The 142,413-nt window shown below is 38.3% G+C and overlaps 9 protein-coding genes and 2 non-coding genes across 26 annotated transcripts; 5 read left to right on the top strand and 6 right to left on the bottom strand.

Annotated features, from left to right (window-relative positions):
• Positions 1–10,897: 10,897 nt before the first annotated feature.
• LOC131310557 (probable 6-phosphogluconolactonase 2) lies at positions 10,898–15,992 on the top strand. 5 transcript variants are annotated; one of them, XM_058337632.1, is made up of 4 exons: positions 10,898–11,044; positions 12,933–13,109; positions 13,262–13,397; positions 15,342–15,992. In XM_058337632.1, exons 1-4 carry the CDS (start codon positions 11,025–11,027, stop codon positions 15,837–15,839), a joined length of 831 nt encoding a protein of 276 aa, XP_058193615.1. In that variant the 5' UTR covers positions 10,898–11,024; the 3' UTR covers positions 15,840–15,992. The 5 variants fall into 5 exon arrangements, with proteins under 5 accessions (XP_058193615.1, XP_058193616.1, XP_058193618.1 ...); XM_058337633.1 differs by having other exon boundaries at positions 11,010–11,044; positions 12,936–13,109; XM_058337635.1 differs by lacking the exon at positions 10,898–11,044 and adding an exon at positions 11,951–12,099.
• Positions 15,993–19,723: 3,731 nt separating this feature from the next.
• Positions 19,724–27,541, bottom strand: LOC131310555 (fructokinase-like 2, chloroplastic). 2 transcript variants are annotated; one of them, XM_058337630.1, is made up of 7 exons: positions 27,378–27,541; positions 25,862–26,199; positions 25,095–25,732; positions 24,081–24,552; positions 22,358–22,623; positions 20,480–20,551; positions 19,724–20,116 (listed from the first exon to the last, which is right to left on the bottom strand). In XM_058337630.1, exons 1-7 carry the CDS (start codon positions 27,416–27,418, stop codon positions 20,084–20,086), a joined length of 1,860 nt encoding a protein of 619 aa, XP_058193613.1. In that variant the 5' UTR covers positions 27,419–27,541; the 3' UTR covers positions 19,724–20,083. The 2 variants fall into 2 exon arrangements, with proteins under 2 accessions (XP_058193613.1, XP_058193614.1); XM_058337631.1 differs by lacking the exon at positions 27,378–27,541 and adding an exon at positions 26,348–26,500.
• Positions 27,542–33,880: 6,339 nt separating this feature from the next.
• TRNAD-GUC (transfer RNA aspartic acid (anticodon GUC)) lies at positions 33,881–33,952 on the bottom strand. The gene has a single exon. It is a non-coding gene; the product is annotated as a tRNA-Asp (tRNA).
• A 6,614-nt stretch (positions 33,953–40,566) lies between these two features.
• Positions 40,567–44,713, top strand: LOC131310554 (protein CRABS CLAW). 2 transcript variants are annotated; one of them, XM_058337629.1, is made up of 8 exons: positions 40,567–40,618; positions 40,762–40,861; positions 42,238–42,354; positions 43,168–43,270; positions 43,390–43,438; positions 43,585–43,660; positions 43,757–43,816; positions 44,446–44,713. In XM_058337629.1, exons 2-8 carry the CDS (start codon positions 40,772–40,774, stop codon positions 44,455–44,457), a joined length of 507 nt encoding a protein of 168 aa, XP_058193612.1. In that variant the 5' UTR covers positions 40,567–40,618; positions 40,762–40,771; the 3' UTR covers positions 44,458–44,713. The 2 variants fall into 2 exon arrangements, 1 of the variants encoding a protein (XP_058193612.1); XR_009195259.1 differs by lacking the exon at positions 40,567–40,618 and having other exon boundaries at positions 40,656–40,861; positions 44,446–44,541; positions 44,685–44,713.
• Positions 44,714–47,479: 2,766 nt separating this feature from the next.
• LOC131310553 (squamosa promoter-binding-like protein 6) lies at positions 47,480–54,265 on the bottom strand. 6 transcript variants are annotated; one of them, XM_058337628.1, is made up of 5 exons: positions 52,568–53,025; positions 52,330–52,399; positions 51,294–51,956; positions 50,036–50,175; positions 47,480–48,632 (listed from the first exon to the last, which is right to left on the bottom strand). In XM_058337628.1, the coding sequence occupies exons 3-5, from the start codon at positions 51,833–51,835 to the stop codon at positions 47,962–47,964; spliced, it is 1,353 nt and encodes a 450-aa protein (XP_058193611.1). In that variant the 5' UTR covers positions 51,836–51,956; positions 52,330–52,399; positions 52,568–53,025; the 3' UTR covers positions 47,480–47,961. The 6 variants fall into 6 exon arrangements, with proteins under 6 accessions (XP_058193611.1, XP_058193610.1, XP_058193606.1 ...); XM_058337627.1 differs by lacking the exon at positions 52,330–52,399 and having other exon boundaries at positions 53,016–54,265; XM_058337623.1 differs by having other exon boundaries at positions 51,294–52,399; positions 52,568–53,009.
• An 11,824-nt stretch (positions 54,266–66,089) lies between these two features.
• LOC131310552 (protein BIG GRAIN 1-like E) lies at positions 66,090–67,289 on the bottom strand. The gene has a single exon (XM_058337621.1). The coding sequence runs from the start codon at positions 67,123–67,125 to the stop codon at positions 66,235–66,237; it is 891 nt and encodes a 296-aa protein (XP_058193604.1). The 5' UTR covers positions 67,126–67,289; the 3' UTR covers positions 66,090–66,234.
• A 13,343-nt stretch (positions 67,290–80,632) lies between these two features.
• Positions 80,633–98,736, top strand: LOC131310551 (uncharacterized). 5 transcript variants are annotated; one of them, XR_009195257.1, is made up of 16 exons: positions 80,633–81,072; positions 82,555–82,689; positions 82,999–83,146; positions 89,406–89,488; positions 89,593–89,652; positions 89,763–89,975; positions 90,350–90,478; positions 91,588–92,229; positions 92,659–92,851; positions 92,959–93,152; positions 93,776–93,880; positions 93,971–94,113; positions 95,337–95,615; positions 95,754–96,082; positions 98,356–98,591; positions 98,647–98,736. XR_009195257.1 is itself a non-coding variant. In XM_058337620.1 (14 exons), the coding sequence occupies exons 1-14, from the start codon at positions 80,833–80,835 to the stop codon at positions 96,016–96,018; spliced, it is 2,829 nt and encodes a 942-aa protein (XP_058193603.1). In that variant the 5' UTR covers positions 80,633–80,832; the 3' UTR covers positions 96,019–96,230. The 5 variants fall into 5 exon arrangements, 1 of the variants encoding a protein (XP_058193603.1); XR_009195258.1 differs by having other exon boundaries at positions 93,974–94,113; positions 98,356–98,736; XR_009195256.1 differs by having other exon boundaries at positions 98,377–98,736.
• An 8,138-nt stretch (positions 98,737–106,874) lies between these two features.
• Positions 106,875–130,076, bottom strand: LOC131310549 (uncharacterized). Its single transcript, XM_058337619.1, has 12 exons — positions 129,645–130,076; positions 125,300–125,583; positions 125,005–125,199; positions 123,262–123,608; positions 117,689–117,980; positions 115,933–116,091; positions 114,824–115,189; positions 113,472–113,537; positions 113,195–113,243; positions 110,654–110,777; positions 107,163–107,261; positions 106,875–107,094 (listed from the first exon to the last, which is right to left on the bottom strand). The coding sequence occupies exons 1-11, from the start codon at positions 130,051–130,053 to the stop codon at positions 107,171–107,173; spliced, it is 2,382 nt and encodes a 793-aa protein (XP_058193602.1). The 5' UTR covers positions 130,054–130,076; the 3' UTR covers positions 106,875–107,094; positions 107,163–107,170.
• LOC131312160 (small nucleolar RNA snoR100) lies at positions 119,696–119,803 on the top strand. Its single transcript, XR_009195737.1, has one exon. It is a non-coding gene; the product is annotated as a small nucleolar RNA snoR100 (small nucleolar RNA).
• Positions 130,077–133,261: 3,185 nt separating the features above from the next.
• Positions 133,262–134,403, top strand: LOC131309404 (probable kinetochore protein NDC80). Its single transcript, XM_058336047.1, has 2 exons — positions 133,262–133,816; positions 133,943–134,403. The coding sequence occupies exons 1-2, from the start codon at positions 133,262–133,264 to the stop codon at positions 134,288–134,290; spliced, it is 903 nt and encodes a 300-aa protein (XP_058192030.1). The 3' UTR covers positions 134,291–134,403.
• A 1,799-nt stretch (positions 134,404–136,202) lies between these two features.
• On the bottom strand, positions 136,203–139,221 carry LOC131309403 (uncharacterized). Its single transcript, XM_058336046.1, has 6 exons — positions 138,108–139,221; positions 137,110–137,823; positions 136,870–137,021; positions 136,655–136,666; positions 136,518–136,553; positions 136,203–136,325 (listed from the first exon to the last, which is right to left on the bottom strand). Exons 1-6 carry the CDS (start codon positions 139,219–139,221, stop codon positions 136,203–136,205), a joined length of 2,151 nt encoding a protein of 716 aa, XP_058192029.1.
• Between the last annotated feature and the right edge of the window lie 3,192 nt (positions 139,222–142,413).

Genomic DNA, 142,413 nt, shown 5'->3' with positions numbered 1-142,413 from the left:
GGTACCAAAGCCCGTAGTGCAGATTTTTGTTAATTTTTTCAACTTTTCATTTATGGAAAGTTTCTACTTCTAGTATGTTTTTGGGATATTTTGGGGACCTTTTGGTTCATTTTATGGCTGATTTGTAAGGTCTATAAATAGCTTTGTAAGCCATTAATGGCCATAGATAGATAGTTAGTTTAGGCCAAAGTCTTTTTCTTGCTTTCTAGGATTTCCATGTTGTGTTCTTAGTTTTTCAAGCTTTCAATCTTCAACAACTCAAGTAAGTTTAGGTGTTTTGATGTTTTCTCATGTATTAATGTTGTAGCTATGGTTTAGATCTTCTATAAAATCTAGTTTATTTTCATTTTCATCAGTGAATCATGTTTTCCATGCTTAACTATTTTTCTAGTCTTTTTGCTATGTGTGAGTAGTTCAAAGGTTTGGTCATGGGGTGAGGTTCACTCTATGACTTAATCGTTTAAATGGTTTCTCTTAACTTTAGCTTAATTTCAAGGTTTTGAATGAATTAAACTCATGATTTCTAGTTTTGATCATGGGGTTGGTGGCTTCTTTGATCAATGAAGTTTATCGCCTTGTGTTACAAGCTTGATAATCCTACACGTGCGAATGATCCTTTTTCGTCTCTCACTTGTGTTAAATGAGTTCAGTTTGAACTAGAGCTTTGAATTAAGTTATTAGCAGTCTTCAGCTTTTAATTCTTCTAGTGGAATTCGGACGGTTTCGGTCCACTCTTAAGTTAGATGAAGAAACCGTTTGACAGCTAAGTCGTGGGTAAATCAATCCCTTTGACTCAACCATCTTTAATCTAGTTTAATTCTGAGTTTAAATTTTGTCATTCAATTCGAAAACCAAAGTTTGCCGCTTGAACGCCACAACTCTCTACACAACATCTAATCCAAATTCGCTAAAGAAGATTTCTCTGTGGGAACGATTCCGATCTTACCGGTTATTATGCTTTCAACGACCTAGCCCTACGCTTGGGGTGTGAACCTTCCCAAGAGGTTAGGTTGTGGCGAAGCATTTTTGGCGCCGTTGCCGGGGAATTCTTAATATAGCTTATTTGGAGGTTCGATAAACCACTGTAAGTACTCCGTTTCTTTTTCCTTTGTGTAATTTGAACTTGACTTAGCGGATACCTCTAATCGAGCCACCAATTCGACTTGAGGTGTAACGAAGCTAGATTGAGTATCAATTGCCTTTTTGCTGCATTTTATCTATATAACGTGGAGGTGGCTTAACCCCACGGAACTGTTTTGAGAGAGGTGGCGGCATAGCCCCTCTAGCCTGTTTACTTTATGTCTTATTTATCTAATAGAATGGCGGCAACAAATTGGGAAGTACCCAATAAGACCTTGAGGGATTACCTTTGTCCCATGCAAATTATCACACCCCCTTGCATAGCCACTCATAACGCCAATGTTTTTAAAAGTCGTATGACCATTACCAATTGGTTTGCTCTCAAGAAACAAATTCAAACTTTTGCTAAAAGAGAAAATGAGTCATTTTATGCATGTTGGGGAAGATACAAGGACTTACTCATTGCGGTCCCGAATCATGGCTTTGAAATTTTTTAAATTGCTAACTATTTTTATGATGGACTTTCTCACAAGAGTCATGCTTTCATAGATGTGTTGTGCGATGGTAAACTGTTTGATAAAGAACCCGTTGAAGCATTAGATTTCTTTGATCTATTTGCTCAAACTTTGCAATCTATGGTTTTTGTTAAACATTTTCAAGATTCCAACTCAAATGCCATGGAAGAGGATATTGAGCCGCATATCTTTGTTGAAGATGTTAGTTTAGATTCTGACAACTCCTTAGAGTCTAATTGGGGTGGTGAGCCAAATGTTGAGCCTGATATTCAGTGTTCTCCCCCTATGGATCCCTTTCTGTGTGACGATCCGGGGGAGAAATTTCTCATTTTTGAGGAAACGAATGCGGAGGTAGACTTTTTGTATGCTCTGCTGAATGAGCAGGATGGGAAGAATGTCAATAGACCTGAGAGTTTGTCTCCTTCCTTTGAGGAGATACCTTCCATAGAAATTTTGAACCTTCCAATACTCTCAGCTTTAGATGATGCTACCCTTCGTACCGAGTCTCCCCAAGTGCAAGAGCTTTTAAAAGTCGAATTGATTGATTTTGTTGGTGTTGATGAATTTGATTTGGTTTACCATCCTTATATTGTAGATTTTGTCAACTCTTTGAAAATCAATCTATTGTGGAATGCGCACTTGGTTGAAATTAAAATTCTCAAAGGATTTCAGCAATTGCGATACTCAAAGTATCTATTTTTGTGGCATGGTCGGATTCAATTTTTGAAGCAAAGTGTGGAGTGGAGTGCTATGTTCATTTTATTAGCTCTCATTAGCATATTAAATGTTCGGAGCCCGCGTTTGGCTGAACGTACATAAACTCTTTCTTTTTCTCCCTCTCTTTTCTCTTTTTTCTTTTTCTCTTTTGATGGTCCGGTATAGCCACCCGTCTCTAGCTCCAAGTTGTTGCATTACTTGCTCTATGGCACTATGAGTTGGATATGGAGAGAAAAGTAGTACCCGTGTAATCATGTGACGATTTGGTGGATTTAATTTTACTTATCAATTGTTAGGGCCGGATAACACGAGCCGGGTGGTACTAATGTCATTTGCTTTTTAGTAGGTAGTTGGTTCTTAAGTCTTTTGCAGGGTAAGCATGCTACCATACCAGCCTTGGTGGTTTAGGTCTAAAAGCTATGGTGAGTGAGGCATTCGGGAGCCCTAAGCATGGATGCGATTACGTGTCGCGGTTGTAAGACCAAGAAAGCCCCAGCGATGACCTTGTGTGACTAGCTGTGGTTCCGATGGAGGAGCCGAAAGAGTGAGCCTTGGAAGCAGTTCCAATGATGAAGGGAAGCTATGACACAAAAGTCTCCAACTTGGTCGAGGTATAAGGGGGTTGACATTCCCTCCAGAGGTACAATCTTTTGTTCTTTCCCTCTCAATACTGTTGTTCTCCATGCTATGAGGACATAGCATCGTTTCAGTTGGGGGGTGAGGGATATATATGTTCATGAGACTTGTCTCATTTTTCTGTCTTTGGTAAAATTTTCAAATTTTTTGTGCAATCCTCCCTTATTAGTAGTAATTTCTTTTGATAGATATTTTAATTATGTCAATATGGCAAGAGTTGTGTATCCTATCGAATTTGGTTATATGTTTAAAGTCATGTCATATGCATATATATGAACATTGATGAACAAGTTAAGCCTAAAAATCAAGTCAAGTGTTATGCATCGCTAGAGTAGAGATTTGTTTCATAAGCATCCCATGCTTTTCGTTCTCCTATTCCGCACTTGTGTAAATAACACCTTTTGTTCATGCTTAAGTAGTGTTTATATCTTTCATGCATCTTATTGGAGTTGCTAGCGTACTTAGAAAATGATTCAAGGCATTTTTGCTTGATTTTACCACATAAGAATCACCTCGTCCTTATTTTGAACCATAGTCCGAGTCTCTTTCATTGTTCAAACCTAGGTAACCGGATGTTCGGAGGATTGTGTGTCAATGGTTTTCAAAGATTCAAGGAAGTTTGGAGTGGGGTGAATATGATAGAAGTGGTTGGGATACAAAAAGGCGGAGAAGTTGTACGTGATTCCTTATCTCTCCTTTCCCATTACAAAAGCTAAAGCACCAAATTTTCATCTCCCTCTCCCAAGCTCTCAAATTGGCCCCTCAATCTCTCTCACTACAAATCTCAATTCAAATGTCCCTATTCCTCAAAGAAAATCAAAGAAATGATATTAAAAGGCAAAATCATATTTGAAAGAGGGTTGAATACTATGATGAGAGGATTGGTGTGACCTCCGGGTTAGCTTACATTCCGGATGAGGAAGAGTCCGATGGAAAAGGGGAGCTCGAGGCTCAATACCATGAGGAGCCGGATGAGGATGACGACTATGTGTTGTTGAGTCGGTAGTAGTAGTTTTTCTTTATTTCTTTTTCGTAACTTTGTTTGGTGTTTGGCCGATATGTGGCCATGCCTTAGGTAGTTTAGGGTTGGTAGTGGCCAAGGGTAGATGAACCGTGCAAGTATATGGCCACTACATTTTTGTAGTCCCTTTCCCTTTGTATCCAAGGTCGTTATAAACTAATAAAGTCCTCCGTCGATCCTTTGTACGCTAATTAACTCCGTTTGATGTATAATCGCTATTTATTACTTTTTAAGTATGATTTGTTCCTAGTCTTTTAACACTTGTCAATCATTAGCTTTCCTTTCATTCTTAGCGCTCCTTCGATAGCATGCGTAGCTTTTTGTCTCTAGCTATTGCATTTACTCGCTAGCGCTTGTCATGGAATGTATCTTGTATCTCATTGTGTGAAAAGTCGAATAAGAGCGTATCCTAGTGGGTTTTGGAGTTGAAACTCGTTGTGGTGCATGCATGCTTGACTACTTTAATATGGCATAGCTTGTTCGTCCTAGTTCATGGCATGTTTGTGCGTGGATTGCATATGGTCAGACTTGAAGGGGTGTTTTGGACTCTTGCCTAGTTGTAGTTATTGAGCATAGCTTTCGTATCTTTGTTTTGGGAAGATTGCACAGTTTAGTTAAAGCGTTTTGTTTTAGTTTGCTAGGGACTAGCAAAGTTCACGTTAGGGGGTGTGATAAGCACCTAATAATGCATATTCTTGGTGCTTAAGTCCACTAGTATGTTGTGTTTGTACATATATGTTGTCGTTTTTATGCGATATTGCACGTAAGGTATTTTTGTATGTGTTTTAGGTAAAACGTGCTAAAAGGCGATTTTGTACGCCAAGAGACATTCCGGAATGTCACCAAGAGTTCAAGTGCCCGACGGCATATGGTCATTGTCACCGGAGCCTAACGGTGTTGCAAGAAGCTTTAGTGGATGGCCGATGGTCAATAATGTCACGAAGCGTGCCAAGGCTTCGGAAGTAATGCAAATGCATCGAGGATGGCCCTCGAGGATATCCGAGACTCCAAGGCCACTAGGGACACCTCCGCTAAGTCCCGTTGATCATGTAATGAAGCATCGGAAGGCCGTTGGACTACAAGAAGGCTTGGTGAACCAAGCTGTTCAGTTCTGCAGTTTTTGCACAGAGGTACCAATACCTCATTTTTTAGGTATTGGTACCATCATGCCGAATTGGAAGACATTTCAGTTGGTACCAATACCTCATTTTTTAGGTATTGGTACCAAAGCCCGTAGTGCAGATTTTTGTTAACTTTTTCAACTTTTCATGTATGAAAAGTTTCTACTTCTAGTATATTTTTGGAATATTTTGGGGACCTTTTGGTCCATTTTATGGCTGATTTGTAAGGTCTATAAATAGCTTTGTAAGCCATTAATGGCCATAGATAGATAGTTAGTTTAGGCTAAAGTCTTTTTCTTGCTTTCTAGGATTTCCATGTTGTGTTCTTAGTTTTTCAAGCTTTCAATCTTTAACAACTCAAGTAAGTTGAGGTGTTTTGATGTTTTCTCATATATTAATGTTGTAGCTATGGTTTGGATCTTCTATAAAATCTAGTTTATTTTCATTTTCATCAGTGAATCATGTTTTCCATGCTTAACTCTTTTTCTAGTCTTTTTGCTATGTGTGAGTAGTTCAAAGGTTTGGTCATGGGGTGAGGTTTACCCTATGACTTAATCGTTTAAATGGTTTCTCTTAACTTTAGCTTAATTTTAAGGTTTTGAATGAATTAAACCCATGATTTCTAGTTTTGATCATGGGGTTGGTGGCTTTTTTGATCAATGAAGTTTATCGCCTTGTTTTACAAGCTTGATAATCCTACGCGTGCGAACGATCCTTTTTCGTCTCTCACTTGCGTTAAATGAGTTCAATTTGAATTAGAGCTTTGAATTAAGTTATTAGCAGTCTTCAGCTTTTAATTCTTCTAGTGGAATCCGGACGGTTTCGGTTCACTCTTGAGTTAGATGAAGAAACCGTTTAACGGCTAAGTCGTGTGTAAATCAATCCTTTTGACTCAACCATCTTTAATCTAGTTTAATTCCGAGTTTAAATTTCGTCATTCAATTTGAAAACCAAAGTTGGCCGCTTGAATGCCACAACTCTCTACACAACATCTAATCCAAATTCGCTAAAGAAGATTTCTCTATGGGAACGATTCCGGTCTTACCGGTTATTATGCTTTCAACGACCTAGCCCTACGCTTGGGGTGTGAACCTTTCCAAGAGGTTAGGTTGCGACAAAGCAGCTTCACCCAACACGATACGAGCCTGGGGTTGCGTTCTAGAGGTGAAAGCAAGAAGGATCCTTGAGGTTTTGTGTGAGAGAGCTAAAGAGAGAGAGAGACACACACACACACGATAGAGAGAGAGAGGTCGGCGTGAGAGAGAGGGAGAGATAGAGATAAAAAATGATCTCCTACATCACACACACCCCTTTTTATACCCCTATATCTATATATTACACTCACACTCCCTAAATCTTCTATTCTTTCACTTTAATCATTGATTTAAATAACCACCAAATAAGCCATATTTTCCCAACTTGACATTTAATAAATATTTTAATAATTAAAATTATCCGGGTCTCTACACTACCCCTTTGTGGTCTCTTTTTTTTGTATATGATTTTTCCTTCTAATAATTCCTTCATCCAAATCAGTTAATGACCACTTATAACTTGATATGAATGATTACAGTTTCGAAAAATGTAAAATAGGAGATGAAATAACTTATATGGCCAAAATAGCAATAGACTAAAAATACTTTGGGCAACATGCCCTTAAAAAGGAGGCGATCTAGGAGCGCTGGCAGACGAGCACTAAATTCAGAGTCGTCACTTGGGTTTGAAGGTCCAACACCCAAGAAATCGAACTTGAAACACTTGCTGCATTGTTTAATTTGAAAAGGTGAAGGCACCAGTCCGTCATAATCATATCTGGGTTCGGGAGCCAAGTTATGAGAGAGAAAGGGTTTTAAGGCACCTCTCTCGCCCAATCCAGAGATCGATCTTTACTTGAGCATTTGCCAAAAATATTTGTGATTCTATTTGATTAATCAATTTTTTAGCCAATTAAGAGTGGAGAATAATTTAAGGGGATTAAAACTGTAACACGTTTGTAAGATGTGATTGATAGCATGGATGCGAAAGTAGTAAATGGGATAAATACCAAGTTCTGTCCAGAAGAGCAAACCCAGTGCACTGTCCCAAATTTGACGTATGCAATAAGGAACTCACATGCACTAGTCAAAGCCACTGCACGCAATTCCAACTTGCGTGCGCCAACATCAAACACACACGTGCGGTTTTTCTTTTCTCACAGACTCTACTTTTTTCCTCCTCTGGGCTCTGAAAGGATCAGTGCACACCCAAGACCAAACCAAGTAGTTTATAGTGTTTACACTACACAGTTTAAAGCCTGAAAAGCCCAACAAATGAACAAAACACCCCATAAATAGTGTGGAAACAAAATAATGGTCCAAGGCCAAGTCACCCATGCAAGAGCAACGCAATGGAAAGTCACTGGAACAAGAACAACTGCACGTGTGGGTTGGTAACTTACGCGTGCCCATCCAGGCCATTTTCAGTAATTGTTCTCACATGACTGGGGCTCTGGGACATGACCATATATACCCTAGTTGGTGTTCCAACAGAACAGAAAGAAGTATTGAAATATAGGCTAACAGTTTTAACATAGGAAAGTAGTAAACTGGTTTTACATGCTCACAGTGATAATCTAAAAAGAAAACAACATAAAAGAACAAGGTCCCTGTCCCCGTGCAGATCTAAGCGCGCAGCTACAGAGTAGTGCGCACGAGCTAAGGACCGACGCGTGCAGGTCCCCTGCTCACACGATTTTTGAATCTTGCTAGTCTTAGGGTCAGAACTGGTATTGATTACTAGCCTTGACCCTGCCAGCTCCCCACAGGAATCAGAACAAGAAGCAGCATGTGTTTATACCTTTGTTCTGGTTTGAATGGATGATTGAGTTTTGGTGTGTTTGAAGGGTTGAAGGATAGTTGTGTTTTGGATGGTTGTATGCTTGTAACCTTTTTTTTTTCTAACCCTTTGGAAGAAAGAGTGAGGGGGGTATTTATAGGGCAAACACCCTCCCATTAATAGAAACCCTCCAAAAATGAAAATCTTCCAAAAACCTTCAAGAAATTGAAAGTATAAGGTCAGCTGCAACTTTAAACAACGAGCGCGGGTTGTGGACGTGCTTGTGTGGATCCAAATAATCACGCGCTGGTCAATGGCAATCATGACCATTTGACTAACACCTAACACTTTGATCCGCGCGTTGATTCTAAACCAACACATGCTAATAGGGTTCTGGAAAGTTTATTGGGGTTTCAAAACGCTCAAAGCTCAACCACTTATCATTCCCGGGATGTTCTTAATCCGTTTCATTGAGGAAACAAAAACCAAAAATAAAGTAAAAGCAATCTGGATGCCCGGATTGGGGTGTTTATAAATACATTGTCATACCACTACTTCGCTATGCACAATAATCTAAAAAGGAGTGCACACACAGTGTACGGGTGGACATAGATCCCATATCGGCGCTCTTGTAGCATCTACTCCCTCCATCCAAAATTTTTAGTCTTTTTTGAATGTTTGTCCCACTTTTCAATTAAGTATTATATTTTATAATCTGTAATATTTCAAGTGATTTTAAATACTTTATTTAATACAACTAATTGAGATCTGCCTAATAAAATTTATATTGCACGCAAAAAGTATTAACAATTTTTTATTCTGTTAGAATAGAAAAATGGAAACAAAAAATGAGGACAGAGTATTAATCGGATAGAACAAGGGGAAAAAAACAGAAAAAAGAAAAAGCAAACGGAGGTAGTAGTATTTCCTATGGAGTGCCGTTTACTTGAGTCTCATCTAATTAACCGGGAGAAGATATCCGAGGATCTACTTCACTAATTGAGAGTGAGAAACTGTAGACACCCCAATTTGGGCTTCCAGATTAGTTTACTTACGGTTTTTGATTCCCCGATGATGAAATGGATCAAGAACACCCCGGGTATGTCGAGTGTTTGAGCTTTGAGTGTTTGAAAAACCCTTGAACCTAACCTAGCCTAAGCCACTTCAAAAACCAAAAACCCTACTGATGTGCGCCAGGGCGCAACCATCCCGCGCCAGGGCGCACCATCGCGCTCTTGACTCACTCCATCGCGCGACAATGCGCCAGGGCGCACCATCGCGCGACAGACTCAGACCATCGCGCGATGGTCAAAGCTGTCCCCATCACCTTTATCAGCTGGGTTGCTTAGCCACCAAGCAAACCTCAACCAGCCTCGTGGACTGGTTGAGCTCCTCTCATTACACCAACCAGATTCACCTCCATCCATCCCTATAAATACCCCCATGGGTCTTTCATTCAAGGGGTTCCAAAAAAAATGAAAGGTTAAGCACAAGCTCTAGTGTTTTTCCTCCATTTTCACACTTCAACCTTCCAAGAACAAAGCTTGTTCTTTGCTTCTACCACTCAAACTCCACAATAAAGCCTTCAAACATCAAAGCTCAACACCTTTCAAACTCAAAACTGAAGGTATAGCTTACCTTTGTTCTGTTTTCTGTTCTGATCCCTGAGGGGGGCTGGCAGGGCCAAGGCTGGTAATCAATACCAGTTCTGGTCCTAAAGCTGGCAAGGTTTCAAAAACCGTCGTGGTACGAATCAGCGCGCGACGGACCCACTCACGCGCGCGACTGTTCTAGTCTGTGCTCGCTGGTCCGCGTGGGGATTGGTTCCTACTGTTTTGTGCTTTATTATGTTATAGATCACTGTTGAGCATGATAAAAATCAGTTTACTGCTTTCCTTAGTATAAACTGTTAGTCTTAGTTCAATATGAGTTTCTGCTGTTTTGGAGAACCCAGAAAAGCGTAAACCAAGCACTGGTCTGGTTGCGCCAGGGCGCGGCCATCTCGCGCCAGGGCGCACCATCGCCCGCCGGACTGGCTCCATCGCGCGACAGTGCGCCAGGGCGCACCATCGCGCGACAGAGTGACTTCATCGCGCGACAGTGCGCCAGGGCGCATCCTCGCGCGCCAATCTGAAACCATCGCGCGATAGTATGCCTCTGACCAGTGAGTGACCTTGCACGGGTAGCTTAGTTTTAGGACATTATTTTGTCCCCACACTGTTTATGGGGTGTTTTATTAATTTGTAGGGCTTTACAACCTTTAAACTGTATATGATACTGCCTATAAACTGCGTGGTTTGTCCTGGGTGTGCACTGGTCCTTCCAGAGCCCAGATGGTTTGAGAATAAGAGCTGTGAGTTTGAGCTTACCGGAGCGCGCTTGTCTTGGAATTGTGTGCGCAGGAGTAAGCAGCATGCAGTGACTTGCTCAGTGCATGCTAGTTTCTTCCTACGCACGTCACTCCAAAACAGGGGCCTCCCAGTTTGTTTAAACTCCCACAGCAGTCTGTTCTCATCCTATACTAACTGCTTATCCATGCTATCATTCACATCTTGCAAACTGTTACAGTTTTAATCCCCTTAAACTGTCCCCCCGCCCTAATTGGCTAAAAATTGATTAATCAAACAGAATCGCAAACAAACATTTTTGCAAATGCCTAAGTAGAGACCGATCTTCGGATTGGGCGAGAGGGGTGCCATAAAACCCTTCCCCTCTCGTAACCTGGCTCCCGAACCCAGATATGGTTATGACGGACTGGTTCCTTAACTTTTTCAAATCAAACAGCGCGGCAAGTGCTTCGAAATACGGTTCCTTGGGTGTCGAACCTTCAAACCTGAGTGGCGACTCTGTATTTTGCGAGCGCTTGCTTCCCCGCTCGCGCTCCCTCGACCCGGGCATCTCGCGTCTCGAAATCCGAAAATTTCGAAAACGGGCACGCATGCCCACAGAAACAGAGAAATTTTTTTCCCTTTCTCTCTCCGAAAAAGGAAGAAGATAGAGATGGGTACTTCCATCTAATTTTATCCGCATTTACCGACTCCCGCCTTGTAGAGAGAGAGAGAGAGAGAGAGAGAGGAAAGAAAAGGTGAGAGTTGCAGAGTATTTTATCACGACCATTGGATGCCCGTGCAAGCCAGAAGGTAAAAATTCTTTTCGTCTTCATCTGGTGATTGATATAACACGTAAAGTGGAATTGGATTAGGGCTTGGTTTCTCAAAATGCTGAAGTATTAAAAGGGCCTTTGATGAGCTTTACTTTTCTTTAAAAAAAAAAAAAAACCCCTTTTACCACTTTTGGAAAACTTAGCCTAGATTGTGTGTATATACAATACTCTATTATGTTTGTATATGTAATTGTCAGGACTCATCACATGTGATATCAACTCTTTTGCACTGTCGGCACCGGATTTTGTTTTGGCTTTAATAGGGTTCTTGTAAAATCTAGTTTATGAATAAGTTAAGGTATTTACAAATTGGCCCGCTTATTTGAGTTAGAAAATAAAGAGTGTTGCTATATGTACCGACCACGGGGAGAGAAAACGTACCGACGGCCGCCGGCGGGCCGTCTCCGGCCACCGGACGGCCGATCCGAGCCGTTCAAAAATTCTAAAAAATAAAACCGAGGGGGTCAACGCGGGAATCAAGGGCATCCGAGGTGTTTAGGGTGCTTGATCAAAGCACCCTTTTTTCGTGTATATATGTACACATACATATATACACGAAAAAAGGGTGCTTTGATCAAGCACCCTAAACACCTCGGATGCCCTTGATTCCCGCGTTGACCCCCTCGGTTTTATTTTTTAGAATTTTTGAACGGCTCGGATCGGCCTTCCGGTGGCCGGAGACGGCCCGCCGGCGGCCGTCGGTACGTTTTCCCTCCCCCAATGGTCGGTACTCATAGATTTTTCGGAAAATAAATTGTGTAGGTTTAATGGGCTTTCTTCGCTAGCTTGCACGCATTTTGAACTAATCACTATAACTCTTCGTAGCTGTTTCACATGCTTAGCATGTGAATAATGTGTCCGAGAGTTCTAGCAAGAAAAATCGAACACGAAAGCTTAGGAGCAAGCGAACTCCTTTGTCCCGGGCCAATACCACCGGGCCAGCCCTTTGTGCAATGATGTATGTATATATAGTACATTCCATTGGTACCCAAATCACCTCGTCGTCAATTCCTCACTTCCTTCTTCTTCCTTGTAAGCCCTTCCTTATCTGTCTTGACATTTATTAATTCTGCTCTTGGACGCAGTTCAGGAATCTTAAATGCTTTTTATCAAGCTTTCTTTTCTTAGAATTTTTTAGCTTATTGCTCAAATGGGACGTGGATTAAGCCGGATTAAGAGTGTTTTATGATCTGGGTTTTGTCTATTGCTGCAGCATATTTAGCCATTTGTTTCCTTTATTTCTGCAACTGTTTCTTTCTTATACAGTTGCAGTGGTTTATTTAGGATATTATTTCTTCAATTGTGAAGCATTAGTATATTTGTCAAACAGTTCAATGATCTTCTTATGCAGTTCCTTTATTGTCCTGCCTGTTTCATTACTTTCGTTTGAGATTGATGTTCAAAGGTTTTCTGTTTTTCTCATTCAAGTGTGTTTGGAAGTTGTGCAAAAGAAATGGGAAGGATTCACCTGTTTGGTTACCAGTGGAAAGAGAGAAGAAAGAGGAAAAGTAGAGAAGGAGAAATAGTAAATTTTTCGCCAAACTTTCTTACTCATTTTCCTCGAAACATTTTCCCTTCCTTTCTATTCCTTTTCACAACTTCCAAACAGACCTTCAAAATTGATGTTATTGCAACTTTGTCGTATAGTTCTGTAATTTTTGATCCCATGGATCCATTTGCACTTCCTTTCTGATATTTTCATATCAAATTGCATGATAGAGCCATTAACAAGAACAGAAATTGCTGCTATTGTGTTTATGTTCTAGTTCTGTAAACTTATTCTGGAACCTTCTTCTTCGTCTTCCGATTTCACATGAAGCATGGCTCTTTATCTTCTTCTTCTTGTGTTTTTCTGATTTCATAAGAAGCATGGCTCTTTATGGGGCTGATAATGGTAGAGGGGAGTTGAGGATTCATGACAGTATAGATGAGCTTAGCACAGATTTGGCTGACTATATAGCGGAATTATCAGATGCGTCGGTGAAAGAGAGGGGTGTTTTTACCATTGCTTTATCAGGCGGTTCTCTCATTGGCTTGATGGGGTACATTACTAACTTTCCTAATGCATTTCTGTTTTTCCTTGACCAAACCAAACCAGTCCCAATCAATTGGAGTAGGTTACACAAATCCATTATCTTCTTTGATGTGGTTTAATGAATTTTCCCATTTGGTTTGTCTGTTTGAGTGAAAGCAGAAGACTTTGTGAAGCTCCTTATAAGAAGACTGTTGACTGGGGCAAGTGGCACATATTTTGGGCCGATGAGCGCGTTGTAGCGAAAAGTCATGCCGAGAGCAACTACAAGCTTGCCAGAGATGGCCTTCTATCAAAGGTATTTTCTAGTAACCAATATATCCTTATATGCAAAATTTCATGTTCTTGATCACTCAGTGAGCAACCCTAGGGGGACTTATCTGTTAAAAGATGGGACTTTGGATGGAACCTAATGAAAGCCATTCGTGAACAGTTTCATTTGATTCAATTTTTATGTTTTGCTTATTTTTATATATAATTCCAGTGTTTTCTTGAGAGAGTTGGAACAAAAGTGCTTTAGAACAAAGTTGCTGATGAGTTCCTCAATTTTATCTTCCTTCATTTGCTAGCAAAATATTTTGTGCCTTGTGTGATTTGGAACCTTGTTGTTGGGAATTTGGAGCTATTTATTAGCTCTATGTCCTTCCGATACCTTAAATTTCAAGTACCAGAATGTGGAAAGATTCCTACATATTTTGTGGACTTACGACGCTTGTTATTAGTTTCGTCATACTACCTCAATTTTTTTGATGATAATGCTAATTTTTCTAAAGTCAACATTGGCAATACAACCTATTTGGATGCATACTTGATTCCAGTGTCTTATAGCAGTTCGTTGGAAATTTTCTCTTAAATCACCTGGCAAGCGATTACAGCTTTGGCCTTAGGATGATATTTATTCCCTTCATTATGTCCCCTTCCTGTTGGTAAACAAGTGATTCCTCCTCCACAAACCCACCAAACATGTTTTCTTGTTTTTCATTTTATTATGGTTGAAAATAACATGTGAATACCATATATGTTATTTGCTTTGTTGCACAAAAAAATGGTGATTGTTTGTTTTTTGGCTAGAAAACATGTTTCTTGTTTTTTTAGCAGAAAACGGCAACATTGGCAATGTTACCGAATGCATCACGTTCGACTTCTGTTTCTTTAACAATTTCTGGCCACTGCTTCCCACATAGGTAACTTATCTTTGTATACTGCTTTCCCTTATGATTTTCGTCTGTTTTGATGGTTGTTGCTTGCCAGTTCTTACTTAAGAACAATTTACGATATCTAAAAAGGTCTAAAGTTTTGCATGGGAAAAGATGAGATGGAAAAGTAGTGGAATATTTCTAAAAGTTCTTGGAGGAATTGTAGTAGAGAGATCACAGACGCTAAATAAAAATCTAATCTTGAAATGAATCCTGCGCTATGGAAATCAGGGAGACCTAATCTTGTATTTGCTAATTTGTGTTTGAATTGCTTCTTTTTGATGGAAAGATAACAGTTTGCCAGAGAAGAATGACATTGGTCAAATTATTTTTGTCATTGAATTCCTTACTCTAGTCTGCATGTCTCATCGGTACGACACAATTGTTGTTGACCTTCAGATATTTTAGGTTCAACTGATAGTGTCCATCTAACCCTATGCAATGCTATTGCCCCAATGCCCTTTTACTAATCCCAGTGGAAACACCTCTAAAATCAGTGTTTGAAAAAAAGAAAAAGTCTTGCTGACATCCATGTTTCATGTACATTTCCATGCTATGAATCTGGCAATTTGTTGAAAGATATCCGAATCTATGTTTGTGGTTAGGTCATCGTGCGAAATGCTTTTGCTATGGATGAAGTTTTTCTCTGAACATGACAAATTCCATTCGAAGGCCTAAGACATTACAAGCGATTTAATCGCATACTACAGGAATAAACCGAAACCACCAATTAATCACCTAGGATTACAGGTTCTCTGTTTCTATAATTGATTAAGCGTTGGATGAAGCTTGGAATTGAGAAAATCATGACCTCCATTACGCTCTGCATGTCTGGTCTTTCAAAATTTTCATATTTATTAGTCACTTGTCAAAAGGAAAAAGAAGAAGTGAATATCCTATTTTATTGATGCCTTATGTTCCCTCCACTTGTGATTGAATTATTGATAGGAATAAAATGTCCCAGTTTTAGCCATCTCTCATTCCACAGCTTTGAACAGTGCATTCATTATCTTTGTATCAATGTGCTCATAGAGCTATGCATTCAGGTTCCCATCATTCCGAACCATATCCACTCCATCAACGACTCAGCATCAGCAGAACAAGCCGCCGAGGACTACGAATTCGTCATCAGGCAGCTCGTCAGAACCCGTGTGATCAGCGTGTCAGAGATCAATGACTGCCCGAAATTCGACCTCATAATCCTCGGAATGGGTCCTGATGGACATGTTGCTTCATTGTTCCCCAACCACTCCGCTCTCAACGAGAACGACGAGTGGGTTACTTTCATCACCGACTCCCCCAAGCCCCCGCCCGAGCGAATCACTTTCACCATGCCTGTCCTCAACTCGGCGTCCAACGTGGCCGCGGTCGTGACTGGAATCGGAAAATCAGAGGCTGTACACTTGGCGATCGATAATGTGGGGCCTAACTGCCCATTGTTGCCAGCGAGGATGGTTCGGCCTAGTAATGGGAAGTTGGTGTGGTTTTTGGACAAGTCAGCTGCCTCAGAACTTGACAATTTTTCTCAGTTTTCTCAATCCTAGTGTATGTTTGTACTTGGTTCTTTTTCCTTTTCTGGGTTTCTTATGTAGGTTTTGGTTGTTTGTCCTCGTTTTATCTATTGTGTTGGGATAGGGGGAAAGTGTGGCTATACCTTTGTCTTGTTTTGTTAGAAGAGGTTGACAAGTTTGGGCTTATCTTGGAATCCTCCTCTGTTTTTGGTTTTAGATTGGTATGACTGGTCAAATCAATCTGTAGGAAAGCAAGAATGTGGGGTTTAAAAGTCGGGTTTTTTTTCCCCCTCTTTTGTCCATATTGTAAAATTCAGTTTCTGGAAGAAAAAAAAAAAATTTAACCAGCTAGAAAATGCAGATATTATATATTATATATAAGCAGGACAATAAAATGGATATTACCGGTCCGAAAATACAGAAATAACAACTAAAAACAACAAAACTAAGAAAGAAAAGCTTCCTGAAATCATGACGCTGGACCCGGACCTGTTGAACACACTCGTGAAGAGGGGTTGGAGAGGTCGAAGTTGAGAGGTTAGTTATGAACACAAACACAGAACAGACCCTCCTGGATGACCTGTTGCACCAACTCGAACTCGTCTCATCGCAGACTGAAGGCGAAAGCCACCATAGATGCCGTCTTTGTCGACGGTACACTGGTTCCAAGTAAACAGACCTAGAACTCCAGATGATCTAACTCCTGAGTCCAAAAATGATGGGGAGAGTGGGAGGTCTCAGCTCCCTAAGGGGAGAGTCTCAACCACCTCATAACCACAAGCGTAGAAAGAAAACCGGAAGAGAGGAGAAGTCTGGAGATGGAGGATTGAGAGGAGAAGAGGAAGGAAGGTGGAGGAAAAGGGGAAAACAAAAGGAAGAGGGGAGGAGGGGAAACCTACTCCAGAGCTTCTCTCTCTAGAAGCTGCTTTCTTTCTACACAATAGTTTCAGGAAATTTGAAGTGGCAATTTTTCTTGTCTTTTGTTGCGGCATGTTGCTCAGTTTCCAGTGGTGGTGTTAATCAAAATGTTCCTTGTGTACCTACAGCAGAAGTCAAATTCAAGATAAAATAAGGACTTGTTTCACACGTGGCAGGCACCAAGTATTTTTTTTTTCAACGGAAAAAGCATATTAATTAATCAAGCCATATAACATCTACAGAATAACCCCGAATACAGATCAGGCCATACGGCAAATACAGATTTTCTTCAAAAAAACATAGATACAGAGACACAATACATGAAAAGACTAAGAAACAAAACAAGTGTCTCGCGCCTATGCACGAGCCATCGCTCACTTCTTCACACAGTCAACATGGATCGGTTAATGTGGAGCTAGTATTAAGAGGTTTGAATAACTAAACTCACATAATGACTAATGCGCATGTCTAAGAACGAGCGTAAACATGAAAGCGTTTTTCGAAAACATTTCAAACTATTGAAATTAGTGAGGGCAATGATTGACAATGAGAGTGAAGGATGGATTCTAGTTGAAGATTATCTCAGATTATAACTATACCAATCCACCTTACTGAATTTCTGTTTGACCAAAAAATAAATAATCCACCTTACTACTATTTTGATTTCTTTTATTTTTATTTTTATGAAGGTGTTACAACCATTCTGATTTAGAACATTCAAATAAATAGTTTATGTAGCAATTCAAGTAAATAAATTTTCATTAGTTTATGTAGCAATTCAAGTAAATAAAATTTCATTAGGACTATATGCCCGGTGGTCAGACATAATGTGGGTAAAGAATTATTAGGAGAAATAATTTTAGCCTCCTCTTTTATTCAATTGCAGTTTTGTGGTCCTTATTTATATATAAACTTACAATTTACCTTCATATTTTATTTTTAACACATGAGAAGAGTAATCCTATATTTCTACTTGTCTAAAAAAAACGAGCGAATTTGAATAAAAAGGGGATCGTCAAAATAGATTCCTGTTAAAAAGCGCGTGAAAAGTACATATACATTGCATGTAAAAGTGTCTTTAATGGTTTTGGAGAAACTATACATGATTGAATATAAGTTTTAATATGTTAATACAAAAAAATCTAACTCCACAAACATAAGAAATGATAATCCAACAAAAGAAAGAGATACTAATAAATTGATAGGCTAACCACTTTGGTTTTGGCCCCAATTGTGGAACCAATAATTGTATATGCTTATGTCAACATTTGCTCCTTTTCAAAGACATGCCAAGATTAAAGATTGACATTACTCCACCAACATTAAACTTGACATCACCTCACCTCACCAAAAAATAATAATGGAAGTATATAGTTGAGCTGTTTCACCTACTCAACTTATCTGGACCATGGATAACATTTATAGGCTTGGGTTTCCCCATCTCCATGGGGAAAGTTTTTTTTTATTTTTTATAATTCATGTTTGGACCAACTTACGCATCTCGATCATGATGGATCAATTCCACCGTATACTTGTGAGGGTCCCAATTAAAACTAGAACAAAGCTCTATTTGGATTAGCTCTAAAAGAGTTGATAGCATGTGGAAGATTTCGAACCTGAGATCTTAGGAGGGAACAAATCCCTAAGACCTTGTTCTTATTAGGATTCAAGATTTTCGATTTTCTCTCAGCGCACGGTCTTGAATAAATTTTCTCTCAATTACGTATTACTCTCATTTATCTCTCTATCTCTCTCTACTCATTAAGTCTCACGTCTTGATCACTAGGCCAACCGTGGCTTATCTCTCTGAGGAAAGTTATTGTTAACAAGTGCATTAAGTTGGATAAACACACGGATCTAATTGTTTAATTTGTACTCCTAGTATTATAACAACTGTCTCCTCTCAATTGAGTAGTTAGAGCCGTTTGGACAAAATTATTTCAACTGTCTTTTTAATCTTTTCTAGGCTCTGTTTGTTTTTATTTCCAGTTTTTTTTTCGATATTTTTTGAAATAGGCACCATAAACATATTTGTGTTACTATTTTGTTTACAAAATACATAATCAATTCCATTGGTTTACTTCTATTTTAGAAACACAAAAATTGCGTTTTCATTTGTTTTGAAAGCACTTTCAGTAGCCCAAAAAATAAATAAACAAAAACTATTATGGTCACCAAACATATTTTTTGTTTTTCATAAATGAAAAACAAAAAACTGGCAACTTACCAAACAAAGTCCTATATTAGATATTCGTCCTGTCGAGGGGTGAAAAATTAAAAATTACCACCAAATATAAATGGTTCTATTTAGAGACTACAAAAAAGTAAACAAATCGAGCCTTTTTGTACTTTTTTCAGCTTCGGTAGATACTTTTGTACTCTTTTTATTCCTCTTGTTTGGATCAAATAATCGATCTAAAAAATTTGACGAGATGTTGAAAAAATTCAGTAAACAGCAAGAACACTATAACTGTCTTAAAGAATAATTTTACCCAATCCACCTTTTGTTCTACCGGCCGGAGGGGAAAAAATGCCGATGGTGTGCCCAACCAATAGGATGCAGAAATAATAAAAAAAAATTAAAATTAAATAGTGGCTATTTTTTTCAATATCTATCGGTACAAAAAATCCAAAGAAAGCCTTCTGTAAATTCCACCGTATACTAGTAAGGCAGCCTGCGGGCAAGGGGCCGCGGCTATAGCAATCGGCTCAATGCATGAAGTTTGTATCGTAAATGAAAACGAGGGCGTAAGGGATGGAAAAGGAATTGTTATGGTAAAAACTAAATAGTACTACGACGAGATAAGTTCGCAAGGCAACCAAAATATAAGCATCCATGTTGTGGATACCGTATCGCATGAGATGATTCTATTCGTAAACTCTTTTTAAGTTGTCTTTGCATACACAGTTTGCAAGCACAGGCAACATGAGCAACCTGTGATGGTGGTGTGTACTCCAGCATTTGGATAGGCAGCAATGGACATGAGAGAGCAGTGCCATGACAAGTTAAAGATTTGTTTTCTGATGTAATTTGAGTGATTGGGAAGGTCGGTAAGTCAAGTGAAGCATTGTGTCGACTGTCTGTCGGATACAATTTGTAATTCGACAGGTGAATTCGTTCCCAGGCCTTGTACACACCGCCTGTCACGCTTAAAGAAAGAAGTGGGAAAAGGGAACCCCGGAGGACCGAATACAATTAATCACCGTTCATCGTTTAGTAACAAACCATGCACCTAAGCTTATTACCCTAGGAATCAAACACAGGTTCTTCCTAGCGTAAGCTTCTCGTCTCTTCGTGTTTCTTTCGTACTTCTTTGCTCCTCCTCCTAGCGTAAGCTTCTCGCCTCTTGGAGTTTCTTTCATTTTCCTCTACTTCTTTGCAATTTTGAGGCCTGCAATGTATTTATAAGTAGAATTAGATCAAAAGAACTAACATTTTCTCAGTCCGTAAAATCAAGCAGCTGCAATGTGAATGAAGCTAGATTTGTGCTGAAGTTCTTTGTTTTTCTGTAGATAGACATCAGTCTGGCCAATCTATTATCCCTTTTGCATTTTGGCAATTTGCTCAAATTGTTGTGCTTGTTGGCAGCAAGTCTTTGCTAGTTCGTAGGTAACACAACTTAATATATCGCCAATAATTCGACACATCTAATAAAAGATTGTAAACAATATTCTAAATGAGGCATCTCAAAATCTATCTCCTATATATTGTACATAAGTAAACATACACTCGCTTGCATTAGGGAATTACTCACCTCTTTCAAGTCGCGCGTGTCACCTTCTCTAAGATGTTTAAGTTCGGCAGCTATTTCCGCATCGGTCCAAGACTGAAAACATCATTCATTGAAGAATCTAATTAGGTGGAATGAAGAACAACCAAAATAACTGGAGAGCAACTCCACTGTCAACTCAAATACATAAAATGTAATCCGCATAAATGAACCCTAAAAAGGACTAACCAAACAAATCGTGCTTGAAAACAGCAGAGAAGAACATCAAAAGGAGCATGATTCAGAGAAACGAGGAGCTCACTCACAAGGACTCCCAAACAGACCCATCGTAAATGCCTCTCTCGATTTGGGGAAAATCTGGGTAATTATTCCGTGACGAACAATCTGGGTAAATCTTGACTATGAATGGATTTTTTTTTTTTTAAATAGAGAAAAAAGTTTAAGGAGAAAAATAGAACGTAGACTTTGTCGAGTTTTGACGCCATCATCAAGTCCTAATTTTCCGTTGCTGCAACAAATGCACCCGTTAATTACCCATGTTAAAAACCCGACAAAACACTCATATATAAAGACCTGACCGGTAGCTAACTGTGTCAAAAACCATCTTTCACGAATAACAGTGAAACACACTTGATCTAAACAGAGAATTCTTCTACTATATTACTCAATTTATCATACAAACACTTGTGCAGAGTGCTCTAACTCGATTTCATCAAGAATAGTTGCAAACCGAGAGACCCAGCCATTATTCAATGCTCTATCCACAGACTTTTACCCAAAAAGACCCCTAAAACTTCAAGTACGCAAAGCAATCAATATGGAAGTACCTTGAAACCAATTCAAATTGGAGTTGGTTGGGACCCACCCAAAGCTCCTTCTATCTGATTTGGAAGTGATGGTGGAGAGAAAAGTTTTGGTTTCTTGTGACTGAGGGGGAGATGTGTAACACGTGGAGAGGAGTCGGGGTTAGCGTTTTCCAACAGGAGAGGGCAAAGAGAGAGGGAAGGGCTAAAACTGTGGAAGGTTAGAAAGGAGGATCCGATTTTGGTGGTGAGACCGCTTCAACCATAGCAATTGATGAATAACAAAGGATAGGAAGGTAATTCTACAATGGACGAAAATCTAAACAGTAACCTGGACGAAAGTTGCGAACAGTTAACCTCACAACTGCCTCTTTATGTATAGTCTTACCTGTCCATATCTAGCAAACACCCAAGTTTTCTGCATTGCTGGGGATGAAAAGATTCTGGTATGTGAAAATGTGCACTACAGAACAAGGAACTATTTCTTAATTCTAACTACATAAGTCGAGAATGATTGCAGTTCAGAGGCGTAACGCCCTATATAGACCACTGGCCAGTAACTTGTTGGAGCCTAACTTTACAGTAAAAAATACTTAAGCCTAAGTTAATAGTAGTAACTTACGTGGTTTCTCATATACCCAAGTTCACCCATGTAGACTTCTGATAAGGGACGGGTGCTACAAGCACCCCACCACAACTTTATTTGAGTCTTTTCCCGAGCGGCCAGAGTCACTACAGCTTAACCTGGTCTTTTCCCTTGTCTTTACATCAGACTTGCAGTCGCGGCAAGGCTACTTTCTCAAGCCCACACAGTCGTCTACACAGATTGATCTGATACTACCTATAGTAGTCCAATCCCCGAAGGTTCTGCTCAAATGAGCATAGGACCAATCCATTGGGGAGCATCCACCGGGTCCATACCACATCACTCGGATAAAGGCGGGGAGATTGTGACACTCGTTCGAGGTTGAAAGTCTACATAGGGCGTTACATGTTGCAAAAGTGGTGTTTTTCAAGTTACACAAATAACACGACACAAAGCCAGTTTACTTTACAAAGGCATAAAACACATTAAATTTGCCAAGTTTGATCAACTCACAGGTTCGAGTTTGCGAAGAATCATCTCTTCCGTCGAGTCTAACCAATTTGGATCAGGCACGAGTGTGCGGTATTCCTCCTCAGTAATCGACCGTATACCATAAGCATTGGGCTTGACTTCCATACCTTCTTTGGGAGGGTATCCAACATTCCGAGTCAGCAGCCATTGTTCCACCACTCCACAGTTAACAGCATACTTGATAGTCTCTCCCAAGTATTCTTTGTCGGTGATGAGATGTGGCTGATTGGTCAACATTCTCATTAGACCTGCACAGATGCGGCAATGCAAAATTAGCACACGGAATCAATTCCAGAGTTGAGAGAAAATATTTGTGCAAACTGGAATATTAATAAGAAGGATGAGTTCATATGAACATATCTAAGTCCATGAATGTATGTGACGATCAAAAAAGTCCATGAATGTACACATTTTCCTTAGTTGAGTGAATGCTGCTAGAGTAATTACGATAACAACCAAAATTTCATTAGCTTAGACATGTATCTTTGACTGTACTCTTCATAACACCGATACGTTGTCACCGATCAAAATTCAATGCACAAGGTAAAAGGATTCACTATATTACTCGCAAACTCCTAAAATACAAAAACCATTACTAAATACTTGAACAAACATCCTCCACAATGATAAACTTTGCTCATAGCGGAGTATTAAATGTTTCACTCTCCAAGACTATAATGGAAGCTTGAATCGGAAAAGATTTCATGGAAGTAGGGTCAGGTGGAAATGTATTTATCCAGCAGGGGAGAATCTTGTTCAACCAACCTATTTTTTTGCCCAGTTAGAAAATCCAATACAAGGGGCAACCATTAAGAGCAAAATAAAATCACTACAGGGTGGCAATCTCGATTAATTGGGCATTAATACATTTTGGATTGAATTGGAAGAATTAGATAAATTCCCATGAATAATCTTTTTCAAGTGTATCTTTCTGCATGTCTGTTGTTGCATAAGATCCTTTCGAGCGTAACCCTTACTGTTTTTCCTCTAAGGTGCTAGTAAATACTATAGCTAGGAAGCACTTTTTTCCACAAGTAGGCCTGATTTTTCCTCATATCTTCCTTGGAAACCCACAAAACAATGTGAGTAGCATATCACTTTTATTAGGCACCTCTTATTAATAAAGTTTTAACGAGGCTTGAGAAGTAGTTTATTTATTGATAAGTAGGTAATAGGATATTCTACTACCGCACATAATTTTTTGAACTGCCACTACTGCACTGCACATATTCAGTCAACCAGAAGTGAGAAAAGGTAGAAAAGAACATCTGGTCTTTCCGAAAGTCGAAATACATGAATGGACATGCAGGTAAACAGATCATACAGAACTTAAACGTAAAAGTATTAAATCGACTCAAATTCTACAGCCATTGGTTGCACCGATTAAGACAGTATGCTAATGGAAATCCTCTTGATGATCGACTATGTGTAACTTGGAAAAGCTACATAAAGGCAAATCACCTGTGCCGGATTAGGTGAAATCAATGATGAGCTGCGAATAGAACGATATAAACCATTTGGGGCAGTTGATTCCAAATAAGTTTTTACCCCCAACGCAAACTAATAGGTGTATATATGCATTGGCTTCCCCGCAGTTTTAGAGCTTAAGGGACTCCGTAATAGGGGTGATCAATGACCTCACAAGAAGTCCGCTCTCCAGTGATTAAAGGAACAAAGCAAACGTAAATAAGATTCTAAAAATTACCGGCAACAATGCCATCTCCAGCAGCCGCCATATTGTGAGTGAAAGGGGAAATAGGTGGTTCCTCCCATCCGACAATTGCTCCATTGTGCTCCTTGGTGTAGTAGTGTATCTTAGAAGTCCCATTTGTCACAAACAAAACCTTCAGATTTTCATGCCACAGTTGATCAAATACTTCTGGGCTATAATGCACAAACTTAGACTTGTCATTATTTCTAGTGTCAAAATCCTCAGAGGGCTTGATTCCACATAGAAACTCTAGCTCTTGCTTCGTAACCTCAATGACATCTGCAAGATTCCATGCTTGCTGTATGAACATTTTGGTTTCTTCACAAGACCGCCACAAGGGCAATGGAAGGTTAAGATCGTAAAATATGACCCCTCCTAATTTCTTTGCAATACTGATGGCTTGCACCGTGGTTGATCTCATGTTCCGGTCAAGCAGGGAGAATGTGTTGAAGTAAAACATCCCTGCCTGCATTAGACATTGATCAAATTCAGAAATCGATAGTACTAGTCGAATATTAAATAGCTGACACAGACATCTTGAGAAAGTCACCAGTCACCACCACTAATGCCAAAAATTAAAATTACAAAGTCCAGTATCCATAGCATAGTTCCTCTCAAATCATTAACATCAATGTTCAACAATGAGAGAAAGTGAACATTAATGTTCTCATAGTTGAATCTTTCTTGAGGCTTATAATCATATGCAGGAAGAAGCTAAGAATCTACATTTTAACCAATCAACAATTGCATGGAAAATACAGGAGGTGCTGTCAAACTAACCAAGAATCTACATTGTGACCGATGAACAAATACGTGGAAAACACAGGAGGTGCTGTCATACTAGTATAGCCGAATCAAAATGTCTCGTGTTGTTGACAGTGGCTAACATCGACAATGGCAATAGAGATTAAACCAACAAAGAGTAAACTATCACAGTTCAAAAACCAACTTTGGAAAAGAACCCAAAGAAACAAGAATCTCTACCCATAATAATGGAGAATATCTTACCTCCCTCAACACATCAATATTGATCTCAGACCTTGATAAAGAATCCTCTGCACAAGGTTTGATGCAAGTTGTTTTTAAGCCACCCCTCTTGCCAATTTTCATCCGTGATGCTGCTGTAACTCTTTTGCCGTCAATGCAAATGGATCGGGTTTGAACGTTGTGAACGTTCAAGTAATTTATGAAGGCCTGACCATAGTCATCATCCCCAATTTTTCCCATGAAGGCAACTTTACTCCCCAACCGCGCAAGAGCCACAGCAACATCACTTGCACATCCCCCAGGCGCCCGTACAAAATTTTCAGGGATCCATAAAGCATCTTTTAACCTTTCCTGAATTTCATAGTCTACAAGTCTATTGGCTTTCCTTCCTGAGGGCAGAAAGAGATGTTGAGTAGCACCGAAGCAACAGACTAGAGGAGAACATCCACCCTTAATATCATGTTCCCCATCTTTCTGAAGTACTAAGTCTTCAATCTGTTCATCCTCTATATTTACAACCCATGAATCCCTCTCCCTATCACCAAGTTCTATATCACTACTTTCGTCTTCCATATCATCAATTTGTTTCTTGGTCCTCCTTGCCCTTGTTGCCATTTCTACAACTTCTTTCTTCACATTCCCGCTTGAAGTAGATTCAGCTGTGAGTCAAGAAGTAGCAGATTTTGCAATATTTAAGCAAAGAATTTACAAGGTGCCTAACACAAGGAATGAGCATTGAACACACTTTATGCATGACAAGGCAAAATCCCAACTTCATAGAATTGTACCTTTACTTCGAGTTTTTCTTCTCGTTTTCTTGAAATCTTCTCCTGAAGCTGCAGGATTATTGACTTCCTCATCTATGACACCATTATCCACTGCGGACACAACTTCATCCTCTGGACTATCAGCTATTACCTTCTTCCTAGTTCTAGCAGGTGCGCGTTTAGATGTTCTAGATGTCTTCTTTTCCATGACAATTCCTTCTTCGTTTGATCCCTCATTCGCTAAAGAGTCTGCAACTTTTTTCTTAGAAACTGCCACAACACAGCATCTATTCCACCGTATGGGATCCTGATGTTTCTCTACATTTGTCGATGGGGAAAATAACCAATTTGAGTGCCACCTGCTAATTGGAACAAGAAAAGGGGGTCTTTAACAGCTGGGTTTTTACTTCTTACCCTAAGGCTGTGTTTGGATCAAGGATTTGTGGAGGTTTTTATGGCGGCAAGGCAAATATGAATTGATAATGCTAAATTCATTCTTTCACTAACCTATGGTTCAAGTCTCCAACTCAAAACTACATCTCAATGAGTAAAATAGATTGTCTAGGCCCATTTAACAGTTTTAGAGCTCTGAAACTCCCCTGCACTTGTGACCACCAACTCACGCGTGGAGAGATAAACAAAGAATTTAGATCCTATGGACTGCGACGAAACAAAGTGCACTTAGGGTACAAACAAAAGGCAGAATAAATATAAAGAGTCTTGTCGAAAAACCTCATAAAGCCTATCTTTGATACTGTGTGAAAACATCCAACCCAATACTAATCCACATGAGTAGAGAGGCCTCTCATACTGTTTTGGAGGTAACAATTACTAGGAAATCTTGACTTTTGTCAAAAAAAATTAAACATTCTTCGCAATTAGGAAGAACTCATTGATACCTAGTACCTTGCAAAAAAAAGTTCAAATATTTTTTTTTTTGGAAAAAGCATTCTTTTGAATTCTTGTTTTGGGTACCAGACAATCTTCTTAGGACGTGAGTAGTAAATCATGTGGGAAAAGCTCAAACATTGTTTTCTTTTTCCTTTACAAGTTCCTCTTCGAACCCCTCATCCAACTGCCGCCCATTGGATTGTGAGAAAGGGTCTAATAAGTAAGGGGAGCCATTCAAAGAGAATCTCATTCTTCTTATCAATTCCCTCAATCCCAAAGTTGCTCTAAAGTTCATTGAATCACCAGCTAAGCAAACCCAGTAAAGTTTCAACATTTATGATGCCTAATTCCACATTCTGACTAGCTCAGGCTGTTTCCCTACCCTTAATTCTCAAACAATTTAGGTGTCTTATACACACACACACACATGGTAATACATTTGGAGAGAGAGAGAGAGAGAGAGAGAGAGAGAGAGAGAGAGAGAGAGAATTATGTGTGGGTTGATAAAGCTCAGAGTGAGAAGATATGGAAATTGGAGCTCATATCTCTGCTATTGATAAAGCGGTGCATATACTGAGTGTGTTGTGCATAGGACTATATGTGCCACATATATAGCACTAAAGATAAGTGGGGGAAGAGAAGGGACCTGGGCAGTGAGAGGAACTGCGAGAAGGACAGAGATGCCATGGGAGAGAGCTCCAAGATTGGGTTTTTGTCTAAACCCAGCAAGGGTTTTAGCAGAGCAACTCCAGTGAGAGGGGTGAGGAGAGAGAAAAACCCATTTGGGGAAGCAAAATTGATTACAAAATTTTACGCAGGGACTGATCTTTTACACAAATTACAAATAAATATTGGGCGCCGCTATTCGCAATCCTTTATTTTCTCCCGTAGCCTGTTAAAAATTTTCAATTATACTCGACAGTTAGTTACTGAAATTTAGATATATTTTCAGCATCCAATTACCGAAATATAATATTTTTTCAATAGCTATTTACCAAAAATCTATGTTCGGCAGTTGTTTACCGAAAGTTGAATATATTTTCGACATTTAGTTACTGAAATATAATCTTGTTTTCAACAGCTATTTACCGAAATATTATTTATGATTTTCAATAACCATTTACCGAAATGTAGTGGGCTATGGGAGAAAATAAAGGGCTGTGAATAGCAGCGCCTTAAATATTTGATCTTTCTTAAATTTTATATAAACATATGAACTTTCTAAAAACTCATTAATTCAACATCTGCCGTCACCCCTCCGTCTAAAACCAAATGGCAAAAAAAGTCAAGTACTTCAATTTTTTATTTGTTTGAACCAGTATTTTTCTGATCATTTTATCCTAAAAAATCATAATTAAATTTTAACTCTAAAGTTCTCGTTAGTCAGCCCTAAGAAAGTCATAGAATCAAATATCTCTTAGAGCTAACTAATGAGAGCCTTAGAGTCAAAAATTATTTATAATCATTTAGAATAAAATGATCAGAGAAATAAAATCTTCATATCGGTTCAAACGAATTAAAAATTGGAGTAATTAATTTTTCAACCATGTATAGACCGTTTATATATTACAAAATTAGGTGCTCTAATTTTCAATCCGTTTAAACCGGTGCGAAGATCTTTTTTCTCTGATCATTTTATTCTAAAGGCTCATAATTAATTTTTGACTCTAAAGCTTTCGTTAGTCAGCTTTAAGAAAGTCGTATAATCAAATATTTCTTAGGGCTAACTAACGAGAGCCTTAGAGCCAAAAATTAATTATAACCCTTTAGAATAAAATGATCAGAGAAATAAGATTTTTACATCAGTTCCAACGAATTAAAAATTGGAGCAATTAATTTTTCAATCATGTATAGACCATTTATATATATTAAAAAATATAGTTAAAAAATTAAGTGTTCGAATTTTCAATCCGTTTAAACCGATGCAAAGATCTTATTTCTCTGACCATTTTATTCTAAAGGGTCATAATTAATTTTTGACTCTAAGACTATCGTTTGTAAGCCTTAAGAGATATTTGATTTTAAGACTTTCTTAGGGCTAGCTAACGAGAGGTTTAGAGTCAAAAATTAATTATGATTCTTTAGGATAAAATGATTAGAAAAATAAGATTTTCGCACTGGTTCAAACAAATAAAAATTTTTAGCATTTAACTTCTTTTTCGTTTGGTTTTAGATGGAGAGGGGATGGCAGGTGTTTGAATTGATGAGTTTTTAAAAAGCTCAAGTGTGTTATATGAAATGTAAGAAAGATAAATGTTTAATTATGTGTAATTTGTGGAAAAAATTAGGTGCTTACGTGAAATTTTTCCTTGGGTGCGGTTATTCGCAACCCTTTATTTTCTCTATTAGCCCACTTCATTCATTTACTCCATATAATCCATTAATTTTCTTTTACTTATCTCATATAACCCATTAATTTTTCCAAATCTTCCTATTATACCCCTCTCCTCTCAAAACACCAAATCTCCATAGCCACCACCACCAAAGCTACGAACACCACCCTACCACCACCACTCCCTCCCCTCCTCTCTTCAAGGTTACTCTCTCTCTCTCTCTCTCTCTCTCTCTCACAAAACGGAACCCACTTGAGAGCTGATCAAGCATTGTGTTTTTTTCGACACAGAATTTTCAATTTTTTGAACCAGATTTTCAGCGTTTCAGATCCGAAAAAATATAATGTTTTCGACATTTGAATACCGCAATATTTAAATAATTTCGACAGTTAGTTACTGAAATGTTTATATATTTTCGGCAGTCAATTACCGAAATGTGTGTATATATATATATATATATATATATATATATGACTTTTCTAATCTTCAGTAATATAATATTGTCAAATAAATTTTTGGTAACCTAATACTAAAGTATATACTAGAATTCGGGAGTTAATTATCAAATTATATATGTATTTTCAACAGTTAGTTACCGAAATATATATATTTTCGACAGTTAATTACCGAAGTATATACCAAAAGGGCAAGTAGGACATTTTGCAGTAAGGGCTCATATTGTAATTATTTGAAAATTTTTAATGGGCTGATGGAGAAAATAATGGGTTGCGAATAGTCACCCCCTTTTCCCTTTGGCGCCGCTATTCGCAGCCCTCTATTTTCTCCCATAGCCCGTTAAAAATTTTCAATTATACTCGACAGTTAGTTACCGAAATTTAGATATATTTTTAGCATCCAATTACCGAAATATAATATTTTTTTCAACAGTTATTTACCGAAAATACATGTTCGGCAGTTGTTTATCGAAAGTTGAACATATTTTCGACATGTAGTTACCGAAATATAATCTTGTTTTCAACAGCAATTTACCGAAATGTTATTTATGATTTTCAACAACCATTTACCGAAATGTAGTGGGCTATGGAAGAAAATAAAGGGTTGCAAATAGCGGCGTCCTTTCCCTTCGCAATTTTCAAAGTTTTCCCTTGTGGGAAAAATCCTCTTCACCCCTTGTGGTTTGCTATATTTTCGGCTTACTCCCAATACTTGGAAATAAACACATAATAGAAGTGTTTCTTTTTTATACTTGTAAAGTTAATAACTACCCATGTTTTAGAAAGAAAAAATTAACTGCCAATTGTTTCATGTGGATTACATTTGGAAAATATTTTTTTTTCTATTTTAAATATAATGGGAAGTAGCTGATGTACTTATTAATAAAAAAGAAAAGAAAAAAAAGGAGTAGTTAGATGCATTACTGCACATTCAATGCACAATTGTGAGTTTGAGCTCTCCTCTATTCTTCTACCTAGAGGCGGACCAAGGGGTGCAAGCCGGGCCTAGGCTCCCGCAACACCTCCCAATTATTTTATTATCTTTTAGATTTTGTTTGTAAGATTATAAAGATAGATTCCCTCAAAATTGTTAATTATAATATTTTATTACTGATTATGGTTTAAACCGATCGATGTTCTTTTATATGTTTAATTATGTTTTAACCCAAAAAGTAATAACATATTTACCTCAAAAAAATTAAAAAATATTACAGATGCACACCCGTCGTATCCCCTAAAAAATTTAAATTAAATTATTGGACACGCCATGTGGCATGTCAAACACGTTTCTAGCCGTGTCCCCCTTGTGTCCTCGCGTCCTGATACTTGTCCAGTGGTGTAGGACCACATGCACGCCATTTTTAGTTTCGGTCACTCATGTTCGATCACCTTAGAAATGTATCGGTACTGTTGATGCTTCGGTATCAGCCAACATCGAAAAATATCAGTTTCAGGAGGCGGTACGACGAAATTCCAATACGTATCAACTACGTATTGCGTTAGTAAATTGTTGCTAAATCTTTTATCTTTTGATTCTTATCAGCAGAGCTCTTGTGTCTGAAAGGTGTGTTTCGAGGGTGCAAACCGCAGCGGCTCATGTGGATGTCATTAGAGTAAAATCTCCTAAAAAATCTCGTTTCAACGATCTGTTCCCAAACTCATATCAAATAGAGTTTTACTCGAAATTTTGAAGGTCATTTTCTTGTCTTAAATCTACGACTATGCCATTAGAGTAGTACTCCTTTTACTCAAATTTGAGTGAGGGCCGAAGATGGTCTTAGTTTCTGGGGTGTGGAGTAAATTGGAAAATCAGTGATGAATTTGCCCCGAATTAGCAATGTGCTGTGTACTGCACCTTAACATAGTATAGGAAACTATGCTTATTTGTCGTCGTAAATAGTACTAGCGGTGTTAAAAACTGCCGGACCCCGATCGGTTTTTTATGGTTCTTGGTCTTCAGTTGGTTTTTACCCAATTTTGGTTCTCGAACAAGAAAAAAGTTAATTTTCGGTTCAGTTTCTAGTGGCTGGAATTTAAGTGAATCGAACAGAACTTAATCGAAATTAAATGGACCGACTAGGACCGAACTTAACACAACCCAACCGACTATATAAATCAAGGGGTTTTGGCCATTCGGACCACTGTCAAGGTTTATAATTGGCCCAACTAAGGCCCATTTTGGGCAACTGAAATCTCCAAAATTCTTGACTGTACTGATTCCACCCCAAATCAAAGCAAACCGAACTTAACTCCGATTAGGATCGGTCCTGGAAATGTTCACCCCTAAGTACTACTACATACCAGTGGAGTAAATTGCATCTTTTTACTAGACTAAAAGCCCAGCAAAAGTTTATTCAATCTGCTCCTTTTGTGTTTTTTGAAAATACTTTCTTGATGAAAAATACATTTTCGTGAATATCTTTTAAAAATATCAAAGTGAACTCTTTTGATTGTTGCAAAAACTTTTGAGAAGATAGCCATAAAAGAAAAAAAAATTCCCAGAAAAATGATTTAAGTTTTTAAAAAAGTGACCAACAGAAGGGAGTGAAGGGGAGCTTTAAATAAACGAGGCTCTTAAACGAGGGATTTTTCGGTGCCGAGCGGATATATCCTGTGTGGTACTTGTTCGGCGCATCCGAACTATCCGATACACTTTTGGACGGCTCGGATTAAAACTCTCTCTCTCCTCTCACCCCAACACTTTCTCTCTCCTTTTCTCTCTCCAAATCTGAGCTGTTCAAAAATGAAATGGACGATTCGGATGCGTGAGCGGGCACCACGTGATACCCGCTCGGCACTGAAATTTTTTTCCTCTTAAACATAAAAGTATACAAAGTGATGGTGTAGAATCAGGATGTATCCTTGGGTAATAGAACCCGGAGAGGTGTTGTGCGGTATCGTGTTGTACATATCCGGATTGTTGTTTTCGGTAATCAATGATTGAGATATGTTTTTTAACTTTGACCGGTAATAAATATCTTTTACCAGTAAAAGTTTGTTTTAATTTGGACCGTTAATTGCCAAAATCAACAGTCCGAATGCGCTCGACACAGTGATGTACACCCCTTCACAACACCATCCTCCGTTCATAATAGAACCCAGGTTCGATCGGTCAGGGTGCTGTTCGTAATAGAAAGATTTTGCTAAATAATTAAATGTTGTTCTGCCCTTCTGCTAGTAGCATGACAACTCTATACAGCATCATGGAGATTGAAAATTATTTTTGGTTAATTTTCTTCAGAATCAATTGTCCAGAAATTCTATTTCAGGGTTTTCTTCATCTAGAGTTAATGAAAAAAATATGAAAATGGTGTGTCGCGAGTTTAAAATTTATTAATGCTAAATTGAACATGGATGGAAAAGTTGAGCTCTATATGTAAAGATTATTCAGCAAAAGTAATTTTGTTAAAAAATCGACCCAACTTATATATATATTAAAACAAAACAACCAAAAAGACCTCCCCAAAGTCTCCCTATTTTGTGGCATGACCTAACACTCAATTTATATAATTAGTTTCGTCTATGGATCGGATTCTTTTTCACAATGATATTTGTTCCAATAGTGCTTCCACCCGACTTGAATTTTTTGCGGGGCAACTCATGGTGGCTTGTCAAATCTGTATCTTTTGAAAGTTCATTGGTGCATTTATACTTGGGAAAGTCTTCAATACACACCCCTTTAAGGTGTGTACCATATGCACCTATTGTGTGGTTCATATTATGCCACCTCATAAAAAATTACTTGTAGGACCGGTCATTCATAACATTTTATTTCGTATCATAACTTTTATACTAAAAATTCGTAACTTTTCAACGATATGATTCGTAACTTTTTAGCAATAGATTCGTAACATTTTGGGATTCATAACATTTTGGTGTATTTTAATAAGGGTGCATATGATACACACCCAAATAAGGAGTGTGTATTGTAGCACTTCCCTTTATACTTAGGTGGAATCCATTTGATCGTCTAGATTTTTTATTGTCTTTTATCTTTGAGTAACATTTTCTCTCTTTTGAAACTGCTGATTCTAAGTATGAATCTACTGTAAATTGTGAGTGCCGCTGTTAGCGTCAGGCTCAATGTCTGGATCAAACGGAGCCTTAGATGATTTGTTTGCTTTGTTCAAAATATTTCTAATGAACTCCATTATATAAGTGACGTTGAATAATATAATCAATATAATCTTCTCAATTTATTGGGGATTTGCTTCGCCTCGTTTTGCTACACGGTGGGTGTATGATAGTTTGTCGAGTACGAGAAGAATTAGGTTAGATTTCTTTGGTTGGTGATTACGAAAGGGTCACAACGCGGTGACGATATCTGTTCGTGAAAGACGAAAAGTAGGAAAAAATAATTGCGCCGTTGCCGGGGATCGAACCCGGGTCACCCGCGTGACAGGCGGGAATACTTACCACTATACTACAACGACTCTTTTTGCTTACGGTTTACGATGTTTTAATTATAACCTGTAAATCATATATACAGCACCCAGAGGTATTTATTTATTTATTTATTTATTCCAAAACTTTTTCGGTAAGAGCAATGAATCGTGGCACTTTTGTTTCTTTTTACCTCATTTCATCAACAGAGGTGTATAATTAAGGAAATAAAGAGTTTATGAAATAAATTCTTATTTTTTTATTTGAATTATTTTTGAGTTTGAAAATATAAAATAAGTACTTATTTTTTATAAAGGTATTCTGGAACGGGGTCTAAATTGTTTCCACCACAGGTGAAAAAGGTGGGTTTTCCACCACTGACATTTGTGGGTCTCATCATACATTTGTTGTAGTGACCTGAACTGTTCATCTTGTCAAGCCCACAATGGAGCATATCCACACACAAAAATGCGATTGATCGGATATCGATCAATATTTTAAAAATTGAATTTTGGTTTATTAGATGGACGGCTACGGACATTTGAACTTTAAAATGATTGAACATTCATTCTATAAAACAAAATTCAATTTTTGATCTACATATTGATGTCCAATCAAGTTGATTTTTTCTAAGTAAAAATTATTTTGTGAGCTCTACAAGATGGACGATTCATATTATAACAATAAATGTACATGGGGCCCATAGCAGTGATGGCCGGAAACATCATGGTTTCCACCTATGGCGGATAGAATTTAATCCCAATTATAAAAATTAAGATTCAAGAGCGGACTAAAATTAACTAATCCATATCACGAAATGTCGATATATACTAGCCTACAAATTGTTTGATATCCATTGACACACAGCTGCATAACATATGTGGATACCTATTGTAAGAGAGGTTCGATGTTTAATTGGGTCAAATATTCTCTAACCCGAATGTATGAGTGCTAGAGAGATGAATAATTAACGGTCAAGATGAGGAGTGGGAGTATCTCTTCGGGGTGAAGGAAAAGGTGAAAGTGTACAAATTGGATTATGATTGTCCCTCTATGTGAGGTCGGTTTTGAAATAACCCCAAGGGGAAGACAATAGAAATGTTGAAGAGAAAATATTCTCCTCTCGGAATCAACACTCACCAACTTCCTCTTTTTTTTGCAAGGTGTCTAATCAACCAACATCTCTTTTAAATTTGAAGAGAATGTTTTTTATTAATAGACGTCTGGGCCCATTACTCGGGCGCTAGTTGGCTCTATGAAATATCAACACGTGTCCGCTTCTGTATACATTGACCGCGGTGTGGCAGGGCTCCTCTCGCAGGTCGCGCGAGTCTCGAGCTTTCCAAAGTCTTCCCCCTCTCGTGAAGATCCCTTCTCCTTTTCAAGCCACCGCACTGCACGCCAGGTAGATCTCCCCCAATTACCGTATGAGCAAGGTCGTAGCCAGTTCGGCCACACCAATACCGCAACCAAGCCTCTAAGGGCCCCTCGGGCCTTGCCATGGCAACCACAGGAGACTTAAAGGGTCTGATTGTTGGCTCTCTCGCCCTCCGCTCCCATGGGGAACCACCTGTTTATAGACTAGCCCATGCCAACGCTTACCTCTCGTTTGGGCTCTTTGCTCCTGCTCGGGCCACCTAGGAAGTTGTCCATCTAGGATGTTGGGCTTGCGTCCAATGACAGAATCAAGAATTTAATTTGCCCTGGACTAATCCAAAATTTAATAACCATATATATATATAACCAAAAAGAGTTTTATAATCAATATTCTACGAACTTATACAAAACTACATAAATGTTAAAAAATAAACCAAAGAAAAGTATAAAAAAAAAACCGCACACTACTGAAGTATCGTACTGAAATTGTGTCCTACGTTGTTTTAGAGAATAAAAATAATTTATTATTGAATCTGAGTTGATATTATCAACAAGTTATCTTTCAATGAAAATAATTATATAAGATGGATCGGAAAAAAAAAAGAAAAAAGAAGAGGTTAGCTAGAATTTATTGGGCTAAAATTTTACATATAAATTTTTTTTTTTTTTTTAACTCCGCCTTTTATGTCCTCGCGGTGGTTGTGCGGGACCGCTTTCCATCGCGATCGTAATGTAGGGTCAAGTCCCTACTAGTTCTCGTCCGGTATCCTACGTGTCGCAGGACCCGCATTTTATCAACCCTTGTGCCACGCGTCACCTTCCTTGCAGGCCATGTGTCGCACGAACTTGTTGCCACGTGTCAGCCTCTTATTGGGCAGTCAACCGGTCAATGAGTCAAACTTCTTCCAAGACGTTGACCTTCCCTACACCTATTAAAATCACTCGACCATGATACGAAGATAAATCAAAATGTTCCTCGATCTTCCAACTCCTTTTGCAAATTCTCTATGATGTCCAGTTATGAATATATATATATGTATATATCTTGTTACGAAAGGATGTCTCCTTTATAAAGATTGAGGAAAGGCACATCGAAAGTCCGTCAATTTCCTTTGATCCTAGAAACGTATATTCCCTATATACCTCGCGTGTAAAGGGTTCATGACCTAACCTTAATAAGAACATGCCTGTGCAGCTGTGCTTCAATCGATGATCAGTTCTATCAAGAGGGCCGTCGGTTAGAACTTAGAAGTCCATAGTCAAATAATCCTTCGAAAAAACTTTTCAATCGCGCTCTCGCTCCCAATGCTCGCGAAATTTAACAGTTTGGAATGCCTTTGAAATACGCTTTCTTGCTCACGCAACGCACGTGCTTTATGTGACTTAGGTTAGAACTTGAACAATTGTGATGATTGAAAGTTTGCATTTCTGATCATGTTTCGGCTACGTCCCAAAAATATAACTATCTGACAGAAACTAAAGTCCGTTAGGCATTTCTTTTTTTTTGCTCGGCAAAAGAAAATTTTATTTAGCTCGAAGAGGGTACATCGAGTAAAAGGGAAGGGAGAACCAAAAAGTTCACCACAACCCTAAAAAGAGAAGGAAAATAAAAGGAAAGTTACATCCCAAAAAGACACCTAAATAATGAGTCTTTTAACACCGTCAAGGTTTGATTTGATATCTTCCACCGTATATACCTTTATATCAAACTTGGCTTTGATACATATGGCTACTCTTGTCTTCTAACACCGACAAGGTCCGTTGGGCATTTCTAAAGTTTTTTTTTTCCGGTAAAAGTCAGCATTGGTAGTTATGGTTAGTGAAGTTTGAACCCAATTTTAAAGATTTAAGTTAACTTTCATCTCAAATAAATTACTGTAAAATAACTACTGGAGAGCAAAAAAACACTACTGAAAATTAACCTAGCTAGACTCACAGAGAGAGAAGAAACAGAGGGTAGAGAGAGAGAGAGAATCCAAGACAAGAAAGTGAGAAACCTAGTAGTGAGAGACAAGTCTAATCAAAGTTTCCGAATTTAGACATGAAAGAGAGGGAGCATAGATCAAATGATTATGTCCAAACTCGTTAATGATCAATGCGCGTAAGGCAGGCGGTGGAGAGATAGTAGTTGATGGGCTAGCCAGTGGAATGGTTCGAGGAAGGCATGGGAATCTCGTGTCCATCCATGAGAGAGAGAGAGAGAGAGAGAGAGAGAGAGAGAGAGAGTTGTAGAGAGAGAGAGGGACAAGGTTGGGAAAGTCGTTTTATACGAGCAGGGAAAGTAGTGGGGAAAGCAAGTGAAAATAGATTAGTTTCTAATTTGGGAAATCTAGGAATAGTCCCATCACTCGAAAAACAAATAAGACACAATAAACCATACTGATAGCTTTCTCCCTAAAATCACTGTGACAGTGACATGTGATCTTTTCACCTGTCATTTTCTGCTTCCTTTGTTTTTAAAACGTTGTACCCACCAAACCGGAGTCAAGAGAAGATGACAGACACCATGCCATGCATCCCCCCCATTCTCTCTCTCTCTCTCTCTCTCTCTCTCTCTCTCTCTCTCTCTCTCTCTCCTTTTTGTTCCCTTTCAACTTTTCTTTCATGACTTGTACCTGCTATTCAGTGGAAAGTTGGAAACTAGCTAAAAAAAATCGTTTTGCTCAATGAAATCAGGGATTTGCCATGATGAAAAAGAAAGTTTTGGGTTTTGCCACAAATTAGCAATGTGCCATGATCGAAAGGAAGATTTTGGGATTTGTCAACCAATTGCCCTAACTACTATTTTAAATAACTTTAACGTAATACATGTAGGTATCGTTGATACAATCGTATATAATGTCACTATATCAAATCAAATTAGTAGGGAAAAATCCGAACTTTTGATATGAAAAGCCTGATAAATTATGTGTTGGTCGTTTTTTCAAAGGCTTGGGTTCACTGCTAACACCTATAGTTGGTGCACCCAACGTGAGACACGGGTACGAGCTTATCATATGTTGCCACCATTTTTTGGTGTAGCGAATGTGAAACATGGATGTGGATTGATAATTTATAGTTTCGGGAACCCGAATCACATGTACTCCTGCATGGATAAAAAAAGTTTCTCATTCATATACTCTTTGAAATAAATTTTTCAAAACAAATTTAAAAAAATAGATTTGATTGGTACATAATATTTCTTGCCAAACTTTAAAAATACGCTGCTGCTGTTTCAAATTTATGACCAACAAGAATCTTAGAGGTTTTTTTTCTGCACACACGTAATAAGTTTTGAGTTTTTTCCCCACTCAAAGATACCTGTAGGGACCAATCTCATCTCATAGGACTCCTCCAAACTAATAGAGTATTTGGAGTTGCTCAGGGTTATGGCACCACCTTGTGTGCACCATTGGATGTGTGTTTATCTCATATACGTGAAAATTTAGTTGTTTCTATCATATTATCATAACGAGTCATGTTTTGCCGATCCAAAAAAAAAAAGTCATGTTTTAAGTAGTACTAAAAAAAGGAGCGACGGTGACAAAAAAATTGTCACTAAGCTGTCACTAAAGGGGTTGATAAAAAAATTTAGTGACAGCTTTTCACCTATAGTGAATTCTTGTCTGCATAAGAAAAAGATCGATAGTAACATTTTCTAGCTATAATTCATTCTTCTTTGCCGAGCAAAAAATAATAATAATAATTTTCTAGCTATATGAAAGTATTTCCTTATGGGTCTTCTGGAATTTTTATTTTTTTATTTTTGGCATGCATAAGTGCATGTGTCGTCCCTACAGTGTCAACATCTATGCAGATTGAGTAGACCCATTTAGATAAAAGGCTTATGATTGCCTCTAATAATTATTAGATGGATTTAGATAAATTGTCAGATTAAGTTCTGGTTGATTAAATGGAGCATATCATATGATAAAACTTTTGTGATCGATCCATGTAACCTTGGTTGAAGCAAAGCTGCATATATATCAAAGGAAATTGATAGATATATAGGGATGAGAGCTTAGAGCTTGGTTTGACCATTGAGTCAAAGCTCAAAATTAATGTTTTCTCCAATTTAGGCTTTTGTTAGCCATTCAAGCAAACCAAATTATCATTCTAAGAATGTAAAAGAGATCCAAAACGTTTATGGATGTGGGCAGCATTTCATTCATTCTCACTAAGCCCCCCTCTAGTCCGCGATTAGGGTATTTAGCCCCGTTGCAGTCATCATACAACTTATCTGAAATGAAATTAGGACAAGAATGTATCAGAAATTCAATTATTTCGCCACTCGAGCCCCCTCGATGTACCCTTTCGAGTTTATATATATGTTTCGTTTTGCCGAGCAAAAAAATAAAAAAGAATGTATCAGAAATTCCATTATTTCGCCGGAAGTGTCATTTTGGGGTCTTTGCCTCACCATTTGCAGGGAAAATGCAAAAATCGTTGCATTGTTAAATACATAGTCATTTCTCACCAACCAAATGGACCAAAGTGTTACAAAAAAGCATGTTTCCCATGTACTAGTAATATATATATTTTTTTTGAAAGGCGAAAAATTTATTAATCTTTGATATATATAGTTAGGAGTATTATCATTTAGCCTTTCATTAATTGGTATCTTACCAAAATTTATTAGGAGTTTGGCGTACCATTGATTGGTCAGGTGGTATGTGATTTTGTGTGATTATTTATGATTCTCAATTCTAACTTCTTGTAGCTATTGCCGAGCAAAAAAAAAAGGAAAAAAAAAAATTACCTTCTTTTAGCTACTCGACTAAAAAATTCCTTTTTCTATAAAGAAAAAATGTACAGGGTGGCCCCTTAAAAGTTAATTGCAATTAAAAAAAATTCAACATAAAACATAAAAAAGAGTCCACCCCTAAATCTCAAATTTTGACCACAAATAGCAACCAATGTTTATCAACATCATGTCCATGTTCACATGTTTCAGCCAAGATGATCCAAAAACTCTCCATCTGATCAAGCGGGCCCATTACAAAGGAAAGGGTCCCACAGCTTCAAGGTTAAGATCGAGTAGTAAATGAGTTTTTTGTCTGCTCGTTTCAAAAGAAAATGAAAAAACGTTTTCAGCAATGCTACCCACCGCTCTGTTTCACCGCTTCCTCTACGGTAGCATTCAATCTCACCATCCGTCTCGATAATAAATGATCCAAATTTAAAATAAAAAAACTCTTTCAAGCCAATCCGGACGTTTCAAAATACTTTTGAATGATGAGATAGATGGCGGTGGGGAGAGCGATGATGAATGAGAGCGGTAGGGGTAGACTTTTTGAAAAATTGTCTGCATGTATGTAAAGCTAAGCGTACCAAGTGGCCGTGCAACTCTTCAGAGCTGGGTATCTATCTGTCTTCTCTATATAGTAACCCTAGATTTTCTTTTTCACTCTTATGCATATTCTCTCTCCCATATCTTTCCTTCAAAAACCCTAATATCTTCTTTGTCTGTCTCACCTTTCGGTTCTCTTAATTTCTTCTTCAGTTGTTTGAACATGGGAGAGAAAGCCTCCATGGATTCGGTTCCACCTGCAGCTGACAATCTTTGCTATGTCCGTTGCAACTTCTGCAACACTGTTCTTGCTGTAATACTCTCTCTCTCTCTCTCTCTCTCTCTCTCTCTCTCTCTCTCTCTCTCTCTCTCTCTCTCTCTCTCTCTCTCTCTCTCATATATGTATGTATATGTTGTGATATATAGAGACCTAGTTAGTCCCCTATAGAAAGTAGCAAGCTGGCAGCAACAGGATATGCATCATCACTATCTTATGTATCTATTTGTCATCCATGATTCCACATATCGAAGTTAGTCAATAACTATCACTTCCTTACATAAACCCTTAAGTGTGACAAAAAAGGGCAAAGGCAAAAAGGGCTTAACATTTGGTGCAATAATTGGTTTTCTTTTGCATCTATTCACATACAGTCCAAATTTTTAGCGAAAAATATATGCTATTATCCTAAACATCATGATGCGTGTGTTACGTTCCTTTTTTGCTTTTTTGGTGTACCATTTGTCAAGTTTTTAATAAAATTTTGTTGCCGATAAAAAAATCTCATGTGTTAGTGTTCCATTGGTTGTTTGAAATTGTCCGATACTGTCTCAATCAGTGAACTCTTGAAAATATCTTCCTTGGAGTTGGACGGGGACAATTATAGTTCACGTCGCTATTTCTGAATCTAGAGGCGAGTACGTCCTCTTGGTTGTGTTGTTATTCTCACATCATGAAGAGTAGGGTGCATAGCGTCAAAGTTGGTGGAGTGTAATGAATATGGTCCTTTTAATTTCACCTTTTTGGAGTAATTTTTAAGATGAAACATGTTGCGAGAGAAGTGCTTTCGATCAATCTTGTCTTGTGATATGTTTCGACTTCTTTTTTCCTAATTTCAAGATGAATGTTCCACCAGTACTTGTTAAACATATCACAAGATTTTGAACAAAAAATTCACTTTTTAATTTGAGCAATTTTTTGGATAGAAAACATGTTCCGGAAAAAAGTTCTTTCATCTTGAGATATGTATTGGCCTTTTCATTTACTATGTTTAAGATAAAAGTGATTCTAGCATTCAGTAAGCATATCATGAAAAAAAATAAAAAATTGATCGGGAAAAAAAATTATGAACTCGAATAACACTGTGTACAACGAGATGCTTAACATAAATTTCACTCTTTTATTTAAGATAAAACTGATCTGCTTTTTGACCTTTTTACTGCTTATTTTCAAGAAAAAAAAAATTGATTTCTGTTGTTTTTGTTACACATAGGTGTGTTAGGTACTAGCCTAATAGTTAGCTAGCCCTCTTCCCTCATTTACATCCTTGTTTAGTTGCTTCTTAATTTCTCTCACAGAAAATGCTAACGAAAGGTAGAACATGATTCTCTCTCTCTCTCTCTCTCTCTCTCTCTCTCTCTCTCTCTCTCTCTCTCTCTCTCTGTGTGTGTGTGTGTGTTGTATTTTTGTAGGTTGGGATCCCATGCAAAAGGTTACTGGACACAGTGACAGTGAAATGCGGGCATTGCAGTAACCTCTCCTTTCTCAGCACAAGGGGCCAATGTTTTGATCATCAACCTAGTCTTCAGGTTTTTTTTTTTATTATTATTTCTTTGATCGATGAAAATGGATTTGCTAACTATCTTTTAACCTAATGCTGCCCTCTTTGCAAACTTATGGGACCCATTCCCGCATAAATCTTTTTAACGGCAGAGCCGTGAATAGTTATTTACGGAGTCAATCGCGATCGTTCAAAAGTATTTTGGACGGTTCAAATGTTAAGTTTCATTAAAATTCCGTTGTAAAGAATTTGTTCCCAGCAAAGCCGTGAAGAAGTTTCTGTCAAAAAATTAATAACCCTAAGAATTTAGAGAAAAGTGAATTAGAATGATCGATGTGGCATTGAAATTTTTGAATTTACGAATCCCTCGATCTGCCCCAAATTTATTATCCTTTTGGACATGCGTGCCATTTTAAAATTACTTATATATATCATTTAATCCATAATACTTTGTACAATTTTGAAAGACTTGTTAAGTAGAAATAATTAAGGATCTACCAATATATCAAATAAGATTCATATATTACATATAAAAAATATTACACATTTAAAAATATAAACAATTTTTTTTTAGATGTACTCCAGATTAATAGTTAAAGTGGAAAAAAAATTTGGACGAACGGATTAATCAGATTGAATGATGTGACACCGTGCTTGCATGGAAATTTTGTCTCAAACAAGAGACCTACGCATGGCCGTCGAATCTCTCATTCTGTATGAAAATTTGATTTCGTATATTGTTAGAAAATGAAGCGAATTTTTTTTGTACTAACGAATGATTTTTCTTTTCTCGGCGAAAGCCGTACTAATGAATGTTCTTTTATGGAATTCATCGGGCCAGGGTTTTGGGCCTTTTGGCAGTGAAATCAAGAAGGGTTCTCCTTCATCGTCTTCATCAACTTCAAGCGAGCCAGTCTCCCCTAGAGCACCCTTTGTTGTAAAACGTAGTAAAAGAACGCCTAAATTATTTCTTCTTCTTTTTAATTTCTCAGTTAATTGCAGGTGATTATTTTTGCTAAATTAGATTTGGTTTATATATTTGGATTGTTTATTTGTTTTGCAGCACCTGAGAAGAAGCATAGGCTACCATCTGCCTACAACCGATTCATGAAGTGAGGGAAATTTACCCCAAATTAAATACAGAAATATGATTGTTTAAAATTTTAGCATAGAAAAATATGAGCGAATTCGTTATTTCTCATTGAATTTCTCTATATACGCTATTTCATAATTTTTTTTGTGTGTTTTCGAATAAAAGGGAGGAGATACAGCGCATCAAAGCAGCCAATCCTGAGATACCACATCGTGAAGCCTTTAGCGCCGCAGCAAAAAATGTACGTGTTATATATGCTTCTTCTTTTTTAATGAATTGTTTCGGATTTTTAACGTATTAACAAACTTTATTCTTTGTTTGAATTCATTTGAAATAGTGGGCTAGGTACATTCCAAATTCACCAGGTGGGCCAATGTCCGGGAGCTGCAGTAACCATGTAAGTGAAACATTTTCATTCTTGTCTAATCTTTTTTAAATTAATGTGATTTCGTAATTCTTAGAAATTAAAATACTTATACATTGAGAATGTTTCTCTATTAATTTCGCAAAGAAATTGTCGGCAGTAACCAAATTCGTTGTCACAAATGTTTAGTTTCGTAGAATAATGTAGCAAATTCGAATATCTTTCATTTGAAAATAAAAGGGTAATGATCAAGATTATCATTTATTTAAAAAAAAAAAAAACCTGACAATATCACTTTATTCTTGTCTGATATATAAGAGAATATTGAAGAATACCCTATATGTTCCATATTCTTATTCCTTCTTTGACGGACCCGCCTTTAATTGGATCTTTAGATTACGTAAATTAATGATTGTTTAAGGAATTTTCTCTACGAACTAAAGATTTCAATTACTTCTTACAGACACACAAACTTTTAAAATCATCAAATAAATACAAATAATATAACTTATAATTTTAAAATAAGGCAATAGTAGTAAAAAAAAAAAAAAAAAATTGGATCAAGAATATGGAGCAGGCCAGGGTAGTGAATTGTTATTTCTAAGAACTTTTGGTTCTATTGATGCAAAGTTAATTTGACGCTTATCATTAATTTGTTGCAGGACCAGGAGTGACTAATTAATGGGTACTAATCAAGAATCAACAACCGGATGCTATTGAATCAACTGATCGAAGACAACTACTCAGTCACTTAATTAATTACTACTTAATTAATTAGGTCCATTTGCTTGATTTCAACTTGTTATCTACTTAGTTACTCTGCTTCAGGCTCGATGGCACTTATTAATTACTAGATTAATTAAATGCTGTACTGGATGATAATCCTTAATTAGTTATGCTTCTGCTTAATTAATTAATTATGCACGTAAATCTACTATTGTCCAAGCTTAAATGGATGTAGTACATCATGGTGCCAAAATTTTCCATTTTCCAACAATTTTCATTAGGGTAAAGTTCAAACTTTATTTTGAGGGGTGGAAGGTATGACATAATGCGGGTTCTGGACTTGGGAATGAAAGAGCATTTGGGCTTGGGAATGAAAGAGCATTTCGAAAATATTTTAAATTACGAAAATTTGTGACAGCGGTATGTGAGATTCCTACCAGGGAATTGGACAAGGATTGAGAGCGTTCGCAAAGAGCTAGGATACAGAACGGATGTAGAGAGACTTATGAAAGGATTATGTGATGACCTAGGTAGGAATGAACTTTGTTGATAAACATGTGTGGTCAACTCACATAAATTTTTTGATTAATTTCTAGAAACACATAGCTTACATCAACTCAACTTTCACGAAAATAGGGCCATTGGGCCTATTGGTGTCCACCCAGACTTTTTTTATTTTTGTTTTTTTTAATCCAAGAAAATTCTAATTTTTACAAACCTAGGGGACATGGGATTGGTGGGGGACTTGAAACCTCACAAAATGAAGAGTCCATTACCTAATCTATCAATTGAGGTAGAGCAGTGGCAGAGCAAGAATTTTGACCCGATGAGACCGACATAGACATATTTTTATCTAAACGTATATGTTTATATCAAAAAAAAAATCAATTTTCAATACATTACATTTGTACATTGAAATGATTCTAACCTAATGTAATTAAAGTATATCAATCATTTTATTTTTTTTCTTTAGGCTACTTTAACAGTCACATGCTTATTTCTTATTTATGAAAGAAATTGAGAATATAAAACAACCGTTTTTATCATATTAAACCAAAATTATTATTAAGATTATTAGTAGCTATGTATGAATAATTGTCAATAATATTCAAAATAAAGTATATAAAAAATAAAAAAAAATTAAAACTTGGTGGGACCGGGGCCCCAGGCCTCCGCATAGCTTATTCCCTAGGTAGGAGGCATCTTCATACATCCAGAATCGCTCTAACTCTCCACACACACAATGTATATATCTCTATATATATAATTAGAAAAATTGTAATTATTACTTTGAATGTGTATAAATACCTATACGTATGTATATAAAGTTACTTAAAGTGCAAGAATTGCACTTTATTGAAGTGCTAAAGAGCAAACTTTAACATACTTTATATGGAGAGAAGAACCACCGAGGGTGGTAACCCAGTTGGCACGGGTGATGCGGCCAAAGTGCCTTTTCCTCCGCGTGCTCTCGGGTTCGAGCCCTTCCACTGTGCGTCTAGGTGGTACTGTGGTGACGGTCTGTCCTTCCGAACAGCGAACCTGACATTTCACAGTGGGTTGGGAGCCCCTATGATCACGCTCAAGGGGGTTGCTACGCCAGTTGCCCCCTCTTACCCTTTTTTGATTTTTTGATTTTATATATTTATATATATATATAAGGACACTTAAAAAAACCATCCAAATCTTAATCTCATAGTTTCCGATCAAATTTTGATGATCCGAGCTACTCAATGTGTTCAGAACGTGATTTTAAGGGTGCCCGCAAGAAACTGGCAAAAAAACTGTCCAGAAATGGCTTGATTTGAGCAGTTTTTTATTGGACCGTTCAATAAAGTTCAATAAAAAACTGTTCGGATGAAGCCCTTCCCTGTCTTTTTTTTTGCTGATTTCTCACGGGAACCCATAAAATTACGTTCTGATTACATTGAGCGGCCCGATCGAATCATCAAAATTCGATCAAAAACTTCGGGGGGTTTTTTTAAGGATTTTTTTAAAGTGTCCCCGGAACCGTCTCGATATATATATATATATATATATATATATATATATATATATATATAGAGAGAGAGAGAGAGAGAGAGAGAGAGAGAGAGAGAGAGAGGGGGGGGGGGGGGGGGGGGGGGGGGTGTGTTTATTATTTAGTTAAACTAGGCGTATGTATAGATCAATCTAGAAAGACTTGGTGCACATATAATGGCCTTAACACGCGCGTATCTCTCTTCCAGTAATTTCATATTTTAGTGGGTAGACTGTAGACACATTGGCCATGTTAAAAAGATATCAATATATTTTATTGGTGCTGGTGATATGATTTTGAAGGGGACATCAATGTCTCCTACTTTTCATTGACACCTTGTTTTATGTATCCTGCCTTTCGTTTGCTCGGATATGGACATCGGATTGGACTTGGATTTTGTGCAAGTGGTTGGACAATTAGTTCCATCAAATAAACGCGCCTTAAAAACTCTATGGGGTTTGAGCAAGTGAACATAAGAAAGTAATAAAGGCTTGTCTTACATGAGATCGAATGTTCGAATCTCACGGAAGTCAAACATTCCAAACCTTAGAGCAAGTGGAGAGTTTGCCCTGTTATTAACTTTAATGCTTCGTAATTATTTGAGGTGAGCGCAAGCTGGCCTTGACATGCGATTATAAAATAATAATATAATAAATAAACGGGCCTTAAAAAGGAAATTTTTATTTGTTGATGAGGTTGTCTTGATTGTACGGAGTATTATTCTTTAGTTAAGAAATTGAATAAAAGCTTTCTTTAAATGGTAAAACTGCCTAAGGTTTGTGGGATCAAAGCAGTACTACTTGAATAACAAAGAGGCAAAACCTCCATAATGATTTGGATTTAATAGGTAAGTAGATTTTCTCAACAAAAAAAAAAAAAAATTGCAGAGAACATCTTCCTCGCTAGTTTCCAAACTCACAACTATCCAAACAAACCCAACTCACAGATGGAGCCATGGAAAAATGTACAGTTCAGACCAAAAATGTAAAATGTACCATAAAAGCGTCTTCAGAAGGAAAAAGAAAAGCAACAGATGAGAGATTGCTTTCATGTATCCGTTTTCATGGCCTTAATAAACTCTAAGAACCTTCTACTGCTAATATTGACAACTGCATTCAGTCTTTCTATTCGTATAGGCGACTGAGCGATGACCTCTAGCTTAAATTCTAAACTAACCAGAACTCCACCGGCCAATACTCCTACAGGGCAGAAGCATAAGATGTCGAATCCCAAACCTACCGCAACCCTACCAATATTAGGCAAGATACCAGATCCAACAGCCAAATCATAATCACCGGGCTTATACAACATCATTAGACCATTAGGAGCCACCCTAACGAGATAGTCATCATTGATCCTGGTGCCATCTGTACAACAGAAGAACTGTAAGACCGGAGTTCCAACATTACGTACCCAACTGCTTTCACAACACCTACATGGTTGGAAAGTAACAGAAGACATCATGTTCCTGCTGCAATTGCATAGAATTCCTCTGCTGCTCCACTCTTTGAAGATGTGATGACAATTGAACCAAATCTACAGTCTGCCCACGTTCAGGAGAAATATACCCTTTACCTTTCGCATTATTGGATCTCTGAAAATTTCCAGTTGCTTGAACTTGAAAATCAACAGCACTTCTACTACTACCATTGAAAAACACGGGGGACCCTACCTGGCCAATTTCCATTGAGTCCATCGCAGAAGAACAAAACCCTTTTGGTGGCAGACTTTTCTCAATGCTTAACCCATCATAGTTTCCAGCATTCAGATCCATAACCGATGGAATTTCTGTCAAATGACTTGACAAATTTTTTGACAGAAGAGAGAGAGCACTACCGGAGTTTGACAACCCAGATAGTTCTTGAACTGTTGAAGCTGTTTCAAATTTATAGCCAGTTTGTGAAGAAAAATTTCCAGGAGAGAATTGTTTTCTCGAGCCATAAGGATGGAAGATGAGGTTCGAATTTGACTCCTTTTCTACTTTGGCATGGCCACACTGGTTACCTCGGACATTTCCTTGTGGAGAGATAAATCCACTGGGAAGCATGTCCGGGAAAACGAAGGATGATCTTTTTGGTAGAGAAGTCCATAGAAACCCGTCATCTGTCACGGGAAAAAAAAAAAACAGTTGTTTTAATAGGAAGTGAGAATCATACAACTCTAAGAGGATTCTACAACTTAATAGAATCAAAAGAGATTAAGAGTATCGCCCGACCAATAACTTTGACATTCAGTAGTTGGCATGGGAAGGGAAATTTAGAATGTAACAAGGTGGAATCTTACCTATAAAAGGTGTTGGTAAGGGTACGTCAGAAGTGCCGTTCAAAATAAAAAGGGTAGGTCAAATGAGAATTTCTTTGATAACTTGTTGTCCAGCCCAACGGACAGACGAAGTACCAATCTCATTGTCCACTAGCAGGGGACCCAAATAAGAATGTCATAAGGTGGAATAAAACAAGAATGTCACAAGGTACTAAATGCATCTTTATGAAAACTCTGGTTCTTCCAAGTTTTTTCCTTCTCCAAAATCAGTGGACAAGGAATTTGGGTGCTGCGAGGTTTCTATCAGACAACTCAAAGTACTGGGAAAAACTCGAAAATGGTAAAATGGAAATATATGATTTTCAATTGCAAGTCTCAATACCAAGAGGAAAAGTTTCAGAAACTCAACTCTCACACTAGTCTTGCACTTCATTATGCTAAATTGAAAATAATGAAGTAAGACTAAGTTGGAAGCTCGACTTATCCACATAATATTATCTCTGTTAAGTATCCCACTCAAAACCAATTGGCAATGAGTGGAGAGGCCGCCCAGGCTCATACACTAGTTTTGAAGGTTATACGAAACCAATGTGGGACAAACTTTGACACTCCCCCGCACGAGCGACACCTAACCCGCATGTGGAGAGGTAAACAATGTATCCATAACAAAGGGATCACAACGAGAACAAAGAAACAAGGTGCACGTAATGCACAAACACGGGGCAAACATGTGAAGTAGTCTAGGGTTTTTAGGTTTATTGTTATTTATCATTTATATATCAAGGGTAGCTTATAACCTTAGACAAACCCTAATAATACAGAAGGACTAAGCTACCATTTATATATAAATGACAAAAAACAAAAAACATAAAAACCCTAGACTACTACACAAAACAATCAAGAGAGTCTTGTCCAAAATCCTCTGAAAGCCTAGCTCTAATACCATGTTAAGCATCTAACTCAAAACCAATTACCAATGCCACCCAGACTCGTGTACTAGTTTTGGAGGTCATAATTAACCAATTTGGGACAAGCTCTAACAATCTTATGATGATGCCAATGACCAACAAATGATAGTTTAGTTCACAATTTAGAAGGTTTTTTTTTATAACGACATTTTAGAAGTTTGTTCAGTCAAAGCCAGGTGATCGAACAAGACATACAGTGAACTTTTGGAAGGGGAATTGAGTAATAAGGGATATCCAATCCTGAATCACTACGAAAGAGCCAAGACGAGTACATACCTTCAAGATACTGAAGCAACATGTGTGGTTTACCAGAGAGAGTAGTATCCAATTGAGGCTTTCTTCGTCGCTCATTGTGTCCTGCAAGGCGTTTCCGACAACTGCGTTTTCCATCATCAAATTCAGCCAGCAAATGAAACCTGGTTGCCAAAATCGTAATTAGTTACCCCCATAATATCTAATAAACAGCGAAGCAATTCGCCTCAACTTAGCCTGTCAGCATCATGAGTTTGAAAGGATAGCTTAAGAAACTCAACACAGACACCCACTCTAAAAATGAGGCTAGAGTGTCAACCATTTTCCTTTCAATTGATTACCCCCAGAATCAATAATCCAAACACAGGCTAGAGTGTCAACCTAAAAATGAGGCATCAACTAAACACATAATTGCCTTTTCCAAATGCACGTAAACCTATTTTGCCATCACCCAAATCCAGAAGCTTCACTATTCTTGCTCTACTTCAAAAGCCAAAGTATGAGACATCAACTATGTCATGGTGTTCTGGGACTATAACAGTAGCTTAAATCTTGAAGAATCTGTTGCTGATACTGTCAAGAGCTCAGGAGAACTCAAATGTAACATAAGAGTAGATGACTCAATACATAAAATTCAAGGGAGAGCTACAAGAGATGCATTACCAGTGTTACCCTAGCCCATAAAGAGGCAGAAAGCGTGCATTACTTTACGATTTTCCCCGATAATTTATAGAAACCTTTTTGTGGCTTTATGAGCCTAAGCATACATGGGAGTTGGCCATCTTTTCAGTGATGGAAAAAAAATTAGACAAAAAAGTAGGGAACAAGTTTTACTTAATGATAGACTGTAAGAGTTGAAAATAGAAAACAAAGCACTCAAAAAAGGACCCAAAGGATTTACGTCTTAAAGCTTAGATCCATGGGTAAAGATGAACATAGGAATCTAGCCATGAAAGAGGAGAATACAAGGAGCAGGTTATGTCAAGTAACTCTCATTAAGTCTAGCGCCCCAAATACCCCTTATACAGGAAAACCTGTATAATAAATCGAGGCAATGAAACCTTGTTCTTTTCTTATTAATGGGGTTGTTGAACTCACAAAAACTCACTGCATTAACTAGAAAATCTAGGAAAGGACGACTTCTAGTCCAGTACTTTGGCTTCAGCTTAAATCCCATGAAAACAAGAAATTTGGATTAATGCGCCGATATAAACATGACCATCACAATTTAAGGACACTAATCATAGTGAAAGACCGCATGCAATTGATCATACATTCATACCTGCTACATTGCTGACAAAACCTTTTCTCAACTCCATTAACCATGACCCTAGCAGTCTTTGAGTGTACATCACAAACTCTATGCCTTTTGTGATAATCCTTTGAGGAACTTAGGTCCTTGTTACACCCGTGCACCTGGCAAGTCAGATTCTCAGAAGACAAATTCATCGTTCGTGCTCTCTTTGATGCAAATGAAGATCCTACAGAAGAAAAACCCGATGTTTCGTTCACAAATCTACTACTCTTGGCTTCGCTCCAATCAGCAAATTTCCCCAACTTCAAATCAACTACGGATGATATTGGAACATTAGATGCAATCAAAGGAGAGGAAAAGCTTAACCCAGATTCCAATTCCCCAAACGGTGAATTTGATTTAGCATCACAACCAGCAGAAGGCAGAGTTGTACCATCACCATCACACATATCAAAACCACCCAAAACATTCAAAAATGGATTACTAGGATCCCCCTTTCCCATCATGTTAGGGAACCCCTTTTCCATAAATTCCATGCTCTGAATTACTCCTCCACTAGATCCAAACATGCCATAAGAGTTACAGAAGGGTTTCAAGGTCCAACCAATTGACACTTATCTAGCTGGAAAACCTATTTCACCACATTAGAAGGGACTCATCCGTGCTGAAGCATGCCTTCAAGACTCCAATCTGTGAAAAATAGTAACATTGAAATCCCTCGTGGAAAACATTAAGGTTCAAAAATCATAAACAGACAAACACAACTCTGAAAACAAATTTCGTTTCTACTTCGCTCAGCAGCCCAGAAACCGGACCCAACTGTAGTTTCTGAATAAATACACACAAAAGCAGAGAAAATCTGGTGAAATAGCTTATAGGGACATCGAAGTATCAAATCAAGGAAGTCAGCAGCACAAGGAGTCACAGTATGCCATGTAACCAGAAACACAAAAAGTACTCGCTCTTAACTTGACAGGTAAAGTATGGGTAAAAGGAAACTAAGACAGAATTGAACCGGGTGGCTAGAAAAAACAAGAGAAACTTCAATTCAAAAAGAACTCACAATGTGCAAAGTACAAATTACTTCTAGTCTAGGACTCTTTCCATCAGAAGAGCCTCCAAAACTCCATTCACTGAACAGCATAAAATTGCAAAAACTTTAAACAGCCAATCAAAACTCAGAACATAAATTTTATGCTTCTGCCCTTAAACCACAACTTCAGTTTCTGGATAAAAACCCACAGAAGCAAAGAAAATTTGGGGATGAGAGGATTATAGAAAAATTAGACTTTTTGGAGTACCAATATCAGCATAAGGAGTCGGTAGGAGGAATTGTGTGTGTAAGTTGGCCCGGACATCGGAGTATCGAAAAAAAAACCCTACACAACAAAGCTGTCCAATCTTAATGAGGCAGGAAAATTTCAAAAACTAAACACAATATAATGGAATTGAACTATTGGGTATCTCAAAGAACAAGAGAAACTTCAATCTAAACGAGAAATCAGACATATAAATATTAACCCTCACTGCAGAAAAGGTAAGGAATCACATGCTTCTACAACTCTCATCAAAGTTTCAAGCTTGAAAAAACCCTAGAAATACTTAAAAGTCACAAAGTTAAGTTTGCAAACATGGAAAAAAGCAGCTAATAGAGAAAGACCCATGTGAAAAGTTGAGTGGTAAAGCTTTTTTGATGTGGAAAATTAACAGAAAGCAGCACGAATGATGAACTTGAGTGACTTTTCTTACCAGAATGAACAGTGGAGAGAGAGGGAGAGAGGTGGGGTATTCTTTTATTTTTCCTTCCAGTAGAGTACAACTTATGGTGAGGTCGAAGCAGATATTGAGAAGGTCAAAATTGATTTCCACTGCCGCTCGTGCCCAAAAAAGAAAGGGACACATGGAGGTCTTTTTGTAGCTTTTCGTGACGGAGACTGTAATAATTCAACTTATGGTACGGAGATAATGTTAATATAATTGTGCATTATACAATGGACATTCTATAAATGTTTAGGCCAGTGATAAATTTATGCATAACCTATACCCCAAAAGATGGTCCCAAAACGCGCGTGACATTAATATGTGTTTCGGTAAGTCTACGGTTTCCCCGATTTGCTTCCCGACGCTGACATGGTGGGTGAGCCCCACGTCAGCAGCAGTAAAAAAAAAAAAAAATCGTGCTGAAAATTTGGATTTCCCCAAAACCTGACCATCTGGAACAGAGGAGGAGGACCACCGGCGACACCCACCACCGCCGGCGACCAACCCATGGGTATCTATGGAGTATTACTGGAGTATATGGTATGAGAAGCAAAAAAGAGAAGAAATCAGAGATGTCAGACGCCGCTGTTTCAGATAATGAAGGAGACGTATCTATATACCTTCGGGTAAGGATGGGTGATCGACGGCGTCGGTGAAGCCAGAGTACCCAGTAATAGATCAAGACCCTCCATTCACTGGAGGCCTGGGTCGCCGGAGTACACTTTCGCTCTGTTTCCTCTGTCTGTTCCGCCGTCGTCTCCGATCTCATCCTCCCGTTGAGCTCTCCCCTTCCCTACTGCTCTATTCTGTAATTTGGATCGTTTATTATGATTTATTGAAGTCATTTTTGGAATTTATGTGAAGTTATTGGCTATTTTTAATCTGTAATTTGGGGTCCAGTAAAATAATATTCCGGCCTCCCTCGTAATACTCCGGCGATGAACATCTCTCTCTCTCTCTCTCTCTCTCTCTCTCTCTCTCTCTCTCTCTCTCTCTCTGTATGATGTGTGAAGGAGGGACTCAGCCGCTCAAGGATGTTTTGGAAAGAAGAACACCCAGATATGTATTGGAGGGGGGTGTCCAAAAATAAGGAGGCTGGAGGGGAGGTGGAGCCAGCGGTGGTGGTGGTAGACGCTGGTGGTGAGTGTCGCCGATGGAGCCAGCGGTGGTGGTGGGTGTCGCCTGTGGTCCTCCTCCTCTTCCCCCTCTCTCTCTCTCTCTCTCTCTCTCTCTCTCTTCTTTCGTTTTCAGATTGTCCGGTTTGTGGAAATCGGAAATCCAAATTTTCAGCGTGAAATTTTTTTTTTCAACTGCTGACGTGGGGCCCACCCGCCACGTCAGCATCGGGAAGCAAATCGGGAAAACAAGTCGGGAACTGTAGACTTTCTGTATGTGTTTTCTTGATTTTGGGTGACCGGTCAAGTTTGCACGAATCTCAACTAATGTCGGAATCGTAAAGTTTACGATCGGGCGAACCTACAGTAAATCCAAATGGGAGAGGATTCTCTCCAAGTGATAAGAATGATTCAGGGACAGATTGATAGCTTTGCTTCGGTCGGTGTTTTGATTGCTGATGTTCGGCGACTTAAACAAGAGTTTGTGGAAGTTAAAGTGAGTTTCGTTCGGCGAAGTGGCAATTCTTTGGCGCACATTGTGACCAAGAATGCAGTGAGAGGGAGTGGGCTTAGACCGTAGGTATTTACCCTGGGCTTGTTCGTCCTCTTCTTGAGGGGGTTAGCCCTTTTTGATATATTGTTTTGTTATCCCGATCATCCATGAAATGATCCTAACTTTTGGCAACAAAAAAAATTCAAAGTTTGGAACGGTTGGTCTTCATTAGAGGTGGAGGTATATGGTTTGTCTTCTACATTTAACTTTTCTATTCATATTGCTACCAACAACATGTAACATATACTAGTGAGACCTCAAGAGGTTAGCCAAGTGGTCTTGGCCTGGGGCTTAAAACTTAAGAGTTTGATCATTTCTAAGGTTTCAAGTTCGATTCTCCTAACCAGCAATTCTTGGGGCTACCTCACCCCACACGCAAGCGTATGAAACAACTGTGAAAGGGATGGAGAGGTTACTCCGAGGTGTGCGCAAGTAGACCCGGGACACCCTGCATTACCAAAACAAAAACATATACTAGTAAACTCCAATTGAACAGTGCCAACCCCTTAGTCAAATCCTAGCTCTGCCACTGGAATTAATGAAATTTGACCTTGAGAGCTCTTAGAAAGCAAGCCCTTCTATCTCTAATTTCTGATAACAAAGGCGTTTGGGTCAATTTAAGTGCATATTGACTAATTCTAGATGCAGAAGCAAAGTTGTCAATCCCGTACCGGTCAGCGTACCATTTTCACTACTGGAATGGTATGTATCGGTACTGGGCTGTATCTCGGTACCGTTCCGGATTTACCACAATTAATATTTTATATATATTTAATATATATCTACCAGGTTGCAAAACCATTTCCGTGAAACAAATGGCAGCAAAAAATTATCCAAATGACTCAAAACAAAAGTTATGAAACAGATCAGGATTCCATTATGATCTTAATTGAAGAAAATCATATATAAGCTCATAAGTTTCTTTTAATTAGTTTAGAGCCCACAACTTATGTCATAAAAAAAAAAGAGGGAAGGTAATTTTGTACCGTCCGAAACACCGAAAAATGTCCAAAACACCGAAAAATGTCCGAAACAAACCGATATTGTCCGGTACATCCGGTATTGGCCGGAACAGGCCGGTATTTCAACCGGAACGGATCTTGAGTCTTTGTGTTACCGTACCGGCCAGTACGGAACGGATTTCACAACTTTGTGCAGAAGTAAACAACCAAGAGTTTATTTTTTGACCACGGAAGCCAAATCTACAAATTTTGAAGAGAAACCTCTTACTTATCAATGTGTGATATATTTTATGCATGATTAAACGAAAATGTTATGATACACAACTGTGAAAGTGTAGACGAAAGTGAAATGAACAGTTCAAATTCACGCAACTGTAAATCTGAATCGTTCATTTCACTTTTATGTACACTTTCATAATAACTTTGTCGGATATTTGAATGGATTGGGGGGCCTTTACTTCCCCATATTCATGGTGGGGGTTACCTCTATTCATTGTGGAGGTTTTTCCCCCATTCATTCTGTCATTTACTCCACGTATTGAAGGCTGGCAGAATTATTAGGGTCATGCTCTGCCTATAAAAGGAGCATTTCACAGCATAGTTCGATACCAATTCACCCAAGAATTCACTAGCATTCTGATATAGTGTGAGAGAGAGACAGAGGCAGAGTTAGTTCGCCAAGACGTTCTTCGGTGGTGTTCCGACGTTCGTGGTCCGAGCCGGATCAATCCTGGGAGACAGACGCCGAGTAACCTCAACACCCTCCGGTAGGCAGTGAATCTGTTTTAAGGACACCGTGTGCAACACGGGTTTCGGTTCACAAATCCATATTCAGTATTTCGGTTCTCATTTCGGTTTTGTAATTTCATTTTATTGTAATTCAGTTCTTGTGTAAATGTAATAGAATTTGTATTCTGGATTCCCGATTGAAACTTTTGGATAACAAACTTGTCATCTTGTATATATCCTATCAATCTGAATGATAAAAAAGACAAGAATTATACATCTCGGGTCAATTCAACGGGAAAAGTGAGCCCAGAGTTTAAATCCAAACCGAGTCTTAAACTCTCTTCACCTATTGCACAAGCAAAACGAAAGGGTGCTGCTAAATACAACTGCGAATTTACTATATGTAGCCAATTCATAAAAGGAAATTTTGGAATTCTCTTTTATGAATTGGCTACATGTAGTAAATTCACAGTTGTATTTAGCCGGGCCCAAACAAAAACACGGTTCGAGGGTAGTTCAGTTTGCGATCAAGACTCTCGGTCCCCGAGGCTAGCAGAGATCCAAATCTGCGAGTGATACCAATGAGCACCGATGGAAATTCCAAACCCAAGGATTTGCTATCCACAAAGCCAAAACGCGGACACGCCCTTGACACGAGGCCACAGAACACTGGCAATCAAACACCGATGGGTGAATCCCCACTGTCACGAGCACTAGGCGCTGCTCTGGTGTGAGCCCCTGCTGTCACACCTCCGGAGGCGAATTCAGAATTTTTTATCACTGGGGTCAAATATCCTCGTACACAAAGGCTTGTGTGACGTGTAGAAATTGATGCTTGTGATGGTTCTTTCCTTTTAAAAAACCTCTCCATAGCTATAGGAAAATTTTAAAATTTTAATAGTACCTATGTTTATCCTAGTTTTTAATAAGTTTGCTTAGGTTGGATTAATGATACGTCTCAATCAGGTACACAATATTCAAAGTTTGACTTTTAATGAAGCCTTTTTACCATAATTCCATATGATGTTTGCTTTAACTTGTTAATGCACAATTCTCAATCAAGTTTACAATCTACAGTTCCAAAAAAAACACACACACGGACACAAATAAAGTCACAATCTAAGAGAAAAAATCAAAATTTCCCTCAAGCCCAAGGATTAGGTTGTACATGATAATAATCGAAGTTTTGTTTTGCTAAAAAATGAGAGAGAGATAAAGATAAGCAGTGCACTTCGGATAAAAAAACGTTCATTTTTTTAAATCTTTTTTTTATCAGAAAATTCTTTTTTTTTTTTAATCTCGAACAGACACAGTTCTTGCTCTGTTTTGTTCCTTATTTTTCCTTAATAGAGAGAGAGAGAGAGAGAGAGAGAGAGAGAGAGAGAGAGAGAGGAAGAAGGGTGGGACCACAAAAACAACAAAGGCCGTGGGTGAAAAGTTGGACAAGCATGTACTCCCTCCGTCCCACTTTGCTCCGCCTGTTTCTTTTTTGGAACATCCTAAAAAATTGTCTATATCTTACAATCTATAATGTTTTTTATGATCTCGAAAACTTTGTTTAATAAAAAAAATTGAGATCTATCAAACAAGATCTATATTGAATATATAAAATATTATAGATTGTGAGATATAGACAGTTTTTAGGACGTCCAAAAAAGGAAACAGGCGGAACAAAGTGGGACGGAGGGAGTAATTTTTTAAGATCACTTGGGGCAAGATATAAAAGAGAGAGTATAGAGTTTTGGGGCAAAATTACCAAAATGTCCAAAATCTATATACATATATGTGGGAAAAATTGATTCAGTGAAGTCAACTGACCCCTCTTGACCCAATGTGGGTCCGCCCTTGGCCACAACGAGTACTGGACGCCACTCCGGTGCGAGCCCCCACTGCCATGGTGAGTACTAGACGCAAGACGACAAATCATTGGCATAATCTCACGGCCACGACGAGACTGGATAATGATCCAAAGCCACAAAACGAAACCAAAACCAAAAACTAGTACTATTTAGCCGCCACCACCCAATCACCGGATCTGGAAAGACCAAACCGGGGCAACTAACGGCATGGGAAAACTAGCTGGGAGCCAAAAAAAATGGTAAAAGAAAAACGAAAAAATCCTATCTACTTGACCTCCACCTTGGTAGCTTGCCGCCAGCCACATCGGCCAGATTTGAGAAGAGTAAGGGGGAGACAAACCAAAACCTGGCCACATGTCGTCGGCTAGATAATCACAAACCTCAGATCTCTCAAGTCGGAGTGGCAGAAACGAGCAAGGAGGAGAGAGATAGAAGAGGAGGAGAGATAGGGGAAGAAGATCGGAGGGGGGAGGGGAAGGTGGTGGAGAGGAAGGTGGCCCCCTCCCCCGGTTGAAAATCCTAAGCACTGTATTTTTCTCTTATTGTAATTCAAGATGTCCGGACCAACCCCTTATCTCATTTTCCAGAAATTATCATATTTCAATTTCTAAAGTGAACGGTGAACCAATGACAAATTTCATTTGTTAATTAATTTGACTTGTGGTAAAACTTTAAATTTAATAACTATTGAAAGACATGTTAAATGTATTTGAAAACAGAGCGAGTCGCTATACCATTAACAAGAGTACCAGCCATGATAGACACTCAATAACTGAGTCCATAGCATGTGTGAATATAGTATTTTTTTAAGAATCTTAAATATATATCATTGTCATTATCATAAGATGACAGAAAAATAAGGGGAAAAGACTTTTTATCGAAAAGTTTTTTGTCAAATTTTGGTAAAGTCCTCTCCAAAATATTTAAAAAATGATACGATACATGAAATCCGGTCCACTGTGAAATTGGACCATTCATTTCGTTTTATGGACCGGGTTTCATGTATTCTACCAATCCTCAAAATATTTTGCTGGTAAAGTCAATTTGTTTTAAAAAAAAAAATTGACAGTAAGTTGGCTTTGTCAAATCTTGACATCTCACCCAAAACAATTCATTTTTCCTCCCTCTTCTCATCCAAAAAAAATCCCAATTATGAAAAAATACCAAATTAAAGAGTGCATCAACGTCGTTGTTATGTTTTGACTTTTAATATTAATACGGAGTACTATATAACATGTAAACAATGACTTTAACAAAGTCATTTTAATAACAAAGAGCGTACTTTCTTTATCTAATTAAGTTCTAAAGGAACCACTTGGGAAAATGTTGGAGTGTGACTAAGACCCCTGATCAGTGCCCCTTGGGGGTCTTGGGTGAGTATTTTTGTTTTCATTAACTCGGGTTGTTTAGCTAAATAAGTTAAATGGCTTGTTTTTTTGTCCTTATTCAAAAAAAAAATCGCATTTGTTAGTTTTTCGTCAATTTTTTGGAGATTATTGCTTCGTCATGACAAGAGGAATCTAAATAGTAAAAAAATACGATCGAAACTTAATTTTTTTGAATAAAGACAACAATAAGCCAATTTTTTCATCTTTATTATAAAAAAAATTGGATTTCGATTGTAATTTTTTACTTTTTAGATTCCTCTTGTCATGAAAAAACAATAATCCCAAAAAATTGATAAAAGACTAACAAATGCAAAAAAAAAAATTGAATAAGGAAAAAAAAATAAGCCAGCTTATTTAGCCGAACAACCCTCAAATACTCATGCCAGCTAACGAGCACCTCCACTAAATTTTGAACAACCAATCACACCGCCCACTTGAGGTCTTGAATGACTATACAAGCGAGTGGTTTTTCGAAAGAGGATTAGGAAGTTTAGTGACCTGATGCTAGTGCATTTCATCAAGTGATCATCACTAGTCTTGCATTCCTGTTGGACCTCTTATCTAAGATGAGGTCATGGATGCCAACTCAAATTTCACAATATCATGTCGAGAGAGAGCATAAATAACACATACCTTGCCTCCGTTTGTTTCGATGTTAAATGTTTTTTCAAAAAATAAATTTTAAATTTTTATTGGCACTTGAAAAATATTTTCAGAAATCGACAAAATAGTATAGAGAAGAGGGGCTTAAACGGTGGAGAGCTTTGAGAAGATTGGAATTGAACGTGGGTCAGGATCAACGACCGAGAAAATTGAGCAGTGAGAATTGCAGTAGAAGATAGCAGGTTCATTTCGGAAAATAAGTTGCGGAAGATTTAAGGATAAGTCATTTTCATCCAATTAATCTCATTTTTTACACAACCAAACACCGAAGACTAAGTAAAAACATTTTACCGGAAAATATTTTACGCCGAGCCCTAATCTTTTTCCTTTTTGATTGGTGGAGTTATCATTTGGGTTCATAGCACCATGTGGACAATGCGGGCCGATTTCCAATCCAAATTGTAGAAATTTTACTCCTATTATGTTCTCCTTTGACCTAATTTTACAACTGTACGTACCTTGGCTGCAGGTTCACAAGATCAATAGTTGGTAATATACAATAAGTTTTTGCATTTTGTTTCTAAACTTTTGAAGTGTTGCATTATTTTGTTATGAGATTTTGTGGTATTTTTATTACCAACGCAATTTCTTTGTATGTTGACACGTAAAAGAGTAAGGAGGGAGCTTTGATCCCAACATAAGTACAACTCATGGTGCTACGGAGTATCTTTGTCAGTTACGTGCGGTGTAGTGCTTATTTGCACATATACTTTTGAGTATCATAAAAGAAGGAGGGATGAGCCTAAGGATAAGAATTTTGTAAGCTCTTCGTGGGAATTGTTGGAATGTGTCATAGTCATCTTTACTCATCCAAGTTCACTTTTTAAAACACGTCCATGTTAACCAACCATTTCAAGAAAAATAGTGGACAATCATGAGCATGACAATCATCTTTTAGGTTTTATATTTAGGTCAATATAATTATTTAAATTTTAGTTGTATTATTGACATGAAGTGGGATAAATCTAAGATATATGTACAAAATAACATGGATCTCTAGCTCCTTACCAAAAAATCCTTATTCAACCACCTTGTTACCAACGAGTCATGATCTCCCAACAATTAGTCCCAAGTCTTTATACATATAGGTTTAGGGCCTCAGAATATTTACATTGTACATTTTGAATGTAATTTTTCGAAGTTGAGGTGTAGCTAGCTAGCCTAGTTGATCATAAGAGAGATGTACTCATTACATAAGTTGGTGGTTTCAAATCCCACTAGCTCCTCCCGTCTCCTTAGATTAGAATACAATAGGGATTTCCCTGGTATAGTGGTATATACCCAATAAAATATGTAATTTCATTTCGGTGTGACATGTTAATTTTGAGGAAAGGCAAAAGGGACATAATTACCATTTCCAAACAAAGGACCCTGTTTCTTTAGCCAAGAAGATAGCCAAAACTATAAGTACTTAGATTTTGGCTTGGTTGGATTAGCATGGAATTTGGAGTAACAAGGATTGGGTCCAATTGACCAGTTAGATCCTAACCGAAAAAAGAAGAAGAAAAAGAGAGATCTCCTCTTGCTTCAGAATTTTGTGGGGAGAATGGGGAAAAAAATTCAGAGGAATTAAAGGTCATTGTTCACTGGTGGGTTCCAAGTAGGGCATCAAATGACCGGAGTTAAAGGCTCAGACTCCGATTGTTAAAGGCTAGCTCAACTTGTCAACTAAACAATTCGAATACTAGAATTTAGGGAAGGAATCAAGCTTGAATTAAGCTGTAGTTTGGCTAATCGAGTTCGAACTCGAACAATCTATAAGGCTCTGTTTGGAACCAAGGAAAGATGGGGGAATGGAAAGGAAAATAAAAAATTTTCCTCCATAATTGTTTGGTTCCAGGTTTTAGGAAATGGCAAATAAAGTAAGAAGGAAATTACAAAAGAAAAGGCTAGAAGTGAGAAACTGCAGAAGAAAATGGGAGAGAAAGAGTTAGAAGGAGAAGACAGTTCACGAATTTTCCTTTCTTTCCATTTTCCTCTTGAAACCAAACAAGAGAAATTCATTTTTCTCATAGTTTCCTTTGATTTTCTTTCTACAACCAAACAAAAGAAAATAATTTACTTTCTTCACATTTCCCCTCTCTTTTCTTTTCATTTCCTTTCCTTTCTTTTCCATGAGTTCCAAACAGACCCTAAAGCTCAGCACATATGGGCTCGTTTGTTCCATGGAAAAAACTGGAGAAAATGACGGTCCATGACGTGTTTTAATAATTAATACCCGTATGGGGACATACGGATATTAATTATCAAAACACTTCTCAGGCCATCATTTTCCCAAAAAACTGAGAAAAGAATATGAAGTAGTAGCCAGCCCAAATCATTCTACTCCATATTTTTAGGCCCATGTACTCATTAACTGGTTGTTTATCCATGGATACATTGGAATTCGCACTACTTTGCACAATTGGGCCATTATTCAGCCTTAATGGGCAAGTAGTTGGGCTCACATTCTGTAGCACGCCGACCCATGGTTGATTACCGATTTCAATTCCCAACCGCTTAATTTGCAGAAAAGTCTACCCCACCGCTCTATTTTACCGCTTCTTCTGCCACTCTCAATTTCACAATTCAAAAGTTTTTGGCTGGGATTAAATTCAGACCATTGATTGCCGAAATGGACAATGAGATTGAGTGTTACGGTAGTGAGGGCGGTGAAACAGAACGATAGGGATAGCACCACTTTGGGGTCAGTTAGCACCTATGTGTTAGTATTTCCTTTGGGATGACAATTACCATGTAGAAACTTTATGTCCATCTTAAAATCAATTGGCAATGAGTAGATAGGTCTCAAATGTTATCAAGTGATCACTCATTCCACTCCTAAGCAATGTGAGATTCTATTTCCTTAACAAATCGAATACGAGTTGCTCCATCTCCATCTCTATAATCTCTACTCGCAAATAAGGATGGGGACAGATTATTTAAAAGTTCGACATGGACCCACTCCATTGCCATTTGCGGAGTACACTTTGGTGATCTAAACTACTTATATTTTACAATTGGCCAATTACATCATCCGTGCAAAAATCAAAATCAAGTTGGTCACATCCAGATAAGACACTTGTTTAGTGTAACCCTTTTTTTTAGAGATTAAATTCTTTACACCGCCGGTGTAAATATTTATTTTCTCTAAATTAATTATATTGCACCACGTCGCCATGTTTTATTAATTGAGATCATTATTTTGCAATATAGCGCAATATAATTGATTTGAAGAAAATAAATATTTATATTGGCAGTGTAAAGAATTTTTTTTTTTTTTAAGCTTACCTAAGAATTCACATAAACTCGAAGAAAAGTAAAGTTAAAATATAAGGGTAGCAATCTTTGCTTAACATCACACAAGATTTCCTGCTTTCTTTGTTTAACTCTGGCTAAAAAGTTGGGCTTAATTTTAGCTAAGGGTCATCATTGCGCCGGGCTAGCCCGCCAAGTCGCTGCCTGAGCTCGTCTACGGGCCGGGCCGACCGGGCTTTTTCTTTTTGGCGGGCTGGACTACCTACAATAAATTGAAGCCCAAGCCCGGCCCACGGGCTAGCCCAATTGGTGGGCCGGCGGGCGGGCTTAAATTTTCTTGGGTAAAACTAAACCAAGGGAAAAAAGAAAGGGTTTTGTGGGATTTTGGGCTAATAGGCTGGCCCGTTGGCGGGCTTTTGGGCGGGTACCATGGGCGGGTACCACGGGCGGGCTGCCGGGCGGGCACATGGGCCGGGCCTACGGGCGGGCCGAGTAAAAATTCATAGGCTCGAGCCCGCCCATTACAAACTACGGGCCGGGCTAGCCTGCCCGTTTTACGGGCTCGGACCGGGTAAAAGCTCAGCAGGGCGGGCAGGCGGGCTTTGGGCGGGTCGCGGGCCTTCAGGCTAAATGATGACCCTTAATTTTAGCCCAATATATTGCTTGGAACAAGCTCTCTAATTTGGCTTTATGTATGTTTGGGTTCGGAGTGTTTCTATAAATTTGGTTACACAATGTTACTTACTCAGTAGCAATAAATGCAATATTTACTTTCATAATCTCAGTTTTTTTTACTTCACAATAACTCAGGATTTAATCCCATAGAGATGATAAAACTTTCGCCTCTAAATTCAATGGAAGAATTAACTCTCAATGATACTATTGAATTGGATCAATACCATGAACAATATCAGACCAATCAAATCGATTCATTGTCGAGAAGTGAATAGTATACCATCTTCCTAACACCAATTGGTTTTAGGAAATATGGTGGAAAAGCGGTCCTACAAGTGGTATCAGAGTCAAAAAGTCATGGGTTCGAATCGCGGTAGCATCATCGCGAGGGAGGGATTGTTGGGTTAGAAGTGGCCCCATGGATTTGGTTACACAATGTCATTCCCTGCGATCGCTCTAAAAACAGACTTACGGATGCGATGTCGAATGCCATAAAAGACTTAATCAAAACCCTTCCTAACACCAATTGATTTTAGGAAAGATGAAAGCAGTCCGACAATGTACAAATATATAATCACTTGTATAAAGGAAAATGATTATAACGAGAGTACCATGCCATTTTTAGTTGACTCTTGATTAGAATGAATTACATGTGAATCACGCGATCCATTATCTCTGTCAAGTAAAGTCGAAATCCAATAGCCCACACCGAGTGGTGATCATGGATTTCTTCGGCATGACTAATCCGATTCCAAGAGAAAGTAAAGACAACAGGGAGACCACACAAGGATGGAGTATATGATAGTTGGGGGAAAAAATTTAAGTCCCCGTTCCAGAAACCTTCTTAAAAAATAAGCAGCTTATTTTATATTTTCAAACTCAAAAATAATGTAAATGAAAAATAATTTTTTAATTTTTTTTGCACCGTATAAAAGATTTTAATGGGATCTATCAAACAAGATCCATATTGGTAGGAATATTATTTGCGTAAACACATTATTTTTTAGCTTGAAATTGCCTTCTTAAAAAATAAGGACTTAAATCGAGTTGTGGAACGGAGCAAAACTTGTTGGAGCACCTTCACATGGTGCTCCAGGGACCTCTACCTCTGGCGAATGATGAATCGAATGTGTGGGGTGGAGGCTCCTGAAACATCCCGTGATGGTGCTCAAGGGGGTGCTTCAGGAGCACTGAATAATCACTCGATAGTTAGCGTGATACTTGGGAGCTTATTCTCTCGTGTGATTGGATTGAGAAAATACAAATTTCGAGTCTCTTGGACGACCCCTCAAGTTAGGCTATGCCTCAAGTTCATATTGAGCAAGCACCTAGAGGCAACCTCATCACCGTGATGGTACTCTCATGTCGAATGTGTCCTCTATAGTTTACTCTCATACACACAATGACGGAGACAGATTAAAAATTCGAGAGTGGCACTATTCAATAAAAGTCTACTTTTGTTGTTGCGTGTTGTCTGCAAACGCTTGAAGAGGAGAAGGTTACATATATATTAAAATGGAAGCAATTGAGATATTATTGTTACTATAATTCAACCCGTTTATTTTGTCAAAAAAAATTCACATTACGTATACTACACATGAAATTGGCCGAATAAAAATAGATGCTTAACCAAATTACCTCGGTGTTAAAAAAGTTTTTGGCTCGAAACGAAATGGCGAGGCAGTGGCACCTACCCCCACCACCTACCTCCGCCCTTGTATTCTCATGTGATTTGGCTTGAAACTGGAGTGGGGGTGGCGAGGAGAGAGAGTTCCTTCGAACACGCTCAAAATTGTCACGCGGTGATCCCCCTCCCCTACTACTTATCATTCAAGAAGACAAACCAACATCTTTAAGCAAGAAAATCATAATCTAAGGACATAACCGAGCAAGAATTCGAACATTCTCCTTTTCACAGCTCCAAACATCGAAGAGGAACACATAGCAAGAACACCAAGAATATGAAGAAGAAAAAAAGAAGAAGAATATGAAGAAAAAAGAAGAAGAAGAAGAAGAAAATACAGCCCTATATTGCACCAATATTGGAAATAGGGGCACCTCTTTTGATGCTATCCACATGGGTGGTCTCATAAACTGGCAAACCACTTGAAGAATAGAAACCCAAGTCAAAGTTTTCCAACTCAAACAGATCAGAGCTTGAATCACTCCCTGCCCCATCATCATCCACAGGATCATCCAACTTCCTTGATTCCTTATTCTCTGTTTGGCACTTCCCATCCCAAATCCCATCTTTCCCAGATTTCTTGAACTTCTCAGGCCAAGCATGTGGCAAATTCAATTTCCCATCCAAACAGGGGTACTGATCTGTGATTTTCTGCAAATAAATGGGCTTGTGATCTGAGTAGCTTCTCAAATCCTTGTATGCCTTTGTGGGTGTGATTGAATATGGAGGAGGTGTCCTGAAGCCAGAATTTGAAACGGGTTTCGGGTCCTCAATAGGGGCACTCCCGAAATGGCTCGTGCTAGTGCTACTCCTACTTTTCCTCCGTCCGCCCGGGCTGCTCTCATCAAATTCATGGTCCTTCATTGACTGTGTGGTGGTGGACTTTGATTTCTTCTTCTTCTTCTTGGAACCTGTTTGGTTGAAGAGGGAATTCAAGAAATGAGCGATTCTACCACCTGGGGAATTTGGTTGCTTGTAATTGGACTTTGTCTCCTCTTTGGTCACTACTGGCTTCTCCATCACCTGAGTTTGGGAATTAGAAAGTGATGCGTTTCTCAGTGCAGGGACTTGTAGGCTTATTATTCCACCTCTACAGCTGTAAACTTCGGTGGCGCCAGAAAAGTACATTGCAGCCTCAAACACGTCGAGCTCACTGGAGTCTTTTCTCCAGTGCAGCGGATTCTTGTAGATTTTATTTGGATCTGAAAATTCTGTGGTGGACATGGCTAGCATGGAGTTTTAGTGAAAATGGATGAGTGTTGTTTGAAATGACAAAGGTGGGAATGACATAAATAGATAGGTCTATTTAAAGGGGAGCCCATAAGCAATGTGTGACGGAGCTATATATTAAAACAAATTAACAAATTTTCTTTCGAAAAGAATATAAGATTGAGCGTTGACTGTACCATTTTCCGCCAATAAGAGCATATATTCAAGCGTCATCCCGGCAAAAACTCTTGAGTACATCCAATCCCTACATCTCCCATATAACAAGTAGTAATATAATTACCGGTATATGTGGGGTACCAACTTGAGACTTCTTCGATGTTAGAAATTCGAAATGACAGGTGAAACCTTGATTTTATTATTTTACTTTTAAAGAAAGGGAGTCCATTCAAATAAAATCCGAAATAGCGTCACTCCTAGGTGATTCGAATAAAAATTTGTACCGTATATTTGGTACCAAGCTCAAAAGAAATCACCCAAATGGTTGTTAAGCTCCGTTCCAGAACACCTTCTTAAAAAATAAGTACTTATTTCACATTTTCAAACTCAAAAATAAAATAAATGAAAAATTATTTTTCAATTTTTTTTTCACCGTATAAAATATCTCAATGAGATCTATCAAACAAGATCCATATTGATAGAAAAATTATTTACGTAAACACATGATTTTTGAGCTTGAAATTGCCTTCTTAAAAAATAAGTACTTATTTCCGTTTCTGGAACGGATGGGAGGTGGTAACTTTTTCTAATAACCCATTGGAGTGTGATTTAGAAATGAAGAAATTATACAATAGTCCGGAAGTACCGTTACGTAGTGCTCTGAATCACTTCATAACTACACAATCTTTTAGGGACCACGACTAAATATATGGGCCATTCATAAATGTGTGGTTCTTAAGTGGTTTGGAGAACCACATGGCGGTACTCCCGCATTACTGAATAATTACTTAATATGATGAAAGTGCCTTGGTGATTTTAGACAGACCCACTTGAGATATAAATGTAGAAGAGAAGGTTTGTGGGTTGTGTATTGTGGGGGACAAAGAGACGTGATAATTCCCTTGGATTCTCCACTACAAGGTCTTTCTTATGGACTCCGGGAGGTTCTGTCGAGCAGCTCCCTGTTCAGATGGTGCAGAGCGGTCGATCCGGTCGGTCGTTCATTTCGACACGGATAGCTCAGATCTTAATCTATCAATGGACAGCTCGGATTGAATCTGAGCGCATACAAATCTAAATCATCCATTGTTCGATTAAGATCCGAGCTGTCGATTCCCGGGATGAACGGCTGTTATACACCGCTATATAGGAAGATGGCATCTCCCATTCCCTTTCTTATTGGGGTTTATTACATAGGTGGGTTTATCCTACGCTTTTTGAGAGCATTGCTCTTCCTCTCGTAAGAATGTGTTGGTCTCGCCTTGAAATGTAAGAATCTCATACAATTTTTTTTTGTTTTTGTTTTTTGAGAGAAGAAAAATACTCCTAGTGGACTGAATAATCACGAGATACTCCTACTGGACCGAATCATCTCTCATGAGTGATGGGAAGATACGTATCTCTTTTTTTTTTGATCAGACGAAGATACGTATCTCTTTTCTTTTTTCCTTTTTCTTTTTCTTCGTTCGATAGATGTCTAGCCTATTTATAAGGAAATGAAGAAAAATATACCGCTAAGCGGCATACGGGTGGGCCGGGCATCAACCACCACATCAAACACTCACGCTCCTGGCGAGACTTGAACCCTCACCTTCCATGTGTTCAGAGAGCTCTTTTTTTTTCTTTTTTTTTTTGTGAATGGGTATTTAGAGAGCTTGGAAGAGATAATTATACTTACTTTTATTTTTATGGGTGTAGGAATTTGATCTCTTGTTCGTAACAGATTTGATCGGGAATCATACATGCTGGTTGTTGAGGTACTTAACGCACAATCATTTTTCTTCATCAAATTTTTGGGACTAGTTGTGTAAAAAAAATAAAAGCCTAATGACTGCAACACGAATGGATCAGAGCTAATTTAGTGAATTTAGGAGAACATGAGCCTATGACAGAGCGGAATACAAAGGAAATATTCATGTAACCAATCCCACCCGATTAGGAAATATTTTTTTTTGCCTTTCAAAAAAAAACTAAAAAATGAGTTCCAAAATTGGCAATTTACTTGTTGCTAAGTTATTTATGAACTATATGTAGGTCTTGAAAAGGCTTTTTTTTTTTCTCTGTGTGGTAATGGTTGGGAGAGGCTTACATCAAGTGAATTATTCTCCTCAATTTTGTTTTTTGGGGGAGTTGAGGACCACTACTTTGTATTGCTCAAATGATATACCTGCCCTAGATATCTTTCTCCCTAGTGCATTGTCAAATCACTCATAGGAGGGAGAGAAAAGGCAATGTTTTCGAAAGGTTGTATGTTTTCGCTTGTGAAAAATTTGTAAATTTTTATTTGTGGTTGAAAAATTATTAGGCATTTTTGGTAGTGAATAAATTGTTAAGAAATGTCAAATTGTTTCCGATAATAAATAAGTTATTGATTGGTTTTTGAGTAAAGTTACTATAAAAAAAAATTGTTGATAACTTTTTTGTTAGTAAAAATAAAATGATAAAATGCATTAAATTTTTAGAATTTTTTTTTTTTAACGGAAACGGGGCCTGATTCTTCCATATAAAAACTGACAAAGTACAGTGTGGATCACATGCACTATTTACGATGGCCGGACAAAATTTGTTCTTTAGTCCTGAAATGGACTGCCCTCATACCATTTCCAATGCAATGACAAAAAGTGAATAGCAAGATAATAAAAATTGGGAAATGATTTTCCCACTCTCTTTTTTGTTAATGCCACTTCATTACAAGTGTATTTTTATGCCATTACAAGTGTATCAAAAGAGTGACGTTAACAAAAAAGAAAGTGAGAAAATCAGCAGTATAAAAATTAGACACACTTTGATTAATACTAGTAAATTATTAGCTATTGACTGAGTGGTCAATTCAATATTTCAATGGACTATCTAAGTTTTACTAGTGTGTAGTGAAACAAAATATTTTAAAATCGATTTTTTTTTTAATCTTCGAGTTTGGGCCTTAAAAAAAGTTACTCTAATAAATAGATGAATAAATATAAATGGAGAGATTAATGGGTCAAGCTCATTACAGTAAATTTTTGCACTTTTTTTTGAACAGAAATTTTTGCACTTTCACAAGCTAAGTTTTTAGCCAACCTCCTAATTGGTGACTTTATAGGATACATTGGAGATGTTCTTAGAAATTGGCCGGGGCTAGATCAAAAGTAAATGGAAACTTTTTTTTAGGGTATCCAAAATTCTAGGGTACCTTAATTAGGGTGGCACTTCTATTAATGGTAAATGTATTTTATAAAAATGACCTAGTGGTAATTAAGTATTCTGTCTTACGTATCTTAATGGGAATTAAGATGTGATTTTCTATACCTAGTGGTAAAAATCTATTTTTTCGGCGAAATTAAGTATTACTCCTATTAGAACTCTATAGCCTGTTGAGCCTAAATCAGTTCCTTCGTGTGGTTTGGAGAAGAGGGTCTTGAGTGGTCAGGCCGGTGTTCCCAAGTTCCTATTATCTCTTTGCTTCGTGTATTAAGTTAATGGAATTTATTTTCGCTGATAAAAAAAAGGGGGTACATCGATGAGAGGATCGTATTAGGCAGTGCACTACAACACCCTCGGAACCAATTAATTAACACATCCAAACCAGCAGTGGCGGAGCCATAATGAGACCAGTGGGACTGCAATTTTCAATAATTTTAATTTTGCTACAAATTATAAAGGTAATGACAATTTGTATCCAAAAATCATACACATTTTTCCTCTTATAGCACTTACATCCCTAGTATCTTTGTCAAGTTTCCAAAAAAGTTCTCTTTTACGTATTTTTTTTTCATAAAAACTCGTTATATATAGGTATATTGTAGCAAATTTTATGTTTTAAGTTCATTTCTTTTATACTATGAGTAAAAGATAGAAAAATCTAATACCACGTTTAATGGTGTCCCCATCAACCTAAATTTATGGCTGCGCCATTGCGCATGCAAACAAGGTTTACTTTGAACTCAAAGCTTGAACCAAAATGCCACTTTGAGCTTAAAGCTTGGTTCTCCTAATGTCTTCCAAACATCTTTTGAAATCCTCCCCTAAATAGTTCTTGATGTTGAATTTGGCTTTGATCCACATATCGAACCTTGTCTTGGTAATATCCCCATGCTGCAGCTTCCAGAGTAATGCCACTGAAAATCCGATCATTTCTAGCGTTCCAAATCGACCACAACATTTGTGATCGCACGCCCACCAAGAAGATATGAAGAATAAGTATGGAGTGACTTTTTAAGTGTAGAGAGAACGGAGTTTATATCATACTCCTCCCGTCCCATAGTAGATGACAATTTTGGCATTAATTTGTGCCTATAACATATTTATGTATACATTTAATAATATTTATTATTTTCTAGGACTTGAAAAATTATGTCTACCAAAACTAATTGAGATCTCTTAAAAAATACCCCTCTTGCTCTTAAAAAGTACGAACATAATAAACTATATATATAGTTTGTTGAGAGAGACAAAATACTAAAATTTTCATCTTTTTTGGGAGGGAGAAGGCATACATACATACGAGTACTGCTAGGTGTACCGACCATTTTTGGACCGAAACCGTACCGACGGCCGCGCGCGGCCGTCTCCGGCCACCGGACGGCCGATCCGAGCCGTCCAAAAATTTTAAAAAAAAAAACCGAGGGGCCCCACGCGGGAATTAACGTCATCCGATGTGTGTAGGGTGCTTGATCTAAACACCCTATTTTTCGTGTATACATATATACACGAAAAATAGGGTGTTTAGATCAAGCACCCTACACACATCGGATGACGTTAATTCCCGCGTGGGGCCCCTCGGTTTTTTTTTTTAAAATTTTTGGACGGCTCGGATCAGCCGTCCGGTGGCCGGAGACGGCCGCGCGCGGCCGTCGGTACGGTTTCGGTCCAAAAATGGTCGGTACACATAGGATTTTCGCATACATATACACACACATTTATCCGATTCAGCTGATTTAATTGCAAGGCCATTGAAAATTTATATTAAGATTAATCAACTGCTCAAATCAATTGTGTGAGATCCTAGAGTGGACCTATATGCCAGCCAATATGTAAACTATCGGTACATTCTCAGTCAGTACCAGGCGGTATCGATAACAGAGTTCCATATGCAGTAGGCAGCCAAAACAAATTCAATCAACCAGCTATATCATTTTTATGACTTTGTCTCATATCTCAACCTAGATTCAATTAACCATGAGAGGTCCCACATTAGGGATGATACAAACAGTCAAACACTTGATTTGGCCCATTAGGCTGATCTTGTTCACAAAACCTAGCCAATTTCCGATTTTCTTATCTTCCTTTTTCCACATATGTGCAAACCATGAAGCTAAAGTCGTATTGAATGGTCATGGCTCCCCCAAAAGTCCCATCTCTTAGCCCTAATTAGTTCCATAATCTTATGCCCTTCTCAACAATGACTTCAAAGACAACACCAAGGGTTTGGCCTAATGTGGGCAAGGCACGAGACTTAGGTGTTTGTTCCTTCCTATGTTCTCTGATTTGAAACTTCTCGGGTGTTATTATTTCATATGGGGTCAGTCCGTACAACTATAGCTTTGCTCTGATTTTAATTGGGAGCCCTGCAAGTAGGCGAGAGGATTGGTCCCCAAGATTAATCGAGCTATGCGTAAGCTGGCCTGAAAACCTGAATTATGAAAAAAACAATGACTTGACTAGCTAGTGCATGGACAACTCACAGATTGAAAACTGTGAACCACTGCCTCTGACATCTTCGATGATCAGCTGAATTTATCACTTGAAGGTTGTTAGATAAGGGTACAAGGGCCCGGCCTTCTGCCTCATGTTGAGACAATGATGGACTATTTCTCCCAAAATGTCACCCATTGGAGTTTTTTCTTTCTTTCTTTGTATTTGGATATTAAAATTGTGGTGTGATTTAGTTAGAAAATAAGAGTAAACGATGTCACTTTCATTGCATACGAAGAGAAAATAAAGTGCGTACAATTTTTTTCCTTTCACAAATTCATGAAGCAAACCTAGCCTGATGAACAATTTTCTGAATATAAGTTGTTTCAGACCGTCATACCGACCATATATGTGAATCTTGAAGTTGTGGACCAATGTGGAGAAAAAAGAAACTCAATAAATGATTTGACTCTATTGTGTAAGGGAAAAAAATGAAATGCAGTTCTCAACAGTATTTCCCTTTCATAAATTTATGAACTGAACGTAGACAAAATGATAGTTTTTTAGGTAATATGTCCTAAAATGTTGAAGGTGGTTATGGCGATTATATAGTTCATCTTGAATTTGTAGAGCGACTAGTAGAGAGAAGGAAAGAAAATGAAGTATTGAAATTTATAATATTTTTAATTTTTCCAAAAAAAAAAAATCTTGCAATTTATAATATTTTTATTTTTTCCCCTTTTTACAAGTCTACAAACCAAACACAGCCTAATTGAGATAGCTCTATTGGATTCCCTTGACGAGGGTTCATGAATCAATTAATGAACCAAATACAACCTCATTGACTAGATATATCTCTTTTGTGTTCCCTTATCAAAAAGGGTTCATGAACCAATGAACCAAACACAACCTAATGGACAAAATCAATCTCTCTCTCTCTCTCTGAATTAGGTTTCATGAATGAACCAATAAACTTTTTTTCAACCAAGAACATCTAGATGTAGGTCATTGATGAGAGAGAGGACTGAAAAACCCTTCACCGATATTCGACTGAGCTAATTTTTTTCGAAGATTCTTTCTAAAAAATATCTCAAACAAACTAAGCTACTCCGATCATTTGTGTAAAACCTCTTTCAGAATCCCACACTAAACCTGTTGTACATTTGCTGTACACCAAATGGTGCACCCATAGCTTTATCAAATTTTCCATTGTCAAACTCTTTCCAGCAATTTAAATTGGATGTGACCAAAAAAATTGGATGTGACCATGCTCTGGAAACGTGGCTGCACAAGCTTCACACATGGTGCTTTATAAACCCAAAAAGTACCCCTTTTTATGGAATTGTTCAATGAGTTCAAAAAGATTTATGGAGATCATAAGGCATGCTTTCTTATCCCCCCCAAAAGGGGCTAACATTTGTGTCTCCTTAGCTTTATCCAAAAATGGTGTTATTCCAAGCAGACTAGCTATCTCTACATGGTTGTCATCCATTTAGGGTTTACCAAAAATAGGACTGCGGTTACAAAGAAAAAGCAAGACTAAGAAAACAAATATATTAGGGCTTTATTGTAGGGCTTATACCCTTGTATTCGGGCTTTTAGGCTCTTTCGGGTGTTTGGGCTGTGTCTCATTTGCTCTTTATTGATTTATCTGGGCTTTGTGGCCTTTTAGGTGTTGGGCTTTGGCCCTTGGGGTTTTCTCTTTGGTTGGCAAACTTTTAGAGGTTTGGGTCTCGGATAGACATTTGTTGCCTTTCTCCTTGTCCTTTTGGTCTTTGTAATCCTTCAAAGATTAATAAAACTTTTTTGCAGTTCAAAAAAAAAAGAAAACAAATATATATTACCATCCAAACGTGGCCTTACTGGCTACCAACAAAGTGCTCTGCAAAGTTAGCATATAGTATGTTGGTTTCAATGGTTCTAAAGCTGAATACGCAATTACACACAGATCATAAAGTGAGTTAAGATAAGTTAAACCTGTGAGGATCCAACCCTGGTTTTCTTAAATACATTTGTGCTCCGTTTAGTTGTCGGGAATATTGTGTGAAAAATTGGTTTCCGGAAAAAGTGAAGTGAGGTGAAGTAAAAGAAAATTTAATTTCATGTGCGTGTTCTCTTAACAACAAATCTTGCAGGAAAATAAGAATTCATTCCTTTCGGCAAAATCTGTTTTGTAGGAAAGTGTTTCTCAGTGGAAAAATTAAAGTTGTGAGTTCTACAACTTTTCTGATAATTGAACACGCAAAAAGTTGCAGAAAAATAATTTTCTCATCCTTTCTATGAAACTGAACGGAGCCTTGGGAGGGATGAAACAAAAATTCTAATCGTAAGGAAGATATTCAGGGAACCATGCAAAGAAAAACGCATTTGGGTTCATTCGGGTACCATAAAATCTAGAAAAAAAAATAGTTTCGCCCTTATGAATCCAAAAGTAATATTTACCGATGTCCATTGAAGCTGATTTTTTTACAGAGCCCCATAAAATAATATTCAAAAATTAATGAATATTTTTTTTTAAATTTTTGTAGAACCTGAAATGGACCCAAATGTGATTTTTCTTGCGTGATTCCCTGAAAAATCTTCTCTGCAGTAGGGCGTGCAGTGCCAGATGGTTGGGTCCAGCCCCATTTCAGTGATTCCAACATCGGAATTATGTCTGAATTTTAAGATTTTTTTATATAATACTACTGATGTTTTGATACTATAAATGAACTGACATTTATTTTTTCAGATTTTGAGATTCTCTGTAACGTCCCGAATGTCGGTAACATTAATTAGTGATTTTTTAAAAATGATTAATTCAATTAAACATAATTTCTATTAATTAAACTTAGTTAACTAAAAGATAGAATTTGTTCCATTAATTAGAATCAGGTTCAAATGATGCACGAAATTGGTTGGAATTAATTCCGTTCTAGCTCAAGTACCGATCGGTACCGACCAATACCGGACGGTCCCAGAGATACCGGTCAGTACCAGACTACTTTTGAATTTATTTTTTTCTTCAAGTACCGGACCATGCCGGTCGGTACCGGACAAATACCGGAATAAATTTTATTTTATTTGTTTTGTTTTAAAATTTGTATATTATACTATAAATTTTTTTTATGTGGAAAAACAACACTAATAGCAATCAATCCAAAATGGTACCTAATATCTCACCGGTACCGATACGTACCGTACAATTAGGAAAATCGATACTCTAGCCAGTACGGTATTCATAACCTTGTGGAAGGAGACAGGCTATGAAGTTTGAAGTTTGCAGACTTTTCAGGGGGTCATGTGCAAGCATGAGTGAGTTCCCTTGTCAACTGGGGAGAGAGAGTAGCCATTGTTTGTCTTGATGGTTTTGGTGAGTGGAGGAGGAGGAAGAGAAATGGGAATTGGAAATTCTGTAGTGCACTCTCGAGAGTGCATCTTGTAGGGTAGATTCGGATGATCCATTTCAGCACTCAATGATTTAGATATGTTTGTTATTTTTTATCAATCAAATATGATTGTTGAAATGAACAGTTCGGATCTGCCTTGTACGGTGCACTACAGGGAGTGCCCTGCAGGATTCCTGGATCCGGAAAATGGGGTTGTTTGTTAGGAGAAATTGGGTGGAGGTTAGGAGAATTAGGGTTATGTTATCCCCTTATTCCCATTTTAGATTAGATTAACTTTTAGGGTAGACTAGTTTAGGTGGTGTTAGTCAAAATTAGTAAAGGTCAACATTATAGAGTATTTACGGGCCCTAATGGCCATACAAATATTTTACTTGGATGGGGCTTGACATATTACCGAGATGAATTACGTTGGGTGCGAAGTTACAAATGAATTGTCATTTCAGATCGATTCAACTTGATTTGTTATCATCGTTTTATTGAGCATGTCTTTATTTCGAGTCGTAATTATTGTCTTCTATTGTATACTAGTGCTTGCCCGTGCCTACGGCACTACGCATCCTAGTTGGAATTGCATGTGCTTATGGCACTTGCTAGCTAGTAGCTCAAACACAAAATCAATTTATTAGTGTGTTGTATGTGATCCTCTTCTTAGTAGCACGAAAGAGAATTACCCGTGCTTACGGCACTCCCCCGCAACTAAACTTTTAAGCTAACTACAAAGAACTATCTATTTGCTTATAGAATCCCAATAAATTCCAAGTAAAAAAGTTAAAATAACACTATTATGGATCCCCCACCACATACATTAAACCCATTTGCAAAAATGAAAGAACACATTAGAACTCAGAAATCAAAAACCTCAATGTAACTTCAATCACTAATAGTTATCAAACGCCATAAACTAACCATATAAAGAGAGAAAAAATTAGTTCAAACCACGAGAAAAAAACAAGCTATCGAAAAAAGTTATAGAGAACTCAGGCTTTGGTTGAAATACCTCAGTGTAAGTGATCACCAGAGGCATAGTGTTTGCTCGTGCCTATGGCACTACCCACTCCGATTGGAATTGGCTCAATTTGCTGAAAATTATGTACTCATGGAGTTACTATTCTGAAATTCAATTTCTGCCAAGACTTGCATCAATTTCTACCCATGTAGGCACGGGCAACCCGATGATAACAGAAAAAGGAAGGGAGAAAAAGAAAAAGAAAGGTCTAAAAACACATGGACTTGGGCGCGGACTACATTACGAAACTATCATTCAAAACAAATGCCTAGAGGAGTCAAAATAACATAACTCGATTATGTGCATGTAACATTTAATAACACATCCACCCACCCACACCAAAAAAATCACCCAAATTTCTTGAACACTCGAAACAAATACAAATTCCACCCAGAACAACAGCTAGATTGAAATTTAAATACTACTTACACCCTGGAAAGAAACAGACATCAAAAACTCCCAAAAAAAAATTTCAAAGGAATGTTTCACACGGCTTTCAAAAAATGATTTATTTGTTAAACCCATTACCTTTGCTTTTAAGGAGCTTTCTTAGCCCAGCTTTCACGAAGCTTTTTTCAACCAGCTTCGCCGGAATAAATAAAAAATTCCAAAGGAATGTTTTTTGGCCTAGCTTCCGACAAGATTTGTAGACCTCGGTGGAGATTCGAAAGATGACAGTAGCGAGAGAGAGAGAGAGAGAGAGAGAGAGAGAGAGAGAGAGAGAGAGAGAGAGAGAGAGAGAGAGAGAGAGAGAGAGAGAGAGAGAGAGAGGACCCAAACGATAAGAGCTGAATTTTTTTTTCTTTTACTACGCCAATGACAGAAGCTGGGTAAAAAGAAGAGATGATGTTTTTGTGAAATATTTGAAAGATTGTGGGCATTTTCTTGAGAGAGTTGGAGAGCACCCATCAATTCTTGAATCAAACAAATCTGAGCCGTTGCAATAACTTGTCTCAATACCTTTTTATTGTATAATAGAGATTTTGTTGTATAATAGAGATACTAGGTGACCTTTTATATTTTTTAGGTATGGAGCACGTTAGTGGAAACCTGAGTTGACTCATTCAAAGAATTTAGTCTTAGAGAAGATTATTTGAAGATTAGTTGTCTAATTTTTAGGAGATTGAGGTCCCATCTAATATTAGCGAAAAGAAGAAGGTCCCATCTGATTGATATATGGATTGTTTCAACATTTATAAAAAGCAACTGTGCTATAGGAACATATAAAAATAGGAAGAGATCACGCACATACTTTTTGTGGGGTTTATTTTGGATTTCACAAAGATAATTTGAACCGCTTATTTTTCTTAAAATGTTGTCTTGTGAATTTCTGTAAAAAATCATACCAATCAGATATCGTTAGGGGTTCTTTCAAAATTTGTAGATATAAATTTACATCCACTAGACTAAAAAAGAGTGCGGATGATAAAAATTAAAAATAGGCACTGTCCTATTATGAATGTACTGAGTGGGTGGACTGGTGGAGTGAAAGAAAAACTGACGGACGAAAAAAAAAGAAGGACCGATCGTTTCGGTTTTCGGTCGGGATAAGGGTGGGTTTTGTCGGCTTCGGTTTGGATTGAACCTAACTGATCAATTTTTGATTCGGTCTCGGTTACCTGGAAATTTCTATAGACTGAACTGAACCGATGTACCCCAAAACCATATCAATTTGGACAGATCAATCAAAGCCGTCCATCTTAAACCCAAAAAATAACAAATCTCAGTCGTCCATTTCAATCTCAACGGTCCATTTCAATCTAACGCCGGACCCAAAAAACCGACTGAACCAAACTACCTCGAACCGATATCGGGCCATCGTTTTTTTCCGGTCAGGGTCAGTTTTTGGGCTACGTTCGGTTCAGTCTCGAACACTCCAAAAAACTGAACGGAACCGACCGATTTTCACCACTACTAGTAAGTGGACTCAGATGATACACAACCAAATTAGCCCGTTAACACTCGGGCCATATCTCATACAGCTAAATTAGCCCGTTAATACTCAGGCCACATCTCAGTAGCTATCCAGCCCAAATCGCTGCTCCCTCTCCATAACAATATTCTTTGGGAAAATGACGGTCAGGACGTGTATAATTAATACCTTTTCAAAGACATGCTAACAACAATTGTTAATACTGAAAATGTCATTGGCGGATATTAATTATCAAAACATGTCATTGGCCGTCATTTTCCCATATTCTTTTTTTTATCAACCCCTCCATAACCATATGCCCATTTATGAATTGACCTTTTTTTTGGTGAACAAGATGGAAATACAGGTATAGTACCTGTCATCTTTGCAAGAGAGTATTGCCCCGTCGCAGTGACGGAGTCAGGATTTTGATCCCGGAGGACCGGCTTAATAGACATATATATTTTTTATCAGAATGTATACTTATTACTATATCTTAAATTTTTTACTTTTTCAATTCATTGCATTTGTATATTGAAATTATTCTTTAGACTACTTCAACCGTTACGTGCTTATTTTTTATTTATGAAAGAAATTGAGAAATGATTATGTAAAATAACTAAGGTTTTTTTTTTATCAAAATTGAAAAAAAATTATTAAGATTATATCCAGAACACCTTCTTAAAAAATAAATACTTACTTCACATTTTCAAACTAAAAAATATTGTAAATGAAAAATATTTTTTCAATTTTTTTTGCACCGTTCAAAAGATCTCAATGAAATCTAAGATCTATCAAACGAAATTCATATTGTTATAAAAATTATTTGCGTAAATACATTATTTTTTAACTTGAAATTGTCTTTTTAAAAAACAAGTACTTATTTTCGTTTTTGGAACAGGCCGTAGTTATACACGAATAATTATCAATAATATTCAAAATAACATAAATACAAAATAAAAAAATTAAAACTCGGATGCTCGGAGAGCCGGGGCCCTCCGGACCCAAACATAGCTGCGCCCCTGCCCAGTCACCACCATACCACTATTTGTAGAGGAACCTGCCGCACTTATGTAAGAACCGAAGCTAACGTCTCACCACGCGTGAATGATGTTAAAAATCTCTATTATAAAACAGAAGGGTGTGAGTGTGGGGACAAGTTGTTGGCACGGCTTAGATTCATTTGATCCAAAGGCTGTGCATTCTCCCACTTCCCGGTTAAGTGCCCATGGTTTTCACCTAAATCGCACAACTGACATCCCCTTCCAATCGGGATGCGTAGTACCGTAGGCATGAACTAACATTAGTACATTTAACGCCAATAAAAAACTACGAGAACTTGAACTTGAATCTTGTCCAACTGACCCTAAACTTTTCAATCACTGAACCAACCGTCCTTTAATAGGCAGGCTAAAGCTCAACAAATTGTGAAGCCCAATTTTCCGATCCACAGCTCGATTAGCCCGTTATTAGTCCGCCCGCATCTCTTTTCCAGCGCATTTCAATTTTCCGACCCACAGCTCGAACCTTGTCCAACCAACCCTAAACCCAAAATCGATTCTCCCCCCTCCAAAACCGGCATATACCCTAAACCCCTTTCTCTCTCTCTCTCTCCCTCTCTCAGCAACTCATTCATGGCGAAGAAATCAGACGCCACGAAGAACAGCAGTGCGAGCAGCAATGACAAGAAGAAGAAGAAAAACAAGAAGAGCAAACCCGGCGGTCCCACCGCCGTGGCCATGAAGCAGCCTAGAGCCCCCAAACCGAACCCCTTCGAGACCATCTGGTCCAGGCGCAAATTCGACGTGCTCGGAAAGAAGCGGAAGGGCGAGGAGCAACGCATCGGCCTCGCTCGCTCCATTGCCATCCGAAAGGCAACTTCTTACTCTCTCCCATTTCAGCTTCTTCGTTATCATTCAATACTGGATAGATAAACATACACACATGTGTGTGTACTTACAGAAAAAATTTAGGCTGAAGAACCTCCAAATTAAATTTCCAAAAAGTCTAGAACCACACCCAAATGCATAAACACTCAGGTAGATGCATGTGGCTCACACACGCTACACCACCGGTGTGTGTTTCCCACAAATTTACGTGAGTGTTTGTGTGTGATTGTAGACTTGTAAAATATTAGGAATTGAGAGAGAGAGAGAGAGAGAGAGAGAGAGAGAGAGAGAGAGAGAGAGAGAGAGAGAGAGAGAGAGAGAGAGAGTACACGGGGGAAGGTGGGAGAATGATTCTTGGAAGTCGGGGAGTTGGATCTTAGGGAAATGATTTTTGCATCCCATGTTCTTAATGCACTTAAAAAAATGTCTTTCAGTGCTACCAATTACACTCAACAGAAAACTTATGAGACAAAATTTGGAGTGCATATATATATTTTTAAAATGGAGTGCGAAAATCATTTCCCGCATTTATTGTATGAAGAACATAAATAACAATCACATTTTTTTAGTTTTTGTTTGCTTGCTTTGATTATCCTACAATTTTCATAATTGGTAGTTAATTTGACTTAATTTTATTGACATTCCAAACTTTCGATTCATAGGAGCAGATATATTTCTTTTGGTGCATAGAACGGGAAACACTAGTATGTTAATGCATACATGCATGTAGATCCCTTTGTTTGTGTGTGTGTTTGCTTAGTCACATAATATGGGAGCGGGAGCGCGAGAGTAAAAGTGTTTTCCAGAAACATCCTTAATTATTGCTACCTCTTCACAAATTGCTTGTTCCATACGAAAAGTTGTGCAATGATTGGGTATAAATAAATTACTTCCATTCATAATGTTTTAAATTTCTGTCACCCAATTGAAGAACTCATGAAGTACTTTGATTTGATTTAAAAATTGCATGATTTTTCGCAGTGGCCAAGCACTTTGGGATGGGGAGTAAAATCCGCAAGAGCGGGTATTGAGTATACGAGGGTATAGCGAGGATTGAGAATGCGAGTATAGAGCGAAGATTGAGAGCGCAAGTGTGGGATCTACTGGAGGATTATGTATCTAAGTGTATATGTATAGGAAACTATTAAGTGTGAAATGTGTGTTGAAAGTGTATGAATATGTGTGGAAACATGTAGAAGCTGTATCGAAGTTCTGCATTTTGGTGGTTTTATTTGCTCCTTTACTACAGTTTGTTAGTAAGATATTGGGGTTTTATAAAAAATTTCAGGTGCAGTAGCCCTCTATATTGAAATTCTAAGTGTTTGCACGCCAAATTATAGGAGATTGCACCTGGAAGTTGAAATCAGTGTTAACATGTGTATCCGTATGTATGTTTATATGCTTGTTCAGATGTTCTTTGTGGTATGTATGTGCGATTTGATTTACTTGTGGTGTGTGGGATTGCAGAGGGAGAAGACATTGTTGAAGGAGTATGAGCAGAGTGGAAAGTCATCGGTGTTTATCGATAAGCGTATCGGGGAGCAAAATGATGAGCTTGGTGAGTTCGACAAGGCCATATTGAGGTCACAGCGCGAGCGCCAGGTAAAATTTGGAGGAAGTGTTGGTTCTGTGGAGTTTTGAGTACAACTATGCTGTGTTTGGTTGCCGAGAAAGTATGGGATTTTGGGTGGAACAAGTTCAATCTTGAATCTTTAATGTGTTTGAAGTAGTTCCAAAAAACTAAACAAAAGTCAAATCAAGTATTCAAAATGGCTGATATTGTAATTATTGGAGCAAAAGAAGTGATGTATCATAATAATTGTGTTGGTTTTCTTGAAATGATAGATGTTCTTAGTTTGTTTTGCGGGACCATTGTTTAGTTGATATCGTTGCTCTTCTGTTTTTTGGTAGCTGAAATTGAACAAGAAGAGCAAGTATAACTTATCAGATGGGGAAGAAGACGAATTTGACAATCAAAATGGACTTCAAGGAAGGGATGATTTCGAGGATGAAGTACCATTTGATGAGGAGGACGATGTCGAAGATCCTGATACTGAGAGTAAGTTTCTAGTTTCTGCTAGAAACTTTGAAGCTTGTGATAAAAACAAAAAAGAATACTTCGATGCTTATTTTTTGTTACGATTCTCTACCAAATAAATGGACAGCATTGAGTACATATGATCCCTAACATTTCACGAAGCACACTTTTTACCGAATTAGTGTTTTGAAACAAAAAACTCTATGGAGGGAGAATGAGTTCGTTCTATGACCTTCTCAATTTGTAATTCAATGGGTTTATATCAAAAGGGCGGGTTGGTATAAGAATAGTACTCCCTCCGTCCCATAATATTTGGCATTTTCAGGAATGCGTGCCATTTTTAAATTGCATATATCTTTCAATCCATAATGTTTTAGGCGATTTTTGAACTTTGTTTAATAGAACAAATTAAACTCTATCAAACAAGATCCATATTGCTTATAAAAAACATTATGGATTAAAAGATATAGTTAATTTTTTCACAAGGCTGGAATAGTGAAAGTGCCAAACCTTATGGGACGGAGGGAGTAGGTGTTTGACCAATTGAATATACGATTTATAAAGATAGTCTTGTAACTCGTTGTTTGTCTGTGTGTTTTGTATCTTTTGAATTCTACTCGTTAATGTTGAAGCTGGAACTGATTTATCTTCCATTAAAATTCTAACTATAAGGGCTACCATTTGTTGATTTAGATTACTTATTTTGATGTTGAGGGAGATATTATTTAGTACCACTGGGGCACCCAGGCCCCTCTGCCACCAGGTGTGGGGCCTATACACTTTGTCTTAGGCACCACACCAATGTGGTGGGGGGACCTCAAGCACCACATGGCTATTGGATAATTTTTTGTGTTCAAATTAAGAGCTGAACTGAGTTCGCCATTGGGAAATGACTTGTATTGCAATAGCTTGAGACCACTGGAGGCAGAGGAGCAGAGGGGAGGGTACAGAGAGGGATATGGATGGTAGTATAGACTGTAGCGTGGTCAATCAGAGAGTAAAGTATGCTCAGTTTGTATTTACCAAATGTAGGTCTTCAAGGCTGTGACAAACCATCCGTACATAGGGACCTTGGAGAGGAGGGAAGCCCGCTGGTACATTTTCTCCTCATTAGTGGATAGAAAGGATTTTGGCAATGCTTCTCTGAGTCCTAAAATCAGAACTTAGGCTCTGACTCAAGGGACTTGCAAAAGTAATTTTAGTGAAATGTGGAGGCCTTTATCATGGAGTTGAGTTTGGTGTTAGGTATGATACGGGCTTGGGTCTCCCAAATGTCAAGAGGTGGTTGTTATATGTCTTGCGATTTGTCAGATATCAGTCAACACCTCCCTTCTAATTATGCAGTCAAGTTAGAGCTCGTCTCGAAGAGGACAAGCCTTGACAAACAGTTAGTTCTAGCCTCCATATTGCATTCCTCCTTTGGTCCCCAGCATGGTTCCTTGGCCCAACTAGTGTGGTGCAGTCGCTAGGCTCAACAGGGTGTTATTTAGTATGTAGATAGATAGGAGTTACCAAGGGCAGCATTTTCAAAGGCTAAGTTGAGGGTCGTCTCGAGTTCTGCATTAAGGATAGGCTTTGGAAAAAAGCCTTGAGGCCTTCGAATTTGTCCCTCACTCTCTGAAAGCCTATGCCGTGTGTGTCGGGCCTTCGCACAAGGTGTGTGTTTTGTGCATTTTTACGCATTTCATGTGAGATATACGCTTTGCAGGAACACATGACTTATAGATTGCCACACTCTCAGCCTCTTTCAACTTGTAAATCTTTACTTGAAGTGAGAGTACGTATTTGAGTATGCCTTTTTTTCACAGAAATTAGGGTATTTTGAGTATTGAATATATATTAACATATATATATTTCTTGGCTTAGAGTTGCTTTTGAGAATGTTACATAGTATTGTCATCACTCTCACTTTGTTTTACTTTTCAGTATGTGTATTTATTTAACTCTAAATTAAATTCTAAATACTTTTGCCTCGAGGACTACGCGTTGCCTTTTGGGGGTTAGAGCCTCACACTAGGCATTTGCCTTTAAAAACATTGATTGTGGAAATCTCCCCAAGTTTTCCTAGACTCCTAGTACTCCTGTGTATAGAGAGGAGGCAAATGGATCCCGAGGTACCTTGTTTTGAGTGAGGAGGGACAAGGTTCTGGAAGGGCTTACCTGCCTTACTACTGGGCCACTGGCCTGCTGGTAAGTGTCATGTGGCGAGATCCTTCCGCCTACCCGCAGATATCAAGTGTGAGATTCTGGAGTTAACCTCCTGATGTAGCATTTTCCTATAGCTGTCTGAATTCTTGTCAAAACACAAGGAAATAAAACTCTGAGAGCCCTCCTTATTTAGCAAAAGACCTCCTCAGATTCCTTAGATTTGTTGGGATTATTTCCCTTAATCAATCCCACCCACAAACGGAAGCGTAATCGAAAAAATTAAATACGCAATAAACAAGGCACAAAGAGAACAACCAATATACGTGGTTCCCCAAACTCGGGTACGTCCATGGGAGAGAACAATTTCCACTATCACCAAGGTTTACAAAGAGGTCCAACAATCTCTCAAATACCCTATCCAACAACCTACAATCAAAGTGGAAAGATCTTACCCAAAATTCTCCAACACAACTGAAACAAAGGGCACCTACTGGAGCAAATCAGCCCACAAGAGGAACACAAAGGCTGCTGCAAAATGCTTGAACAAGGAGAGGAAAGTGGCTGCCTTGATCTCTTCCTTAGCACCGTCACAACACAGACACACACAGTGCACTCCATGTTTTTCCCCTTTTCCCGGTAGCACACACAGCACCAAACCCTTTTTTCTGATCTTTGACTCTCACAAGTTCTGGAACCATCTACCGAAAAAACACAAAACCCCTTTTTGTTCCCAATAAAAACTTAGTAATATTGGGCTTCCAAAAACAAAACACTTGGGCCAAAAATTGGGCCTATTTTCATGGGCAAAAAACCCAACAATCACCCCCTTGCTCATGTGAAATACACCCACACTCGGAACCTCGCACCCCCTCACTTGGGCGCCTTGCACCCCCTCATCCGGGTGCCTTGCACTCCCTCACTCGGGTGCCTATCCGAAGACATCGGCAACCAAATTGGTTGCAAATGTGACCCTTTTCCTTGCACTTGTTTTTCCTTTGTCAACCCTTTCAAAACTCATCATTTGAGACACTTCTTTTTCGGTGTTGCTCGCCACACATATCGACTCATTTGCTTGTGCCTTTACACGCCACACTTGCGTAACTCGACGCTTCTCTTTTCCGCTAGCTTGGTGTCCGAAACTTGTAAGCCTCCTCTCCGCACGACCTTGAAGCTTGTACAAGTTTCCCACCATCTTGCCTCGCAACACCACCTTCTCATTCTTGAAAACCTCAAGACCTCCATCCCTTGATGCAAAGCTACAACCCTTTGCGTCCAACATTCCTAGGGAAAGCAAATTTTTCCTCAAACCGGAACATGTCAAACTCCAGTCAATGTCACAAACCTTCCATCGGCCGTACGAAAACGTACCGAACTCATGCCAACAACCTTGTTCACCGTGTTGTTTGCCATCCTAATGGTACTTTTCTCACAAGCCTCATACGAACAAAAATACTTCCGATTTGAACACATGGCACGAACATCCGGAATCCATAACCCAACCAAAATGCTTCGTACCTTCGGAAGTCACCGCAAGCAAATCACCATCATTTTCGGTGGAGCTCTCAACCACCGTCGCTTCGGATTTTCCTTTCTCTTGCTCTATCTTGGCCTTGAGCTTTGGGCAAAACTTCATTATTATGTCCTTCATTACAAAAGTAGCACTTCCTTTTGTCATAAGCCCACGACTCACTACCTCGCGAGGATTAGCGCCCCCTTGGCTTAGACCCATTTTGCCATTCGGTTGTCTGCCCTCTAGCTTGACTACCGGAAAATGCAACCATGGCACGATCCTCCGACATCCTCTTGCTCTCCTTCCTCCGCATCGACTCATGGGATAGGAGTGTAGCAATAGCCTCATAAGTTCGAGAGTGTCTTTCCCAAATAACAATGTAGTTTGGAGATGCTCATACGATATCGGCAAGGAAACCAACAAAATGATCGCCTTATCTTCCTCCTCAATCTTTGCGTCAATGGCTTCCAACTCCGTTATCAGCCGATTGAACTCATCCAAGTGCTCATTAATATTTTCTCCCTCGGACATACTTAACGCATACAATTGCTTCTTTAACGACAACCTATTCGTCAAAGGTTTAGACTTGTACCTACTCTCCAACTTTGCCCAAAGTTCCGCCGGATCCGTTTCATTGATGACTTATTGGAGAGTGCTATTCCCGAGATGCAATTGGATGGTGCTATTTGCAAGCTCTCTCATCTCCTCCCATTTATCTTCCTTCATTTCTTCCGGCTTTTCGGATTTCGGCTTGAGTGCTTTCACCAAACCTTCTCTCACCAAAATATTCCTCACCCTTTGTTGCCAAAGAATAAAATCATTGTGCCCATTGAAAAGCTCAACCGCGAACCCGGTGCTTTTTCCTGCCATAACTCGCGTATTAATTTTTCCCTTAGCCTTAGCTCTGTTTCCACTTTGTTGGGATTATTTCCCTTAATCAATCCCACCCGCAAACGGAGCTTAATTGAAAAAGTTAAATATGCAATAAACAAGGCACAAAGAGAACAACCAATATACGTGGTTCCCCAAACTCAGTTATGTCCACGGGAGAGAGAACAATTTCCACTATCACCAAGGTTTAGAAAGGGTTTACAAAGAGATCCAACAATCTCTCAAATACCCTATCCAACAACCTACAATCAAAGTGGAAAGATCTTACCCAAAACTCTCCAACACAACTGAAACAGAGGGCACCAACCGGAGCAAATCAGCCCACAAAAGGAACACAAAGGCTGCTGCAAAATGCTTGAACAAAGAGAGGAAAGTGGCTGCCTTGATCTCTTCCTTGGCACCGTCACAACAGACACACACAGTGCACTCCACGTTTTTCCGCTTTTCCTGGAAGCACACACAGCACCAAACCCTTTTTTCTTTTTTCTGATCTTCGACTCTCACAAGTTCTGGAACCATCTACCAAAAAAACAAAAAACCCCTTTTTGTTCCCAATAAAAACCTAGTAATATTGGACTTCCAAAAACAAAACACTTGGACCAAAATATTGGGCCTATTTTCATGGGCAAAAAACCCAACAAGATTTTGTATACTTGAAATCTGTATGCTATTGTAGAACTTGTCAAGATATTTGATCGCAAAATAAACTTCTTTGTCAAGTTAAAGCAGTCTAGAGTGAAGAGTCCTTATTCCTTGTGGGGGTTTTCCATCTTAGGATGCTTTAATTTGAGAAATACTTATCTATCACTTCTTCCTCTCTCTAAATATATGTATGCATAAGAATGTGTAGTTCTGCATGTATTATATATGTACTAGGGTTTGCCTGTGCCTCCTGTGCCTAAAGGCACGACGCAACATGAGATCTAATTAGTGGCAATTGTGCAATTAATATTGTTTGAGAGAGAGAGAGAGGGAGAGCCGTAGGATTTATGTGGCAAATTAATGGTTAGGATTTATGTGGGACATAAGATTCAAAAACCGTTCTCCCTTATTATGTAGATATCTTGTCGAGTGTAATTCATTGAGAAGGTGCCAAAAAGGAGCACAACCGAGCCATACAAGACGTGTACAATAGAAGAACTCGGTATTACAAATGCTAAGACAGCCGCTAAACTGAACATTGAATGAAAACCACAAAAAGAGGGAGAAAAGACCCCATATTATACATGGAAATTGTATAGGAGATTTTCCAGTACATCCACAATTCCATTCGCACAGGCATCCACAACCTGGGAATCACTTCTCTCTTGGATTAGGTTGTCATTGATCGAAACACTCTCAGGTGCTACTGACCAAGCAAACGCTACCCACCAGGTTTTCTGTTACCCTCCCAAGGGCAGCCAATTTTAGGCGTACAGAGTACATACTTGCTGATATTTACCTACACAATTGATTTCTTTTGTGTTTGCACTTCTATGGTAGGACTTGCTATTTATATGCTTATCTGATTTAGATTTCTTGTCCTGAGTTCTTTGAAGGATATTAACTAAAGTTTCTTTAAAACTCTTGGCAAGCTTGCCCATGGTTAAGTATTAATTTTTCAGATGCTATATGAGATTGTTACACTTCTATTTTGTTATTGCTATATTTCTTTCTTACTTGTACATTGTCAACGATTTTCCTTTGTTCTTTTTTTTTTGCTCAGCAATGATTTTCCTTTGTTCTGCACAGAGAAGTCTTCAATTTTGAAACAACTCAATGGCACCGATGCTTTGAATGCACTGAAGTCAGGTTTCATCGAAGGAGAGGAAAATGTGAGTACTATATCATATCTTGTGCTTCGTTTCCTTTTTTGAGCTGATATAAGCAAAACTCACGTTTCCTTTTGAACTTTTGATGTGATGTTTTTCTACCTTAGAGGCACAAAACTAAAAAGGAAGTGATGGAGGAGATCATTTCTAAGAGTAAATACTTCAAGGTGATGATGACCAGTCATATTTTTCCCTTTTAAATATTTTCAGCCTGCGCTATGGATGAACTTATTCACTTACTTCTTTGTTTGTTGTGTACTCTTTTGTATCTTTCCAGGCCGAGAAGGCTAAAGAAAAGGAAGAAAATGAACAGCTGGTAGAAGAATTGGACAAAAATTTCACATCCCTAGTGGAGTCTAGGGCATTGTTATCTTTGACTCAACCAGACAAGATGAATGCTTTGAAGGCTTTGGTGAATAAAAGTATTTCGAGCGAGAATGTCAAGAAGGATATTGCAATTGTTCCTCAGAACATAGATACACTTCAGCAGGTATAGATTTGACAATTTTTCCCGCTTTAAAGGTGGAACTTGTATTTTATATCTCATATCCAATTTCTTGTTTCTTTTATAGTTTTATCTTTTTTTAAAAGGGTCAATATTCTGGAGTCTTCCTTTAATTTGGTAAGGGTTCTGAAGCTAAATATTGACTTTGCCTAGGAGGAGTAAGGCTAGAACCATGTCAACCAGTGACTTGTCATAATGTAGCATGGTAGCTTCGAAAATTATCATGTATGCATCTTTTAAATTTGCTTGTAGTTTCATAAGCGGAAGATGCAATTGAATAAATCTTAAATGGAGGTCGTAATTTTTCATCTATGCTTTCCAAATAAGTCAACCGTTAAAGTTTGAACCTCTTTTGGCAGGATAAACCTGATTCTTATGACAAACTTGTCAAAGAGATGGGATTGGACATGCGTGCTCGCCCATCAGAAAGGACAAAGACACCAGAGGAAATTGCCCAAGATGAGAAAGAGAGGCTAGAGCAATTGGAGGTATTTTTTTTCTGGCCACAAAGAAAGCTTTGTGTCTGTTCGTTATGTTTTACATTTTTGCTTTTGTTATCATGCTATCCAATTCTAGCTCTAGTCAACTCATCGAATCTTTGAGCACAACTATTCTGGAGATCGGTTGGTGGGGGTATTGTTCATTATTTTTGGTTTCTTTTTTTGATAAGTCTTCTTTATTTTTTGTTTCTATCAAGGGTCCAAGAGAATTTTTGTTCAAACCATGGCAGTTGTGTCGCTTTTGGCTACCTCAGTTATTTTTAGTGCCTTATTCTTTTATTTTTGATATCTTCACCATGACCTCAATGTTAAGTCACACTGTACAGTATGTAGCTTTGGTGGGCAATTACCTTGTGTCAAGGGATTTGTGAGTTTGGTTTTCATATTTTAGTGCTTGAGTGAGAAACAAAGAACTTACGTCGTGGTTTCACCCACCAATGTGAAAATTTAGTAAGCTTCATAAGTCTTTGCTTTTGATCCAATTTGGTAAACACATGCTCCATGAATCATCTAATAAGAACTCCTTTGCATGTGAGGACTTGATAAAATTAGTATTGTGCAATTTTAGCAGCTATAATGTGCTCTATCTGTCCCATTTGGCTTGTACGTCTTAGGAGTTCCCATCTATTGGGGGGACATGCAATTATTGCATTTTTTCTTGAATTTAAGGCATTCTTTCCAATAAAAGCCCCTTTATTTTGCACTTGCATAAATAAAAGTAGTAATTGTTTATTGAGGTTAGTTTTAGAAACTACCGGACGTTATTGATCTCAATATGGACAATCTTTTTAGGACAGCCGAAACTGAAAAGCTGGACAAAGAAGTAGTATTTGCCAAGCAACTTGCGCACAATAAGTTATTTTGGTTTCGGTTTTATATGTTCTTTTGCTTCTTGCTTCTTGCTTCTTGCTTCTTGCTTCTTGCTTCAAACTTCAATCTATACTATGCCCTCAAATTGTGTTTTTGTCTTTTGAGGGCAACCTCTTTTGCGCACAAGTAAAGATTATTCATTTTCGAGAAGTGAGTTAGGGAAGAATTTTTCTCCTTGAAATAAAGCTTTCCTGCTCTTTAACTAATGGAATTGTCCATAATTCTAGGAAAAGCGTCAGAAGAGGATGCTTGCTGCTGATGATTCCAGTGATGAGGACGAAAATGCTTATGAAGTTGTTGCCCAGAGGCCAAAGTCTATTTCTGGGGATGACCTTGGCGATTCTTTCTCTCTTGATGAAGAGAGAAGAACTAAAAGGAATTGGATTGAGCAGATTCTGGAGAGGAAAATTAAGAATGATGGTGGAAGTGAACATGAAATGTCTTCTGAGGATCCAGAGAGTGACGAGGATGATGGTGATGAAGAAGGAACTGATGAAGACAGTGATGAAGATGATAAGACTAACTCTTTGAAGGACTGGGAACAGAGTGATGACGACAATGTTGGTACAGATTTGGAAGGAGACGAAGGAGAAGAAGAGGATGGAGGTGATGAAGAGATGGAGCCAAAACACTCTAAAAAGGGAGGACTGATTGGCCCAATAGTACATCCTGAGAAAACCAAAGGAAATGGTAAGATGCCTTCAAGTCAACCAGGGGAGCTTCCCTACGTCATAGCTGCTCCAAAAAGCTTGGAAGAATTATCTGCATTGTTTGAGAATCGTTCTGATAGCCAAATTGTTGAAGCAATCAGGCGAATACGCACCTGTAATGCAATCAGCATTGCTGCAGAAAATCGGAAGAAAATGCAAGTATGAAGCTTTATACCACGTTGAGCTTTGTGGTGTGACTTTCAATGATATTTCTTATAGACTTCCAACTTCAATTTCAGTATGAAATTATCATAAGCTTTCACTCCTTGGAAATGATCTGTGCTGGCATTTGCTTCAGCTTAGTAGAAAATCCAAATGTCAAAATTTTGCCGTCATTGCTAGATATAATATGGAATAGGTTCTTAAAAGAAGTGGGAAACTTGATAATAAGGCTTTACTGTTACCCTGATTTGCATGTAATGCTATTTCAGTAAGGTTAAATTTAGTGAGTTCATTATTTCAGTAAGGTTAAATTTAGTGAGTTCATTTGGGGAGCCATTGTTTATGCTCTATCTTTATGTTTGTTTTCATTCATGAAAATATTGTTGTCAACTGAGTTCTCATATATGACTGTCTGTTCCTTTCCAGATGTTTTATGGTGTTCTACTGCAGTTTTTTGCTGTTACAGCAAATAAAAGACCATTGAATTTCAAGTTATTAAATTTGCTTGTCAAGCCATTGATGGAGATGAGTAGGGAGATTCCATACTTTGCCGCCATTTGTGCTCGTCAACGCCTACTCCGGACTCGAACACAGTTCTGTGAGGATGTCAAGAATCCAGGTCAGCTGTAGTTTACTTTAGACCTTCTATGGCCTGGTGTTTCTGACTACACTACGGAAAGTTTTTCTGTTGAGGTATTCCTCTGACAAACATCCTCTTCTTTGCAGAAAAAAGCTGTTGGCCGTCTCTGAAAACATTATTGCTCTTAAGGCTTTGGTCCATGATATTTCCATGCTCTGATTTTCGACATGCTGTCATGACCCCAGCGGTATTGTTGATGTGTGAATATTTGATGCGTTGTCCCATTATGTCTGGGCGGGATATTGCTCTTGGTTCCTTTCTCTGCTCTATGGTCCTCTCTGTAAGTGCAGTCAAGACTCTTTTAACATTTCCTTCCTACAAAGTCTCAGCCAAACTGGATGCTCAATATCATTTAACAGTAAACGTGTCGCTGGAGCATTTACTCCTCTTGTAGTGTTTTTTTTCTTTTCCTTTTCCTGCTGTTGTGTTGTGGTAGTATTCTTTCTGTCATAGTTTGACCATTGATGATGGTTTTTTCTTTTCGCAGTGATGTAAAATTACTGATTTTTATTAAGATTTATTTTCAGATATCCTAACTTTGGATTGTAGGGCATAGTAAATCGTCTATTTCTATTGTGCAAGATCAAGTTCCTTAATCTATTTCTGTCGTGGTATTGCGCAGGCTGGTATATAGCTGTTGTTTGAATTAGAAGAGTAGTTGTTTCGCTATTAGTTACTAACTACCCCTACCTCTACACCTACCCCTACTACTGCTGTTATACATCTCATTCCGTTTTCAACTATTTGTATCAAGTCCGATTAATCTTATTCTGTGAAAACAAATGGTGACAGATATTGACAATTTGATATTCAAGCACCAACGCATATATTTCAAAAAATATAGCTATTTCCTTTGACTTATGTGTGTAAGCACAAGGTTCATTATGACTGTGTTGCCTGCAGGTCACTAAACAATCTCGAAAGTACTGTTCTGAGGCCATTACTTTCATTCATACCTTGCTGATGGCAGCAATGTACAGAAAACCTGGAAGAATTCAGGATTCTCAGGTATGACTGGGTTCACCGTTGTTCCATATAACATGTGATTTTGTTGTTTGGTTGCACAAAGAAAATAACCAATTCCCATTTCCCGTGTAGCAGTGGCATCATTTTATGGAAATTAAAACACCCAGCCCTCTGCTTTGTATACATACATGTGTGAAAAAGATCAGTCCTCTGGATTTCTTCAAGTTAATGGACATGCCTGAGGATTCCCCTTTCTTCAGCTCTGATAATTTCAGGTTAGTATAGTGGGGCTCTTTCATGGTACTTGTTGATCAAGGTTTGTGTTTTGTAAATGATGGTAGCCAGATCTAGATACATTCTGTATGCATTTGTGGCTGTAAATATATGTTGGGTCACTTTTGGGGAGAAGGATTCGTCTTTTATGGTCTGATTTGGGAGTTGCTTTAAACAGACTAATCTTAGTAGGTACTAACTTTTGTTCAAAGCAGTTCATGTGCCAGCTGAATATTTACTATAATAGGCGGTACCGCCCTACGCTTATGAAAGTTTCTACTTAGTCTAAAATTAAATATGCCAAATTTTATTTGGCCGTGAGTCCATGGTGAACTCTGATCTTAGCGGTTCCTGCAATCTTTTTGGTGTCTTAAGTTTTTATCCTTGTCAATTTACAATATTCCCCTTGCATTTGTTCATTTTTCCATCCATGACAGGGTAACATGACCAAAGACAAAAAAGTAGGGAAGGTAAAAAAGTGTGTGAGGATCAGTTCTCTCTTTTGTATCGTCAGCTACTCTTTTCGGGAGGAGTGAGTGTCCATATGTAGGGCCACTGACCTGGTGTACCTGATTAAAACTGTGCAGGAGCTCTGTACTTCTACGGAGGACTAAATTAAACCCTACTCGTTATTTCACCTAATAAGAAGTAAAAAAGAAGTGCATTATTTATTTTGCCTATTCACCTTTTTCATCTACAACTACATACTTCAATCCCACTCTCCGGTTTTGCTATCCACCCAAACTTTTGAGCTAAACAAGAGCATTTCCAACCCTACTCTTAATTTTGCCTGATCAAAAGTACAAGTAGATTCTTTATTTTGCTTATTCACTTTCCATCTGCGTAAAATCCTACTCTTTCTTTGACTCTCCACCCAACGAGTTGAGAAAAATGTAGGGAATCAAATTCAAAACTCAAGGGTGGATTATTACTTTGTAGAGTGAAATGGTGTAAATATGGAGCCTCCTTAGCATTTGCCAAGCCTCACCAGGCTGGTTAAATGTAGCTAGCGAAGTTGGGCTGAGGCATGCCTAGCCATATAGAGAGCCCATTTGAGTGAAGGAAAGTGGGTTGGGCTTGCCATTTTTGCTAACAAGGCTCATTTGACTAGTGGGTTGGAGATGCTCTAACACATACTTGAGTTTCCTGTTAATGCATATGCTTTTTATTATGCACTTACTCTCAGATTCTTCCCTGCATGGTGATTACATGCTTCTGTGTGCAGGGCCAGCACTCTTGCATCTGTAATTGAAACTCTCCGAGGATTTGTTAACGCTTGTGAAGGATTTAGCTCCTTCCCGGAAATATTCTCACCAATTTCAAAATTATTAACTGAATTGGCAGAACAAGAACACATGCCTTGTGCTTTACGAGATAACATCAGAGATGTTTTCCAACTTATAGAGAAGAAAGTCCAAGAACATCAAATGCTGCGTTGCCCGCTGCAGATGCGAAAGCAAAAGCCAGTGCCTATTAAATTGCTCAATCCGAAGTTTGAGGAGAAGTAATCCACTTTTCTTTTATTTTCCTTTCCTTTTTTTTTGGGTCAGTTTTCATGTAATCCCAAAGCCTATTTCTTAATTGCATTAGGTGATGAATCTTGCATTGAGAAGCTAAACTTTGGTTGTTTTATATCTTGCAGCTTTGTAAAGGGCAGAGATTATGACCCAAATCGTGAACGAGCTGAGATGAAAAAGTTAAAGAGGCATGTAAGACGGGAAGCTCATGGTGCAGCCCGTGAACTGAGGAAAGATAATCACTTCCTATCTGCAAGGAAGGATAAAGAAAAGGCACAACTAGAGGAAGAAAGAGCTGAGAAGTACGGAAAAGCAAAAGCTTTCCTCCAAGAACAAGAACATGCATTCAAATCTGGGCAATTGGGAAAGGGTAAGAAGAGGAGTAGATGATGCTGGCTTTGGATGGTGCCTTATGATACTGCTTCCCTCGGTCGCGGTGTCCATGCTACTGTAGGTAAGACTTCATTCTCTTTCCTGTTCTTCCTTGGTGCCATTGCTTCTTGATTCCGTTTTTGTTTTTGAGATCTTTGTTGCTTGATACTTATGCCTTGTTCGGATGGTTTCAAAAAAAATTGGGTTTGGTTTTTGGGATAATGAGTGGAGAGAGAGATTAGGATAATAATTGGAGATAGGGGTAATGAGCGGAGAGATATATGAGAATAATGATTGGAGATAAGGGTAATGAGTGGAGAGAGAAATGAGAGTAATGATTGAAAGTAGGGGTAATGAGTGTTTTTGGAGTTGGAATTTTGTTTCAAGTAGCCATCCGAACAAGTCATTAAAGTTTCCCCCAAAATCTTTTTTCCCACAAACCTTCTGGCTTGTGAGAATTGTGTTTGGGGTTTTTCAGATACAGAATTTGTTCTCGTCCAAGCCCCTCAATAATAAAAAGGAGTTAAAAATAATTGATTTTTTTTTTTAAGAATATGTAACTTGAAATTCTTTTGTCCTTCGATTATCCTGTCGTCATTCTGTCCTTGGTGTTTCTAGGTGCATAAGTTCTTTTTGCACCTTATTGAAAGGCATTTCAATTCACCAAATGTGCATGTTGACCCTTTTTATGCTAAAATTTACTTGCCAATTTTGCCTATTTGATCCTTAGCGTATACTTTGCTTGAGCACTGTATCATCTATTGGGTTTTAGATGGACATCTATGATGCACGGGCACGGGCACGGGCACGGGCACGGACACCGAAACCGACACCGGGACACGGGAATTCTAAAAAAATGGGGACACGGACACGGCGGGAGACACGCCAGGTGTATATTTATTTATTTATTTATATATATAAATAATAAATAATTATAGTTTGGCACCCAAAAATTTTAAAAATATTATAATTTGGCCCCAATTTTTTTTAAAAAAAATTATAGTTTGACCCCCAATTTTTTCAAAAATTACAGTTTGGCCCCCAAAATTTTAAAAAAATTGCAGTTTGGCCCCTGCCGTGTCCCTGCGGTGTCCCCGTGAAAAATTCAAATTAAATTATGGGACACGCCACGTGGCGTGTCCCGTACGTGTCCCCGCAGTGTCCCCGTGTCCGACACTGCGATACCTCGCCCTCTAGAGGTGTCGGTGCTTCATAGATGGACATTAATTTCCGATTATTTCTGTCCTTCCACCTTTACAACAATATTCACTTGTTTTTAAATACGCTATTTACCATATGAGGAGTTTCTGTGCATCTAGGCTTTTTTTTTTTTCCTTTTTGAACGGGTGCATCTCGGCTATTTGATGATGATTTGTTCACTTCCTCTAGGCATTTCTGTAGCACTTTGAATAGGTGAAATAGGATAAATATATCTTATCACTAGTGTTCTAATAGTTGCCCTAGGTGGCACCTAGGCGCAAGGCGGCCACCCAACAACTAGTTTTTAGGGTCTACGCATTTAGTAGGCGACTAGGCATTTTATACATTAGTCGGGAATTAATCAGCTAGTTGGGACAAGTCAGCTAGGCGGCGACTAGTCGGCAGGTCTATTTCGTGATTTTTAAGAGTTTTAGGTTAAATGGGTAATACTAATTTACTAAATAGGGGTTACATGTTATTTTAACAAAAACAAAATACATATCATGTATGATTTTATGCGTTAAGTGCTTGATTTCATTTAGTTTTCAACTTTCAAAATCGGACTTTCTATTTGGCTAGTTATTTTTACTACTTACTAGTTGATATTCTTCCTAGTTATACGTCATTTCTTACTCCACATTTGGGGGAGGTGGGGAGATATAAATTAAAAAAAAAAAAGAAAACCTACTAAATTTTAGGGATTTTTACTCTACACAAATTTTAAGAAAATTTCGTCACTCAAGAAACTTGCAGGGGCCAATCCCATAGAATTTTACCTAATTAACCTAAAAAATAGTATAATATGCGAGAATATTTATTGTTGTGAAGCGGCCCGGTTCCCCCCCTGCGCACCCTCTAGGACCGCCCCTGCCTCTCTTCCACCCGACTAGCGCCCAGAGTTTTTTAAGAACAATGCTTATCACATACAAAACTAGGTAAAGCCAGTTTCCTTAAACACAAAATACTTCCCTTTGCATACATTCTCTTTTGTCCATGTCTTTGCATGTGCATGCAAGTTCAGTATCTCTCCCCTAAAATAGCACTTTCGAAACTTTCTTTACATCAAACACTCATTCAAGGACCAGGATGGACTACCCTGTGCATTACATTTTTCAGTACTTTCCTTCTGCTAATTTAGTCCTTTCCTAAATTTAGGTATTGCTTGCTTCCTTCCAGGAGTTGCTGCCGAATTTGTTGGTGGAACCACTGTAGTAAGTTACCTTTTAAACCTAATCTCAACAAAATTTGGCAGTGTTGTCCATTGCTTCTTGGAAAGAATAGCCTCGACTGGAGAAATCAATCACATGTACTGATGGTGCCCTTGCGAATTTATGTATAATTGATGTAGTTGTGGAGAATTTGCCATATCAATTTTGACCAGTTGATTATAGGTTTATTATGAATTGTGGAGAATTCGCCATATAAATTTTGGCCAGTTGATTATAGGTTTCTTATGAAGATACAAACTGAGGTAGCACTACGCATGCTGTTACTATATTTTTTATAGTTTTTTTTTTTCAAGTGATACGTTCATCATAGCTTGGCGGTACAAGTTGGTATTAATTGGTTTCATTTGTTCTTGGTGATCTAGAACCATGTGGTATGAACAACTGAGCATAAATTTCGTTTCGGCAACAAAATTTACCTGGAAAGGTAAATAGGAACGAAAGGAGGAGAAAAAGAAAATTAGGGTTAGGAAGTGGTACATATCCTGTTTATAACCTGCATAATATGATGTACTTTTGTATTTTCTTAATGTTTCTTTTTCCTTCTTGGATGCTCTGAGTCTGGTATTGCACTATGTTACAATATGAAGGAACCGTGATGAATCACCTGATTTATTGTCTCCATGGAAGATGTAGCTATGAGTACCTTGCCAACCGTAAATGATTCACATTTGAAAGTATCCTCACTAATCGAAATAATTTCACCCCAAATTTGACCAATTTTGTTGAAGGTAGCTGCATTCCATACATGAAGTGGAATGCCATAGCAGTTCAGCCAAACTAATCTTGAACCTTGAGTAGATATGATGTCATCCCACTTTTGAATTTCCAAAAAGCAATCTTTAAGCCAACTCATCTTTCTCCCATTGAAAATAGAATCCCTATCTTCAATGTTTGGGAATGTTAGAACTACTTTATGCATGCTACAACCTAGCATCAACGGATACTCATTGATATCATCAATAGTCAACCCTAGTTTCTCCAACAACTCGACTCGTTCACGCATCACTTGGACGGTGGACGGTAATTCCAGGTCCTCCAATTCATCTGGGACTATGCCTATACCTTTCAAGTACCCCAGATCGAGTCACGCATCACTTGGACAGTGGACGGTAATTCCAGGTCCTCCAATTCATCTGGGACTATGCCTATACCTTTCAAGTACCCCAAATTATGACACCAGAGATTGAACAACACCCCACGTGACCGAGGCCATTTCGTATTAGGGGAATTTCGAGGACTGGGTTGAAAAAGGGTGGCATTGTAGAATCCTAGATTGTTCAGACGGGATATGGGTTTTAGGGTTTTGGGATAATAAGATTGAGCTTCGGAGGGAGGCTTGATGGGTTTGTGAGGAGGGTTTTTAAAGGTTGTGCTCTTTGTATGAGCAGTGAGGTCACTTCGAAAAGGTAGAAGTGTTTGTGTATATATCTATGATGGATGGTTTTTAAAGGTTGTCCCTGTCGTTCCCCTTAATAAAATTTATTGGACACGTGTGTCCCATACGTATTTTGCCATGTCCCCGTGTCAGACACCGGGATATGCCGGCCTCGAAGAGTGTCAGTGCTATATAGGTGTGTGCCCTTTTGGTTTTGATTCTCTCCATGCATTTTTCTTCTACGTAATTAATATAATTTGTTCAATGTATTGAGTTTGAATGTATTTATGCATATTTAGGCACAATGGTCCATGAGTGCACATGGACATAGATTCCACATCTTTGGGATAAGCTAATTTGTTCATTTCGTATTCACAAGTGCGGTTTTGCTATGCGAGAGCTTCCTGAGGAAATCTGTATTGAAATCCTTCAGGAGATTGTGTGCTGGAATGTCGAAGGGTATGCAAGCAATGGTTGGAATTAACTTCAACAACTCATTTTGTTGAAATGCATCTTAAAGAGAGCTACTCCAGTTCTTCTCACGCAAGTTGGGAACGACGTGTTTATTTTTTACAAAAGAGCTAGAGCAAATGAGATGTTCAAGAAAATGGGTATTGAATCAAATCACTTGGAAGCACCGCTTGAGCTACATCTTTGTGGGTCTTGCAATGGGTTGCTTGTGGTCTGTCAATCGTTTCTTGGGTATCTTTCGTCTTCGGTCTACAATCCTCTTACGGGGAAAAAGTAATTATAAGGCCTCCGGTTCAATCATGTGAAGTATGTGGGTTTTTCTTCCATCCAATTTTAAAGGATTATAGGCTATTTTTCCTGCGTCAGGAGAGTATGTGGGTTTTTCTTCCATCCAATTTTAAAGGATTATAGTCTACTTTTCCTGCGTCAGGAGGGCATTCGTTTTGGATACTCTGTGTATAGTTTGGGAAGCGAGGAAACTTAATTACTCTTCCTGTGAACCGGAATACGTTGTTTGTCCAATAATTTTAAATGGAGCCTTGCACTGGAAGGAATCGTCCATCAATTCTATCATGATATTAAAATCGACACTGAAGAATTCAATTTTATGCCTAATCGAGGACGGGAATGTTCTTTACGGGGGTGGAACAACGTGCCTGTATCTTTGAGAGGAAAGGGAAATTAGCTTCTTTTTTTTTATTTTTTATTTTTATAGAAATGTTAATTTTGTCTACGTGTGGGTGTTGAAGGATTATTATGAAAACTGGATTTGGGTGAAAAGAGACTCCGTCAACCTTCACTTGGACGTGAAATGTTACCTGTTCTACCTTGATTGTTGGAATCCATTTGTAACCCTTCTGGACATGCAAGATGATGAGTTTGTTTTTTCAGGATTCGATCACTAGGAGTAATCAGATATAATCTGCGTCACAACACTGTCAAACAAATTATTGGAGCAGCGATGGGGAATATGATCCTTTTCCAGCCGATTTACAATCGCATTTGTATTACCATCCCTTACGCCAAGACTTTGGTCTCGCCAAGTGGTTTCAAGTGACCAGAAGGTCCAGAACTCAGTATGTGAAACTTTCTTCCACGGAGAGAGATGTTCTAATAATTGAAGGTGGAGAGTGTATTTTCACCTCAAGCAAGAATCTTTCTAAACTTAAAAGAGGAAGAAGTGAGAGAGTAGCGGAAAATGATAACATTTGTAAAGTTAAAAGATTTTGAGGATGGTGTTTTTGTCTTCAATAATCTTGTACTCTGTGTATGAGATTAATGTTCTGTTAGTTTGGATGAAAAAAGCACTGATATATGTTCTAAGAGTTTTAAGTGAAGAAGATGAAACAAAGATGAATCGGTGGTTTAGTTAGCATTATTTTCTTGTGACCTTCTTTACATCTCTCTCTCTCTCTCTCTGCTGGTTTATTTTTCTATTGGACTGCTTTAATCCATGTCACTACGGAAACCATGCAAAGGGTTTCTATGAGTTGCAGCTTCTTCTTTTGGGAAAATTACCAAAACAAGGCATCTCTATTCAAACTAATTAGCAAAATATGGTGTGACTTGGTCCTCACACCCGTTGTAGTTTGTAACACCCCTAATAGAGAGAAAAAACCATGAGTCGGCTTTGGGCTTCCCTCCGCCCGCGTGACGCTACCTCCGCTACTGGGGAATCTCTCCTCCTTTGTCTATTCTCTCCCCTCTTCCCCTCAACAGGCATGACCACCGCACGCGACTGCCACCATACAACCCAACCGCCCTTTCCTTGTTTTTAGTCTCCTTTGCTCGCAGCAACTGTAGCAGCGCGCCCCCCATCTGCGTGTTTGTTTGTGTGGCCAGTATAAGTATGTGTGCGTGTGATTATACGTAATTCCCTAAATAAAGCATTTGTTAGATTAAAACAATCAGAGCTTTTGTAAACCCTAATCAATTAGAGTTCCATTAGTTTGCTGATTGTATAGACAAATGTTCAGAGTCCAATTATTAGAAGTAAAGTGTAGCTCTTTGGTCAGTCTAATTAAGAATGTTAGAGTTGTACATTGATCCCAAACCCGGTCTAAGCCAAATAGGCCAACTTACAATTGAGAAGGCCTAAACATATTTCAACTACGTTGAACGAACGATGACACGTATTCAATGATAATAGGGCAATCTGAGCAATAAGGAACAGACACTCCCAAATCTTGTTTATTAATTTGTTAAATCTGTTATTTTTATTGAACAATGAATTATCGAAAAGTCTTCAGTTCTGTTAGCTTCTATGCATGATAGAAAACGGGGACGTGTTGTTACTTCTGAGCATGTACCAAACAGTTGCATTGAGTCTCAGTAAGTGTTGAAACTATTTCGTAAGTACAATATCATCATAAAAATAAGGGGAAAAAGATAATATTTGTTACTCACGTAAAAAAGAGTAGTACTCTACCGGTTACTTTTTTTTTTTTTGCACCACTTTAAGTTTTAGCTTCTCAAACGGTCAAACTTTATTTTGTTTTTGTTGGGCTACAATGTTTCGCCCAATTTTAGTCGGACTTTCATATTTTTACCTTGCATGAGTAATTCAACCCGACAATACTAAGGAAAATTTAATTTATATACAAAAAATAAAAAAAAATTCAGTGCATTTTTTTTAAACCCAGAGGAAAGTGAACCCTCTAGACTACATGTGTAGCCGCCCTTGCTAAAATCGAAGAGTGCCCATTTATACTAGGAACGTACCCAATCGGAGATAGTCTCCACATCATCTGTGCAAACTGACAGTCAAAGAAAAAATGTGGAAACGTCTCACAATCCTCCCGACACAGGACAGGACACAACAACTCTTGAGTGATTTTCCGATGAAACAAAATTTCCTTAATCTGCACTATACCGTGAATACATTTCCAGATAAAGTGTTCCATCTTATTGGGAGTAAGAAGGGACCAAATTTTAGTCCAAACCTTTTTATCAGACTCCCTTGTGCTTGACTCACCTCTCTTAACAAGTTTATATGGCAGGGGAAATTTTGTTGAGAAGGAAAAAACGAGGGAATATCTATACCTAAATAGTAATACAAAGTGCCACGAATCGCAATGATCAAGAAACTGACAATTGATACGGTAAGTAACTATAGAATACACGGAACACCCCATAAAGATTTCTTTTTATGAAATGTTCATTTCAAAGATGAATTTCAAATAAGTCGTATCTCGCTCAGACCGAGCCAATGAGTTTTCCTCTTGCTGACAATCCTTCCACACACACAAAACAAATAGGTACGAGGACAATGGATCTCCTTGCCAAAGCCCCCTACTCGGTAGGGGTGTGCAAAAAACCCGTGGCCCTATGGACCCGACCCGAAGGGTTTTGGGCTGGGCCGAACATGTGGTTCGGGTACATTTTTTGAAAAAAACCAATTTTCGGTTCGGGGCTCAGGGTGCTGTTTTTCTTACCCGACCCGACCAAAACCGACCAATTTATATAGATTACTTCGGTTTTGGTCGGACCCGACCCAACCAAAAAAATCGGGCACGTGAACGGTTATTCTCACTCGTTCGGTTCGGGGCCAAAAAAAAAATTTCGATACCCGACATGTCGGGTCGGGGCCGAACCCGACCCGTGCACACCCCTACTCGGGTTATTGTTCAATTAGTCCAACTGGTTTTAAAACTCATATTCAAATGTGTATTTTTCCAAAATGGGAAACCCCAACTTTTAGACAACCCATAAAGTAGATGGGGGTTTGGACAGAAAGACTGAAGTAGAGCAAAATTTTCACCTGCACTCTTCTTTGATGATGAGATTAGGGCTACTTTGATAATCCCCTTCTTTTTTTTCTTTTTTTTTTTCTAAACTTTTTTCGGTAACGAAGAATGTCTTGATGAATTGAACTAATCTCTCCAACCCTTGTCACGGCCTTTTCATACTCTAGCAATACTAATGTTCCAAATGAAGACAATAAAAATACACAAACTTCATAGCTGGCCTTGATAAAAACACAAAAAAAAGGGGGTAAATTTCAGATACACCCCCTGTACTTTGGTCATTTTTCAACTACACCCCATCTACTTCATTTTTAATCACTCACACCCCTAATACTTAAGACTGGTTTGAAACTGTTAGTATTTCCGTCTAAAATAACGAAAAAGCAGGTAATGGCTTGTTGGAGGGAAATTTTCCCTTCTAAAACATCTTCTCTAAGACCAAATTGCCCCCAAAACCCATTTACATCCTATATATACTGTGAGAGCCCTCACATTAAAAATATTAGTACAATGATAATTCATCACTACCATTAATTATTGGTTGCGAACGGAGTCACGAACATATTTTACAAGTCAATTGGCCAGGCATTTCAAATCTATGTGTTCTGGATTTTTCCTTGAAATTCCGAGAATGGCGTTATTCTAAGAATAATTTATTTAGGGTACTGTGAGAATTTCATATTTTTCTAAGACCGAAACCCGGATAGCTTCTCGGCTACGCGTGTGCTCGGGTGTCTGGGACCACTTGTGCATGCAAGTACACATGTCACGCTTGTAGACACATGGCATGGCCAATTTGACACCTAGAATTACACTCATGCATGTGTAAATATATTTGGTTATAACATTTTTTTTATCATCTTGGTAAAAACTAGTCAAACATGTATTTTAATTTTTGAGGGAGGGAGCTATGAAATTTGAAGAAAGAGGAGGAGGATGGTGTTCTTCCACCCCCCCACCTCAGTTCCACCACGAGCCACCACCTCCCGTCACCATTCTCTCGTCGGAAAACTTATTTTCTTGCCGGTAACTTCTTAAACTTTCTTGACAGCTTTCTGGACCATCACAAATTCGTATTTTGAGAAACCTTCTGCTATGATTCAATTTTTGAAGTCTTCATAACTTTTAAAGTATGTTTAAAGACGAAGATTTTGATACCAAGAACATGCAAAACCGATCAACACAGAATTAGTTATGATTTTCGGAATATGAACTGATACACATGTTTCGAAATCTGGGCAGAGCCATCTTCTTTTTATTTTTGGGAACTATCCTATTAAGTTATGAATCTGATATTTTTACTGAGCATAATACTTTACGTTACGAAACTTTGAGAGTTGGTTTCAATATTTTTGGAGTTGAAATGATTTAATTATGGATTTTCTATGAAAACATGTTTGGCTGCCCTGTTTTTCTGTAGAACAACTTGTTCTTTTGAAATTTGGACAATATTTGGTTGATAACTAATTTTTCAATTTTTACAGTAGATACACATGGATGTTACGCAAGTTTGGGCGCTGGTTTGAGTATTTTTGGACCTTATATGAATAAGTTATGATTTTTCAAAGAAAGGGAATACGAATGGGTATTTCAGTCTTTTCGTTACTTTGGACGGAAATACTAACAGTTTCAAACCAGTCTTAAATACAATGGGTGCGAGTGATTAAAAATGAAGTAGATGGGGTGTAGTTGAAAAATGACCAAAGTACAGGGGGTGTATCTGGAATTTACCCAAATAATAAAGGATTACTATGATTTGACCAAGGATAAACAACAGTCGGTGAATATGAAAATGGGACGAGAAAAGGTCTTTGGGTTTCTGTGGAAGGTGACTGGGAGTTGGGGTGGGGTGTTTGTTATTTGATGAGGCCATAGCTGTCTACAGAGCACTTTGTAATGATGAGAAAATAGTTTGACTAGTAAAGGGTGATGATGAGATTTTCCAAAACCCTGCAGTTTCTGTCAGTCCGGTATAACTGGTGACTAAAAGGAAGGAGCATTTTGTTATGCGGTTCTAAATCACAGGGGGCTGGATATAATTTCTCAGAGGTGGAGTCAATTGTAGTTGTAGAAAACCTTGAGGTGATATTTGAAATTTACCCTAGATTTAAATCCGAAGGACCACAGCCCACAGAAGCCAAATTTAAACACAAATTCAGTGGCCATAAAGTATTTTTTTTTACTTGTTCATAATATTATATTCAATATGGATCTTATGTCAAGTCTTGTGGAGAAGATTCTAAAAACATAAATTTTATAGAAAATGAACGTCTATAGCTAAAGTTATGACGTATTGACATTTTAAAGTTTTCATTACCAAAAACAAAAAAAAATGCCACGTAAGCAAGGCATCACAAACTACGGAAATCCCGAGACAAGGTCATAATTGTAAAAGTGCTGAAAAAGGAGTAGCAACGGTATGTATCTTATCACCCCATATGACCTGGTCATAAATAAGTTTGAAAAGTGGGAGCGGCTCAAATTTCATGTTATCAACAAGTCCGGCCTTGCTACCAAAAATATAAAGGAAAGTTTCATCTGCTAATCAATTACCATGCTCCCTACCACCGTCAAACGCATGCTTGTGCGAAGATTACACAATCATGTGGTGCGAGAGGGCCCTTAGAGCACCAAATTATTTTTCCTAACGTTGGGCAACATATGATAGTTTGTCGAAGGAAAACCGAAAACCATGGCCAGCACAAAGAAAAGCAAATCTCCATTTGTGCACCATCAAGCTTCCAACATACACCTGCTAAAACCTGCGTAACCTGAAGTTTTTTATGTGCTCGGCAGTACTGGGATCAACTTGCAACGAATAACCCATCTCAGAAACTAAAACCCTACAACATAAAAAGAAAATGTGATGTCCAATAAATTGAGAATCACTTCTGGTAACTTGCCATGTTTTACCAATTCTGAGCAGCAAGAATGATACACTGCCCACTATTCAACTTCAACAAGCAACACCTAAAATGTCGGTAAGAGGATAAAGAGTACAAAAGCAGCAGATTTGCTCAACAGAAGTCCGTCGTCCACTCCCGCCCTCCTTCCCCATTAAATTCTCTAAAACCTACAAAATAAGATGACGAGGATTGAACATACTGAGGTTGTTAAGTTCATGTTGTTTGTACCACTCACCATTTGAGTCACTTCTCCCCTGAATTAAGGGTAGGAACCATGTCTAAGGCTTTCATTATAAAAGCAAAGACGAAGGCATCTTCTTGGAGCTTCTCAAACCTGCACCGAACAAATATGGTTACATGGTAATCAGAACAAGTTTATATGGCAGGGGAAATTTTGTTGAGAAGGAAAAAACGAGGTAATATCTATACCTAAATAGTAATACAAAGTGCCACAAATCGCAATGATCAAGAATTGGCAATTGATACAGTAAGTAACTGTAGAATACATGGAACACCCCATAAAGATTTCTTTTTATGAATTGTTCATTTCAAAGATGAATTTCAAATAAGTAGTATCTAGCTCAGACCAATAAATAGAGCTGAGGTTATAGTTAAAGCCCCTAATAAAAAGCCGAAATAACTAGTTATAATAGGCATGAAGGAGCTAACTGAAATATATTCGTTATTACTTGAGACAGAGTAAAGAGACAGAACGCTATGGCCCTTTTGCTGCAGGAATAGGAACCACAGGGCGGGCCCAGCTACTATAGCGCCTTTGATTGCAATGTCTCACGCCTTCCTCTTTCTTCTGGTCGGTATGGTAACTACATAGAATAAGCACTATATCTAATGGAAGCACAAAAGCCTTGCCCAACCTAACCAAGCGGGTAACAATGAATTGGATTGAGCAGGGAAGCAAGCAACAATTACTATACTATTCATCTTCACTCCTAAAACAAGGCAGCCAGGAAGGGAGTTCAACCAAGCAAGCCTTCTCCTACTGCCTGATGCCGTGGATAGCACACCCGAAAAAAACGAAACATCGAAACTCTATGGATATGACTGTGCGAAAGCAGGTGTAGTAAGGACTTTTACGTGGTGCCTTTTGTTTCACTAGCGTGTTGTTGGTGAGTGCATGTTTTGGGTTCTTGATCCCAGAATTCCCCTTCACTAAAGAGGCATTATACCAGGATACAGCTGAATGCAAAGGCAACCCTGAACTATTTTAGATTAATTATTAAGCCACATGATAGCGTGTTTTTTCTTCTTCTTCTTCTTCTTTTTTGGATCGGCAAAGTATTAATGTTAAAATAGTTAGACTAGCACCTTGGATAGGAGTTGAACTCCTGACATCCTTTCTCCTTGCACCTGAGTGCACAACTAATGCCGTTTGGCCAAAGGCCTCTTGGCCTTGATAGCGTATTATTGGACAAAGGTAACTACTAGTTTTGCTTCACCGGGAGGAGCAAAGTGAACAAAAGTCATACGAGGATTTCTAGGTGCAGAAGGAGAGCTTGTGGATTCAAGGCAGCACCATTCAAGCACAGGTTGCAGTGTACACGGATTCGGCAAGGGAGATGTGGATCCATAGGGTGTGAATTCACCATTGGGTTGCAAGATCTCTTGTAACCGCTCTTAATTGTGGCAGATTCATTGCTAGATTATTCATTGTCAATTGTTGTTTTGAGTGGGTAATGGTATGTGTAGTATTGAGCGCTGAGTATTTGTTAAAAGACAAATGATTTTGGCACTCTAATTTTTTATGACGGCACTCCAAAATCTGTCTTTTAGTGTAAAAATTATACATAGCAAGCACACTCAAAGACAAATTTTGGAGTGCCGTCATAAAAAATTGGAGTGCCAAATTCGCAATTGAGTCTTCATGATGGCCCAATTGTCTTGGACATTCTATAGCATCAAAACAACCAGGCAACATTACAGCAAGATTCCTAAAGCTGTCCCACATCATCAATATAGTGATAGACTCCGTCTACTGATAACATAGAAATAGAAACCCTTTCGATTGTTCACAAAATTATGTGCAGAGGAAGTTTCTTTCTAAAACTAAGAGACTAAAGACAGAAGGAATGACAGATAAGATTAGAAGTCACCACTGATATTGAGAACATAAAACTCAATAACAAAAGTTCAACATAATAAGGTTTTCATCCAAGCAACTGCAACTGTCCATCCAGAAGTGGGTAAAAATGGGCAAAGTACAATAATTTTGAATTAGTTGACCATTTTAGCAGACAGCCATTTATGCCTTCTAAGAGCATCCGTAGTGGAATAACCAAAAGTGGATAATCAAAAGTTGTCACATCATCTTTTGGTTATCCATTTAAGGGGTTGTTAAGGTTAGCAATGTAGATGTTCATAATGGCATAATCAAAATTGAATAACTAACACTTGCCACATCACCATTTCAAACAGTAAAAATTTAAAAATTGTGAACATAGAAAACAGTTTTTTTAAATAGTTTTCAAACTAATAAAAGTAGGTTATTAAAAATAGAAAATAGTTTTTGAAAACTTTTATTTAAAAAAAATAGTTTTCGAATAAAAAACTTAAAATCAAAACAATTTTAAAAAAACAGTTTTAAAAAAAAAACTCTTTTTTAATAACACAATTTTTTTAAAAAAAATAGTTTTAAAAAAAATTTAAAAAACAAAAATTGTTTTTGCAAAAAAATAAAAACTATTTTTTAAAATAATTTTCTTAGAAACATAGTTGAAAAAGAAAGGGAGAGAGAGTGAGAGAATGGAAGGCAGAGAAGGTTTTTGTGTAATGATGGGTGTACATGCTTGAAAAAATGTGGGGACCACTAAATTTGATTATTGGCAAAAGGTTGCTAGTTTTGGTAAATTCAAATGCCAAAATTTAATGAGTTGCTAAGAGCTTGCAAAGTTTGGTTATTCCAATGTGGGAACTTTTTTGAGCAAACATTGCTAACCTTAGCAACTTTTTGGCTTTGATTATTCCACTACGGATGCTCTAACATTTGTTCATGTATCATAATGGAAACCAAAGAAAAATCATCATTAACACCTGTATTCAAATTGCAATGCACAAGTTCATGACTATAAATTGGTCTCTTTGTTTACTTCATCTTCATTTGATAAAACCCGCACAAATAGCCTTCTTTTTTGGGGTAAATCAGCTTGAAATTAAAAGAGGCTAACCGAATATACAGCTTACAAGAGGCATACTCCCGGAGAAAAAGAAAGAAAAGAAAGAGAAAGAGAAAGAAATAAAATTTAGAGAATGCCAAACGGCTACATAGAGTGGGATTTAGCAACCTAATGTTTCCAGCCCATCTAACTAGAGGGAGAGAAAACGAAAGGACAAAACTGACTAGATAGTGATGCATTTCACTCAGCTAGAATTGCAAATAGTCTTCTTAAAAACAACTTAAACATTCCTTTACTTTTTTGCTTCAAATGCTTTCGTCTAATGGTTTGGATTGGTTGGGTTCTACTCGTTTTGTGGATTGGTTTGGTTTTCAAAATCTTCAATCAGTAAGAGTTGGTTTGGTTCTAGGTTTATCACAAAACCGGACCAATCCAATAAGTGCTCACTCCTATTCATTAAAAATTCAGTCTACAAAAACTATTCTATTCATTCATGAAAGGTACAAACTTACCTTCTGCGTGTAATTGGTGTACTCTTAATAGAAGAGGGAATAACCTTAATCACAAATTAGATTATCTGTAGCTAGAATATTACCTTCCTGACTTTGAAAAGTGTCCTGCACCTTGTTCACATTTGAACAACAGTAAATTGTCATCAGTCTTCATAGCTCTCAACTTTGCCACAAACTTAGCAGGTTCTGAATACATAACACGGGGATCTGTGACAACAGATCAGATACTATTAGAAGAAAATCTTGAAACAGACAATAGAAGAAAATGTCAGTCGTCTAATCATCCTCAATGTAAGTCACGTAGGCTATGTTTGGATAGCATATCTTAAGTGACAATGAAAATCAGATTACTAGGAATCAACTATCTAATGCCTGAGTAATCACATTTGGATGTTTTTGATATTTCTTTTTGGGTATGAATTGAGCGTAGAATCGAGGATTCCTATGAGGGAGGGTGGGAATCAGGTTGGGAATGGGATTCCGAGTCATCAGGAATCATTTTTATATTGTAATCCATACCAAATGCAGGAATCATGGAGATCTGAAATCCCACCCTTCAGCAACAAAGATGTCTGCCATCAAAAGTGAGCCATAGGAGGATCAGCATGAGTCCTAGTTCACTTCTGAGATTACATTGTCTGAATTGAATTGAATATACAGATGTTTCAATGGCCTAGGTTGACAATAAACGTGCAACTAGTTGCTTGCTAGGTGGCTTGAGAAAGCCAACTAGGAATCCAAAAAAATCAATGAACAATGTTTTCCCAACCAAATTTCATAAATTGAAAGGTGCTCATAAGTAATAACGCCAATAATACGGGAGGATGATACATTAAAAAGGGGAAACTACAAAAGTGACTGGGGTAAATAACTAACAGAATCCTAGATGGGTTTGTGACTTTTCTATACAACACTGACCCCATCATTCCACATCCTACAAGTATAAAAAATTCAGAAGCCAACTTCAAGCAAAAAATATGGCTCCAAGTTGGTGCTTCTGACGGCACAACACGTTGTAGACACCCCAATTTGGCTCGATAGTTATTTCGGGTCCCACTTTGGGGACCGTCCCGATGATGAGCAGGTTGTGTAATTGTTGTGGTTGAATTCACGCAAGCCTGAAGAGCTTTGTAGGTCTTTGTTGTCCTTTAGAAAGCCAAATCCAGAGTAAAAAAGCCTAAATAGCCAATTATCCAATTTCCAAGTAAAATTGATCTACTGGCCGCCAAATCATTGTGCTGGCCGCCACTTCAATCTTTCCCAAGAGGAATCTTCTCAGTCCAAATCTCCCAGAGAGAACCATTACTCACCCGCGAGTTCAATCCCTTGGCTGACACTTCTTTCTGCTGGCCGCCAGATCGATTTCCCTGGAATTCTGGAACGTTCTATCAGTGTTTGATCCAAACCTTAACTCTATGCACAGCCAAATTAACTTTGTGTGCACGAAATCAACTTCGATGACCAAAATTTCCATATCTAATGCTGCAAATCCTACGGCCGTGGTTGGATTTTGTGCCCTATATAAAGGGGTTTATTCCTAGGGTTTTATACGTTACATACAACTTCCACAACCAAATTCCAGCAGCAAAATCCATCTCCTACCTCCATACTCTGCAAAACCTTACTCTCATACACCCTCTACAAAAGCCCTCAATCCGAGCAATCAAGTTATTGAGGGATCAAGGTGGTGAGGCCAATTGGCCTTTGGTTCGTTGTATTTTCGGTATTTCAAATTCCTAACGCTGTTTTCTAAGCTTCTATAAAAGTTTATTTCTGGAGTGAGGAAGAACACCGGCCATGACTTCGATTGATCGGCCGCTAAATCAAACCAGTGGGATCTGATGGCCGACAGACCTATTCTGCGGCCAGCAGATCCATTTGTTGGGACAAATTTGTTTTCTGCTGTTTTGTGTTATTTCTTGCATGGCGTCCCATTCCCTTTTCCCATGTGGTTTACTTTCTGTTCGAATCACCCATTAATTGTTAATGGCTTAAATAAGAAGGTTTTGTGTGCGGAATCAGATAGAAAATAATTAACTTTATGTTGAATGATTATGGGCCAACATTTATAGCTGGGAGGGGAGGGGTGATTAACACCTTCCCCTCACCGTACCCTTGGCTTCCAAATCTAGAATCTCTACCCGGTTTCTTGGTTCCTAAAAACCAAGTGGTGACTCAGTACAAGTATGATCATCACTGTGAGGTGATACATCTAGCCATGGGGGTATCCATAGTTTTGGTCCGTTCAATCCGTTCAAGCAATTTTGCCCCTCTGGCTGATCATTTTGTTGAGATGCCTTTCCGAGGGGGTGTGCACAGACGTTGCACTCAGACAAAATTAGAATACTTGACATGTACCTACGAGGACAACTAAGTATTTCATAAAAGAGATAAGAGGTCCCAATGCTTTTGATAAGATGTCTGTTCAGATCAAAATTAGTTGTAATAAATTAGCTAGGATCCAATTGCACATATGAGTAACAGCATCTCATCAATAGTCAGGGCAAATGGAGCACTTCTTCAAAATCTACCACCTAACTACCTAAGTATGTTATAGGGATGACTTAGATGCACAAATAACAGAGAAACTGACAGTCATTGAAGTTTTTGAACCTTCAACTTACCATGTAAACCAGCTGTCACAAGAATGGCAGGATATTTTTGTGGCTTAACCTAAAAGGCAACAATCAATCATAAGGTTTTAGAATTTACAAAGCAGAGTAACAATCATTCCCCAAAAAACAAAAATAAAAACACCAAACTATAAAGTCAGTCAATACACATGTTGCCAAGTGTTCATCGCCGTAGTCCTGCTGGTTTACGGGGAACTTGAATACGCTGGGAGCAGCAAAATAAGTACATAAATGAACAGCAACAAAGATGGTGCCATTTAAAACTCACATTGTCAACAGGGGAATAGGACTTCATGTAGAAGTAGAGCTCTTCTTTGCGAGGATCGCCCCATTCCTACAAGAACAAAAAGTTTCACATTAGAGAACTGTTACTAGAAGATATTGATACCACCCTAGTGGTTTACATCTTAGGAGTTATGTCCCGATACGTGGTACACCTCCATTCCAAGAGTAGAATTAGCGTGATCCCAAATCAACTCGCTGTTTATTTCCTTAAAGTTTTCCTAGGGAGAAAGTGAACGATACTGTAAGAAAGAAGAAGATGTAGAAATTAACTCTTCTTGTTTTGTTCTTTTATCATTGTGAGCTAAACCGATGGGCTATGAGAGCCCAGAAGGGGATCCGTGACAATCAACGAGATACCGAAGGCTCAGGTTGCCGAAGATGGAGAAGGAGAAAACCCAAGGCAGATCCTAGAGAGGGAGTGCTAGTAGGGAGATACCAAGAGATTCGTATGAATGCTTAAGGGTAAGGTTAGGTGAGATATGAACAACCACTTATGGTAAGACAAGTGCCCTAACATAGGGGGAATATTCCCCTGAAGGACGCTTGGCCAAAGGACATGAGGCAACCTCCTAATGGTCCCCGCCAAGGGTCAATGCCTATGGCTTGAGGGACTAGGCCTATGATGGATAAGTATTATAGGTAAAAGGTTATTGGGGGCTGAAGCTTGCTGGCAAGGGTCACGTTGAAGGCCCTTAGGGGGTTAGACAGAAGGTAGGTAGCAGCCATGCGAGGCTATGCCCCAAGCATGAGGATCTCCTGATCAGAGGACAGTGATATCTGAGGCTTCGTATCATGTGACCTCGGGGGCCGCATGGGTGTCAGGTGGTAGGTGAGGACTGACTTCTCTGTGGGTAGGTATGATACGAATCTTGAGGAAGGTGGCGCCTTTGGCCAGCAAATCTGCCTCTCTAAGTCCTGAGAGCGTTCAGACCTTTAAACGATCCTTTGAGTTCAAGCCTCCATTCCACGATTGGCGATCCTCCTTCAGTCCTGAGTGACTTGGGCCCTGCCTCCAACCCAAGTATGAGCCGCCGACCTCAGGAGTGGGTTGTCCTTTAGCCGCCGACCTCAGGAGTGGGTTGTCCTTCAGCCACGGACCTCAGGAGTGGGTCGTCCTTCAGCCACCTCTAGGCTGTCCTCCGGCTGCGACAACCTTCGCTCCTGAGGTCACCTGGTTTCCTTCTGTACTTAGGGCTTGGTACCATGTACCCACAATCATCAACAAAAAATCTTCCGAAATGAAGGCCAGACTTCAAGTAGATGTAAAGCAATTAACCTTTTTCAAAGGAAAGTAAAGTTAAAATGTTGATTTTCTGAAAAATGGAAAGAGCTGACCTCCCACTCCGATGTCGTAAGGGGAATAGTTGGATCAAGCATTGTTGTCAGAACATCTACAAATGGTACTCCAGCTACAGCAGCTTTGAATAAATCTGGCCGCATATTAAGAACAGCTCCAATAAGCAACCCCCCTGCACTCCTTCCTTCGATGCAGAGTTTTTCTTTTGTACAGTATTTCTTCTCTATCAGATATTCTGCACATGCTATAAAATCTGTGAAAGTATTATTCTTCTTTGACAATTTTCCATTTTCATACCACTGCCTCCCCATTTCACCACCCCCTCGAATGTGGGCAATTGCATAAATAAAACCCCGGTCCAACAAAGACAATCTTGATCCCTTGAAACTGGGATCCAGACAATACTGTTGAAAACAAGCCATTCACATAACAAGTAAAGTTAGATTGAAAGTTTGGAAATCAAAATTATGGATGATCGAAAACAAGCCATTCACTTTTGCAATGAATCATGGACCAAGCCTTCCTCACAGCTTGATATGCAGTAATTTATGGATAATCGAAATGACATGACAGACTAATTTAACTATAATAGCTCACTGGACAGTAGCACTTGCTTTAATGATTGTGACAAATTCTTTAAGCCCGATCAATGGCATAAACTAAATCGTTTGGTATGTAATAGGATAATCGACAGACCAATTTTCAGTGTTAGGAAAAATTGGAAGAGACTTGAAATGTTCAAAATTTGTGTAATATTTCACTGGAGCCAATAACAAAGCTATTAATCGAAACTGGGAAGAAAGCAACCATCATGTTTGTAAACAGGTTCAAGCCATTAGGTGAATCCAACACGAGATTGCAGAACTTCTACACCAAAATGGGACATTGGGACCCATTAAGCATAACCAGAACCTTCTAGAGAAAAATGGACAAAAATATGTTTAGGTGATAAGAAAATGGACGCTGCTACACATACCAACGGGGCACACGTGCCTGTCGGTGGCTCCTGTCAGTGTGCCCCGTCGGTTTCTTTAGACTTTCCGCTAAAACATATTGTTTCCCTTTCTCCAATGTTCACTCTCAACTAACATAACAGAAATCCAACATGAATACGTTACAGTAAATTGAACAATAAATCAGGAATTACCTCATAGGAACCATAACCATAAAGTAGTAATGGATCAGACCCATCAAGCTTCACGAGATTTTTTTGATAAACAACTGATATAGGGATTTGAGTACCATCTGGAGCAGTGGCCCATTGTCTTTCAGTTACATAGTTCAAGGCATCAAAACCTCCCAACACCTGAGTAAAACATTAGGCAAACACTAGTTACTAGGCCATACGTATAGATTAGAAGAAAATTCAAGTGATAGCAAAAATGTCATTTCTTGATCCGCAAAAAAAAGAGAAAAATAACAAACAAGGCCTTCCCTTCATCAGAGATTCAGAAAAACTAAATAAAGATGAAATAGTATTCAATTCCAAACAAAATGAATTACTTTTTCTGATGTATGTATTTTAATACTGGTTTTTTCCTTTAAAAAAAAGTATATAAATACGTAAAAAAAACTTCCCCCAAATCCAACACTGTCTAAAAAGTCTAAGGAAATTTGCTTTGACATTCTGAAGAGAAGATACACTTATCAATTGATAAAAAGTAATTAATTATGTCGATAGATTGTTTCTTTTCTAAGTAATTACTCGAGAGACAACATTATGGGGTAACAATAATCTGAACATGCCTTAAAATAACTACAAACAGTAAACTCATGAATCCCACAAAAATAATTTTGGCAATGTACAAAGGGAAACTTAGCCATAAGTACAATAAAATAGTTTTCATTTAGAGGAAGAACGCCACCAAAATAGTTTTTAGTGGAGATCCTTCAACTTTTTGAGTTGTTGAGCCATAAGGACAAAATATATTTTCACGGAAAAACTACCCTACCCTAGGGTAGGGTAGGGACGTAGGGTACTCTAGGGTAGGGTACCCTAGGGTTTAGGCACCCTGTTACAAGGTTTTAGTAGTTTAGGCACTTGCATAGGATTTAGGGTTTTAGGCACTTTCATAGGATACCCTAGGATTTTAGGTACTATCATAAGGTACCCTAGGATTTACGTACTTTCATAGAATACTCTAGGGTTTTAGGCACTTTCACTAACTTTTAGTTATTAGTAAACTTTCACTAGTTTTGCAAAAAGTGTATTTTAGTAATCATGCAACACATTTGTCCTTATGTTTGATTGCAAAAGGTGCTTGTTCTTGAGCTCAAAAAATGTAAATATGAGGGATTTTTGGCTAAATAGAAGACATATTCTATAGATTAGGACCACTTTTAGTCTCCCATGTACAAATATTAGAAAAAGCCTTGCTTCTAATGGGAAATACTACTTTCAAACAGAATAACAATAACAAGCTTTTGAAGGCAGGCAATGCAGGAACAATGGTTATTTCTGTTCGCCTCTTCCCATAAAAGAATAGAACTTTGAACAGAAATCTTTTGTTCTTATATTTGACTTTGGTCTGTACAAATCTTGCAGGTTGCACCCCTGGTTGTTCTGAATGATATTTATGTACTTAGCACAAGAAAAAGTTTGGTATCAGTTCATAGTTACTTGGCAGAATAGTTCACTGCGAGTAGAAAAAATGAGGGTGGGTCTTTACCGACCAGTATTCAAAATAGTTTGGCTGCACAACCACAAACCACACTGCAAAATTATGGTTTTCTTGTAAGTTCCCTATTTTTTGTTGAAAAAGGAGGGATGCACCGAGAAGATTGGCAATCAAGAGAATAGGAAGGGAAGGGGTGTGTGGGTGTGGTCAATACAAAGTATATTCACTAATGACGGGAAGAGAGCAGCATTCAGAATTAAGATTGTAACTTCACATTTAACTTACTGTTTCAATCTTCTTCAGGACTGAAATCCCACTGTTCATATCATAGTCATAAACAGACCACGGTGTCCTCAATGAGCCATATGAAAATCGTAAAATGCTGGAAGAAAATTGGGATTCTGAAGGATCCACTGAATATACAGGATCAATAAAATCAACATGCCGACCACCTTGAAACCTTTCAAGTGGTTCTCCAGCAGGTGGAAGGTCAAAAACAGTTATTCTTGGAAGACCCATTTCACGCTCGTACACAACAAGATGATCAGTAAAAAGTTGAACGTTCTGAATCTTTACACTGGAAAAAAAATAAAACAAGTTAAGGTCTTTGGATCTGTAATCCCATCACAACAGAGTCAATGGAATAGTGAACATAATATTAGTACCTTCAACTACGAAGACAGGAAAGATGAATAAACTCTAGGGATGCAATAATAAAAACAACCATCACACACATATGCTGTTTCAACAGATACATTTATCACTACATAATGCATGTAGAACGGTTGGCCTTACTACGAATCAAGAACAGCAGCACATCATGTGATCATTATCCCTGTAGAAGCTGTCAAAATCACCATCTGATAAACCATAATGTATTGGATATTGGTGCATAATGTAGTCATGCATCATAATGATGTAATGTCAACATAGAAGTCGTATCATTCCTAAGTAGAACCGAAAGAGAGAAGGTTGATCAACCAGGCGCCCCATATAATATACTCAATTGGGTCCAAGGTCAAGAAGAATCAGGTACTGTGAAATTGCTTGAGCCATATGTGATGTATCTGAAAACTCCTAAAAAATAAAATAAACTGCAGCGTTTTAATTACATTAAAATAGATCTATTCTGAATATATAGGATAGAACTTAGAAGGTTGACGGATAGAAAGAGACAAGAAAGGGGAGAAACCCTAGAGTCACTCAGGACCTTGAAACCACAAAGAGAATAGAGAAGAAAGAATGGGGAGAAAAAGCCCACAACATCTAGCGGGTTGAGTCCACAAGAAGAGCAGAGGAGGGGAGGGGAGATGTACAAGGCCGCAGCCCAAAACAACCGCACAAGTTTCTCATATCTTGACCATCTCAAATGACACCACTCAAGTTAATTTGTAGACCCTTAAAAACCTAAAAGCGGAAGTTACAAAAATAATCCCATCACTAAACCATCATGACAATCAGCCAGCAGCATTTTTTTTCGAATTGCGGGTATATGGAGGTCTTCCGCCAGGCCATGGGAGGATCCTCCATCCCTCCACTATTAAGGCGGCCACCTTGACTACCACCTATTGAACCCCATGGCTCACATACCACCTAAAGAGGTAAGCTCACTAAAGATATACTCCCTCTGTCCCACTTTAAATGTCCCTTACGAAAATCCGTGCATTTTCAAACCCAAAAATATATATTTCCATATATTATTTCTTTTTATTTTTTACACCAAATTAAAATATTCAATGAGTACTTTAATTTGGTGTAAAAGAATAAAAAAATAGTATACGGAAATATATTTTTTGGGGGTTTGAAAATGCACGAATTCCCATAGGGTACATTTAAAGTGGGACGGAGGGAGTACATCGCTTGCCTCCCAAAGGCTGGCCTTCACAAGGCGAACTCTAGCTTGACCAGCCATAGAGAGAGAGAGTGGCTCGCCAACATCATCCGACGTCTGAAGATCTCTACAGCATCCCGACTAACAAGATGACACACAGGAGCCTGTATCATACCTACCACCTGGCCGTGATACAGGCCTCCATATATCACCCAACTGTCTCTATTGGTCGCATGATACAGAACTTTAGTTATTATCATAACACTAAAAGAGAAATCAGTATTCTGTTATGCATTAATGAGGAGAGGCACGCTTCCTTCTCCTCCAAGGATCTTAAGCTAATATGTAAACATGAGTTAACTCTCATTGAAGACAAGCATTCAATACACTTTTTTTTTGAAAGGCAATTTTTTTTACTAATCTCTGAAATTGTTAAATGTGCATACCAATGCTCTGGACTATAACGAAGGAAGCATGGTAATGTGCACATAAATTGAATTGGGTCCCTAGGCCTGCCCTCTCTGATGCCATTCGGCTTCGATTTGAGGGTATGGTTCTGCAACAAAACAGGTATAGGGGGGCCACTGTTTCAGTGGTATTTTGAGAGCAGCCACTTTGTGCATATTGTCAAAGGTTAGGTCTGTCTCCAATCCTCCCCCGCCCATAGCCCCAATGATTGGGGACTACATGGGTACTGTTGTTGTTGTTGTTGAATCTTTGAAATTGTTACAAAGATTAACAGGAACAAGAAATGATGGCATCATATATTCATATCCCTAACCCGAGACCCATTAGTCACAAAGCTAAGAATAATCCGAGACCCAAACCCGAGGTTAGCAAGAAACCAACCAAGGGAACACTCGTCGGGGCTAGCCCACACCTTTTTGGTACAAGCCCACATTTAATAGGCCAAGCCCAAGAAACACCCATACATAAAGGGGCAACCAGCCCAAACCGAAAACCTAAAACCCAAGCCGCTCTACCCTCTGCCGACAGCAACCACCAACACCGGAGAACGATCCCCGCCGACCGCAACAACCCTAGCCGCATTCAATACACATTGAAGGCATACATAACTCATCTACTCTGCACTCCCATCCCCCTCTCTCTCTAAGGAAGCCCTAAGCTCTCTCCTCCACCTCCAATGGTCTTGAGTCATCGTATAACCACCATATGATGACGGAGGATAATAGATGTTACATCTATCAAGTCTCCTTTGTCATAATAATGGAACAGTCACATCTACAGAAGCTTGTACTAAAAACTTACAGCAAGACTACTGACCACTGAGAGCAATGCACGCACACATTGGACACTCTTGTTCCTTTTATCCAGTTCTCACGTTGTCATTTTTAGCCTTGCCAAAGTATATGATTTCTATTCTGAAAATAAGTGCATTTTCCTGGGGCTCATATTCTCCAAGTAGTGCAAATTCATAATAGGCCACACCAATAGTGGGCAGGTTGTTGAGAGTTGTCATCGTGCATGAGTGCAGAACTGCGAATCAACTCACAGAAAGCAGTTGCCCTAGGAATGAATCCATAGCAATGATAACATTAGCTATATTATCTTTAATTTCACCAATATCAAATTTATGCTATGTATCCGACACTGTCAGTTCTTATTAATTTCATTTGAGTAAGATTCAAATTTCCAATTCATCCAACCGCTGATACAAGTTAATTAATTAAAAGAAGGGGACAACATAATGAAAGAGGCCTCCCACAATGATCATACATATTTTGTCTCCCACCCTAACAGCATTGGATTTGAACCTAAGTTCAAGAAATTACATCAACTTGAGACGAGCCAAGATTTTATTGATAATACGGCATAGTGATAACCAACATGCAGCCAAAGTAGACAAAGAGACCCACAAAGGAGATAAATCCTACCAAGACCTCATGTACCCTTGACAGTGATGGGTAGAGGGTACACAAGACGTATAATCTACTTCCGATGTAAACAGAAAGGTCAATATATTTCGTGTTTCACTTTGGATTTGAGTTTCTGCCTTAAAAAACGTCTTAAACTGCACTAGCACACAAACCACCAACGCGAAACTAACATTGTTCTTATTGCCCCAATCCTTGTTACCAGGCTTTACCCCCACCCCAAATCCACAACAACGAGATCACCCTAAGGACGGACATGGATATAGGATACAGACATGACACAACACAGCACAGCACAACACGGGACACATCATTTCTCCAAAAATTAGGTCACAGACACATCAAATGTAAAGTGTATTTGTATTATAGAGGTATGTTATGGTTTCATATAAACGTCGGAGACATTTTAAAGTGTCCTTAGGATGTTCCTAGAGTATTGCCAACATGTCCTAGAGTATCCACAATGTGTCCAAGCAAAAGAAATATAATAAAAACATTGGACAAGTATTTAGGCATGTCCAATACGCGTTCAGAGAATGTCGTGTCGTGTCCATGATTGACACGTGTTGAACATGGAAACGTGAGGATGGTATATGTGTCCATGCTTCTTAGATATCACCTAACTACAAGAAACACAAAACAAAACACAAACTATCATACACAACTAGGAACGAGAACATGGCGAATATTGGCATATCGTACCCGATACTTGAAAACCACAACTCTACCTGAATCTGCCCCGATACCTGAACAGGGAGGAAAAATGACCCATAACCCATAGTCCCCGAACCGAATGGGTAACCGGATGTCATCCTAAAACAATAAAAACAACCCATTCAACAACAAATGTGATCCTTTGCATCTTCCAAAACAAAATGACAAAAATTGCTGCTTAGGTAGGCTCAACAATTTTATTTGTACAGAACTGCAATTCCATATTCCCTAAAGGATTTGGCCATAAACACTGATATCACAAACATAATAGTATTGGATAGTCGAGCTAGGGGAAGAGGAAGACCTAAACTGACTTTGGATGCCGTGATAAGGAAGGACTTGGGCTTACTAAATCTAAGTGAACAGGTAGCCCTAGACAGAGTCTAATAGAAAAACAAAATTCATGTAGCCCACCCCAATTGATTGGGATACAAGGCTCGGTTTGGTTGTTTTGTTGGATCACAAAAGAGAATCACAAATATTTGGTTCACCAACATATAAATATAAAAAATGTAGAAAAAATGGCAAATGCACACGCATATATGTATGCTACACATACACAGAAGCGGGGAGGGGGGGCGGCGCGGCTTAACACACACACACAGAGAGTAACGGCCTTAGTTAACAGAGAGAGAGGTAGATCGACCACAATCAGAAAAGAGGGATTGATGGCGATCAGAGAAGAGGGAGACCGAAGTCATGCAGTCACCGAACTGGAGAGAGGAGGAGGTGTTGCTCCTTAAGAGAGTAAGAAAGTTTTCGGTAGGAACCCAATAATAATAGAATTTGCAAGGGCTGTCTAAAATGAAAAATCGTCAATATATACATATTGAGGTTTCGTAATAGGCATAGTTTTGTAATTTTGAGGTTTCAGTTCGGGTAACATACAAACCCGTACCAGCGGGGAAAATACAAACCGTAATTTTGAGGTTTCGGTTCGGGGATCGGTTTGGGTAACATACAAACCATACCTAAACTGAACCAGATCTGTTAGCTCATATCCTCCACCAAACCTGTACCCGCGGGGAAAATATCAGTTATGGATCGGGGAAAAGCATCGGTTCGGGTACCCGTCAGTTCAGAGTGAATTGCCATCTCTGTACGCAACCTATTTACAGCAAGAGGTGAATATTCTATTTTGCTTTTAATACTGTTTTGGACAATAATATCCGCTTTACTACTCCTTATGTTCTGAGAGCAGCGTCGCTGAGAATAACTACAAATTTAGATCACATTTGAAACAATAAATATAAGATTGTTTATTGGGCGGCATGTGCCCTTTGCTAGCAAAAAAATGTTACCTAGATTGGCAACTTTACAGATCGATAATCTAAAGATTACACCATACACCTAATTACAGAACAAGCACAAAAATAAAGTTGCACCAAATAGTAAAAATGCAGAGATTGCATAAGTACCTCTCTCGATGAGGGAGAAGAACTGTGGTTGCAGAGATATTGTCCAGTGGGCAGGCTAGTAATTCGGAATTGAAACATTCATCACTTCTTCGGATAATGAAAAAATGATTTCCCCGGTGGCTAACTGATGTGTCAATACCATTTAGACGAGGTGTCAAAGGCATAAGCCCTTTTGCAGGCTTTGAAATGTCAAAAAAGAAGACAAACCTAGTAACTTTACTTTCAGATGCAACAAACAAAAATTCCTTGCTCTCAGAAGCCTCAAGTTCAATAGAGAACATGTCATCCTTTTCATGATAAAGGCACAAGTCGTTTGATTTTTCTGTTCCCAAATAATGTAACCATACCTGTGTTTAATGAGAAAAAGCCATTAGAAAAATATGCTGAACAGAAAAGCTGTAGGGAATTGTATCCTTTAGCAGGAAAGAAAAACATAAAGCACGCATTTTGGTTGAATAACAGAAGTTTCATAAATCTAAAATCTAATTGTATGTGCTGACAAATAACACTTATTATGCTTGGTTCTGTTTTGAAACATGCAGTAAGCAGAATAAGAACAACATATAAAATATTTTTGGTCACAAATCCGAAAAGAACATTAGAGAATATAAATAACAAGCTGACCCACAGTCCGTCACAATTTCTGATAGAACATGCATGGAACAGAATAAGAATGACTTGAACAAATTTTGGGTTACAGATCCTATGAGCTCATCTAACAAAAGTAAATAACAAGCTGACCCTCAGTCCACAATTTTTTATACAACCTGTCAAAGTACGACAACCGCTACATTCGTGCTATTTTTCCCTATATGAGCACGATACGTCCATGTTCTAACCAAAATTATGGAATGTCAAGTGCAACTTCTGAGTAAATTCGTGCTTTTTGACACATACTGTGCCGTATATGTGAACATATAGATATTTCTAGTACTTTACATAATACTAGTAGTTAGTACATATAAATTGGCATCATATTAAGCACAATACGTCCATGTTCTAACAAAACTTGTGGAAATTCAAGGGCGAGATCCGATAAGATTCACACTATTTGCCATGTATGAGCACAAGACAATGCCAATTTATAAGTATATAACACATCACCTTTTATTCTTTATTCAAGTCACAGCCAATTTCCACCAAAAATAGAAGAAGTTGAGAACGATATCCAAAGCTAAATTTGTTTAAGTAGGAACACCATATATTAAGAAAACATGTTAGCACCACTCTTTTATTTCTTGAAGAGGAGTGAGTCACGACCACACAGGACGAGTATCATGGCTCTCAAATTCTCCATTGGGATGAAAGAAGAATAAGGCTTCAGTGCCTTGTCATCGATGTAACCAATAGCAAAATCACATTCCACATGGCAGGAATACTATGTGCTTGAAGTCAACATAATTAATACCACAATATCTTACTAGACAGGGAATTGAGGGGCCTACTTGGTTTCAATTGTGGAGCAAAGGCTTCATGGTTAGGCAGGCAGTCATTAAATGAGAAAGGGAATTGGCTCTGGCGCCGGATGGGTTTTTGTCAGTCTTCCAAGATGTTGGGAGGTTTTTAAGGATGATTTGATGAAAGTTTTTGTCATGTTTAGCGAATGGTGTTTTTAATATGCGAACCAATGCTTCTTTTATAATATGTTTGATTCCCAGCAATGGTAAGAGAAAATGAATGAAGAGGTTGTGAAGCAATCTGAATTCGATCTAAAGCATACTAGTTCAGTATAAAAAGTTGTACCTTGTCTGGCCGAAGGGTTGCATCCATTGTGATATAGAGCAAAGCACCATCACCCGCCCATTCAAGATTTGATGTTACACCAGCTAGAGGCTTCTCCAAAGGTGTTTTGGTCTCAGCATCAATGACATAAGCGCTGTAGATTTCATCTCCTTTAGTGTCTTCTGCATATGCTACTAACTTGTTATTTGGACTAACCTGAAATTTAAAGAAGTGAGGGAGAAGCAATAATAAAAACATACAAGGAAAAAGAATGGAAAGTACAAACTCAGAACATTTCAACACAAGGAATTATTACTTTGAAAGCACCAATGCTATAATATGCATGCTCTGAAGCCTTTAAGTTCTCATCGAGTATAACATGCTCAGGAGGAGCATCTGGTCCAGTCGGCATCACATCAAAAACAGAGGGTGGAGCCTCGTTGTTAGATATTAAACGGCGACAGTGCTGAACATACTCTTTTCCTTCCAAGGTCCTTTCGTAGTAGTAGTAAGGCCCTCTCCGTACAGGTGCAGAAATATCCTCCTCCTTGATACGTCCTCTAATCTCAGCATATATCTGATCTTCGAAGTGTTTGGTTCCTAGAAAAGTGATGGAGTAGTTACAAATCCACCAATCTCAACGGTAAGGATAAGTTAATATGTTGAGTTCTAAAGTCTTGATTCATCATTCATTTATAAAAGTGGATCCAGAATGAAGTCATAAATTGTATTGACTCCTCCCACTTCCATAGGTACCTCTTCAGTTGAATGATTCTATTGCAAAAGTATAGCATGCGTCACTCATATACTAAACACCTATTAAGCACCAAGACGCTTCATGGGGTTGCCGTATTCGTGTCGGACAAGGAGGGGCACATGGGCGACATGCCATCCAATTTTCTTAATTTTTAAGCTCGGGCACATCATGGACACGCATGCCCCAACTTAGACCTGGACCATGGCAGCCGCTACCTACCGCCATCACTATTATAGCCACTACTACTATCATTTTTTGGGTAGCAACTATACACAAGAAACAGTTTTTGCAGAAAAATACTTTCCACATTTTGGAGAGAGAGTTTTTGCGCAACATAGTTTCCCTCGAAAAAGCGAAAAAGTCAGAGCACGTATTGTTGGCCAAACTAGTAGTAAAAAACCACAATAAACCAGTTCTATTGATTGTATGCAAAACGGAATCTAAACATACGCCGGAAAAATAGACATCGACTAGAAATAGAGAAACTGAATTCAACAGTAAAAAACGGAAACTGTAAATTAACAAAGAATAGCATACTGAGGCCCCCATTTCACAAGGAGTGATGTTTCTCAAAAGCAAGAGGTTCATTACAAAAGTGATGCTTCTAGCCATGGCGGCTCAACCACGGTTTGATGCTCACCAAAATGAAGTATTTTCAGCCAAGATAGGAATTTCCCCATTCACATACATAGAACCTGCTAAACGGAGCAGTAAAAATCGTTCGGCAGGTACTGTAGAGACAAAAGCAATAACATCAGTGACTAAAGGCATTATTCGCTCATGTATGATTGAGAAGCTATTGCTTTCAATTCGAATTAAGTGGCCACATATTTCGGAATGGAGACTATCTGTATTCAGCAAGACAATGCAAGACAGCACATTCTACCATCAATGCTGAATTGTAGAAGCTTGAAGGGCAGATAGGTTTGATATTATTTTGTCTTCTCAACCTCCAAACAGTCGGATACAAATGTTCTCGATCTCGGGTTTTTTTAGAGCTATTCAGACTACAACATCAGGAGGCACCCACGACCATTGATAAGCTTGTTGCGTAGGAAATCATTCAACAAACTAAAGCACAAAATCTAGGCCGGAAATTTTTATCTTTGCAATCGTGCACGATTGAGGTGTTAAAGGTTTAGGAAGGAAACAACTACAAGTTGCCGCACTTGGGAAAAACCCAATTAATGAGATGCGGTAGGTAATCTTCCTTCTCAAATTCATTGTGAACGACCCATTGAAAATGCCGGCGCCCATATATGAGTTAACTATAGTAGGTTAGTTTTTTTTTTTACTCGTCAGGGTGAGCCAGTTTTTAAATTTTTTTTGCAGACCTACAGTTGACAAAAAATGTCCAATCCCATAAAAATTTCTTCTTTTTTTTTTTTTTGGTCAATCTTCATAAGTTTAGGGTGAATCTTTTTTGAAGGCTCTCTATTTAAAATTCCTGCTAGTACTTCAGAACTCAATTCAAGAACTCAGTTTTTGTTTGGTTTTGTGTTTGATTTGGATTAATTATTGTCATCCAAAAGCTAAAGGGTAAAATTGCAAATTTCTCCTAATTTGGTGGTTGATTATGGAAATGGGACAATTATTTTGGGACATCCTAAAATAGAAAGCGAGAAATTTAAAATAAGACAGAGGGAGTAGCATCACATATGCAAGGCCAATATCTTCATGTCAAACTTCGAGTTCAACATTCTCTTGACGCATTTGATAATCTTATCATTACTTGACATAAACACAAAGTGGCATACCCTTTGTCAGTGTACTTGACATAAACACACTTGTCACACTAGTTAATCTTAATCCACTTGACAGCATAGCACTCTCAAATTTCTCATTCCATTGTTTTGGGGGTTGTTGTAGACCATATCACCATACAATGATCTAACAAGCCTACTACTTTTCGTTCTAGCTCTAGAGTAGAAAACCCTTCAGGTTGTTCCATGTAGATTTCTTCATTCAAATCTCCATGTAGGAAAGCTGTCTTGACATCCATTTGATGTATCTCAAGATTTCGCAATGCTGCATCGCAATTATCAGCTGAATGGATGTGATTCTTGTGATTGGTGAATAAGTAGCAAAGTAGTCTAAGCCTTCCTTTTGTCTATATCCTTTGAGAACAAGCCCCTCTTTGTACTTGTCTATTAACCCATATGCCTTCATCTTCCTCTTGAAGATCTATCTGTAGCTAAAGGCTTACTACCAAAGGAAAATCCAATAGTTCTCGGTATGGTTCTGCAGAATGGAGCCAATCTCACTTTTAATCACCTCCTTCCATAAAAGACCTTTAGGAGAGCTTACAACTTCCTTGAAGGTTTGAGGCTCACTTTCTAACAGCTACGTTAGGAAGTCCGGACCAAAAGATGTTGACGCTCTAGACCTTTTGCTACCTCTAGGTTCATCATCAACTTCCTTTTCTTGGTCTCAACTGGCAGTCGCCTAAGTTTGCTTAACAGAACTTGACTCTTGTTTGAATTTATGCAGCAATACATGTTCAAACTTCAAAGAACGTGTTCCTAGATTCCATGATAGTTAATAGTTCCTATAATTAGAAAACCCATATGAGATACAGAAGAATATGCTATTCTTTTTTTAAAATTATGTTGAAAATCCATTTTTTTACGGTAAAGGACCTAAAGGCGGAGAACTACATACTCAAAAATTTCTTAGAGAAAGTTTAAATGATACTTCATTCCTTCTCCAATACGCATGATAGAAAAAATCGGAAAAGGGCATTAATAGATGTATTACTCAAAGAATTTGGTGGAGTAAATCACCGAACCTATGGTCCAACCAATTGGCAGAGAATTACTAGATTCCGTTTCGGGAGGGATTAGTCCTTCCCGAACAGGCAAAGACCATTCTGTTACTGAGAGATATATTGGCACACAGAATTTTTCTCTAACTCCCTATATATCCAGGGAGTTGGGAAGCGGAAAGAAATTGCTTCCCTTTAGTAGAAGAGAGAGACCATTCTCTTGAAAGTGAAAAGCAAGCACAAGTGATAGAAAGGACAGTCCATTGGTCAAAGCCCACTTTTTCCTTGCCCCCTCCCCCTACAAAACTTGGGTGCCCCAAGGGACCAGCCCTTTATGTCCAACTTGGGTTGAACATACTTTGTTTGCATCTTTGGACAATGTGGGATGGAGGTGACTCTCCACCTTCTCAACCATATCCACTTTGAGAGACAATTTCGCATTCATATCTGAATGGAATTTGAAAATCCTTTCAATGGTTTAAACCCCTTACTTTGATGTATCTAAATCCAATTGGGCCCACCTTAAAAGGTGTTTAGGTCCCACTTCATTTTTGGGGTCAAAATCCCAAAAAACTCGAACCAAACCTCCATTTTTCAACAACTTAGACTAATAGAAAGGCTATTGGTGTATACTTGAACGTGGATCCAACGACTAACAATCACTTCCACAAAATCTTTGAATTGTGTACGAAAAACTGTAGTAAGAAAATCCCACATCGTCATTTGAGATAATAATCCATTTGACGAATTCAGTTCCCATCCAGTCTCCATCTCCTCCAGTTTTTTGGTCAAGTGTTGAACCATTGTGGGCCCACCCGGAACTCATAACAATGATCAGAACCTGGGTCTCGCTGACAAAGCTACCCTTTCAAAAATTAGCTTGATCGGATACCAACGAAATTTGTGGATTGAATAAATGAGCGGCACAATGATGATTTGGAGCTTAAACCGATGATATATTTTTTCGTCATCGGTGTCCGAGCAAGCTAATTTTTTTTCGAGGAAGGGTTTCAATCAAGGTTGTGGGCCCAAAACTGGAAGGGATAAGACTCCCAGTTTAACGACCATATCAAGGACATATACTAGTTAATAGTTGATCAATTGAATAGAAACGAAGTAAAAGATTGCAACCGTAGATACCAGACATGACGAATTCGGTGTAGGCATTCTCGTCTTGGAGGTAAGAGAGCATCTGAGCATTAGAACGAGAATCGTCACGAAGCCAGTAGTAGTTGTCGACCCTCAAGTCTCCGAACATCTCCATTTCGTACTTCTCCTTCTTCGCAATAGGCGGATCCTTGTTCGATGAAGAAGAAGAAGAAGAAGAAGTCATTGTCGTCATTGCTGCCGTCGATGATGATAGGGGAGATAACAGCACGAGTGGAAACCTTCTCGACGAAGTGAGTGAGAGTGAAGGCGGCGGCGGCGGTGGTGGTATAGAAACCAGCGTAGTCGTCGTGAGTCCTAGGAAATGGCTGTGGTAGTGTCTCCGAATGGGAAATGCGCCAAACCCAACTCTGCCGCAGCGTCTAATATCACGTACAAACATTTTGATTTCTTTCCTTTTTCGATTTTTCCTTTTAGGCTCTGTTTGGAACCTTTTGTAAGGAAAAGAAAGGAAATGAAAATAAAATAAAATGGGAGGAAAGTGAGAGGAAAAAATTTACTATTCACAAAATAAAATTGTTATTTTTTTTCTCTCTTTCTCTTTCAACCAAATAATAGGAGGAAAAAATTTTTAGTTTTCCTTTCTTTTCATTTCTTTAAGTTCCAAACATAGCTTACGAGATCTCCCGGATTTTGGACTAGACAATCATGTTCATCTTTCTTTTCGCATATTTCTGGGATTATTTTTAGTAATCGAGACCGTTAATATTTTAGAATTCATCAAAATCCTTTCGATTGGATAAAGTTTGATTAGGTTTCGAAACACTTTTATGTTGAGGATTGAAAAAAGATTTGCAACATTGAATTAAATCCAATTTTTCAATATGAATGTGCTTCAAAATCATATCAAACTTTATCAGATCGAAATGATCTTGTCTTGAACATTTTCCCGACAAGTTGAAAAATATGAACGATTTCGATCATTAAAAGTTTAAAACATACCTAAAAAAGACCCGAAAAAGAGATGAACAGACCGTCAACTCCAAAACCAAGACCGCAAAGGATCATGTTCCATATAGGAACAATACGAGAACTATTTTTAAATGCACACCACACATATACTGGTTTCGCTAGATGATGTTTACAGTAGCGTTCCAATTTTCATCTGCGGTCACCCAACCAATTTTGTAGGGCAAAAAGGCAACGCTTTAAAATCTTAACTTTAAAATGCAACGATTTGTTAAATTTGAGTTTGTAGGTGTGACTTGGACATTTATTTGAAGAAAAAAAAAAAGAGTCGCCACCCAACATTGAGTTCAGGTGTGTAACCCGCTAAAATTGTTTTGTGAAGAAAACGGTATTAACTCTTTTTATATTTTCGTTTGAGCAAATTCTTCTTTCAAACGTTTGTAATTGAATCCCATTTGAGGGTTTGCGAAATAGATATGGATTCGGAGATTTACTATTACGTGTGGAAAAAGTGTTAGGCACCTCACAGGCTCACATCATTCTCTCGGTACTATATGTTTCAAAATTGACTTTATTTATTAATAATATGACCACCAGTCCTCTTTTTCATGTTTAAGGCGTATAGAATCTTGGTTTCACTAGGACTCAAATGTGGCTACTTTATCACCGAAAAATGGTGACTATGTACTTTTAGGTTCAACACCATCCTTATAAATACGAAAAAAGTACATCGTTTACTCTGCCACATACAACGATCTTCTTTTCATTTACACAGAATAAGGGAATGCCAAGTGGTTCTCTGAGCGATGCACACCTTATTTTTTATTTTAAGATATGCGAAATTCTTTGATCGGGACTCGAATGTGGCTATGTTATCACTGACAAATAATCACCCGGTACTTTTAGGTTTCATAGCATACTATAAACAAAATAAATAAAAAGAACATCATTGTGATATTAATCTAAGTAATTAAAAAACATTTTAGTTGAATTGAAAATTGTAATTGAAAGGGGAAAAACCCCTATGTAGGATTACATCTTCCTCACTTTGTGCGGTGGAATTTTACAGAAGTGCACTAAAAAATATAATTAGAAATATCACATAATTCAATCTGTACTTGTTTCTAGCTGTAATAGAGGTGTCAAACGGGCTGGCATGGCCCATGTAGCTCTGTGTCAACTGTGCTTCGTGCCGTGCTGTGCTGGTCAATTTACTTTATCGTGCTGTGTCGTGTCGTGCCATTTTTTAATCGTGTTGTGCCGGCCGGTCTACTTAATCGTGTCGTGTCGTGCCATGCCATTTTTTAATCATGCTATGCCGACCCATTTACTTAATCAAGTCGTGCCATGCTGTGCTATTTTTTAATTGTGTCGTGCCCATGTCGGCACATCCCAACCGAGTTTTGTCGAGAAGAAAAAAAATTGTGAAAAGTGTAATATTTTTATCAATACAAAAAGTATAAAATGTTATGTTACAATATAAAATAAGAAATTAATATTTTTTGATATTAAAATTAGTATTTGGTGTGCCCTGCCCGTCTAAGACCATGTCGTGTCGTGTCGTGCCGTGTCTGTGCTTGTGCCTGTCTAAAAGCGTGTCCGTGCCATGCTGTGCGACATTTAAATGTGTTGTGCCCGTCTAAAATCATGCATGTCATGCCGGTGCCACATTTCAATATGTCATGCTCATGCCGAGCCCGTCTAAAACTGTGCTTATGTCGTGCCGTGCCACATTTCAACGTGTCGTGCATGTTCCGTGCCGTGCCGTGCCAGCCCGGTCCATTTGACACCTCTAAGCTGTAAACAAAAAATAATTGATAAAAACACATAATTTAAATATTCGGCACCATATTACTGGCGAGTGTCATTTTTATTTGCAAGGAGTACCACATGACACTCCAGAAGTACCCAATAATTAGCCCTGCCTGCTTAACGTTGTTGGAAGAGTTACAGAAGATAAGAATACTCAACCGCTTAGTTGTTGAGTCTATTCCATCATTTTCTAGCCTTTTGATTGCAGTGAAAGGGATTTAAGTGGTACACAAAGGAAATTTTGCAGGTGGTTGGGAGAGCTCTGCTGACAGAAGCTTTGGCGCTCCGGGAGGCAGTACCTTTTGCGGTTCAGCTTGATCTCAGAAAAGCGATTTTTGAAGGGGACACAAGGGCCGTGATTGGTATGCTATATGGAAGTGTGGAGATTAATCAGGAGGTAGAAGTGGTGGTAAGGGATATTCAAAATCAGTGCACGGGGTTAGAGACAAGCTCATTCCAGTTTGTGCGTCGCGTTCAATGAATTAGGGAAGAAGGGGCTTGGAGAGGGAAGCAGTTTGGAGTGGATTTCAGTTCCTCCAAGATGGTTGCGGAGGCAGCTTCGCATAGATGGGAGCTCTTGATGTTAGGGTTTTTCTATCGTTTCATTCTATGGATGATAATGTTATCGTTTGACAAACAAAAAAAGATTGCAGTGAAAGGGATTTAAGTGGTGCACAAATTTGAAGACATCTATTATTTGGAACAAGAATATGAAGTGTTTTTTTAGCACTACTTTGTAGAACTGTGGGTTGGTTATGTTTGATTTTCTATTTGAGAGAGATTTTTTGTGAATGGTTGCAACACTTTTTTGAATGAGCTGTGACTAATACGGAGATGATGTGAATGGTAACAGTAGCCATTAAATTGGAATGTGTTTCCAAGTGAGTACCGACCTTAGTGTTGGTTTGGCAAATAACCCGTTGGATGTTCTTGATCCGTTAATCGTGAACGACTCAAAGTTGGAGGCAACGGAATTGGAGAAAGAGATGCTCGGATTTGTTGAGGTGCCGGAAGATGATCATGTGAAGCCAGAAGATGGTGATGACCCAGACCATGATGATGCAAATACAGAGCTTCAAAAAGAAAATGAAATCCTCCGAGAAAAAATCAAAAGGTTGACTGAGGAGAATGAGCAAATCAAAAGGTTGACCGAGGAGAATGAACAAAAAGATGCTACAATTACCCAGCTTCAGAAAAGAATTTCGGAGCTTCAAGACGAGACATATGAGGAAACAGTTGCTGAACTCAATTTTGAAGTGGAGACTGCTCATGTTGAAAGGGATTTTTTTGTGAAAGAGGTTGAGCATAAGGAAGTTGAGATCTGCAACGTGCTCGTAAAGAACGACATTATAGCTGAAAAGCTAGAAAGAGCAGAGGGAACCATTGACGACATAGAGACACATATTATTACCCAACAATTCAAGGTAATATAACCTAATCTTATTTCTAAAACACATCTTAGGTTATATGCTTCCTGATTTTTTTTTTTCCTTTATCTTTCCACAGAACCACATAGATAACCTAATCTTATTTCTTTATTTGGAAAATAGACAAGTGAAAGTGTGGAGAAAGATGCAGAGGGTAAAGATGAAGGGGAGGAAGAAAAAGAAGAATGTGGTCCTGAGCATCAAATGGTACCGGATGAAGAAGTGGAAAGGACAACTATTGAAACTTTCACGGGTGTACTAGCTGAAAACAGTCCAAAACCAACCAAGAAAAAGAGGAAACAGGTGGACCCTTCATCTCTTGTACAGAATGTGAAAAATGAGACAAGAATAGAGAAGAGAGAGGATGGTTTTGTCTATGAAGACCTGAAGAAGATAAAGAAGAATAAACAGGAGGAGATGGATGATGTGATACCAAAATGGAAAGTTGAAAAAACAAAATTGGGTAAATAGCTGGAAGAAAAAGACAAAGCGTTGCTGAATCTGTTTTATGACCTAAACCAAGGGCATGTGAAGTAAGTAAAGATACACTTATTTCATTAATTCCCAATTCCATTCTCTTTGTATAATTCTTTCCTTTTGACATCACAGTGAAGAAGTCTGGACAAACAACGAAACAAGTTATACCATAACTTTCAAATCAATAATAAAGCTTTTGGATGAACTAGACATGAGGAACGAGGTAATAGACGGGTACACATCAATGCTGAAAAGGGAGCAGGAAGTTAAACGACTGATGCAAGGAAACAGTGCGTTCTTCACATCCACCTGCTAGGTAAGTACATTGCCCTTTGCCCATAATAAAACACTGTTATGTTCACACTGTTTTGATGTCATTATTTGTTCATGTCTGTGCTATACCAGAAATGCAGATTTTCACATATGTTTGTGTTTATCTAACTAACATACTTTATTCCCACAGACACTTATCACAATGGCAAACCAGTCCCCCAAAAAGTTTTCCTTGATAGCAAACTTGAACAACTCTACAACGAATTACATGACAGGAGCTTAGATTACTTTCGGTACCTTGTTTTCCCGATGAACTCTTCAGGAAATAAGACGAACAAAAACAGTCCATATCATTGGACTCTGCTTGTTTATGATATGCAAGAGCAGGAATGGAAGCATTATAATTCATTGAAACCAAGAAAGAAGGAGAAATCAGGCGACCATTACCTTAAAGATGCTGCAATAGTGGTAAAAAACCTTCACCTCTCTATTATTTGCTTATTTAATCCCTTATAATCAATGACTGCAACTAACATAAAAAATTTACTTTGAAAAAATAGAAAGATGTTGAGAAATTCATGAAGAAATTGGAAGAAATGAGAAGTAATCAGCCACAATTCAACTTGCTAACTCCCATAGAGTCAATCTTTAAAGATGGGGCTCAACTAAGAACAGTGCAAGAAGCACCACAACAGAATATTGCTTCGTAAGCTTCAATCAAACTTTCCATAGTTAAGCATATGACGACATCTATTGCAATTTACTAAACTCTATCTCTTGAATATATGCAGGGTTGATTGTGGACCTGTTGTTTGTTATGTCATCAAAAAGATTGCAGAGCTTGAAGAAATACCACAAAAGCTTGAAAAAGAAGATATTTCAGCTTTTAGAGTGCATTTGGTCCACAAGATTTTACATGATGAGCCAAGATTATGGACGAAAGAAAAGTGGCAAGACAAAAAATTAGCTCATGATTTTACTTCTGATCAGTAGAGAAATCTGGATTCAGCACTGGTTTAGGAGCAAATTCTCCTCTTTTGTTTAGGAATACAAAATGTGTTAGTGGTTGGTTTAACACTTTGTAGATGGCAGAACACTTTGTAGATGGCAGAACAGTGTATAGGTTATTGGTTTGACAGTTTGTAAGTGATTCATTTGACAAATGTGTTAGTGGTTGGTTTAACACTTTGTAGATGGCAGAACAGTGTACAGAACACTTTGTAGATGGCAGAACAGTGTATAGGTTATTGGTTTGACAGTTTGTAAGTGATTCATTTGACAAATGTGTTAGTGGTTGGTTTAACACTTTGTAGATGGCAGAACAGTGTATAGATTGTTCGTTTGACAGTTTGTAAGTGATTCGTTTGACAGTTTGTAACTGGTGACAATCTGGATTTTGATAGTTACATAGAACTTTCATTTTGGCTATGATTGTTGATTGTGGTTATTGGCTATGATTGTTAACTGTGATGACTAAAAGGCCCGGTGTGGGTTTATTTGTGAATTTCTATTGTGAATGGTAATTTAGGATGAGAAATGCCCGGAGTAGGCTGATATACACTGTTGTTTGTTGCTGTTTTTATTAGTTTGAGACGCAAGGCATCAGGCTAGGCCATAAAGCAAGGAAACCCTTTCAATTTTTTCCCTTGTTTGCTGCACATTTTCTGGGCTTGGCTTCTTGAGTTGCCATGCTTTCTAAAAATGACATTAATATTGGTACATTTGCTGGATACCTATGCTGCTGCTGATTTGAAAACTGAAATATGTACATTTGTGTTCATAACACTGATGTGAATGTGCAACCAGATGATGAAATCTGTCATATTCTGTTCGGCTAGGCCATAAAGCAAGGAAACCATGTCAATTTTTTTTCTTGTTTGCTGCACATTTTCTGGACTTGGCTTCTTGAGTTGCCATGCTTTTCCAAAAATGACATTAATATTGGTACATTTGCTGGATACCTATGCTGCTGCTGATTTGGAAACTGAAATACGTACATTTGTGTTCATAACATTGATGTGAATGTGCAAACAGATGATGAAATCTGTCATATTCTGTTCTCTGTATTTTGGCAACAAAACATACAGGACTGAAAAACTGTGAAAATTAGTACGCTTTATTACACCAACAAAATCTTATCTATCATGCTAACAATCAATATCCTAAGAACAAGTTCAAATCGAACGAATCAAATAATACTTAGCAATATCCTAAGAACAAGTTCACTCAATTGGCTCTTTACATCTCTTCCTATTGTGGTTTCCCAACTTTCCACACCTCCCACACCTTATTTATCTCACCTTCTCCCCCTTTGATCGAATTCTTTGAACCTTAGGTCTACCCCGCGGCCTTTTTATCTTAGGAGGAAGAACTACACGGTTCTCTTTTGTCACTTCTGGAGCTCCGAGAGTGGGAATAGGATTTATCATACTCTCATACGACAATCGGAAAGCTTCAACGGTGTAAAAAGGATCTATGTAGTTTGAAAACTTGGAGGCCAACCTTTTGAATAGCCGTCACTGCATGCACACAAGGAAAACCGTTCAACTGCCATCGACAACATGTGCACGTCCGTCTCTGAACATCAACTACAACTGTCGGAAGGGAGAACACTTCAAAAACATCTTCACTTGCCTTTGCCACAGTCCACGACCGACCTTTGTTGAAACTCGTGACCAACTTCTTATCCATTTCAGGACACACGATGCCATTCCACTTCCATGACTGTTGCCTCCTATCACACATTTGCTCCATCAGTTTAACCCTTATCGTGTCAATTGCATTCAAAATTGGCAAATGACGGGCTTCCAAAATCCATTTGTTGAAAGACTCAGCTGGATTTGAACACATGTCCCCATATCTTCTACCTTCAAAATATGCATTTGCCCACTTGTCAAGTGGCAACGATTCAACAAAATCCTTAGCTTTTGGACCACCAACATTGCAGAGTTCTTTAAAAGCTTCCTCATAATCAGAAATCGATGGTGCATATGCACAATAAGAAAACAACTCGACTACTCTGTCCCTAAAACCATTAGACAATCTGCCCTTAAACTTGTCCCTCAAATTACACTTCAGATGCTGCAAACAATATGCATGATATCCATTGGGAAAAACCTCTGGAATACCTTTCAAAAGCCCAGAATGACGATCTGTTTTGAATGTTATTGGACGAGATGACAGAATTGTTGACAACTTTCTCAAAAACCAAAGCCAATTCTCGTCAGTTTCAGAATCAGCAATGCCAAAAGTCACTGGAAACAGTCTTAATCCAAAAAAAAAGCAACAAGCAACATTAATCTACATTAATATATTCATGGTATAACATAATCAATGCAAATTAGTCCTTTGTATCTTAGAATCTAAGGGAAAATATAACGTTATCTGTATTTATTTATTAATCTGCTATGACTGTATATCAACAAAAAACAATAGATGTTGTTATCTATATTAAACTTGTCTCCCAATCTTCCAAATAACATAACATAAACAGAAAACCAATATTGAACAGATAAGAAGACGAATAAAAATAACTAACATTGATCGCCATCTATTCCTATAGCTCCGAAAAGGGTTCCAATGTACCTCCCCTTCAAAAAAGTCCCATCAAGCGCCAACAAAGGACGGCAGTAATTGAAGCCTTTGATACACGCATCAAATGCTACAAAAATCCTTCTAAAACAATTAGTTTTGTCACAATACTCAACATCAATAACACTTCCTGGGTTTTTCTCCTTCGCTACCTCAGCATACCACCTTAGTAGGTCAAAAGATAATGCATAATCTCCATACAGCTCATCACCTGCCTTCTCAACCCCAAACCAAGCATGGTGATAACTGATTTTACTCCCATAATACTTCTCAAAAAATTTCACTGCTTCTATTGGTGCATAGTTTGTCTTAGTTCGAACTTCCTCCCTAATCTGTTTAGCAACCAACTTTGAACTCATCCGAGGATTCTTCGAACTAGTAAAAACACCAACACAACTGTGATTCTTCTTAAACTCCCTAATACAAAAGAAACCGTTAGATCTCTCAATGGTTGCATGAATAAACCATTGACAACCAGATTCTATATGTTTTTTTGAACATTCCGCCGTTACTCTAGTCTTGTCATTCTTCAAAAACTTATATACAAATTCGACTTCAATAGCATACATTGTCAAACAATCCCTAAATTCTTTTACTCCGCCTCTAAACTCTTGGCCAACATGAGTAATCAACTTAGCCCAACCAGCAGAAAGACGGACAATGTAGTGGTGCTGACAAAACCTCTCAAGTGGATCTTCTTCTACTTCATGCATAGTACTACTTTGACCAACTTCAAAACTTCTTCGATATTCAACACTTTCAACAACAATACTCCGATTATTATAATCAACACAAGAAGAAAGCACTTCAACAACTACATCAATGCAACTAACCCCATACGCACCAGCCAATGCGAACATATTTACAAAATTAACATCATTATCTAGAACGCAATTGTCATGTCCACCTACAGCATACAAAAGTTGAAAACTAGAGGTTTCCAAATTTGGCCACTTCTTAACCAGACTACGGACAACATCGTCAAAGCAGAAATCTCTTCTAATTGATACGACAAGAGTTTTTGAACCATATTTGCACAGAAGAACAATAGAAGATTCCATACTGCAAATTTAACACTCTCTGCAAGCAAAAAATGCAAACAAATATCATTATCTGTCTTATTAATTTGCTCCAAAAAAATAAAAAATAAAATATCATTGTCGACATAGATCTGTTCTATCCATTCAGTCCACAAACCGCACAAATGCACACACACTCAAAAGTTGACTTGTAAACTGGATTATCAAATAAACGAGAGAGAGAGAGAGAAAGAGAGACCTTCGTCAGATCACAGTGAAAAACCTTCGGCTACAATTCAAACCTTCCAATCGCAGTGGGAAATCTTCATCAGATCACAGTGAGAAACCTTCGATAGCAATTCAAACCTAAATCTCCAAACCAAACCAAACGAGAGAGAGAGAGAGAGAGAGAGAGAGAGAGAGAGAGAGAGAGAGAGAGAGAGAGAGAGCGAGCTCAACAATTGAAACCATGAGAGCGAGACAGAGGAAGCATTGATCGTGAATTTGGTCGTCCCCAAATTCACGACAGTAATGACAGCGAGAAGAGTTCTCTTCTCTCTTCTCAGAGTTTAAATCTGGCCTTTATATACTAAGGGTAGTTTGGTCCGTTAATGGACCTAAGGCTGCATACAAGTTAGTATAATGGATCCGCAGCCTGTTAAAAGAATTACCCAGACTAGAAGGCCCAATAAGTCTAGACTGTGGACTCTAGCCCAATTTTCTGATCTTAGAATAAGTCTTTGTCCTTATTTGAATTTTTTTCCCATTTGTTAGTTTTGCGCCAAATTTTTGTGGATTATTAATTCGTCCTGACGAGAAGAATTGGAAAAAAAAAATTACTTTTATCCAAATATTTTGAAAAATAACCATTTTTTATTGAACAATATTCTACTGGCACGTGGTATGATGTCTTTTTCCGGAAGGAGGGAGGAAGAGAGTAGTAGTCCTATATAATAGGGAAAATCTTTATTTACGGAGGTTTTGTAAATAAAGTTTACGAAAGCCAACTGCGACCGTCCGAAAGTGTTTTGGACAATTTAGATTAAGACAAACTATTAATGATACAAAATATTAATTATCTGTCAAAGATTAAAAATATATCTCAATCATTGATTGTCGAAACAGACGGATGAGATTGCGCGTTTTTTGTGAACGTCTTGTTTGCGAATGCTCCGTGAATAAGTTTCTCTCTATATAATAATAAGCCCCTTTTTATTTGTTCAAAGCTTGTTTTTTGTAGAGAGAGAGAGAAAGCGCGAGTTCCCGTTCGACTAAATAAGTCAACTAGCTTATTTTTTTTGTCCTTATTCAAATTTTTTTTGTATTTGTTAGTTTTTCGTCAATTTTTTGAGAATTATTACATCGTCATGACAAGAGTAATCTAAAAAGTAAAAAATTACGATCGAAATCTAAGTTTTTTTTGAATAAAGATAAAAATAAGCCAATAAGCTAATTTTTTTGTCTTTATTCAAAAAAAAAATGGATTTCGATCATAATTTGTTACTTTTTAGATTCCTCTCGCCATGACGATACAATATGCTTCGTTCGTCGATATATCAAATAAGATCACCCCAAGCGTAGGGTATAAGCGTCAAATTGAAGCATAATAATCCAAAAGACCGGGATCGTACTTACGGAAATAATTAATACGGCTTTGCTGGATTTATAGAAGTAAGTACGGTTTTCGGCTTTTAGGCAGCCAACTTTGTTTTACATTTGCGGTGGAAAGTAAAAAGGACTAAATTAAAAAGTGAATAAATTAGGATAAAAGCAGGTTAGGTCTAGGAATTACTAACACCCACGACTCGAGTTTAATTGCATTTTTCACCCAATTACACAGTTTAAGATACTCAATTAAGGTTTCCAAATCAAAAAATAAGATGGTTCGATTATCAAGCTAGCTTTAAAATTTATTTAGCAAATACCTCGTGCGACAGAGCTCCAAGCATCATGTGTGGTAAGTAGGCGGTTCTCTTACCTACACATGATCAAAGAGATTAACACCTTAGCAATTTAACAAATAAATCCGAACTCTACATCGATTTTCGAATCAAAGATTCAAACTTTATTGGTAAAAAATGTAATTTTTACTCGGGTCATGATGTGCTAATCACCCCATGACCTAACCTTGTAAAACTACTCACACATATCTACGAAGATAAGAGCGAGCAAAAATCTACTTAGCATAATTGAAATAACAACACTAGAAGAAAATTAGATTAAACGATAGATCGGTGTAGCGGCTACAACTTTAATGAAAACTACAATAGCAAAAACTAATTAACTAAGGTAGAAAATAAAATTTAAAGTACTGAAAATGAAGAACAATTCAAAATCTAGATCTAGATATAAAAATGATGCAATCAAATCTATTCTACTTGTTTGTACAATGATATCACAAGCTTTTCAACTCCAAGGTACGCGCACAAAATATTCTCCAAGATGCTCCAAAGACGCTCTCCTAAAGCCCTCGGTATCGATGGAGAAAGGCTTTAGACTGCTGCTAAAAGTCTCGACATCGATGTAACAATAAACTTTCCATCGATGCCGAGGTGCTTAACTCCAGCAATTGGTCTTGCTCACTGCTTTGCCTTGCCTTGTCATGCCTTCGGGTCACTTTGAACCTTTGTGCTTGAATCCGATGATACGTGTTTGGCCATCTTTAAACCTTGAATGCCTTAACATGCTTTGGCTTTAAAACCCCCTGTCACGCCCTGCTTTTTAAACATATCTTCAAAAAAAAGATACTAATTAACAAATAAAAAATAATAATAATATTACCAAAAAGATCCTTTGAGTTTAGCATAAGTTGGAGAAAGTTCAAGTATCAAGGTTAACGGGTGGAAATAACAAAGTTAATTACATTCTTCTAATGTCAAAAGTAAACGTCAAAATACGGTTACAAAGCTATCTACCCAATTTCCAAAAGACTATAAGTGTAGATGTATAAATAACCGTCCAATAAGTTCACAAAAGATGCCTTTTCTTTGCAGGCATACACTCCATGCAACAAGAACTAGTTTCCTTGATTTGTACCTGAAAATGTTAAGGAAGGGTGAGCTCACTAGCTCGTAGAGAAATCTTGAAATGGAAAAAACATGAAAACATGTTATATTCAATTACCGAACAAGAGGCTCAATGAGGAAGGATAGTAATCCAAGATACAATTCAAAGTCGAATGACAAGCCAAACATTAAATTAACAACTTTATCTCTCTTTTCATTTCTCAAGCAA

Source organism: Rhododendron vialii, chromosome 12a (genome assembly GCF_030253575.1).
Source record: "Rhododendron vialii isolate Sample 1 chromosome 12a, ASM3025357v1".
In the NCBI taxonomy this organism is placed as follows: Eukaryota; Viridiplantae; Streptophyta; class Magnoliopsida; order Ericales; family Ericaceae; genus Rhododendron; species Rhododendron vialii.
Note: the sequence above shows the minus strand (reverse complement) of the source record. Positions and strands in the feature narration are given on the sequence as shown.

Excerpts from the sequence above, each read along its gene's own strand:
- LOC131310557 (XM_058337632.1), top strand. The coding sequence starts at position 11,025 with ATGCCCGTGCAAGCCAGAAG. Across the intron at positions 11,045-12,932 it reads ATGCCCGTGCAAGCCAGAAG|AAGCATGGCTCTTTATGGGG; the intron begins GTAAAAATTCTT and ends TGATTTCATAAG. Across the intron at positions 13,398-15,341 it reads GAGATGGCCTTCTATCAAAG|GTTCCCATCATTCCGAACCA; the intron begins GTATTTTCTAGT and ends CTATGCATTCAG.
- LOC131310555 (XM_058337630.1), bottom strand. The coding sequence starts at position 27,418 with ATGGCATCTCTGTCCTTCTCGCAGTTCCTCTCACTGCCCAG. Across the intron at positions 20,552-22,357 it reads TTCTTCGCAAACTCGAACCT|TCTTGGACCGATGCGGAAAT; the intron begins GTGAGTTGATCA and ends TGATGTTTTCAG. Across the intron at positions 20,117-20,479 it reads ACACGCGCGACTTGAAAGAG|GCCTCAAAATTGCAAAGAAG; the intron begins GTGAGTAATTCC and ends AATACATTGCAG.
- LOC131310554 (XM_058337629.1), top strand. The coding sequence starts at position 40,772 with ATGGGAGAGAAAGCCTCCATGGATTCGGTTCCACCTGCAGCTGACAAT. Across the intron at positions 40,862-42,237 it reads TCTGCAACACTGTTCTTGCT|GTTGGGATCCCATGCAAAAG; the intron begins GTAATACTCTCT and ends GTATTTTTGTAG. Across the intron at positions 43,661-43,756 it reads TTAGCGCCGCAGCAAAAAAT|TGGGCTAGGTACATTCCAAA; the intron begins GTACGTGTTATA and ends CATTTGAAATAG.
- LOC131310553 (XM_058337627.1), bottom strand. The coding sequence starts at position 51,835 with ATGTTTGGATCTAGTGGAGGAGTAATTCAGAGCATGGAATTTATGGAA. Across the intron at positions 50,176-51,293 it reads TTTTGTCAGCAATGTAGCAG|GTTTCATTTGCTGGCTGAAT; the intron begins GTATGAATGTAT and ends TTTGGCAACCAG. Across the intron at positions 48,633-50,035 it reads GTTGCTTCAGTATCTTGAAG|ATGACGGGTTTCTATGGACT; the intron begins GTATGTACTCGT and ends TTCCCGTGACAG.
- LOC131310552 (XM_058337621.1), bottom strand. The coding sequence starts at position 67,125 with ATGCTAGCCATGTCCACCACAGAATTTTCAGATCCAAATAAAATCTAC.
- LOC131310551 (XM_058337620.1), top strand. The coding sequence starts at position 80,833 with ATGGCGAAGAAATCAGACGCCACGAAGAACAGCAGTGCGAGCAGCAAT. Across the intron at positions 82,690-82,998 it reads GGTCACAGCGCGAGCGCCAG|CTGAAATTGAACAAGAAGAG; the intron begins GTAAAATTTGGA and ends GTTTTTTGGTAG. Across the intron at positions 90,479-91,587 it reads AGAGGCTAGAGCAATTGGAG|GAAAAGCGTCAGAAGAGGAT; the intron begins GTATTTTTTTTC and ends CCATAATTCTAG.
- LOC131310549 (XM_058337619.1), bottom strand. The coding sequence starts at position 130,053 with ATGTTTGTACGTGATATTAGACGCTGCGGCAGAGTTGGGTTTGGCGCA. Across the intron at positions 117,981-123,261 it reads CTTCTCCCTCATCGAGAGAG|TGTAAAGATTCAGAACGTTC; the intron begins GTACTTATGCAA and ends TTTTTTTTCCAG. Across the intron at positions 113,538-114,823 it reads TTACGACATCGGAGTGGGAG|GAATGGGGCGATCCTCGCAA; the intron begins GTCAGCTCTTTC and ends TTGTTCTTGTAG.
- LOC131309404 (XM_058336047.1), top strand. The coding sequence starts at position 133,262 with ATGTGTTTCCAAGTGAGTACCGACCTTAGTGTTGGTTTGGCAAATAAC. Across the intron at positions 133,817-133,942 it reads TTATTACCCAACAATTCAAG|ACAAGTGAAAGTGTGGAGAA; the intron begins GTAATATAACCT and ends TTTGGAAAATAG.
- LOC131309403 (XM_058336046.1), bottom strand. The coding sequence starts at position 139,221 with ATGGAATCTTCTATTGTTCTTCTGTGCAAATATGGTTCAAAAACTCTT. Across the intron at positions 137,022-137,109 it reads TTGTCGATGGCAGTTGAACG|CTTTCCGATTGTCGTATGAG; the intron begins GTTTTCCTTGTG and ends ACACCGTTGAAG. Across the intron at positions 136,326-136,517 it reads AGCATAGGTATCCAGCAAAT|TTTTCAAATCAGCAGCAGCA; the intron begins GTACCAATATTA and ends TACATATTTCAG.